Source organism: Neofelis nebulosa, chromosome 6, assembly GCF_028018385.1.
Source record: "Neofelis nebulosa isolate mNeoNeb1 chromosome 6, mNeoNeb1.pri, whole genome shotgun sequence".
In the NCBI taxonomy this organism is placed as follows: Eukaryota; Metazoa; Chordata; class Mammalia; order Carnivora; family Felidae; genus Neofelis; species Neofelis nebulosa.
The window spans coordinates 153379905-153513368 of record NC_080787.1 but is presented as its reverse complement, the minus strand read 5'-3'; the positions used below and the strand labels follow the sequence as shown (position 1 = coordinate 153513368).

The window sequence follows — 133464 nt, the reverse complement described above, 5'->3', positions numbered from 1 at the left end:
GGAGAAATTCCCCCCTGTTGTTTTCCTAGCTGTTTTCTGCAGCATGTGGCCATTATATCACAACTTGACCTCTTTAAGGAGAGCAGAAACCCGAGTTTTCATATCCCCAGAGCAACTGTCAAAATTCAGTTTGGGGACAGCCCTGTAATTCAAGGGGCAATCTGAGTTACCGTCTCTATCTATCTAAAATGGGCATTATTCAAGCTACAGAGGCCCCAGGAAAGGTCCCAGCTCGACCATTGATATAAAACACAAGACTCTGTTGGGCAAAAGTGATTAAGACACACCTCTGGTTCGTCCGCTTCCTTTCTTTTTCAGAGGATAATCGGTAGTATTGTTAATGTCAATTAACTCTTGTATAGACACAAATTAGAAGGTATTTTTCATGTTTATCATTTCTTTTCATCCTGACAAACAATTTCCGTAAAGTGTTTTACGAATAGAAATGTTTTACAGATGGGGGGCCTGGGTAGCTCAGTCGGTTAAGCGTCTGACTCGTGGTTTGGGCTCAGGTCATGATCTCATGGTTTCATGAGTTCGAGCCCCGCGTCCAGCTCTATGCCGTCAATGTAAAGCCCGCTTGGGATCCCTACCCCCCGCCCTCTGCCCCTCCCTCACTTGCACTGTCTCTGTCTCTCTCAAAGTAAATAAATAAAAGCAAAAGACAAAAAAAGAGACGTTCTACAGATGGAAAGAAATTAGCACGTAGATGTTCATTTATGTTAACATTTCAGGTTAATGTTAAGTGATTTGCCCGAGTCTGTAAATCAGGAATAGTGGACTCAAAAAGCAAGCCCCGGGTCTTCTAAGTCTCCTTACACCGTATTTGCTGAAGGAAACACTTACTGAGCACCTGCTATGCGTCTGGCACTTTTCTAGGCAAAAGGGTTACAGCAGTGAATAAAACAGACAAAATCCTCGAGCCCGTGGGATTCACATTCTAGTCATGGGAGCTGGACAATAAACAAACTAAATAAAAAGATATACAGTATGGTGGATGGTGGTAAGCTCCAGGGAGAAAAATCAAGCACGGGGGGGTCAGACAGGGACTGTCGAGGCCATTTCAAGTAGAATAACCAGGGAAAGTTTCACTGAGAAGGCACGACTTAAGGGGAGCCCTGAGGGGGGAGGGGGGGGGTAAGTCATACGTTCGCCTGGGGAAGGAACATTCCAGGATGAAGGAACAACAAAGACCGCGTCCCTGCAGCACACATGTCCCCGACATGCTCGAAGCCAGTGTGGGTGGGGTGGGCCAGGGGAGGCCGACCGGAGTTGAAGTCAAACAGGTGACAGGAGCCAGGTCGTGGGGCCGTGCCGTCCACGGTGATGACTTCGCCTCTGCCTTCCCGTCGGGGTGAGGTGGGAAGCTAGTGGACGGCATCTCTGTTGTGACTTACGCTGTAAGGACGTTACTCTGGTGTCCATGTTAAGAGTAGATTAGGGAGAACCCAGGTGCAATTACGGTGACCATCCCAGCAAGATACGAAGAGTCTGTATTGGAGAAAACATCAGCTGGATCTTCTGGACCAGACACAGGGTTTGGGAGATAGGAAGCCACTAACCATCACCCCAAGGTGGCTGACCTGAACCGTGGAGAGATGGAATTCCTAGCACAGTGGGAAACGTTGAAGCAAAGGCAGGGGTGGGGGTGGGGGCAGATACCAGGAAGTAGGTTAGGGACTTGAGAAGTCAGAGAACAAGTGGACCGTCCCAGCGGCGATATTTAGCACATACGTGTTTATGGAGTCCAGAGAGCGCGGGGCTGGACATGGACCGTCTGGGCTCGTGGGCTTATGAGGTCACCAAGGGAGGGGGTGTAGATGGACAAGAGAAGACGCCCAGGGTCTGAGAATTGGAGGCCAAGTGCAAATGTGTCTCCAGAAGGGGAGAATAGTCAACCATGTCAATGCTGCCGGCAAATCAAGCAACACAAAACTGAAAAAATTGACCACCAGACCATTTAGCAACATGCAAATCCCTGCAACCTCAACGTGGGTGCTGTCGAGTGGTGTAGGGGAAAAAAATCTGACTGGAAGAGGGTTAAAAATAGGAGAGAATACAGACGTTTATCTCAGGGAGTTTGCATGAGGGAAAGAGAGATAGGCAGTAGCTAGATATGATACTCAAGTCAAAAATATTTGGTTCAGATGCAAGAAATAAGGGAGGGGTTTGCATATTGGTGGGAATGGCCCAGTAAAGAAGAAAACGGTGACAATGCAAGAGAGGGAGACGTGTTCACTCTCCATCACCGAGGAGACCGAGGTGTCTGGGAGAGAGGGCGAGGAGCGGGGCGGCCCTCCCTCCCCACCCTGCGCGGAGGCAGCACCCGTGGGCACCGAGGCCGGGAGCAGGTGGGGGTGGTCATGCTTCTGCAGGTTCCTTTCCGATTGGTCCTGAGTTCTCAGTGAGACAGGAAACCGGGCCATGCCCTGAGAGGAACGATGGACAGAGAGGTGTCAGAGCTTTGACCAGAGAGAAAGCAGAATGAGGCAGCCGGGGGGGGGGGGGGGGGGGAAGATAGAGAATTCTCTAGCCGCCAGACAACAGTCGGCGAGCAACCGTGAATCCACAGCGAGGCCAGCCCCCATCATTGTTTGCTGTCTTTTTGTAGACGTATCAGTTGTGTGGGTGTAAGAGCTGAGTAGGAGGAGAGGTTAATTCAAGCAGGGCCGTGGTTTAGCCAGCTGAGTAAGACAGAGAGAGTACCAGTTGGTGACAGTGTGTGCAACAGAAGTATTACACTACCTTCTACCCACGTCACCCACAATACTCCAGTGATGGCCCATGGACAGACCCCTCCAACCAGAATATCCCGGTGATGGCCCAAAGATAAATAACACCCCCCCCCAAAAAAAAATAACAATCACCATCTAGCTTCAGACACAGGGTTTAGCCAACCCGCAGTTTTGTCTCCGACGCTGCATCTAATACGCTCTCGTGTTCTGATATTTAGCAGGCAAGCCCACGTGTCGTACAGGAACGTCCTCGATAATAACGATCGCTGCATCAGGCCGTTTACGCGGTAGATATTTTGCAGGCAGGCAAAAGTGCTACTTAAGCGAAAGCTAACTGAAATTGTTTCTGCGTTCTTAGCGAGTGCAATAAATGGGATGAGCGGTCTTGGGGTTACCTGCCCGTATTGATACCGAAAGCTTGCTAATAATGGGTGCTCTTAGACATCAAATGGAGGCCCAGAGACCAACCTGGGCCGGGGTTTGGGAGACATTACTCTGCTAAAATAACGTGAATCTGGGGGCACGGAGATTTCTAACCTTCGATTTTAGCTTGCCCTGGCCTCACCTGTGATGTAGCCAGCACTCCACTAACCCTAAACTGGAGGGAACACCCGGCCCCGTACATGGACCAGACATTAGAGGAGCGTCACAGGCACGGGAATGAAGAAAAGAAAAGGTCTTCAGAATTAGGCACCGAAAGGGCAATTGTGTGGCCAGGGGCCGAGAGCAGTGTCAGAACCCTGGGACCATTGGGAAAGCAGGCGGCGGGACCAGGGTGTGGTGGCCCTGAGAGTCCCCTATAGGTGTCCCGCTATGACCCAGGTCGCACACAGAGCTTCCCACGTGCTACCAACAAGCAGGAAGTCGGAAGGTAAGTCACCTTCCGAGTGAGTTCTTCTCCACTGAGCTGGCTGGCCTGACTTTGTACCACCCGGAATAATTGAGTCACCTGAGCCCACGGAAACACACAGAGCGAGTCCCAGCTCGAACCCAAGGCCTGTTTCCAGCAAATACCAAAGAACTCAGAAAACTTGTAAACATTGCCCTGAGATAAATGTATGCCTTCATTGGTTTTTTTTTAATTTTTTTAATGTTTTATTTACTTATTTATTTTCAGAGAGAGACAGAGGGTGTGATCGGAGGAGGGACAGAGAGGGAGACACAGAATCCGAAGCAGGCTCCAGGCCCCGAGCTGTCAGCACCAAGCCCGACGCGGGGTTTGAACCCACGGACTGCGAGATCACGACCTGAGCTGAAGTCGGACGCTCAACCGACTGAGCCCCCCAGGCGCCTTGTTTTCATTGTTTTAACACATACACTGTTTTTCAAAACATGCAAAAGATATCACAGTTAAACGTTTTGTCTTGTTGAAAGACACAATTGCGAGAACACCAAACGGGGCTCTGGCAGGGTGGGCAGGAGACTTCCTTAACGTTTGAGGAGGAGACCCGTGCCGGTCACAAAACTCGTTTATTCTGAAAGAGTAAAATGGGCCCAATCTGCCTCCTGCTGCCAAACGGAACAACGTTGCGGGACTCGATTCTTTCTAAAGAAGAACCACTAATAACCACAAGTAACACGAACAGGGAGTGTGCTATTGCACGCGGGGAATTTGAGACTCCGTGCGAGTGTAAATAATGAAGGCTGTTCATTCTAACCCTCATGGTAATGACTTCCCTTAGCGCATAGTGAGACCTCATTATGTAGAAACATCGCTGGCACCCATTGTCGCGTATTGGGTTGACGTGATTATTAGCTAAAAGCAGAGCTTCCAGGAGTTGAACAAAACGGCTCAACGTTTCCTCGGCCCCCCCTGGCCGTCCCACGGCTCCCAAGAAGAGGGGCCGACGTGAGGTCATAGTCAAATTCTGAACATGGTCATAGAGTCCCACGCGCTGCCTTACATCTCTCCCAAGATTAAATTTCTAAACATCGGTCACATTTGGGCATTCGGCTTTCCAGTGATGCTCCCTGTTTGTGTTAGTGCTTCGGAACCAACACATGGTCAGATAAAACGGAAAGTTCGTTCGTGAAAATAAGTGCAAAGGGAATTCCGAACTAGAGTGAGCTCCCAAGTGTCTGATGGGAAAAGGGTCACCATGATAAAACTGAAACGCTGACTCCACGGTCTGTACCATCCGACCGCTGAACATGCTTCTCTGGTGTCTTGTGAGGTCTCCATTAAGTCACTTCCTCTGGACCCACCTTCCATTTTTCGCAACATCCCGCGTTTCCCGGCTCTAAGTGGGCAGCAAATGTAAAAGAACCTATCTGTGGCCAGGCTGTGGTTCGCCGTGTTACGGAGTAGCGGTAAGGATCCCGTGACGACACGGACGCAAGAGCCGATAAACCTTCACCGTCAGCACAGACCCGTCGCCAGCATCGTATCCTCAGCTGCCTTCAGGGGTCACCACTTGTCCCATTAAAGCCATTCGGAGCAAAACGGCCCGTCTACAGTCACGGGGCCTGTCCCGTTCTCAAGGTCTCCTTCAGAACCGAGACCGGTCTGTCGCTGGTCTCAAGACCTTGACTCCTGATGACTGCAGAATGCTCCTCAGTTTGGGTTTGTCCTTATGCCTCGAGGCGGGATACCCACTTCTGGCGGAGATATCACAGAGGTGACGCTGTGCTCTTATCCCCGGGTCCTGCCGGCTGGTGCTCGGCCGGGACTTGTCCCCGGGCCAGTGTTAACAGTGACCCCGTGACGGAGGTGGCCCTACCGGACTTCACCTCTGGCAAATCATTCTCTTCCACCTTGGAATGAATATGCATCATAAGAGGAGCAGCCGGTGAGGCTCTGCACGTGTCCCCGCCCCCCCCGCCAGCCCCCTCACTCCCGGGTATCTCTCGCATTACTCATTACGGCTGTCCGGGGGTGACTGTCCATTCCCCCAGCCCCTCGACGTCAAGAGACTGGCCTCCTGCTGAAAGCTTCCTCTTTTCCCCATTCGTCGATGTCAAGACAGACTCACGGATTCCTATTTTATTTGTTGGATAACCCGCTGTTGCTCCACTAACGTGAACATCATTCTTTATCTCGCTGGAATGTCACTCCAGAGCCGACCAGTAGGAGCCCCTTCAGGCTGGGACCTCCTACATCCCGCGTTCAGCCCGTCCCGTTCTTCTCCAGCCCCCGCCCTGGAATCTGCCACTTCTCCAAGTCTGGCTCCTTTCTGCGGGGAACCGTATAGAGAAACTAATACGTGACCCCTAGCAGGTGCATTGCTGTGGGGTGTCCGCTCCCAGGCCCTCTGGGCGGAAAAGCTGGGGGATACATTTACGTTGACACACACACGCTCGCCTGCTAGAGCACACACGTGCCCCTGTGCTCGTATCTGCCCACATGGGCTGAAACCAGGACTCCCCACGAATACCCCCAATTTTAATTCAGCGCCCGATGACTTATTCTAGTCTTCTCTCTTTCCATCTCCGTAATTCCCTTCTCTGACCACGAGAAACGTGGCTTCCACAATCCTCAGGATATTTATCTCTTGGATCAACCGTCCCTCTAGCCAACCAGGCTCCCAGCACCACTGCTGCCATCCTGAGATGCTACTGTCTCCACTTGCCTTGGCCCTCACACCCCACTCTGGGCTGCCACCCACACTCCCACATAAGCCACCTCCTTAACCCTCTTGTGTTCTGGGCTATGTGTCCACCCTGCACCAAGCGTCCACAGCCACAGCTCCCCCGGGCACTTGAACGTTAACTCACACACGAGTAGCTGTAAGCTGGTCTGCTGCTCATGGTTGCACAGGATGTACACTGAAAAAATCAGAGTCTGCGTACCGTTCAATCATAGTTTGGGGAGTTTTTGACCCTAGTTTCCTTTCCAGGCTCTTCAACTTTCTTCAGATATTTACTAACACATTAGCCCTTATGAAAAGATGACTGCAGGGGCGCCTGGGTGGCTCAGTCGGTTGGGCACCCGACTTCGGCTCAGGTCACGATCTCACAGTTCGTGGGTTCGAGCCCCACGTCGGGCTCTGCGCTGACAGCTCGGAGCCTGGAGCCCACTTTGGATTCTGTGTCTCCCTCTCTCTCTGCCCCTCCCCATTCATGCTCTGTCTCTCTCTGTGTCCCAAAAATAAATAAATGTTAAAACAAAATAAAAAGAAAAGAAAGAAAAGATGACTGCAAGAGTAAACTCACGAACATTGTTTCTCTCCAACCACCTGAAGAGGGACTGTCTCCTCAACAAAACTTTCCTCAAATAGAGTTCTTTCACTTGGTCGGTACGTACCGAGACTCTGATTCATGCTAGAATATGATCCTTTGGGTTAACGTTTATCGGGACCTCAGGATTCGTTAGGACTTTCCGAGTCCACACTTCCGCTCCTCATTTACTCTCGAGAATCCGGGTATCTTCCCGGACCACGACCTTAGTTTGGTTTCTAGGACATTCCCTTGGACATACAAGAGACAGAAATGACTTCTGTCCGTGACTAGTCTTTTCAGCTGTTGCCAGTAAAAGTCACCGGCCACGTACCCTAAGCAGCCCGGAAAGAGCCTATTTCTCTTGTTCACAAAGGCGTTTGTTTCTTATTTTGTCCCCAAGTCCCTCATTCACTTCCTGGAGGGTCACGGCTGTAACCAAACAAACCCTGCGGGGTTGGTTGTCCCGGCGACGGCGGGCCGCCTGCACCACACAGGCTTTCGGTGCTGTCCCCCCCACCCAGGCCGGCTTCCTCTTCTCTCCACGGCCCCGGGGTGACAGGCGCTGAGCACCGAGGCCGTCCCGCCGCCTTTGTGGGGCGCAGCTCTCCGCTCGGGGCCCTGCCTCCCGAAGCCACCAGCCTCTGCCCACTTACACGCACACTCTCCGATCGTTGAACTGCTTAAAACTGCATCTTCCGTAGGAAACACGGTGACGACACGGTTCCGCGGGGCTCAAGGAAGACCGTCGGAGGAGGGCACCTCATGCGAGCCAGCAAGAGCCTCGGCCCAAGCCGCCGAAACTTCCCGAGCGTTTGTTGTGTCTTTGGACCAACGTGTGGCCCCGCGGGCGAGTCACGACGCATGACAGAGGTCCCCGTGATGGCAGTGAGGGAGAGTGCTGTCCTAGAGACTGATTCCCCCCCCAGACCGTGGCCCTGTCTCCCACCCTGATGGGCGTTTTGCCTGCACACGCAGGCCCCTGGGACAGAGGCCTGGGTCTGCACAGCAGCCTGGCAGCATCCAGCGCGGCAACATCACAAGGCCCTGGCTGGGAGGCGTCCGCAGCATTTGACCGTGTGAGCAGAGGGCCCACCCTGGGGAGAGGGGACAGTGGGGGCAGGGAGCCCCGGGCCACGCGTCTAGGGACAGCTCGTCCTCCGTATAGCAGAAAAAGCCAACCGCACCTCACTTGAGACTCGATTTAAGTTTTCTGTGTGTGTTCAGACTGCTCGCGGCTAGCTGATACGGGGACAAAAGATAACAAAACGCAACCACAGCCTTCCTGGGGGTTCGATCCAGGGCACAGATACCCGGGGACGGTCCTGAGAAGCGGCAGGAAACAGGCTCTCAAGGAGGTGAGGTCGGCGGCCAGACCCCTGCACTGTCTCCTGAAGGACACAGGCAGGAGAGTGTGGGCATCGGGACATCGCGGGAAAGGAAGGCTGGGACAAAGGAACAAGGGGAGGACACCCGGGCGTCTGGGGGGTGGGGAGGCGGGATCAGCACGCTTCGTCCTGGAGAGGAGACAGGAACAAAGAGGCTTTGACTCGGCTTTTTCAAGCCCGAATTTGCCGTGTGGGACGTTGCGCTCGCCCGTGTAAGAAAACTCACTTCAGGGTGTAAAAATAGTAAACCCTCAGGATCCTTGGGCAGCAGCAAGGAGGCCTGGGGTCGGGGGGGACGGGGAGGACTAGAGACAGGAGACAGTCCCACCGCATACACCGTCGGGCAACGCTTCAAAGGGGAACGCTCAACGGGTTTTATGCCGCGTCCAAACACCCTCGGGGGGTCGTGGTCCTACGAGAATAATTCCCCACACGGTCCACACGGTCAGTCACGCCGGACGGCCCGTCAGTACTGCCGGGGTCTGCAGGCAGAAGCAAGATCAGGTCGGTCCGAGGCAGTGAGAGCCGCCTGACCGTTACAGCCAGAGGCCCTCGGAGCCCCTGAGGGTCATGCACTGGTGAGCAGGTTGAACACTCCTCTACAATATACCGGGATGCCCGGTCAGCTGGAGGAAACAGAGGCAGGCGGATGAGTTAAGTAAACCACTGCAGCGGTCTGGACACAGCGAGGGCGAGGGACACGCCACCCCAAAATCTGTCTCTCTGGCGTACAGATTGTTTTGGACGAAAGCCCCCTGAGAACCAGCAGATGTGGGAACAAGTTCTAAAGCTTGGCACACGTTCTCGTGGGGAAAGGGGCACGTCCCCCTGCCCCAGCCCGGGAAGCGGGGGCCTCACCAGTTCCCCCAGCGAAGCAGGCACAGGCTTAAATCCGCACGGCAAACCTGACTCGCGGCCCTCCTCACCCTACTTTCCTGGCCATCCCCCCACAGCCCGCCTCCCCCCACCCAGAAGCTCTGGCCCTTCCCCGATGGTGTCCAGGCCCGCGCTCCAACCAGCCTTCGGGGGACTCATCTCTGGGCGCCCCCGCAAGTAAACACAATGCCGTCCAAATCAGCTTCTGTCGATCCGAGTGTGGCCAATGGTCAGCCCTCCTCGCGGGGCCCCCGCTGGAGAACCCAGGGTGGGGGACGGCACAGGACCCGGGGGGAACGAAAGAGGAAAACCGAAATGTAGGAGAAGGTTTTGAAGGAAGAGTTAGCAGAACTGACACCTGAATCCGGAACTCGGGGGCCGAGCGTGACACACAGGTGGCAGGCGGGGGTCAGTGCCGGGAGAGCGCTGGGCGCCCTTGATCGGCCACCTTCCAGAGAGGGAGCGTGGGGAGAAAACGTTCCAGGCTTGAGTGAACAGCATGTGCAAAGCCTTGAGGCTGGGGAGTCGTCCCCCAGCCTTCCTGTCCAGGTGCCACAGGACCCTAACCCTCCCCCTCCCCCAGCAGCTCCTTCTCAGGTGCCCACGGGACCCTAACGCATGCGGGAGGCACAGGGGCTCACAGGTGCAGGTGTGAGGGCACCTAGAGAAAATCTGTTGTGTGTCCTTTACAAGTGAGAACATACTTCATGGGAGAAAAGTCAAATCGAGAGTATTAAGGAAGGTGTTGAGCTTTACAAAACCTTCAGAGGAGACTGTTCTCACTGTTTAAGTGAAAAACTCAGCTTGCCTCCGTGAACAGAACTTTTTATGTCTGGGGCTGAAGTGGCTCCGGGGTCCACCCTGACTGAGGCATTTCAGCAGTGACTTCTGCAGGACCTTGACGGTCTGAGTGGGTTTGTGTGGAGGCCGGCAGCCTCTGACGCCTGGCGGGGACCAGGGAACGGAAGCACGCACAGCGTGACGATGACCAATGTCCGCGTGCCTGAGGAGATGGGAGCAGGGGGAGGGACCCCCACCGAGCTGCAGACGACAGATGTCCCGAGTTCCAAGAAGCAGCACGGAAAACAAGCACAGAGGACCAGCCGCGCCTCGACACCCAGACGTGTCTTAGGACGTGTTGTCTCATGAATACTCTCGCAGGCCTCTGAGCACATGGTCGGAAAGCACCGTCTTTGCTCCACGTTGGCACATAAAATGGCAAGATATTTAAAGCCTGCGGCGTGATGGCTCAGTGCGTGTGTCACGTGACAGGACTCCCCCCGTGGAGTGACTGCACCCACCGCCTCACAGGACTAGCTTGGGTTTCAACGTGTGACAACACTGACGTTCCGTTCGGAGCAAATGTCCATCGCACGGGGTAGTGAGATCACCTACGGTCACCACGTTGGACGTTAGATCCCCAGACCTCGCTCTGAAAATTTGTACTCTGAAAACCGACTTCTCCCTACTTTCCCCGAACCCCCAGCGCCGGCCAAGCACTCTTCTGCTGTCCGTACGAGTGCAACTTTCTTGTCTTAGGTTCCACATACGAGTGACGCCACGCCTCGTTTGTCTTCCTCTGCCTGGCTTATTTCCCTTAGCACGATGCCCTCCGGGTTCATGCAGGTTGCTGCAAACGACGGGATTTCTTTCTTGCTTCAGGATAAACAATGCTCCATCATGTACGTGTGCCGTATTTTCTTTATCTTGAGTCAACACGCACTTGGGTTGTTTCTGCATCTCAGCTATTGTGAAGAACGCTGCAGCAACCACGAGAGTGCAAACATCTCTTTGAGACAATAGCTGCATCCCCTTCGGGCATATACCCAGAAGTGGGATTCCTGGACCACATGATAGTTCTATCTTCAGTTACTTGAGGAACCTCCATACCTTCTCCCACCATGGCTGCCTGCACCAGCTGACACTTCCACCAACAGTCCTTTTGCCCCACATGCTCGCCAGCGTTTGTTACCTCTTGTCTTTTTTCTTATGTTTTTATTTATTTTTGAGACAGAGAGAGAGAGAGAGAGAGAGAGACAGAGCATGAGCGGGGGAGGGGCAGAGAGAGAGAGGGAGACACGGACCCGGAAGGAGGCTCCAGGCTCTGAGCCGTCAGCACAGAGCCCGACGCGAGGCTCCAACTCACGAACCGTGAGATCATGACCAGAGCCCAAGTCAGACACTGAATCAACTGAGCACCCCCAGGTGCCCCTAAACTTCTTGTTGGTTTTGACAGCAGCCATTCTAGTGTGGTTAAGGGGAACCCACTGAGGTTTGGATGGACATTTCCCTGGTGATTCATTAGTGACGTTGAACATTTACCTGTTGGCCATTTGTATTTTCTTTGGAAAAAATGTCTATTTTGGTTCTTTGCCCATTTTTCAATTGGCTTTATTTTGGGGTGATTTTCTGGCTCTTGAGTTGTAGGAGTTCTTTGTATATGTTAGATATTAACTCCTTCTCCGATATTCGGTTTGCAGATATTTTCTCTGTTCAGCACTTTGCCTTTTCACTTTGCCGCTGGTTTCCCTCACAGTGCAGAAGCGTTTTCATGAGATACGGTCCCACTTGCTTATTATGGCTTTTGTTGCCTCTGATTTTTGGTGTCATATCCAAAAACTCCTCACCGAGACTGATGTCAAGTTGCTTATTCTCTATGTTTTCTTCTAGGAGTTTTATGGTTTCAGGTCTTATGTTTAATCCATTTTGAGTTGATTGTTGTGTATGGGAGTAAGATAGGGGTCCGGTCCCATTCTTTTGCAAGTGGCTGTCCAGTTTTCCCAGTAGTGTTTATTGAAAAGACTGTTCTTTCCCCGTTGGAGATTCTTGGCTCCTTAGTGGCAAATTAGTTGACCATATATGGATGCGTTTATTTCTGGGCTCTGTATTCTGCTCCATTGATCTATGTGTCTGTTTTTATGCCACTACCATATTGGTATGATTTCTGTAGCTTTATAATATAGTTTGAAATCAGCAAGTGTGATGTCTTCAGCTTTGTTGTGTCTCAGGACTGCTTTGGTTCCTTGGGGTCTTTTGAGGTTCTTCACACATTTTAGGATTGCTTGCTCTATCTCTGTGAAAAATGTCATTGGATTTTGATGGGCATAGCATTGAACCTGTAGATGGCTTTGGGTACCGTGCATATTTGAACCGTATTAATTCTTCTAATCCGTGAGCACAGAATAGCTTTCCTCTTATTTATTTCTTCTTCAATTTCTTTCATCAATGTCGTACACTTTTCAGTGTGATCTTTCAGTGATCTTTCACTTCCTTGGTTAAGTTTATTCTTAAGAATGTTATTCTTTTGGATGCAATTGTAAATGGGATTGTTTTCTCAATTTCTTTTTCTGATAGTTCATTATTGGTGTATAAAAATGCAACTGATTTTGGTGTGTTGATTTTGTATGCTGTACTGCTGAAATAATTTTGGTTCAGTTTTTGGTGCAGTGTTGTGGGTTCTCTCTCTATAATATCATGTCCTCTGCAAAGAGAGACAGTTTCATTTCTTTCTTCTGATTGGGATGACTTTCATTTCTTTTTCTTGACTAATTGCTTTGGCTACAGTTTGCAGCACTATCTTGAATAAAAGCAGTGAGAGCGGGCATACTTGTCTTACTTCTTACCTTTGGGATAAGGCTTTCAGTGTTTCATCCCTGAGTACATTGTTAGCTGTGGGTTCATCATATACGGACTTTATTATGTTGAGGGATGTCCCCTCTATACACACTTCATTGAGAGTTTTTATCATGAAAGGTTGTTGGATTTGGTCACATGCTTTTTCTGCATCTATTGAGATGATGATGTGATTTTTATCCTTCTTTTGTTAATGTGGTGGATCACATTAATTCATTTGCAGATGCGGAGCTGTCCTTCCTGGAATAAATCCCACTTGATCATTGTGTGTGATCCTTTTAATGTACTGTTGAATTCAGTTTGCTAACATTTTGTGGAAGATTTTTGCATCAGTGTTCATCAGGGAATTGACCTGTAATTTTCTTTTCTTGTAATGACTTTGTCTGGCTTTGGCATCAGGGCAATAATTTCAGCCTTATAAAATGAGTTTCAAAATGTTTCCATATCTTTTGTTTTCTAGAAGAATTTGAGAGGATTGGTATTAATTTTTCTTTAAATGTTTGGTAGAATTCACTAGTGAAGCCATCTGGCCCTGGACTTTTGTTTGTTGGGAGATTTTTGATGACTGATTCCATCTCCTTACTAGCAATTGGCCTGTTCAGATTTTCTATTTCTTCACAAGTCAGTCTTGGTAGGTCACATGTTTGTAGAAATTTATCCTCTTCTAGGTTGTCAAACTTTTTGTGTGTAATTGTTCACAGCAGTTGTTATGGCCCTTTGTATTTCTGTGGGATCAGTTGTAATGTCTCCTCTTTCATTTCTAATTTTATTTATTTGAGTCATCTCGATTTTTCTTGGGGAGTCTAGCTAAAGATTCCTATTTTGTTTATTGTTTCAAAAAACAACTTAGTTTCATTGATCTTTTCTATTGCCTTTTTAGTCTCTACTTTATGTCTGCTCTGCTCTTTGTTATTTCCTTCCTTCTACTAACTTTGGCCTACTTCGTTATGCTTTTCCAAGTTCCTTGAGGTGTAAAGCTCCTTGAAGTGTAAAGGTGGGTTGTTTATTTGAGATCTTTCTTTTTACTAATGTATGTGTTTATTGCTATAAACTTCCCTCTTAGAACTTCTTTTGTTGCACCACATAAGTTCTGATATGTTGTGTTTCCATTTTCATTTGTCTCAAATTTACTTTTTGATTTCTTCTGTGACCCATTGGTTGGCCAGGGACATGTTGTTTTGTTTCTACATTTCTGTAAATTCTTCAGTGTTCTTATCATAATCATTGATGTCTAGTTTCATACCATTGTGGTCAGAAAAGACACTTGATATGATTTTGACCTTCTGAAATTCATTAAGACTTGTTTTAATAAACCATGTATTTTGGCCTAACATAACGATCCATCCTGGGGAAGCTTCATGTGCACAAGAAGAGTGTGCGTCTTGCTGCTATTGGATGGAATGTTATATCTGGTAGGCCTATCTGGTCTAACAGTGGTGCAGTCCAGTGTTTCTTTATTGTTATCTGGATTCTCTAGCCGTTGTTGAACGTGGGGTACTGAGGTACCCTACTATTACTATATTGTTATCTCTCCCTTCGGCTCTGTTAACATTTGCTTTATATATGTAGGTGTTGCTATGTTGGATGCGTAGGCATTTACACTTGTCACGTATCCTTTTCCTGATTTGACCCCTTGGTCATTAGATAATGACCTTCCTTGTCTCTCATTACAGTCTTTGACTTAAAGTATACTTTGTCTGATACAAGTATAGCTACCTCTGCTTTTTCTCCCATTTGCATGGAATATCTTTTTACATCCCTTCACTTTTAGTCTATTTCTGTCTCTTGTAGGCAACATATAGTTAGTTGGGGTTTTTTTAATCCAATCAGTCACTCTATGTCTTTTGATTGAAAAATTTAGTCCATTTACACTTAAAGTAATCATTAATAGATAAGGGACTTGTGTTGCCATTTTGTTCACTGTTTTCTGGTGGTTTGTGTTCCTTTGTTCCTTTCTCCTATTCTTGCTCTCTTCCTTTGTGATTCGAAGACTTTCTGGAGCGGTGTGCTCATTCCTTGCTCTTTATGCTTTGTGTATCTTCTACAGGCTTTTGTTTTATGGTTACCATGAGGCTTACATAGAATATCTTATATTCATAACCACCTATTTTAAGCTGATAAGACTCTAACTCTGAACATATACCAAAGACCCTCACCCCCACATATTTTTTATGTCTGGAAAGCTTTTTATTTCTCTTCAGTTCTGAAGGACAACTTTGCCAGGTAGAGTATTCTTGATTGGCAGTATTTTTCTTTCCATGCTCTAAATGCATTATCCCACTCCCTCTGGCTTCCAAAGTTTCTGTTGAAAAATCTCTTGATGGTCTGATGGGGGTCCCCTCATACATAGCAGGTTGCTTTCCTCTTGATACTTTTAAGATTCTCTCCCCGCCTTTAACTTTTGACAATTTAATGACAGTGAGTCTCAGAGTGGGTCTCTTTAGATTCACCTTTGGAACTGTCTTAGCTTCTTGGATCTGGATGTCTGTGTCTCCCCCCAGCTTAGGAACGTTCTCAGCCATTATTTTCTTGAATAAACTTTCTGCTCCTTTCTCTCTGTTTTCCTTCTGAGACCACTAAAATGCATATATTATTCCATTTTGTAAATTAAAAAAATTTTTTTAAATTTATTTTAGAGAGAGAGAGAGACAGAGCATGAGTGGGGAAGGTACAGAGAGAGAGGGAGACACAGAATCTGAAGCACACTCCAGGCTCCGACCTGTCAGCACAGAGCCTGACACAGGGCTTGAACTCACAAACCTCGAGATCATGACCTGAGCCGAAGTCAGACACTTAACCTACTGAGCCCCTATATTAATCTATTTGATAGACTACTATATTTGATATAACCCTACTGGGGCCCCAGGTGCCCCTATATTAGTCTATCTGATGATGTCCCATAAGTCCCTTAAGCTGTCTTCACTATTTTCCACTTTTTTTTTCTTTTTTCCCCCTTTGAGTTCCAGTGCTCTGTCTTCAAGCTTGCTGATACTTTCTTCTACTTGATCTAGTCTGCTTGTGAACACTTCTACTGAATTTTTCTGTTCAGTTATGATGTTTCAGTTCTGTGATTTCATTTGGTGCTTTTGAATATTTTCTATCTCTTTGTTGAAATTTTCACTTCATTCATACACTGTTCTCCTGATCCTTGTGAGCATCTTTATAACCATTATATTGAAATCTCTATCAAGGAAATTACTTATCTCTGTTTAAGATCTTTTTCTGGATATTTATCTTGTCCTTTTCTTTGGAATGTATTTGAAGAATCTCTGTTTCTTTTCCTTTCCTCTCTGCACTGGTTTCTACACATTGGCCAAAGCGGCCACCTCTCCTAGACTTGACAAGAATAGTCTTGTGTAGATGAACATCATCAGTCAGCCTGGCCCATGCTCCTAGTTCCTTGTCTCTCAAACTCTGGTGATTTTCCAAGCCTCCTTCTTTGTTCTCAGCGGCTTCCCATGCTTGAGGGGTGCTGAGACCCATCATCAACCCAAAGGGGAGGATTGCAGTCAGCACCTAGCTGCAGGCTGATTAGAAGCTGAGAAAATAAATAGGTTCCTTCGAGGGAGAAACTTGGAGATGGGCATTTTTACCTGCTCCCTCTGTTCTGGGCCTGGGTGTATAGCCATTGGCAGGGCACGTGGGGCAGATGAGGATATGTTGCTCCTGTGACCATTAAGAGCTGTTTGTTTGGGGTGCCGAGGTGGCTCAGTCAGTGAGGCATCTGACTCTTGATTTTAGCTCAGGTCACGATCTCACAGTTTGTGAATTCAAGCCCCACATCAGGGGCTGTGCAGACAGTGCAGAGCCTGCTTGGGATTCTCTCTCTCTCTCTCTCTCTCTCTCTCTCCTCTGCCCTCACACTTTCTCTCAAAAATAAATAAAGAAACTTTAAAAAATAGAAAGAAATCACTTTGAAAGAAAAAAAGAACTGTTTGTTTGCTACAGCCCTGGGAAGCATAAGTACAAGCCCCATTGGCCATTGGGGACGGGTGATCTGTGGCTCTGTCCCTTGGTGCAGCCACAAAGCTGAGAAGCCACACGTGTGTGCAAGCACTTTCCAAGGAGACACTGGCGGCTGGGTTTTATGACTGGAGGGCAAGAGGATCAAAGGTATCGACCAGCAGCCCAGTCTCGGGAATATTTCCGCCGGCACCTTGACGCCTTCTAAACTAGAAACGTGGCCTCTGGATACCAACTTTTAAAGTATGCAGATAACCCGCTTTCGGAGAAAGACTGGGAGATGGGCAATTTTGCCTGCTTTCTCCGAGCTGACTTTGGGGGGACGGCCAGGTGCCTACCTGCTTGCTCATCAACAATTGCCTCCCCTGTTGCCCCAGTCTTGTGAGTCTCAGGGACACACATCCCAGTGGCTTTCGGAGCGGGTTGTTGCAGGGGCCCTCCCCTCTGGCGGGAGCCTTAAGAGTTGGGTACTGGGTGGGGGATGCAAACCCTTTACCCCTCGGGGAGAAGCTAGGAGTTGGGGTTCCTGCCTGATTGTCTGGTGCTGGGCCAGGGGCAGAGTTTGTGGTAAACGTGTGTCTCAGCCTTTCTTAGGCGATTGGACGTGGGTGTTTGTTCACATGTCTCACGTGTGGAAGTCACTTCACCAGCGTCTGGATCTCTTTCAGAGGGAATTGCTCCGTGTGTGGCTGCAAATTCGGTGTGGCCGTGGGAGGAGGGGGGCTCAGGAGCGTCCTGTGCCATCATCTTGGTTGATTCACGCCTGGTTTCTGTTCTCGTGGTGTCAGTTCACTGGTGCATGCTGGGGAGCACCCCTCACTCTGCAGATCTCCATTTTAACCCCCGTTCTGCAGATCTGGATTTCCACAAGTGTGTTTTCATTTCGGCAAAGCACTTCACAAAACTGAAAGACGCTGTCACGAACCAGGAGAAACTCGCCGCACCGCGAGCACAAGTGTGCACTGATGGGAAAGGAACCGCTGGCCGAAAGAAGGTGGCTCGTAGAACAGCCACGGCAGGTGATAAAAAATCTTCAGTTCTCCTTAAAGAAGTTGGGGTAAACAACCTCTCTGGTATTGAAGAAGTGGATGTGTTCACAAGCTTCATCAATGAATGAAGCAAACGGAATTGCGTCAACTTCTGAAGAAGATAAAATGTGAAGAAATTACTGGGAGCTGCCATTTTGTTATGACTGCTTTGTCAAAATCGTGTTCACGGAGCTGAGAAAATCTAGATCGCTAATTTTTTTTTTTAATATTTATTTATTTTTGAGACAGAGAGAGAGAGAGAGCATGAACAGGGGAGGGTCAGAGGAAGAGGGAGACACATTATCTGAAACAGGCTCCAGGCTCTGAGCTGTCAGCACAGAGCCCGACGCGGGGCTCGAACTCACGGACCGCGAGATCGTGACCTGAGCCGAAGTCGGACGCTCAACCGACTGAGCCACCCGGGCGCCCCGATCGCTAATATTTTTAAAGCCCAAGCCCCTCGGACATCACAGCTCTTTTCAGTATTTGCTTAGACACAATTCATTCTTTGCAGCTAATGAAGCTGAAGAAGCCTGGGAATCAAGTTCTTTGCCCAGTAAAAAAAAAAAAAAAAAAAGATTTTCTCTCTCCCCCTGCCCCCGTCCCGCACCTGTGCTCTCTCTCTTTCAATAAGCAAATAAATAAAACTATAAACACAGAGGCTGGAAAGATACTATCTTGAATGGCGTTGTGACACATGAGTCCCACATGTAATTTTTAATTTTCTAGTAGAACTTTTAAAAAAGGTGAAGAGAAACGGAGGAGATTCATCTTTGAAATATTCGTATATCCAACATGTAATCATCTCAACATGTAATCAATACGAAATTTATCGGTGAGGTACTTTCCCTTATTTTTGTATGAAGGCTTCAAAATCAGACGTGCGTTTGGTCAGGTCAACGGAGCGCATTCCAAGTGTGCCCTTGCCGTGCGTGGCTACGGCCACCGTACCGGGTGGCACGAGTCCCACGTGGGTAGACGTCAAAACTGCGAGTTGAAGGTGGTCGCTCGCAGGTTTGACGCGAGTCACTACGATAGGTCATCCGGTCCTGGACGGCACGGGTGGCAGGAGGTATCGGTGATCTACGGCCAAAAGGACACTGCGTGAGAAACAGCCCTAGAACCTCAGTGGCGTGCAACGCTGACCCTCGTTATCGCTCGAAAGTCTACGGGGAAGCTGGGCGGCTCTACGACTGAGCCAGATGGCCAAGGCAGACCCGCGAGCCGGGAAGACGGGTCCGCCTCCTGACAGGAGCCTGTGAAACCACACTGCAAAGGACAGGAGTGCTGGGCCACCACGCGGGGCCCCCGGGGCCACCTGTCCACCTCAGGCGGGGTCCGCGCTGACCACACAAGCGGGTCGTCTCTTCCAGGCCGGGCACCGCGTCCTCGGAGTGACGCGGCCTGACTGCTGAGCTCCCGGGACCCTGCCCTTTGTAAGGAGCCACACGAACTGCACCCGTGTGGGCCCCAGACGAGAACGTGGCGGGGGGGGACGGCCCGACAGCTGTCCTCAGGTTGGGGCGAGCTATCCCGGGCAAGAAGCAGCCCTCCTCTCAGTTCCCCTATTTTCTGAGGGTTCGTGTCACACGAGGAAGTGGGCCAGATGAGGAGACCGGCCGAATAAGGGAAGTTCCAGCAGATACCGGTTCATTCAAAGGAGAACTTTCTAACAAAAGGACTCCTTCCTATCAAATGATGCACCTGCCACATGAGGTCTGAGACTAGAAGTACTCGGGCAGAGGTGGGGGACGGAGGGACTCCTTCCCGGGGCTGGGTCACGGAGCTGCCGCCCAGGGGGCCTTCCAGCAGTTTCCTGTCCACGCCGGCCTCCCAGCTGCGGCTCTTTGGCGCGTGGGGACACGTCACAGCACCCTTCTGCCTACAGACCCAGCCAGACTTCCAAAGGGCTCCCATCGGAGACACGATGGCCCGTCTTCAAACCAGCCCCAAGTCGCGAGGTGTCCGGGGCACTGTTTTGTGACACAAAATGGGGAGAAAGCGCGGACTGGCCTGGGACTGGGGCTCACGGGGGACGACAGCCGCTGGAGCCAGAAGTAAAACGGAGGCTGGGCTCATCCGTGCGGCGCTCCCGGCTCCCGTCACCGTCCAACCACAAACCCAGACACGGCGTCCGTGAGCCTGAACCCGTGCAAGACCTGCCTTCTCGTGGGGCTCATGGTGGGACTGCTGAGCATTCCTGTCCACAGCGAAGTCATTTAGCTTCCTCCGGGCGAAACCACAGCAAACGGCCAGCAGCACCCGAGCTGGAATTCAGGACCAGGAGAGCCGGGGCTTTGGCGTGAAAAGCAAGCACATCACGCCGAATCGCCTGCTTCCTTATGAGTACAAGTTCGAGTCCCGGGAATTCGTGGTGGGGACGGCTGCCGGGGACGCCGAGTCCCACACAGCTGGAGGGGCCGCGGGCTCAAAGCGGACAGCCTCCTGCCAGCCTCCGGAGAAACCCGAAGAGGTTCCGGAACGTTCCTGGTTCTCAGAAGTCATGTAAGCGGAGGACAAGGAGGCCACGGTGGCAGGTGGGAACGAGAACTTCTGTAGCCGGCTCGACGAGAGCCATTCTCTGACTCAGTTTACAAAACTGTCAGGCTCTGGGGAGAAGGTGCATAAATCTGCACGGGACAGAGGCACCCCTATGAGAAAAGCCATAGGTTTCTTTTGGGGGTTCAGCATTACCAAAACTTCCGGGACGATTAGGGTGGTCTCCACTGAAGGCCACTGGCCAAGAGAACATCACAAGCCCCGGGGGAAACAGGCCATGAAGGAGGGGGGACCAACAGGTGACCAGGACTCATAGGTCTGCCTGTCCCTCCACCAGTGGGCTGAGCACACCGGGGGACAACTGAGTTTGTGCCAGTGCAGGCTACACCCTTGACTCGGTGGTGGTGTCCCCTTCCGTGGGGAGACCCCCTCGGGCCTGCACAACGTTCCAGACGAACCACCGCGAGGGACCACTCATCCTCCTACCACCGCGCGACAGAAGCCACGACAACCGAAGATGTGTCCCCATGCATTCAGGCTGGGGGATGGGCCAGGGTCTCCATTTCTCCCTCAGTGGTGCCTTCGAAGCAGGACAAGCCCCTCGAGGACACCCTCCCAGGATTCCTGGGAGATGGGGGGCAGTCAGGTGTGAGCAGGGCTGCAAAGACAGAAGCAGCAACAGGTGCTGGGTTTTCTGCTCCCGTGGCCAGAAGAGCCATGAGGAAATTACTCAGAGCCGTGACGGGCGGTAGGCTCCTAAACACGTATCAGCTGGCTTTGCGGGAGATAAAAAGGCCCAAAAGGCCCAGTTGACAGCACTTTGCCGACTCCTGTGGTGTGAATCTGGGGCGTCAGCCAAGGTCAAGCGGCCCCACAATGCCACCGACCCGGGACCGGGGAGAGACGTGCAGCCGGCCCGGGGCTCCCGCCCACCGATGCACCTGCAGGGTGGAGGGCTCAGAACAGCACGCACAGGAGAGTACATTCCGTGTGATTCCACGGACAGGAGGTCCAGGGGAAGCCGCTGGCTCATAGTGGCCCCGCACAGGTCAGGGGAGGCTCACAGCAGGGGGAGGGGCAGGGGGTGACGGCAGAGGAGCACAGGGAACTTCGGGGACGGAAGACAGATTTTCTATTTTGATTGCTGAAAGGACTTTGAAAATGAGCGCATTTTGTGGCATGTAAGTTGTCTCTCCATAAAGTTGACTTTTAAAACACGTGCCGCCCCCCCCACCGGGCGAAGACATCCGAGGTGGATTTCTAGAACTGGGCACCGGGCCACGGCGAGGCCGAATGATGGCCCGCCCGACACGTGGCTTCGTTCCCGCAGCCGGCAGCTCCCAACTGTTGTTTCCCACGGGGGCTGTTTCTGGATCCCACGGGAACGTTGAAGAGCCTGAGCCCGGTCCTGCTCTCGGGCCCTCGCCTTCTCTGCCCCGGAGGTCAGGGTCCCCTGGGCCCGCCCCGTCTGGCTCCGTCCAGGCCGAGCCCCCACTCCCGTTCCCCACGGAGGTCTTAACAAAGGACCACACACTCGGTGGCTTAACAAGAGACTTTTTCTCTCACAGGTCGGGCGGCCAGAAGCCCCAAATCGGGGCTGGTTCCTGCCGAGGCTCCGGCAGACAGACCCCGCCACGCCTCCCTCCCAGCTCCCGGGGGCAGACACACCCCTCCGTCTCTGCCCCCCTCTCCACACCTCCGTCTGTGCGTCTCTGCGCCCTCTCCTCTGACAAGGACACGGCTTGAGGCTGGGCCGGGCATCCCACCCTGAAGCCAAGATGATTCCCTCTGAGACCCGGAGCTCATTCCGTCTGCCAAGACTCTCTTTCCAGAGAAGGTCACGTTCTGAGGTTCCAGGTGGACGTGAATTTGGGGGAGCCACTATTCCACCACCCACACACACCCCAAATTGTACCCCCAGTCCAGTCCTCTCTGGAACCCCAGATGTCAGGCTGCCGCATCTGTCCTGCCCCTCCACTCCCCCTCCCGGACTCCCCAGATTGCCCAGACTCTGCTCACACAGTCATGCTGGTCCGGGCATCAGACGCCCCTCCCACCCCTCAGGCCACGCCCACCCGACACGAGCCAATCCGCCCTGAATCACGAGGCCTCCCCCGCTCCTCTCTCGGCTGATCTCCCGCCCCACCCCCTGCCCTCTGAGGCCCCTTCTCCACCCAAGGGACAAAGTGGGACTTTTAAATGCATTGGAATCATGTCTGTATTGTGTTCAAACTTCTCCAGGGGCGCCCCAAATACATGAGAATAAACCCCCGCACCCTGACTACGACCCCCAGGGCACACGCAGGACGTGCCGTCTCCCTGCACGCTCCGGCCACCTCCCTGCTTTATCCCCCAAGTGCCTCTGTTGTGGACACCGGTCACCCCGACCCTGGCAACCAGGCCCTTCCTGGAGCTGGCGGGGCACATTCCTGATTCAGGGCCTTTGTCCTATGTCCTGTCCTACGTCACTACCAAGAATGCCTCCCCCAGACGATCCCCCCCCCCCACGCCCTTAGGGGGCCACAAATGCTCGAGCTTCCCTGACCACCGATTTGCAGTAGCTTCCGGGCCCCAACCCCATTTCTGGCTCCATCGTCCCCTGCCTGAGGCGTTTGTTTGCCTGCTTGCGCTCCCCAGCGTGCAAGCCCCAGCAGCGGCAGAGGTGTGTTTTGTTCACGGCTGACTCCCACCGTCTGGAACAGGGCGGGCGTTCCAGAAATACCTGCCGCGTGCATGGGGGGACGAAATGGCGACGGGCTCGGGAAACTCGTTAGACAGTGTGGATCTCGTGAAAGCTGAATTCGTTTCTCTAACCATCTCCAGACCTGATCTCTTGAATCGGCCTCTGGGCGATGCACAGATAGGGGGAGATCACCACAATCTGGGGCAAGCCGATTTTGTGATTTGTCATCTCAAAAGGGGAAGAGGTTTTAGGTTGAAAGAAAAAAAGGTAGGCAGCCTTTCTATGGGCCGGTTCCGCGAACCCCGGCAGGGCCGGGCAGCTTCCTTTCTGACTTCTCCTTGCTCGGGACTGCTCGGTCACCCCTTGGCCAGAGACCCCAGAGATGCCGTCAACCTCCGTTAGACAGAGAGTCTCAGTTGGCCAGAAGCCACACAGATGCTCTGGCCGTCGGAAAAACACGTCTCGGGGAGGTGAACGGACTCTCACACTCGGGATTTCCTTTGGAAGCTGAAATTCCCTCTCAGTTAAGATATGAAAGGGCACAGGCCTAGGACACGGAAACAAGCAACACGTGGGGCACTGGAGCTGGGACTGCGGTGGCCGGGCCACGCGAGCGAGACGCCGGGTCCCAGCCGGCCCAGGACGCGACGGAGAGCAACAGGCCCCGGGGTCACATCGGCGTCTGAATCTTGACCACCTGTCGGCGGCGGGGGAAGGGAGGGGGTTGTGCGAGTCGCGCCATCTCTGGGCCGCCATCTCCTCGAGTGTGGGGTAGGGGTGCAGGCTCACAGGGAGGGGTGCGCCCGACGGGCCTGGAGGTTACACGCGGAAGCTCGACGAGGAGCAAGCAGCTCCTGCGTCATCCGAGGAGATCCGCGGCAGGAATGTCACTTTCGGTGGATCCCGCTTGTCGACACCGCGAAGGGCTCTGCCCGCCAACAACCGACCCACGGCCCCAGGCCACCGCCGCGGGCTTTTGGGAACCAACCCTTCAGAAAGCCGGTAGGAAAATTACTCATTTGGGTGTAATGTTGGCAGAAACACGGTGTCAGCCGGCGCTTTACATACGGGAACCCGAATGGAGGAAGTGGGTATGGAAGAAGGGAGAAAACCAGCCACAGAGGCGGGGCGGCCACGCCTCTTCCTGCCACCTGGAGGAAGCACACACCTAAGGAAGGGGTCACCAGGGTTTCTAGATTTGGGGTATTTGGCCGAGCCTCAGCCTCCCCCCCCCCCCCCACCTTGAGTGGAAGAGAGAAATCCTGTCTCTGCTGTTCCATCAAGGGAAGCACACTAGTCCGGGAAGGAGCCACCCACTGTGGTTTCAGGGCGGCACCGACCTCCTGCCCACACGCCCCCCCCCTCCCAGGCAGCCCAGCCCCCACCCACGGCTTCACGCTAGAATTCCCCTCCCCCATCTCCCCGTCCATCTTCTGACCCCTGTTGCTGGTGACGCGGCCCAACGCCGAGGGCTCCCTCGCCTCCCGTCTTCACCTCCAGACCACGGCCATGGTCGACTCAGGAGCGCCGGGCAACCTCGTCCACCCAACCCTGGCCCCACGGAATACGTCCCACACGTGGCCCCAAGCCAGCGTGGGTCCCCGAGGAGATGGTACTCATCTGTGGCCTCGGCCTGGACGAAAGGGGGCTGTGGGATCTCGCCGTGGCCCAGTGGCTCCTGTTGTAAACCACACAGGGGCCCCCACGGAGGCTGGTGTGGTTGGCCGCCCGTGGCCCCCTGGTTTCTGGAGGGTAAGGTCCCTAGATTTGTCGGGAACAGCCCCTTGTTCCCGGGGAATCCTATCTCTCCACACCGACCCCCACGGGAAGGCAGCTACTTCTTTTTTAATATTTATTTTGAGAGAGAGAGAGCACACGTGAGCACGAGCTGGGAGAGGGGCAGAGAGAGAGGGAGAGAGAGCATCCCAAGCAGGCTCCATGAGGTCAGCACAGAGCCTGATGCGGGGCTTGAACTCACGCACCGTGAGCTCTTACCTGAGCCGAAATCAAGAGTCGGATGCCGCCAGGCGCCCCGGGAACAGAGCTTCTTGTTAAAAGGAGGGGTCTCCCTGGGGTTCATCCTGTCTCCAGTCTCCGGGCAGCAGCGAGAGGGGCGGTTCACTGGATGGCCGCCGGCCGGCCCTGAGTCAGCCTGGGGGCCTGCCCGGAGGAAGGCCGCGTGCACCGCTGGAGGACACGTGTCCCCAGTGGGCACTTGAAGCAGGGGGCATCACCCAAGACAGGTTCGGGCGTCACACTTCTCACGCACCGTGCCCAGAAAGCCCAGCTTTAACGAACTCTCAAGAGGTTCTGACATTAGCTGGATTTGAGAACGACTAAACTAAATGGTAAAAAGGCTTTTTTCTCTCCAATCTGAGCCTCACGCGGACACAGGACTGCGTACACTTCTTCATGGGTAACAGTGTTCGGTGATACAACCGATCTGAAAGTCCCACTTTACGCCTAGAAACAATCGGAGAATCTCAAGATATTATCAGACCTCGGCGGCTCACACTGACCACGTGATCCTTCCAGCCTCTCCCTCCCATCCTCAAGGTGATTAATTCCAGGTATTCTGCTTCTCCAGATGTTATAAACCCTCGCCATTTTTGCTTTAGTCAACCATCTCTTAAAAAATGGTGATAAGAGGGGCACCTGGGCGGCTCGGTCGGTTAAGCGAACAGCTCCTGGTTTCCACTCATGTCGTGATCGCTCGGTTAGTGAGTTCGAGCCCCATGTTGGGCTCTGCACTCACAGTGCGGAGCCTGCTGGGGATTCTCTCTCTCCCTCTCTCTCTGCCCCTCCCTCGATCTCTCTCTCTCTCTCTCTCTGTCTCAAAATAAATAAACATTTTTTAAAAAGGAGTCTTCTGCTCAGCTGACTGAACAACCAGGCACCCCAAATCCAGCTGATTTAAGTGAGCTCCACACCGAATAGGGGGCTCAAACTTAAGCACCCTGAGATCAAGAGTTACACAATCTACTGACTGAGCCAGCCAGGTGCCCCTCCCCTCTGGAAACAATCTATATTTGCTCCTTGTTTTTGGTTCTTAACAGTTTATTACGGTATGTGGAGGTGAGTTTTTATTTTATTTGGGGGGTTTTCTTTGGTGGGTTTTGTTAGGTTTTTTCATTCTGTTTTGTTATGTCTCGGTTTGTTTTTTGTATTTATACTGTTGAGGTTCTCTGAACTTGGCTCTGAGGTTTGTTGTCTTGCATTATTTTTAGAAACTGCTTAGCTCTGGTCTTTTTAAATGTTTCTTAGGCTGTATTCATTCTCTTTTACTCCGGACTTCAGTTACGTGTGTTAGATCATTTTACGTTGTCCCATGGCTCTTACATACCTTGTTTGTACCTATCACTCTTTTATTCTTTTTGTGTATCACTTCTGTCCATCTCCGTTGGTCTGTCTTCAAGTTCGTCAGTCTTTCTCCGGCTCAGAGTAGTCTACTGATACTCCCGCCGAAGGAATTCCCGTGTCTTGTATCAGTTTCTACCCGCGGCATTCCTACTGGTCGCTTTCTTACTGTGTCTACCTTTCTGCTGAAATCCTACACCTGTTTTTGCACGCTACTTGCCTCTTCCTCCAGACTGGCATTCCTCACGGTTACGGTAAAATCCCTGCCTTAGAGCACTGACACCGGGTCATCTCTAGTTCTGGTTCTGGGGCTGGCTGTATCTGTTGGCAGTTTTTATTTTTGTGTTGTTTAACTTTCCTTTTTTTTTTAAATTTTTTAACATTTATTCATTTTTGAGAGACAAAGAGAGAGCATGCGCGGGGGAGGGGCAGAGAGAGAGGGAGACACAGAATCTGAAGCAGGCTCCGGGCTCCGAGCCGTCAGCGCACAGCCGGACGTGGGGCTCGAACTCACGGACCGCGAGATCATGACCTGAGCTGAAGTCGGACGCTTAACGGACCGAGCCACCCAGGCGCCCCTAACTTTGCTTTTTTAAGTGTCAACTTTTGATCGACTGCTGAAAGCCATGCATAAGTAGTAGAGACTGAAGGAAGTGGTTTTTCTGCTCGTAAAAAATAATTTTGCCTGTGGTGTGGGGGCAAGATGGCTGTTGATCACGTTAGATGTTGAACCGGCTTTGAGTTTCGCTTTGTTTTAGATCATTACCTTCAGAGCAGCACAGGCTTCAGAACCCTGCAGGGAAGGGCTGACTGCGTACAGGGTTGCGGCGCTGGAGGGTCTCCTGGGTTCCTGCTCCATCCCGACTCTCGGCCGCCTCGCTGTGAGCCTGTCCCCCTTCGGGGGGGGGGGGGGAGGGCCACTCTCCCCAGGGGCTCTGGCCCCTCCCCAGAAATAGACAGCTCTTGCTTGTTAATGGTGCTCAGCTCCTAGTGGTGGCAGGAGGGATTCCTGATGCTGGGTCTTAGGCAAACGGTGCGAATCTGGGCCCCAGCGGGGAGTCTGGTGAGCATTCCCGCTCCTCCTTCCCATGGAAGCCATTCTCAGCCTTATATTTGTGCTGGTCTCAGGAGGGACAATGTCTCCCGTCCCTTTGCCTGCAGCACTGGGTCTTTGTGTTCGTCCTGGGACGGGAGGCTCGAGGCTTCTGCTCTACCGGCAGAAGAGGATAATGGGGAGTTTGTGTCTATTTCGCAAGAGCCACTGACGCCCTCATACGAGCCGGTGCCACCAAGGGGGCTCTTCCGAGGCCTCCGCCCCATCCCCAATCCCTCGGGCAGGCCCGTAGAAGGAGCCTGGCAGTGACTGCAAGCTTCCCTATGTCCCAGGCCTCCTGATATTTGAACCTGACCCGCTGGCCCAGGTTCGGTCTTTAAAACTGGCTGCTTTGCTCCTACCTATGATTTGGCTGCCACCTCGTTCTCCTTTCTCTGCCACATTTGGCACAGTTCGAGTGCCCGTCTCCCCTCAGAGGGGGCCGCCTTGGTCTGGAGTCCGGCTCTGGCAGCCGTCTTGCACATGAGGCTCTCTGACGGTCTCAGGGAGAGCTGTCACCTGGTGGGAGACCCGGAGTTCTCCTGGAGCCGCGATCAGAGCGATTGTCCCCTGGGCCTTTCGACGTGGTTACAGGAAGCAGACGTCCGGCGACTGGCAAAGCCCGAACGCGTGTGTGATTCTGGAGGCCGTGACCAATACGCCCGTCCCCTCCGCGGAAGAAACGCGCGTCGTAGGAATGAGCCCCCTCTCCTCGTGCTGGGGGCGGGGTGACACCCAGAAGGGGCGTCACTGGGTGGAGCGCCAGGGTCAAAGCTGAGCGCGGCTGGAAGGCGTGTGGAGTCGCCTGCTGAGAGTGAGCCGGGCCGTGTCCCAGGTCGGGCAGAGGCTGGCCCTGGGGCTGTCGCTCAGGAGCAGAGCCAAGACGTGAGAAAGGCCATGAAGCTGCGAATCGAGGAAACACACGTCCAGAGCGGAGAGTGAGCCCGAACAGAGGGCAGAGTCCCAGGAAGTGGCCTGCGGACAGCCTGGGCCAGGCGGGAGCTGCCTCGCCGGGACCACGGCTCGCTTCCTAGGGCGCTCCGGGTGCCGGCTGTCCAGCTGAGAGAGCCGGACGAGCAGGACGGAAGGTGCGACAGCCGCGTGTCAGCACCAGGGCCCGGAGAGGACTCAGGGGCTGTCTTCGGCTCCCCTGCTGTGGGCCGGCTTCCCTGCCGTCTGCCTGTTCCCTGAAGAGCTCCAGTTGTGGCCGGAGAGAAGAGAAGGCCATTTCTCCTCCTGCCAGGAGTTGAAAGTTCAGGGGCCGTGGAGCAGTCTTCAAGGATCGGCCGTGCAACTGTCTGGCTTTAAAGAAGTCCTCCGAAAAGCATCTGTCTGTTCTGGAAGGAATGTGAGTTGTTCTGTGGGCTGGGTGCTTCTCAAACTCCAACGGGCACACGAATCCCCTGACCCGTGGTGAGTCTGCAGATTCTGACACCCGGGCCCCGGGCCGGGGCCCCAAAGTCTGCCTCTGTAGCAAGCTCTGGGCGCCTAGATGCTCATACAGAGCGGGGACCACACTTCGGGCAGCAAGGTTCTAGAACACACACACACACACACACACACACACACACACACACCAAGAGCTGGATCCAGGACGTGCCGAGCGCTTCTGAAGGATTCCAGTGCTCACAGCCTTGTCACCGCTAACATGCTGTGACAGGCGGTGGCACAAGTGAACATTCCACACGCAGACTGACAGGTGGCCTTGTCTCAAGGGCCCGAACCTGGGTCCCGCCAGAACCCCGCGCGTCCCCCAGGTCTCCCAGGCAGGCGGGACACACAGCAGCACCGAGGGCAGCAACATTCAGCAGGGCTGTGAGCAAACGCAAGCATTTATCAGGCGCCAGTTCTGAGCGAGACGCTAAGCTAAGCATCCTTAGGCGTGTTGTTCATCGTTTACCCACTCTTCCAAAGGCGCGCACCCGAGATGAACGAGCACGGCCCCCCTGGGATTTACCCTGCGGGCGGTGGCACTCACCTTCCTGCTCTCGCCTTGCTGCTTCTGCTGTGTGTGCTGCTCCGTATTGGGACGGGTTTCTGTGGACACAGCTTACGCTACAGCCGACCCGGTACCGGTAAGATTCGGAAATGTGCACACCGGGGATACAGGAGCTATTGAAAGAAAGATCTGAAGCAAGACTCATCCCTCGATGCAACGTAGGACTGATCAGGTCTTATTTTTTTTTTTTAGTGTTTTTTTAATTTTTGAGAGAGAGAGTGCACGCGGAGGAGAGGGGCAGACAGAGAGGGAGACACAGAGTCCGAAGCAGGCTCCAGGCTCCGAGCCGTCGGCGCAGAGCCCGATGCGGGGCTCGTACCCACGAACTGTGAGATCACGACCTGAGCCAAAGTCGGACGTTCAACTGAGCCACCCAGGCGTCCTCATGGGGTCTTATTTAATAACAGATCTATTGACATGAAAGTTGCCACAAAACAAAAGTTTTTGCTGATGCTCTAAATGGAAATACGGGCCATGGGGATCTGCTGTTTCTTCCTTAAAGGTTTTCTTGTCAGCATCTCAACTGCCCAAATTACAGATTAAACACCACATTGCTGTTAGGAATGACTGCATTCAAGTTTTCATTCACAGATAAGGTCACTTCTTCAGTTTCCGCGTCTAGATCTGTATTTCATCATCGGTTCCTAGGAAAAGCTGTTCCTCAAAGTCACGTTGAATTCAACTATAAACTGATGAGTCTTTTTTTTTTTTTTCCATTTCCCCTGGGAAAAAGCACCATCCATTCTGACATCCGTGCCATGCAGGCCTTCCCAGAACATCAGCGCCGCTTCCTGGGTCAAGCGGAATCGATGGGTTCGCGTGCCTCGCGTTTCTGTGAAGTCAGGGTGCTGGTGATCGGAACTCCGTACTTCCAGCTCTCTGCCGCCTGAGTCCACGTGGAGTGGCCTGCACTCCTCCACACGTCACCCCCGGGCGTCGGCAGCTGCCCCATGACTTGCTTTGGTTAATACAATGAGTCCGGAGGAGAAGGACGGCACTCTGGGAGAGGCCTGTAAGTTCGGTGTGACTGTGCCCCGTGCTCTCTCTCCATTCTGGAGTGCTCCCAATGGTAGAGCCCCGTCAGGCCGCCTAGGGCGGAGGGCCGAGGGGGGCACACCTGGAGCGGACGCAGGGCGCGGGTGAGAAGCGGGGCTGTCTGTTACCGCAGCAGAATCCAGCCTGCCCTGACTTGGGTGGCTTCTTTACTCATCTGAAGGGAAAATTGCAAAGGCACAGACGTCCCCAAAGAGAAACGACCTTAAAAATGTTTTAAACTCTTAGGACGCTTCCTCAAGGAGTGGGTTTCAACGGCTCCAAAGCTGTGTACGTGCTGGGGCCACTTTACCTCTTTCTTGCCGTTGCCAGGAGAGCGGCTTCCCCTGCCCGCGGTGGAATCACAAAGATCGCGCGCCTCGTTCTGGCTAACACGCGTGCGGCCCTGCTGCGTGCTAAGCGCTCTGCATGGACCGCCTACCATCTGTCCCGCACGCCTATGAGGGAATGCTCTGGATCAGGAAAGAGGAAGTGAGAGCGGAGAAGACATGTGCCCGGGGTTACAGAGCCAGGAAGCCACGACACTGAGATGAGACTCCAGGTGTACGCGTGCACCTAATGACTAGCATCCGGGCCACACGCTGGCCGCCTCCAACGCCCGCATCCCATATCTGGAAGACCCGGCACGGGGAGACGCTGGCTTCGTGCTGGTGATGGCACACGTCACCGTTCGTGTCGGCACGCGTCGCTTGGGACCAGGAGGCCTTGGCAGGAGCTGGTTCCTCTGGAAATCCGAGACACGTTGGAAGCCACAGAGGTGAGGAGGAAGACCATGAAATTAATAGGGAGAACCTGCTGCATCCCGGTGTCGCTTTTCTGCGTAAGAGTCACAAACTCGGGGCGCCTGGGGGGCTCGGCCAGTTGAGCGTCCGACTTCGGCTCAGGTCGTGATCTCGCGGCTCGTGGGTTCGAGCCCCACGTCGGGCTCTGTGCCGACGGCTCGGAGCCTGGAGCTGCTTCGGATTCTGTGTCTCCCTCTCTCTCTGCTCCTCCCCTGCTCGTGCTCTCTCTTTTTCGCTCAAAGAATAAATAAACATTACAAAAGAGTCACAAACTCTACACAAAGTAGGTGCAGACTCCATCTTACAGACACAGAGACCGAGGCTTGGGTGAGGTTAAGTGGTGGGGCCCTGATACGTCTAGCCTGGTGGGCATCAAAACTAGATTTCCGTTCGAAATCTGCCCCTTATGTAGCTCATGCTCTTTCCCCCATAACACGGTGAGGGGCTACAGGAAAGGCGGGTCATTCTGGACATCACTAGAAAGATCATGCACCCAGACAGCTGAGCCTTGCGGATGAGGCCAGGGGACCCTGGAGAAGCGCTCGAGGAAACCCGCCCGTCATCCACCCCGTGGGCCAGGCCCAGACAGCAGTGAAGCTGACCCATTTCCCTCTCAGATCTGCCCCAAACTACCCGAATGTCTAAGTCCTTTAAAGGAGAAATCGAACTTCACCTGCATTTTTGATCAATGGGTGAGGTTCCATTTTAGAGAGGAAAGTCAATGATCCCACCGGCCAGTTTTCCCACCAAGTCCATTCTCTCCTGTCCGGAACACTGTCACTCAGGTGGAGAAAACATTTTCCAAAACGAGAAAATCGACTTGATTTCTAGAATACTTTTTTCAATTTTTTTTTTATGTCTATTCACTTTTGAAAGACAGAGACAGAGCACAAGCAGGGGTGGGGCGGAGAGAGGGGGAGACACAGAATCCGAACAGGCTCCAGGCTCTGAGCTGTCGGCACAGAGCCCGACACAGGGCTCGAACTCACGAACCGTGAGATCGTGACCTGAGCCGAAGTCGGCCGCTTAACCGACTGAGCCCCCCAGGCGCCCCATAGAATACTTTTCATTTTATTAAATTAATTGATTTAGTTTAATTAAGGCCCAAGGAATTATTATTACTGTAGTTTGGACAAAAACTATCCAAAATTTTACGTGAAGAAGTCTATTAACTAGGATTTATAAAATGCATGTCTCAATTATTCCACTTTTGAAAGAATTAACAGAAAAAAAAGTGCTCTAGGAAAGGGTCACCTGTGTGACTCAGTCGGTGAATTATCCGACTTCAGCTCAGGTCATGATCTCGTGCTCTGAGTTCCAGCCCCGCGTCGGGCTCTGTGCTGACAGCTCGGAGCCTGGAGCTGCTTCGGATTCCGTGTCTCCCTCTCTCTCTGCCCCTCCTCCACCTTATGCTCTCTCTCAAAAGTAAACATTAAAAAAAAATTTTTTTTAAGTGCTCTAGGTAAATGCCAGGTGACGGAGGGCGGGGAAACAGGTCATTTTGATCATTTTGAGTGATCGACTTTCCCCTTCTCTTCTGGAACTGCCTCAGAAAACTGGAAAAAGTGGTTGCCTCGCCATCCTGGACAAAGTCTAATGGAGGTTGACTGAACTGCACTGAGGCATGTTTCAGAGCACTGAGAGACCAAGTCCATCCAGGTGACCCTGCCGTCCCACTGTCCCTGTAAGATGCGACATACATCCGTGTCCAATGTCATTTGCTTTGCCTCCAGACCCGTGTTGAAAGTGGGACCATTTCACCGTCTCCATGGCCCAACCCAAACCACGGGGTACTCACCCAGCTCCTGGTATGGCTCACGTGGTTTCAGGAGCGGCCAACAGAGGTGGCCTGCCCAGAGCTGGAGTCTGGATACCGGCCAGGTGACTCCCTCAGAAAGGGGAGGTTTGTTGACCCCTTTACACGGGTCCCACTGTGCAGACTTAGTACAACAATGTTGCTATCCAAATATAATTCTCTTCTCTCTTTGGGCAAATGTTCAGTTGGGACATTAAAAATCCTTCTCACTGTGTTAGAAAGAGTGGAAGGAGGGGGGAGGAGAAGGAAGGAAGAAAGGAAGATTCCTCTCTTTCTCTACTAGAAAGGGACAAGCCAGAATATTTCTAGAAACAGAGAGAATTTTCACAGGAATTTCATAAACACCCTCATCGCATATATACACAACACACGGGATGTGTCACTTGTCTTCAAGGAAGAAGCACACAGAAATAAAAACAGTTTATTCCATTTTTTTCTAAAATTAAAATATATATATTATGTAATGAAAGCAGAGAATGGTCCAAGAGTCTCACATGTAAGAAATACAGAGTTTGGGGGCACCTGGGTGGCTCAGTCGGTTGAGCATCCGACTTCAGCTCAGGTCATGATCTCTCAGTTCATGGGTTCGAGCCCCACATCGGGCTCTGTGCTGACAGCGCAGAGTCTGCTTGGGATTCTCTCCCTCTCCCTCTCTCTCTCTGCCCCTCCCCCGCTCTCTATCTCTCAAAAATATACATTAAAAAATATTTTTTAAGAAACATAGAGTTTGATATGAGATATGCTATCTCGATTTAATATACGTGAACTGATGAAGTAAGTACAATTATCCCCATTTTTGCGATGATCAAACTGAGAGGTTAGATAACCGGGTCAGGGTTCAAGCAGAGAAGTGAAGCCAGTAGAATATGGACATATTGAGTCTATCAGTCCATTTATCTCCACATCTGGTCCTGGCGTTTGAAATCCATAGGACACACAGGAAGGAAACCAGATAACAAATGGGAAGGATCGAGGACAGCCGGACCCTAAGTAATGAGCTGGAACCCATGAGGGCAGACTGAAAACTGGGTCAGCTCTTCTGCCTCTGACCGTGGTGCCAAGAGCATCCTGCAGAGGCCAGAGCCCTTTGTCACACTTGGGTGAGGCACCAGAGAAGGTGGAGGGATCAGCCTGCAGAAAATCCCAAGCCCAAGGATTTTATACGTAAAAAAATCATGGAGTCTTGGATAGGGACAATTCTGCATCTTCTTTCAGATCTGTGTCCTTTCTATTTCTTTGTCTTGCTTTATTGCACTGGCTATCACTTCCAATACAATAACAAACAGGAGTGATGAATGTGGACAGCCCTGGTCTTGTTCCCAGTCTTGGAAGGAAAGCATTCACTCCTTCACCATCATAATGAGCTGTGGGTTTTTGGTTGAGGTCCTCTAGCAGACTGAGAAACTTCCCTTCTCCTTGGTTTGCTGAGAATTTTTTTTTTTATCATGAATGGATATTGAATTTTATCAACTGCTTTTTCTATGTCAATTGACACGACCATGTGGTGTCTTTAGAATATTGTCATTTTGGTTTACATGGATCATTCTTCCAATATTGAACCACCCTACCATTTCCCTGATAAACCTAATTCAGTCGTCACGTATTATCAATTTTATCTCTTGCCGAATTTGATCTGCTAATCTTTTGTTAAATATTTTTGTACCTACGTTGATGAGGGACATTTGTGTGTTGTTTTCCTGCATTGTCTTTGTCTGGTTTTGGTCTCCAGGGTAATTCTGGCCTCACAAAATCTGTTTGGAAGTATTCCTTCTTTGATTTTGACAAGACTTTGTAAAGGACTTATATTATTTCTTCTTGGGAGAATTTACTAGCAAAACCATCTGGATCTGGAGCTTCCTGTTTTAAAAGGTTTTTAGCTCCAAATTTATTTTCTCTAACAGACTTAGAATCATTCAGGTCACATATTCCTTCTTAAGCGAACTTTAGTGCTTGTGTCTATTTGGGAATTTGTCCATTTATCTAAGTTGCCGATTTTACATGTATGATGTTGCTAATAGTGTTCTTTTTAAAAAAAAAATTTTTTTTTTACACTTATTTATTTTTGAGAGACGGAGAGAGACAGAGCGTGAGCAGGGGAGGGGCAGAGAGAGAGGGAGACACAGAATCAGAGGCAGGCTCCAGGCTCCAAGCACAGAGCCCGACGCAGGGCTCGAACCCACGAACCGTGAGATCACAACCTGAGCCGAAGTCAGATGCTCAACCGACTGAGCCACCCAGGCGCCCCACTAATAGTATTCTTTTACTATCCTTTTGATGTATGTAGGGTCTAGTGACATCCTATATTTTCTTCATTATGTTAACAATTCGTGTCTTCTTTTTCTTGCTAGAGTTTAATAAATTTTATTGATATTTTCAAAGAACAAACTTTCGGTTTCATTGACTGTATTTTTCCGCGCTCAATTCATTGATTCCGACTTTTACCATCCTTTCATTTATTTTCCCTTTTTTTGATACTCTCTTAAGGTAGAAGTTTGGATTACGGATTTGAGCCCTTTCTTTTTTAATATAAGCTCTGAAGGCTAGAAGTTTCCTTTTAAGCACTGCTTTTATGGCTTTCAAAGCACCCATATGTTTTGATATAGTGTATTTTCATTTTCATTCAGCTCAAAATATTTTAGAACATCTGTTGAGATTCCCTCTTTACTCATAGACTATAGAAATGTACCGTTTAATTTCCAAGAGGTTAGGGTTCCTTGTGAAACCTCAGGAATATTATCTTGTGAATTCTTTTCTTTTGTTAAGTTCTAATTTAGTATCATTATGGTCAGAAATGTGTTCAGATCATTTCAGTTCTATTTAATTCATGAAGAGTTTTTTAATAATCTAACATATGGTTTATTTATGTGACTATTCTTTGTGCACTCGAAAAGAATGTTTATCTACTGTTGTTGGGTGGGGTATTTTACAAATGCCGGATCCAATTGGATGATGATGATGTTTGGTCCTTCTACATCCTTACTGGTTTTTCTGTCAGTTAATTCTATCAATGAGCGAGACAGGAATGTTGAAATTTCCAACTATTATTGCAGATTTGTCTTTTACTTGCTTCAGCTGTGGTTTTTGGTTTTTTTTTTCAGTTTTTGTTTTGTATGTTGTGAGATTTTTGTTTATTTATTCATTTTGAAGTAATCTCTGTATCTAGCATGGGGCTCAAACTCACAACCCTGAGATCAAGAGTCCCATGTTCCACCGACTGAGCCAGTCAGGAGCCCCTGTTTGGTAGGTGTAGAAGCTCTGTTGTTAGTGTCTTCTTGGTGAGCGGACACTCTTTATCTCCGGTAATGATCTCTATGGTGGAGTCTATTTTGTCTATTACTAAAAGGGCCACACCAGCTTTCTTTGGATTTGTGTTTACAGAGTATATCTTCCCCCAGGCTTTTTCTTTCTTTTTTTTTTTTTAACAGCTTTATTTGAGACAGTAATTCACATACCATTCAATTCATCTACTTAAAGTACATAATTCAGTAGATCCTTAGGACATTTACAAATACATGCACCTATCACCAGTCCATTTTAGAATATTTTCATCACCTTGAAAAGAAACTCCATGCCCCTTAGCATTCAACCCCTATCCCCACCCCGCCCCCCGTCACACCACCCCGAAGCAGCCACCACTAATCTACTTCCCCTCCATACAGATTTGCTTGTTCTGGACTTTCATATGAATGGAATCAGAGCATGTGGATTTGGTGAATGGCTTTTGCACGTAGCATAGGTGTTCAAATTTCATCCAGGTTACAAGCGTGTATCAGTATTTCACTCATTTTTGTGGCCAAGTAATATTCCATTGTATGAATACACCACTTTTTATGTATCCATTCACACATTAATAGCCACTTGGGTCGTTTCCACCTTTGGTTATTACGACTAATGCTGCCATAAATATCCATGTGCCAGTTGTTACAACATCTTATCCTGGGCATATACCTAGGAGTGGAATTGCCCAGTCATAGGATAACTCTGTGCTTCATCATCTGAATAACTGCCAGATGGTCTTCAAGCAATGGCACCATTTGAGATCCCCGCCAGGGGTGCGTGAGGGTTCCCATTTCTCCATATCCTCCCCAACATTTGTTATTATTTGACTTCATTTCTAGCCAGCCTAGGGGATAAGAAGTGATATCGTTGTGGTTTTGATTTGCATTTCCCTGAGAACCCGTGACGTTGAGCATCTTTTCATGTGCCCGTTGGCCATCTACACGTCCTCTTTGGGGAAAATGCCTATTCAGATCGTCTGCCCATTTTTTAATTGAACTGTTTGGAGGAATCCTTTTGCTACTGAGTTGTAGGAGTTCTTCTCTACTTTGGATATAACCCTTTATCAGATAATGTGGTTTACAAACATTTTCTCCCGCTCAGTAGGTTGCCTTTTCATTTTGTCGATGATTTCCTTTATTGTGCAGAAGCAAATGTTTTCTTCTCTACACACTTTTTCTCATCTTTCTGGTATCCAAATGATACAAATGTCCGCCTTTTTGTGGTATGATCCCAGAGTTCCCCGTTTTTCTCTTCAGTCTCTTTTCTGTTGTTCAAATGATCTCATTTGGTTAATTCGTCTTCAAGTTCACCGACTCGTTCCTTTGTCACCTTTGTTCTGCTCTTGAATCCACTGAGTATTTTATTCATTTAAAAAATTTTTCAGTTCTAATTTCCACTTAGTTCTTGATGTCTTCTCTCTCTTTGCCGGTTATTTCTCTCTCTCCATGCATCGCAAGGAGCATTACTACAATAGCTACTTTGGAGTCTTAATCTAATAATTCCATCCTGTGTCATCCCAGTATGTGCAACTGTTGGCCGTCTTTCCTGTGCAAGCTAAGGGTTTAATGGCTCTTTGTGTGCAGTGCAAGTTTGGACTGTATCCAGGATAGATGAACATCAAAACCTTCCAGGTCTTGGTTCACTGTGTTTTAGAAGGCAATCGGTTGGTTGAATTTGAGTCCCAAGTCCCTATCTGCCTTCCATGGGTCTTGTTTCCAAAGCCAGATCAGTTCTCAAAGCCTTTGCGGGATTATTTAGGTCTATCAAATCCATATGGCGCCCTGTGGCTACTCTCGGGGCCGGGGAGCGCATCCCACAGTTCAGCACTCAACGTGTACGGATACTGTGCAGGGTCAGATCCACGCATGAACAGCTCAGGGGTGCCCAAGTCATAAACAATGTTCTGGGGCCGTTTTGGGGGCTGCTCCCTTCTCTGCCACCTCCAAGCATTTTCTGGCTCCTTGGTTTCCCTTAAGGTCCTCCGGCCAGATGGCTCTGGCTTTCATCACCCACAATGCCCCTCACTCCCTCTGACTGTGCTTCTACTCGGGGCCCAGAGGCAGAAGCAGAAGTAGAGAAAAAAAATCTCATGCAGGTTTATTCTGCCCTCCGGGGACCTCACTTCCTCCCGTCAGAGCAGAGGGTCCTTCCTCCCTCAAAGACGAGGCAGCCGTGGGCCTCCAGAGGCCGGGGCGCAAGAGGAACGAAGCGGGACGCAGACGCTCCTCTGAGTGCTGGGCGCCCCATTTCCCGGTCTTGGAGCCAGAACTCGGTGGCTTTTGCTGACACTCCCTCAGTCCACACCCACAAAGTCATCCCTCTCCTCTGACACCAATCATTCTGTGCACAACGAACACAGTCTAAGTCCCGAGGGTCATTTCACGTTTAGAGAATCTTTTTCCTTTTGAAAAAACAGGACAGGGTAACAACACTAAATCCGTTACTCAAAATCCCCAAACCCATTCCCCTCTCACTTCGCACTTCACCTTCCTGCAGTGGATACATTTACATCTCTGAATCCTCTTATCCAAACACACGACGCAGCTATTTAGGCATTCCCGTGTCCTTCCCGGCGCGGTCACGTGGGTCCGTGTGTATGCCGCAGGACCGAGCCTTGCAAATCTATGACGTGAAATCACACACACTTTCATGCAAATAGGGCTTATTTGGCGGAAGGCTTCCCATGCTGTTCTAACGTCCACTTTACCACAGTGTCTGCTGTGACTTCCCAACACATCTCTTTGACCCGGATCACGGAATTAAGAGTGTATTAATTTTTTGATAAGAAAAGAAAAAGCCCCGCTCAGCTTCTTAACCTGATTACCATTTTTGGTGAACGAGAACTATTCTCAGTGATGGCGGGAGGAGCACGAAAACGTAACCTTTCGTGGATGGTTACTGCCATCCCTTACCCCCCTCCACCTTATTTTTATTCTTTTCCACCAGTGTGTTATTTTTACCTCTTCAAGTAATTCAGGAAAACTTGTGTTTGATTGACTGTCATGTGTGAGAAATATTCTACTATAATTCCTTTCTATTCATCACCTTTAGGAGTAAAGCAAGTAACAATGAAAAGACCTTCGGGGCACCTGGGGGGCTCAGTCGGTTAAGCGTCCAGCTTCGGCTCAGGTCACGATCTCACGGTTCGTGGGTTCGAGCCCCGCATCGGGCTCTGTGCTGACAGCTCGGAGCCTGGAGCCCGTTTCAGACTCTGTGTCTCCCTGTCTCTCTGCCCTTCCCCTGCTCACACTCTGTCTCTCTCTCAAAAATGAGTAAACATAAAAAAAAAAATTTATTTTAAAGAACTTAATAGAGGGATTTACTTTTTATAAAATATCTAGCACAGCACAGGCCTCTCCTAATACTGAAAGTATGAATGATTGAATGAATGAATGAGTAGGATTTTTAAGGAACGGGTCGGTACACACACTTTCTAACTCTTGTAAAATGAAAACATATTGGCTGGGGCGTAAGTTACAATAGCGGCGGGCAGAGTCAGCTTCAAAACCTCTGTAACTTCACACAGGAGAACTTTGTGGGCGGGGCATCTGCCTCACATGGCTATTCGGGGACCCAGGCTGCCCCTTCCTGCGGCCACACCACTGTCTGTGGCCCTTAAGGGTGACTCCGAAGGCCACCAACAAAGCGACAGCTGGAGACGGTCGCACTGGGATGCCGAACGCAGTAACTTCCCTACAAGCCCCGCAGCACGGAGGATTAGGCAGCAACTAACGTTGAGGACGATGAGCCTGAATTAGTGAAAGGTCCTAAGTCACTGAAGAAAGAAGTGAAGAATCTGGACACTCACGAAGCTTCCTGATCAGTTAACCTACATTTTAATTACGTTCTCCAACCCTCTGATTTGGAGAGAACGCCCGATCGACGTGAGTGCTCCTGGGTGCCGTCCTGGGCACAGGGCTCGCCTCGGGCGAGCGTGGCCGAGTTAAGGACCGAGGGCAGGTACGGCGGGGCTGTTACATAAGAGAACACTCGGCACACACATCGCTTCTGAAACCACAGAAGCCAAACCACAGTGGAAAATTCAGCTACTCTGGAAAGAATCAGCAAGATAATTTTCTGCAAAGTTTCCTACTCTGGTATGCCTTCTTCTAAGGTGGCCTATATTTCTAGTGCCTCTTAAAGCCCACATGATTAAAGAGCACCGAGTCTCCGAAAACAATGTACGTATACACATCCTATCACCACGGCTGAGGCTGGGGACAGGTGGCAGACGACACGTGCCGTGGAAAAGCAGCAGGGGTCCCGCCAGCTCGACCCTGGGAAGGAGTCTGCCTCTGGCTCCAGGGTCGAGCTCACAGACGGGGCTACGTGTGAGATTTCAGGTGTCTCCCAAGACTGAAGATGCTAATCCTTTTCTTCAACACGTATAGAAGCCTCTGAGAATTCTGAAGATCTTCATCCACTCAGGTGCTGAGGATCACCTAGGGCTGAACGCACACGTGGACGCCCCCACCCCTCGGGTCCCAGCGGTCCCAGGAGCGGCTGGCCCAAACCTGCTGGACTCTGAGTCCCACCGCGGGTCCCTGGGGCTCTGGCCGTGCACGGGCTGGTCACCTCGCGGCCCAGCACCGGCAGGACACAGGAGGACACGGCAGGGCCCTCTCTCTCGTGCCCGCGCCCGGGGCTCCCGCCGCGGCCCTCCCCTCCTCACCCCCCTCCCCCCGCCTTCTCTTCTGCACCTGCGCCCTGGCCCATCGCTGCTCCCCTCTCTCCGTCCTTACTCGCCCACGACGCATCAACTGAACGTTTCTTTTTGTTTGTATAAAGTTGGTCTGTAAACGATTTCCACGTTTTTTGAGCCCTCAATTTATTTTCTCCGTAGGGAAAACGTGTAAGTCTCTCTGCTGTTTCTTAGGACACACACAGCCAAGTATGTTTATGCTCCCATGGCGACTGGGTTCTTTTTTTTTAATAAGAAATGGGAATCGCTGTGCTGCCCCCCCTACGGCTTGAACACACGGAACTAGATAAACGACATAACTGGGCCTGTTGCCATTACTGAGCGCACTGTGTAGACGGGGTTATTTAAATACCAAAATGTGAACAGAAGACCAGTAGGTACTTCCAGGCAGCTTTTGGTGGCTGGTGCTCTGACGACACAATTGCAGGAGTCGCGCTGGCTTACAGTACAGCTATGCCCGTCCCCCCGAGGCCGTGCAGCCGCGTCTGCCCGGGCCCAGGGTCCTGCTTGGCCGGCCCGTCCGCACCCCCCACCGGTTTCCCTCGCCAGGCGGTTGGCACCTCGTAGGCACCGCCCCAGCCCAGGCTGGCAGCTTTTTTTCCTGCATGACAGGGACGGTTCTGGAAGTCCTAGAAGGTCGGGGCTGGAGGCACCTGGGGCAGTGGCTTCCCCCAAAGCAGCAGAGGAGAACCCTCAGTTGTAAGTCCCACAACGCGATTCTGTGTTCCAGGAGGAGCGATCGTGGGGAAGACTTGGCCGCTTATCTTTCCTGAGGCTCACCTCAACACCTGTTTTGACTTAGCACTCAAAGCTCAGAACATTTTGGTCACTGTCCAGGAAATACCTACATTTCACTAAATCGTTGCTTGGTTTCCACGGTAAAGGATGGGTCCGTGAAGCCATTCACACGTTTGCTCGCTAGGATTTATCTCGATTGTAGAACAGACCCCTTCTCCACCAGGACAGACAACAACCTGAGAAAACAGTATCCTCAAGCCCATTTCTGGAAGAATCACATGGCAGACCTTCGCCAGAAAGTCACTGGGTTGGCACTTACTGGTCCTACAGGCGTTAAGTGCGGCCTTGTGGCAACGAAGGCGGCCAACCTCAGCAGCCCGGCCCATCCCCCGACCTGCTATCTCACCTCTGCTCCCTGCAGGGCGACGGCGGCTCCTTCACCATCGGCCCCGGACTCGTCATCCCGGATGCCCGCTTCACAGTCTCCTCAACGACACGGGCAGCCGCGAAAGCCTGTTGCCTGAACTTCACCGAAATCCTTCCGGAGTCACCCGGTTTGTGCAAGTCCCAGGCAGCGGCACCGCCGAGGAGCTCGTCAGCCAAGTGCAAGGTGAACCCGGAAGCGCCCGGAGTCATGTCAGAGCCAAGCACGGCCCAGGGCTGCACGGGGAGCAGGTGACCTGGGAGAAGAAAGGGACGTCCTCCGGGGCTCACCGTTGGCAGAGGGGTGAAGCGGGGGTTCACGAATACCCTGGAGAGGAAGCCCCGGCTGTCCCCTCCACCGGGAAGGGCGGAGTCGCCTTGAATGGGGTCTTCCTTCCTCCCCTCTCCCTTCCCTCACTTTAGAGCCTCAAGTTCTTTAAAGGACCTGAAATTACTGTGTTGTTTTTACATTTTTTTTAATGTTTACTTTTGAGAGGGAGGGAAGGAGGGAGGGAGAGAGAATGAGTGGGGGAGGGGCAGAGACAAAAGTGAGACACAGAAGCCGTAGCAGCTCCAGGCTCTGAGCCATCCGCACAGAGCCCGAAGCGGGACTCGAACCCACAAACCGTGAGACCGTGACCTCAGCCGAAGTTGGACGCTTCACTGACAGAGCCACCCGGGTGCCCCAAGACCTAAAATTATTTAAGGTGATAATTATAACGGATAATTCTTGTGCTTGTAAGCTACAGAGAGATAGTAAGTACAACAACACCACAAGGACAAGACCAGAGGGAAGAGAGCTGCCTGGGAGGGGAGTTTCCCTAGGCTGGTGGGAAACGATTCGGTGCAGACCTATGAGAAGTACGCTGTAAACCCCGGGGCGACCGCTGAGAAAACGCCTTAAAAATACAGTGAGGACCCTCAGGAAAACTGTGAAGAGACTAGAACCCAAGAGTTCTCCTCGCAGGAAGTTTTTCTTTCCTTTGTGCTCATCTGTGTGAGAGCACAGATGTCAGCTGGACCTGGCGTGGGATCGTTTCACGGCACACGGACACCTAACCGTCGTGCCGCACGCCTGAACTTACACAGCGACGCATGTCAATTCTCCTCAACACAACTGGAAAAATATACAGTGAGAAAATAATTTAAGAAGTTAAAACGTTGCACTAGAAAATATTCACTTACTGCAAAAGAAAACAGCAAAGGAACAGAGACAAAAAAAGACATGAGACAATTACTCGACAAATAGTAAAACTGCCCACGTAAGTCCAAACTGTATCAATAATGACACGGGATGTGAATGGACCAAGCAATCCAGTCAAAAAGTAGAGGTCACCAGACTGCATTTTTTTTTTAAAAAATCCAACTATATGCTACCTCCAGGAGACAAACTTTAGATTCAAAGACACGAACGTCATGCAAACGGCCACCACAAGAGCAAGGCGAAATGGTTTGTTTTAATTTTTTTAATGTTTACTTATTTATTCATTTTTAATTTTTTTTTAATGTTTATTTTTATTTTTGAGAGACAGAGTGCAAGAAGGGGAGGAGAAGAGAGAGAGGGAGACACAGAATCCAAAGCAGGCTCCAAGCTCCAAGCTGTCAGCACGGAGCCCGATGTGGGGCTTGAACCCATGAACCGCGAGATCATGACCTGAGCTGAAGTCGGATGCCCAACCGACTGAGCCACCCAGGCGCCCCTCTTTGTTTATTTTTGAAACAGAAAGAGGCAGAGCATGAATGGGGGAGGGTCACAGAGAGAGGGAGACACAGAATCTGAAGCAGGCTCCAGGCTCCAGAGCCCGACGCGGGGCTCGAACTCACGGACCGCGAGATCATGACCTGAGCTGAAGTCGGACGCTCAACCGACTGAGCCACCCAGGCGCCCCCAGGCAAAATGGTTTTAAAACAAAACGAAATTGCTAGAGAGAGACATTTTCTGAAGATACAGCAATTACACAGAATGCACCTAACAGCAGAGTTCCAAAAACACCAGAAGCAAAACCCGACAGAACCGAAGGAAGAAACTGGTAATTCAGCAAAGGCTGGCGATTCTGATGCCCCCGCTTTCAATACAGAATAAAACGGAAGAAGATCAGTAAGGAAACCGAATGCGTGGACCACACTGCTGAGCAGTCAGACACTCTCCCCAACGACAGCACAGAGTCACAAGGGCACATAAAATCACTCCAGATGCAAATCGAAACCACGGTGTGAAACCCGTTCACACCCATCAGAATGGCGATATTCAAAACGAGAGCTAATAACGAGTGTCCCGTGAGCCGCGGCTCCCTCTGACGGCCTCGACCGAACCACGGACCGACTCAGCAGGCCTGGGAGCCCGGGGACAGGAACGCTGTCCCCAGGAGGTGGCTGCCCAGCCAGAAACGCCTCCCAGGCGCCCCCGCCGACACCGAACCCCACGAGCGGGCTACCGTATCTGTCCCCCCGCCCCGTCCTTACAGAGCCACACGATGGGCCACGTACTATTCCAGGTGCCAAAGACACACCCAGGTGGCGAAACACGGCGCCCGCTCGGCCGGCTCGCACACAGCCCACGGGCCCGCATCAGCGACGAGACGGGAGTGAAATACCCTGGGTACACACGACAGAGACGGAGTGGGAAGGACAACTGGCGTCCCCTCGGGCTGGAACGTCTGAGAACAGGAGGGACATGAGCCGGCGATTCTTGGGCAAGGGCAGTGCGGACAAGGAGCCGGTGAGTGGCGGGGACAGCGTCAGCGTGCTGACCATCCCACGTGAGACGCAGCAGGTGCAGGGACACAAATGGGGCAATAAAGCCTTTTTTTTTTTTCTTTTTTTTTTTTTTCAACGTTTTTTTTTTTTTTTTTTTTTTTTTTTTTTTGGGACAGAGAGAGACATAGCATGAACGGGGGAGGGGCAGAGAGAGAGGGAGACACAGAACCGGAAACAGGCTCCAGGCTCCGAGCCATCAGCCCAGAGCCTGACGCGGGGCTCGAACTCACAGACCGCGAGATCGTGACCTGGCTGAAGTCGGACGCTTAACCGACTGCGCCACCCAGGCGCCCCAATAAAGCCTTTTTATTCGCTTTAAGCCACTACCAGTAAAATGACACGTCGCACGTACCAGTCCCACCGCACAATCCAGGCTTTCCCATACAGATGTGTTCCGTGGGTTAGTATCTCGGAAGGTATTTCCAAACAAAAAGAAACTACTCGTCACACTCACACACTCAACCTTTCTGCTCAAGGACGACGTGGGGAAATCACACTTTCCAGAGGGATGCAGTGCTAATGACAAATGAGGTTCCAGACGGGGCGTTTCCTGCCCGTCCTCCCAGATACAACCAAAGGTCGGGTTCTCTGCGTAACGGAACAGTGACCAATTTCAGACAGTGCTGTTCCAATGCTTTCCCCAAATTTCAAAAGCCACCTCCAGCTGTCACTCCCAATCCTGTCACTGAACTCTAGCTCCCATCAGGTAACAAAAAACAAATCACACCCAGGGGCGTCGGGGGGGGGGGGGGGGGGGAGGGGGGGGCGGGGAGGGCTCAGTAGGTTGAGTCAGCTGGGTGGACAGCTCCGAGCCTGGAGCCTGCTGTGGATTCCGTGTCTCCCTCTGTCCCTCCCCTGCTCATGCTGGATCACTCGCTCACTCTCTCAAAAATAAAGCGTAAAGAGAAAAATTGTTTTCAATAAAAAGTAAGTCACACCTGTGACACAGGTCCTGCAGTGGCTCAGAGAAAGTGTTTCCAGAGACGGTTTCCAGGCAAATGCAGTTTGGAACAAGCACATGGGGGGACTTTCGGCAACAGAGCACATCCCCACACGGCGCTGTTCACGCGCACAAAACGTGACCCACCGCCAGGACGGAGGCCACAGCCCACGGACCGAGGGCAGACCGACACTGCGACTCCCAGGGGGCCCTGGCCCGTCTTCTGTCCTCCTTCCTGTTGGTGTGTATGGCTCAGTTTCACCAAGGGGCTATACAAGCAGATTGTCAAGTTATACAATCTAGCTCCTCACGCCATCACCTCCCTTTACCTCTGAGGGCCCAGCAGATATTTCTGCCCCATTTAGGCTAACGTGAAATGAAAAACGGGCACTCTGTGAACGACGGAGTCTGCTCACTTACTGAGATCAGTCAAGTAGGTCTAGTTCACTTTTTATTAATAAAGGTGACTTTTAATAAAAAGCATAATTGAATTCAAATAAAAAAAGTACAGAACGTAACACATAATCACAGAGTCACTTACACAAACAGGAACGGACGTGCCCTCTCTGGGCTGTCTGGAACGGAGACCTCAGAGCCCTCGGTGACCTACGTGGACAGCAGCTCGGCAGGTGCGGGGGAGGGGGGCTGCCCCCAGGCCAGCACTGGCCCTGTGTGCCAAGGGCCGCGGTGGAACGACCTAGAGTGAGTGGGTAAAGCCCGTCAGACCAGATGTGGTCTTAGGTCATCACCACTGTTCCAGTCCAGTCTGGATTTGAATACGACCAGCCTCCACATCTGAAATAAAAGCTCTGCTTCATGCTTTCCGACGCCTTTTGGCACCTCGTCTGTTTCCAGGCATCTTTATAAGCAATAAATTGTAACTATAAAGAACACAACCTGCCGCTGATGCTCCTTACGTGGACCTGGGCAGCGACCACTAATGTCAGCGACAAGTCCAGGAATTAAAAGTCAGAGCAACCTCTAGATTTCTTCAAATCAAGCAAAACTACGTAGCACACACACAAGTGTTTTCATAGAAGCTTCCTGGTCTAACAACCCTTCCAGACGGAAGGAAATACACAATAAAGCGGACACGTCAAATTTAACTTCAAGTAACAGGCTTCAATGCTACACATGTACCAGGTCGTTTTGCCAAGTATGTGCAGAACCACCTAATATCGAATATGCTTTGATTCCAGACGGCTCAAGCCACACACACACACACACACACAGAGTTGTGTGAACCTACAGCTTTATTGACACCTTTCAGGATGCTCTTAATACTCGTATTTTCATGGGTTCACTCCCTGTGAGGAGTCTGAGTTGTAGATAATCAATTTCCACAGAGAAATGTGTAGCCAAACCAAATTAAGAACTTGTATCTTCCACACATGGGCTCAAGTCGGAAGCGTTTTGTTTAGTATAACGAAAAGTTAATTTTTAAAAATATCTGCAGTCTTTTTGAAACACAAGGCACCAACAGGGAGCAGACATTCCAGCAAAGAGTGATTGTCTGGGGCGGGTCGGGGGGGGGGGGGGATGCAACTGATCAGAGTCCTCTGTCCTTTGTTGATGAGAATACTTCCTCCTTTCGTGTCTATGCAACGTCTTCCAGATAATCCGCGACATCACTGAGCTGGGACACAGTCAGGTCCTGCGTCAGGTCATCAAGCTTCGTGGTTCAAACAGAAAAAGGAAAGAGCTGGTGTCAGAAGAGGGAGTCATAAATAATCTCTAAAACATACTGCTGTCATTTACAGATCACCTTGTACTCCACAAACCACTTCATATTCAAAAGTCCCCTAAACCCTCCCCTTCCTCCCCCTATTTCGAAACCTGGGACGATTACCAAAGGCTGAGCTCGCAGCCCAAGGCCACGCTAACGAACACCTGTTGCCATAACCCTCCCAGCTGCCCCGGTGGCTGCAGGTACATCGGGTGCGACCAGAGACCAAGTGCCGAGAGCCGTCCTCCCCCAGCCTTCCCGACGCTCCCGTGAGGCACACACTACCGGTCCCGCTGTGCCAACGGGCAGGCTGGAGATGACCGATTAAAGCGCGCCCAGGAGACCACAGGACGCAAAAGGACACGCTCCCGGAGCCTGCCAGCTCCGACGCGCCGCCTCTCCCAACGGCCTGCCGCGTCCGCTCATCCCGCGGCGGTCACGGGCACTTGGGGAACGCCCCTCGTCCACCTCCGGGCCGGGCCGCCTACAGCCTGAGAGGCGCCCACCTGACCGGCAGCCGCCTCTGTGACGCCGACGGGACAGCCTGAGATGCCGCCTCCGTCTCACGTGCAACGTGCGTCCACCCAAGTACACTGTGCCCTCTGCCCGAGAACAAGGATCTCCAGGACGCACTCCTAACTGCACAGCCCGCCGCACGCCCGCCGCATCGTCCTCTCCGGGCTTCCGCGCCAGCCCTGGCCTGCCTGTTGACACGCCGCTTCACCTCCCCCTGCACGGGGCTCCCGTCCCTGCGCCCACTCCCAGTCCTGTCCCGACTTCTCTGGCCTCTGCCGTCTACACCCCTGAGGCGGTCAGTTCGGACTCCAGTCCCGACCCACCGGGGCCCACCTACACCCACGACGCCCAGCCACAGGGCACAGGTGCCCCAGCGGCACGCACTGACCCCGGGAGCGGCCATCAGGGGCACCCTACAGACGCGTAAAAGCCATTGTTTCTCGACTTGGGCCCAGTAGCTGTCACGTCACGATTTTCAACTGTTTTTCTCCTAATCCGTGTACAGTTTTTGAAGCTTCACAGTAAGTCAAGGCAACAGACACAAACAGCGTTCCACAGGAAACGCTAACACCATACTTTGTCACTGGTATTGATGTCGTCCATTTCCACAGAAAGATCTTCCTCGATCTCTTCACCGATACTCAGCTCACTTTTTTCTGAGCGATGGCTGGTACTAGTTTGAGAGAAGGAAACAGAATAAAGGACACTGAACATGAACGTTTAAATGAAATACCAGGTGCCATTAACTTTGTACATATTACCTCACCTGATCCTTAACATAACTGATCGAGGGCAACAGAAACAGGGGAGTCAACTTAAGACATGAGAAAACCAAGGTCCGTGATGGTGACTGTGGCCACAATGTCAGGAAAAGCACAAACCCAGGTTCTTAAAATTTCATCTACAAGCCATGCCATCTCTCAAAAAAACTGTATGATAAATCATTCTGTTAAGAAATAAAATATAAATTCTCAATTTGGGGGGGGGGGGTGAAACCTTGTCAGTTACATCAAATTCTCAGGCTCTAATTTAAAATTTCTCATCACACCCACAACAATTATTTCCAAACCATCAGGCAACTCACAGATTGTAGTATCATTACGTACGTAAAAAGGTATCTGAACAAAACATGACCTGTCATCTGAATGAGGACACTAGTTGGAGAGGGCAATGTCTGAAGTTAGGCACGCGTCCCCACCTTCCGCGTGGCTGGGGGAGCGCACGTGGACCACGGCGACCTGATGCGACCTGACGCCTCCGACTGGCCGTGTTGTGTTCTTACCAAGTTTCCTGAACATGACGCGTTTGTTCGCATTCTAATGCAAAACCAAAACAGGCTGCAAAGTGCAGGGTGTAACTCTGGTGTGACTAGCGTGCACGAGAGAGTCAAATACACTAAAATAAGCACCAACGTAATTCCGTGACACTTCCCTGTGTCACAAACTCTTTGCGATTTATTTGTTGCCCAGCTATTTTTCTTACCTGTTAAAATCATCAACATAGTCGTCGTCTTCTCCAGTCCCTGTAAGTTTAAGAAAAGACGGGCGACGTTTACATCAGCACGCTTCACGATGTAGCTACAATCGCACACTCACGTTTCCTTCAGGAAAAACCCCATTACCGAATGATATTGCATCATTAAAAATGAAGTCTCCAGGGTTAGAAATATCTTTCCCGTATAGGACACGAAAACAAAGGACCAAATAAACTACCTAAGAAATAACAAAATGTCATTCATAAAATGGGGTTGATACCCAGTCTTTTATTCCAAGTACCCAAAACCTAAATCACGTTGTATGTTTATCATTTGTAAAGTCGTCTGATATTAAAAATATCAGGTGCTGGATGTAATGGGAGACCTCAAAACCAGGTTATCATGAACCCCCTACTGCTGCCTCATGGGCTGTGAGTTCGAGCCCCGCGTCGGGCTCTGTGCTGACAGCTCGGAGCCTGGAGCCTGCTTCCAATTCTGTGTCTCCCTCTCTCTCTCTGCCCCTCCCCTGCTCGTGCTCTGTCTCTCTCTCTGTCAAAAATAAATAACATTAAAAAACTAAAATAATGTCCAGGTGGGGCTCTCAGCTAACGTACCCGCACTTTACAATCCGCGTGACCTCAGGCAACTCACGTAACCTGGCTCTCATCTGCAGAAATGGAGGAAATACTAAAACCAACCTCACAGGGTTAAGACTGAGATAAAACCACCTGCTGCTACGGTGACAAGTGCGTGTCGCCAGCGTCATTATTACCCTAGGCTGGCCCACTAACACTCGTACGTTACTTCAAATACTGAGAAGTCCACAAGTTCACGACGACGATGAAAACAAACAGGAAGCAATACTGTTGCAATACCATCAAACAAAACTAAACAGAAATGCTGATTTACACCAAACCCTCGCGTCCGGCTGAATGACCAGACTTCAGCTGACGAGTCCCAGGTCTTCCCCGCAGTGGCACCCGCAGCCCCAGCCCAACGACCGCACAGGTCCCGGCGAAAGGCGAGGGAAGCAGAGGGCCCCCTTCTCCCAGCTGGCACCTGCGGCGCGGCCGGGCCCCTTCCCTCCACGAGGGGAACACTCAGTGTCCCCTCCTCAATAGCAGGCTGGGGCTGCCCTGGCTTTGACAAAGAGCAGGCTGTCAGAGCAGAGGGACAGCAGGAGGCAGACACCTGGCACAGGTGAGACGCAGGTGAGACATAGAGGCAGCAGGCCAGGCAGGGAGCGGGGGGGGGGGGGGGGGGGGGGGGGGGGCCAGGGGCGGGGACGGGTTGAGCCGGCAGCCGCGGGTGGGGCTGAGGAAGAGGCGGCCTGCCCAGGAACCGGGGGAACTCTGGGCAAGGGCGCAGGCCCACCCAGCGCCAGCGTCACCGCCACCGCCACGGCTGCAGAGTCCGGCAGCTGGGGCGCGTCCACGCTGTGGCTGCAGGGCGAGCCGAGACACCGCCAGAGGCAGCTGGCGCTCATGAGGCACCGTTCACTAGGGCCTGCGTGTGTCATTAGACTGTCTCCAGCGTACAAGGAGCTGGGTGCCGTCAGTGCCCGCAGACAGGCCCGGAGAGGGCACAGCCGGCCTCCGCCTGTTCGGACGCGCCACGGAGGGAGGCCCCATCTGCGATGTCACCTGCACCCACCCGCTCCCAAACCGGAGTCCTCTCCGCTCACTGCAGTGTCCTCCAGAATGGGGGGGGGGGGGGGGGGGGGGGGGGGGGGGGGAGGGTCTCGCCAGGCCCCAGCGCCCACCCTGTGAGCGCAGATCCGGGGCAGCGGAAGGTCGCGTGGGGCACACACCCATGTCCCGCGGGGACGGAAGAGGGACCGCCAAGCACGCGGGCCGAGCCGTTTCTTCCAGCCCCTCCCGGGTGAGGTGCGCCTAGAGGACACCCATCCGCCTCTGTCCCTCCCCCGGGACCGGACACCGGAGGAGAGCCCCAGGGCCCTGTAAGCGCTCACGTCCGCAGAAACGCATTTCCTCCCTCAGGGTCACAAACCACCACTCCACATGACACAAGTGAACACCAGATCCACAGCCTGTCTCCCGCTCAGGCTGCTCCCCCAGGGCCTGGACGGCGCACTCCCGGTGCCCAGAGAAGGGACTCTGCCTTTGCACAGACTGTCCTCGGTCCGCGCTGAAACGTCACCCACCTGGTCTCGGCAGGGAAGTCGCCCCCGGGGCGAGGACGAGCCCACCTCCCGCCCATTTCCACCCCAGCGCCCACTGGCTCCCCCGACACCGCGGGTGTCTGCAGGGGCCCGTCCCAGGCAGAACCCCCCCCCCCCCCCCCCCGAGAACCCAAGCTCCACAAGCAGGGAGCCTGTGGTGGCCGCTGCGTCACCCACCCCAGGGGACCGCCAGGCGCCCAGTCAGGAGGCGCCTGCTGCAGGCCAACCCGCTGCATTTAAGATTTTATTCTAAAACATAATGGCCTTCAGGCCATGAAGACTAAAAACAGGAAATCTACTTACCTAATCCAAGTGATCCAACTTTATCATTGACCAACTTTAGATCTTTCAAAACCGTGTTTCCTCTTTTACCTGTGGAGGAAAAACATTCACACGGCATTGACTTTTAGAACCCAACAGTCTCTAAGGCGTATCACTGGTTTTTCCGGTATAGGGTTTATGACTATAACGTCATAACCAAAATCGAAGACAGAACTGCAAACTCTGACGAATGATGCTCACATCATGCATCGCACCCCCTTTTTAACCACACACCATACTGCTCTTTATTGAAATCTGACCAGGAAATAATTTCTGGCCTAACAGATAGCACCGTCTGTGAAAAGACTCGTTAAGTGTGAATTCAGGCACTACGGTTATTCTCAATTTTATTTCCTTCAATTTTGCTTTAATTCAACGGCTATTTCATTTACCAAACTGATTGTTTTTTCAGTCCTAAGTGCTCAACATCCTCTCCCAGTCGTCATTCTCTACTCGCCGTTAAGAGCAACTTGACCATGACCCGCTAAGTTCTCACTGCAGGTGACAACGACTGGAGAAGAAGAAGGTGGGGGGAAACAGGCGTGGGCCACATGAACAGATAGGTGGCCAGTTTACTACCCGGCTCAAAGAAGCCACACGTCATCTCCTTCACGTATCCTGGGGAATCCCGCAGCTGCACCACGTAACATAAAAAGGTTAGTAGGGGCGCCCGGGGGGCTCAGTCGGTTAAGTGTCCGACTTCAGCTCGGGTCATGATCTCGGTTTGTGAGTTCAGGCCCCACGTCGGGCTCTGTGCTGACAGCTCGGGGCCTGGAGCCTGCTTCGGATTCTGTGTCTCCCCTCTCTCTGCCCCTCCCCCACTTGTGCTCTGTCTCTCAAAAATAAACATAAAAAAAATTTAAAAACAAAGGTTAGTAAATACTACAAAATTATGCAAAAATCACACAATTTCTTAATAAAGATCTACTTTTTAGTAGGGTTTAAAACACTGTCCATTAAATCTCTATTTACTGTGATATAGTAAACAAACTTCACCTACACGCATCTTCGTTCAAGGCTACACTTTCAAACCCTCTGTCTTGTCACCACCTGCATGTGGGAGGGGCGGGAAGGTAAACCGTGCAGTGACACGGCCCTTCCATGTCTGACAACCCGCCTCTCTGGTACGTGGAAAAAGAGAGGTCAGATTCACATTCCGAATAAGGAAATCTTGCCATTTGCAATGATATGGATAGAGTCAGAGAGTATAATGCCGAGGGAGATAAGTCAGAGAGAGACAAATATCATACGATTTCACTCACGTGTGGAATTTAAGAATCAAAACAAACGAGCAAAAGGGAAAAAAGAGAGAAACCAAGAGTCAGACTCTGAACCATAAAGAGCACACGGATGGGTCACCTGAATGGAGGGGCTGGGGGCATGGCTGGAACGGGAGGGCATTAAAGAGCACACACATCAGTCAGAGAAAGACAGATACAGTCTGTTTTCACTCCTGTGTGGATCGCGAGAAACTTAACAGAAGACCATGGGGGAGGGGAGGGGAGGGGAAAAGAAAAGTTACAGAGAAGGAGGGAGGCAAACCACAAGAGACTCTTAAATCCAGAGAACGAACTGAGGGTGGATGGGGGCGGGGGAGAGGGGAAAGTCGGTGATGGGGACTGAGGAGGGCACCTGCTGGGATGAGCACTGGGCGTTGTGCGGAAGCGACCAACCACGGGAATCCACCCCCCAAGCCAGGAGTATACGCTGTATGTTCGCCAATTTATCAAAAAAAAAAAAAAAAAAAAAAAAAACACGCATCATGGTGAACAAACACATAAAATAAATCTAGCAGATCACACACACACACACACAATGATTTGGGGTTCTGATATCCAAAGGGGAAAAAAGATGGGCCGGCTCCAAATGGCTGAAGGGAGAATATTTTAACATTCCCGTGATGATTATTTGCAATCATAAAACCTACAAAACAAATTCTTAAAAACTGATCGACTCTAAGTCCTGCTCGAGTCCATCTAAATGCCCCACACGGGAGAAATGACGTGACACACTCACGATCTAAGGCAGCTAGGAAGTGGGTTTTGGAAGCGTTTTGATGGCTGGGAAAGCGGCGGCACGAGGAAGCGAGGCGACCACGACCGTGGTAAAGGAAGGGAACGGGAGCCCCCTCAGGAGCACCGCGGGCTGAGGACTCGCGCAAAGGAAACGGCTCACGGGCTACTTAACCAGACAAAACCCATCGCCAGGCCTCGGCCGTGTCGCCACCGCACTCACTTCCGGCCTCTGCGGACGAGGGGGCTCCGGGGGCTCCGGGGGCTCCGGTCAGGGAGCTGCGGCCGCTCTTCAAGGGGGGCGCGTCCGAGAGCGAGGCGAGGCTTCCCGCGGGCGGCCCGGGCTCACTCCTCCTGCCAACAAACAAGCGGGTCGCTCAGTCGCCTGCGGCCAGGCCAAGGACACAGAGGCGACTCCACCGCGGCGGGAGTGCGCGCGGCGCCGGGACCCAACGTGCAGTCGCAGAGTCCGAGTCCGCGGCGCGTGACCGGAGAAGCCCGCTGGCCTCTCCCAAATCGTCTGCGACCTTACAAACTGAACCGTTCGGCACCTTCAGGCTCTGTGATTTTTAGCAGAAGCCGGCGACGGGCAGCACAGAGGCCACCTCCCCAGCGGTGCCCCGCCCTCGCGTGGGCCTCTCGCGGCCCCACCGCCCTCCTCACCCCTTCCCCGGGGCCTCCTCTCCAGCCCTGCCCACGCCCACCCACGCCAGCAGGAACCTTCCCAGGCTGCTACCGTCACCCCTCACCCCCCCCCCCCCCGCCAAGTGCCCCCGCACGCTCCGCCCTGCGCACAGCACCACCAAGACCGGCCTCTCCCCGCACCCCTGCACGTCGGCCCCCTCCCTCCTAGCGCTGTCCTCAGCAGACAGGCACACGGCCATTCCCCACTTCCCCGCTTCATTGTTCTCCCCCCACCCCTCACACCCCTGTAAGACACAACTCACCCGGAGAGCGCTCCCCACCTACCATCCACCCCCATCCTCTGCCCAACCCGCTCTAACCCTCCGCCACCGCAGCCGGCCCCAAGATCCGGCACCCCTGCCTCCGTGTCACCCCTGCCTCCGTGCTGCTACGCAGTGACTGACTTCCAGGACTCACTCCAGCCTCCTCCTTCCAGGACACCTCTCCGAATCCCCAGGGTCCCTTCCCTCTCCCCCTCCTCCTCCCCTCGCTGACTTCCAGGTGCCACCTGCCACTTCCCAGGTGACAGCCTCCAGGCTCCTCTAGGGGCAGCATCTAACACGGACACCTCCCTCCCCCCTCACTGGGCCTCTAGCCCAGACCTCTCCCCCAAATGCCCATCGGACGCCCTCAGTTACCGGCCTGAGGCCTGACCTCGGCAGCAGCGAGCTTCCCAGCCTGAGTTCTAGACCGTCACCTGCCCAGCTGTGCAGCCCAGCCCTGCTCTCCACCTGTCGGCGGGGTTTCCAACCTTCCATTCAGCTGAAAACCCTGGACCCTCCCTCGAGGTCACTTCGTTCTCTGACACTGACCAGCAAACCCTTTCGGATCCGGCCTCCAAGCACACCCCCAAACTGCCAATTTCTCACCACTTCTGACATCGTCTCTCACCCGGATAATCCCAACCGCCTCCCAGATGGACGCCCAGCAGCCAGACCCCAGGGCTCCCGGTCTCCCTAACGGTGAAGTCGTACGTACTCCCGCCGCAGTGCCCCTCGCCGCGCTCTGCCGTGCCCGCAGGGCTGCGCGAGCTGTCTCCTCTCCCCGGAGTTCCAGAAGCCCCGCCATCTGCCCGGCCGACTCACTAACTCAGTGAGCTCCCCCCTACCCAGGACGGACGCTCTAGCCGAGCACCACCGGCCTCTGCTTGCCCCGTCACTGCTCCCGTCAATGCTCCCGTCACTGCTCGGCCATCACTCTGGCTGCATCCCCCTGGCGGCTTGTCGGGACTGCCTCCTCCTTGGTGCCTCTGTCTACAAGACTGCAGGCTTCTGGAGGGAGGCGCCCTGCCTGAGCTCTGGCTGCCCCGTCCTGGCACGGGACAGGCACTCGGTACGTGCCCGCCGACGGAAATCAGTGATACCCAGGTTTTTGCCACCTGGGGTTGTTTCACAGCACGAAAGGCTTTAGTGACACAAAATCAGACTTACATATCAATAATTACAGAAGCTTTAGTAGCTCGTTTTTAAATTACGAAATACTTGGAAATGATATTTTTAAGCCTCTGGCCTGATAATCCAAAAACACGGTTTACTCACCAACCGTAAGTTTTTTCTGGTTTAGGAATGGGATCATCAAAGAAAGAATCCCCTTCCATATCATCTCCGTCTGGACAAAGACCAGCTTTGTCTTTGACATCTAGACTTTTGTTACTTAGGAAAGATCCAATTTTCGTTTCATGAGTCAGCAAGTGGAGACTGCTTCTGCTCTTTGGTTCTGATGAGGAGAGACTCGTGTCACTCTGACTGGCCTCACTGTTGGCCTAGAAAAACAGAACGGGAAAGAGAAGAGGCCTCCTTGGTGAAACAAAACATTAAGAAGCTATTTGACACAAGAAAACATCACACGGACATACACAAACCTCTGTGTGTGTGTGTGTGTGCGTGAGTGTGTGAGATCTCACAGCTGCATGGAGGGGAGAGTAACCCCGTGACCTATCAGCGCGTCCCCAATTCACGGCATGGCTAACTTCCGAAGGAGAGAATGTCAAAAGTAATGTGTTCGAACCATTCTTCTTCTCCCTCCCTAAATGGAAGTATCTTTCCCTTCCCCGTTTATAAAGAAGCTTTCTCACTTATAAATAACTTCTGCATTTCCTCTTACGTGTCCATCACTGCGTCAAAAGTTATCTTAAATTAGTAAGTCGCCAACTTGCAGAAAGGAGGAGGGCCCACGGGTGAAGAAGGAAGATTAGTTCACATGAACGAACCAGGCAGTAAAACAAAGCATTCATCAGGGAAGACGGCACTTGTCCACCCAGCGCCAAAGAGAACAGGCGTCGAGGCGAGAGGGGCCCTCTCCGCCGCCCCCGCGTCGAAGGCAGATTTGCTGCCGAAAGCACTGGTCTGACTTCAGACACCGGACAACTGCCCGATCCACACTGCCTCACCCGTCCGCAGACAAGTGTCCCGCGTCCGCCTCTGCGCACCTTACACGGTACAAGATCCTCAAGCGTCACTACCCCCGTCCTGCCCATCTGGTGTTACGGGCGCAAAACCGCACACCGCAGTTTCTTGTTTTCAGTTGGCCTTGATCCGCACAACCTCACTTTACTCCATCCTTGGTCCCATTTCCTTTTGCCCTTAGACACGTCTAGGTCAACAACGACAAAAACAAAGCATGCTAGTGGCGATACAAGCAGCTAGCCTTTCTGGAGAACCTTCAAATCTTCCTCCAGGCGATCGATCTCCTTTTCATCCTCAAAAGCAGCCTAAAGCACGGGGAGGGGGGGGAGGCGCGGGGGCAGGGGCCGTCTTCCCCGCTGATACGGAAAAGGCGGCGTGCAGTCGTTTTAGTCACTTGCCAAGGTCCCCAGAAAGCTCAAGGGTCAGGTCAACACTAAGGTCTGATTCCAGAGCTTAGCCCTTAACACTCATGCCATGCCATTAGGTCGACTCGTATGAAATTGCACTTTTGTGGGTTCACACGGACAACTTCCCCAGGTTCGGCCTTCCGCACCACAGAGGGCAGTGCTGTGGCCGGGCCCGCACGTGTGCAGAGGACTCTCCCGTGTCCCCCCACGGACGCCTCCCCCGTCCACGCTCTACTGCCGACCACACAAGGAACCGAATTCAACTAGAGTAGTATTCTCCAGCCGGGACTGCTGCTGGGAGTTAAGAGAGGAGGCGTGTGCAGGGGGAGAGGCGAGCGGGCGAGGAAGCCGTGAGGACGGCGCTCCAGGAGGACGCACCTTCGGTACGCGTACGGACAGGGTGGGGCGTGTGTGTTAACACACAGTTCACACTTCTCCACGAGAGGCCGTGACCAGCCGACAGCAGGCAGGACACGTGCCACACAGCGTTTCAGGCCTTGTACAGAGCCACACACTCCAGAAGTTCCTACCGTAGAGAAATCAATTCTTGTGAAAGAGACGTCCGGGAAAAGAAACACCAACTTGTCCTCCTTTAGACGACACGCAGCACTTTCACACGGCAGAAACGTTTCGCCGTCTCCCAGGCACTTTCTGGAAGTTCCCCGTGTGATCAACTACAGAGAGGCACCACCCACCTACATGGTCCCCGGATTCATGCCCGACGTCATTTACGATCCATACCCGCTGAGACACGGGTCGATCGTGTTTTCAAAGACATATACATGTGGAAATAAATACCCTGACTCGTGACATTTAAACCCATTTACAACTACAGATACCGAGAAACACACTCTCTCCGTCAGAACACTCCTGAGAAAATTCAAAAGGTCGAACCAGTGTGAAGTAAATGGGATGTAAACGTAAAGCAACTTAACAAAACACAGTATTATTCCAAAAAAGTCTCTCTTGCCCGTGAAGTCACGTAACGGTTTATGTGACGTAACTGCAGTCCCCGTGATGAACCGCAGACACTTAGTGATCCCTCCCTCTCCGTCCCTGGTGATCTCTGACTGGTCCTAGCAGTATCGCCGGCAAAGGCACAAGGACTAGTTTTAGGAAGACAACTTCCACAGACATGCGCGCTCTGATGTTCGGCACAATGCGCATTTTTAAAAGTAATAGTTTGTTTTAAAACTGCAGTTCTCGGAGCGCCTGGATGGCTCAGTCGGTTGGGCGTCCGACTTCAGTTCAGGTCATGATCTCGCGGTCCGTGAGTTCAAGCCCCGCGTCGGGCTCTGTGCCGACAGCTCAGAGCCTGGAGCCTGTTTCAGATTCTGTGTCTCCCTCTCTCTCTGACCCTCCCCCGTTCATGCTCTGTCTCTCTCTGTCTCAAAAATAAATAAACGTTAGAAAAAAAATTAAAGCTATAGTTCTAGTCATCTAGGGGGTAAAATTTAAAAACACTCCATCTGCTTTGGAACTGGGCTCCAAATCCATTTCTAAACTACACAGGAATGTGTCACCCTAACTGTGACTAAGTGTTTATCTAAAGAACCCTTACTCAATCGGGTTCCTAATGAATTCACTCAACGTGACTCCAAATCACTTCTCCCGTTGGAAAACAAGCCACACTGACAGAAAGATTTATCAAAACATCGACAGGTTACCACAAAAGCACCACAGAACTTTAAAACCGATTTCCACACGGGAAATCCGAGTCCTCTGAGCAACAAGTCAAGTCACGACGTGTTCCCTAGAATGTGTTTAAATACCCTGCATCGTGGCTTGAGACGAGTCTGTCTTGTGCACATAGATCCAGTGACCGCAGTTTCCATCACATACATGTGGACAAACTGGAGGAACCAAGGTAGCTAAAATTAAGCACTGTTTACAACAAACCAGTGTGACAACAACAGAAAGAATCCCTAGACGAATTCACTCCCTTCGCATTCACTCCCTGGACGAGCTCAGAGCCCTCAGCGGTTGTGACGGGTTAAACGGTGTCTCCCCAGAAGGGAGAAGACGGAGCCCTAACCCCCGGTGCTCCAGAGCATGCCCTCACCAATCGGGTCACGACAGATGGGACAGGTCACGAGGGCTCACGGCGCAGGAGGCAGGCCTGGCTCCCCAACGGGGAGGCCGCCCGGGGAGAACCCACGGGGGCATCCCGGCGGGGACGGAGCGACAGGTGCACGCCGTCCTCACAGTCCTCAGAGGAACCGAGCGTGCGGACACCCCCCTTTCACACCTGCGGCCTCCAGAACCATGAGACAGCAAGGGCTTGCTGTTTAAGCCACCAGGTGGGTGGTGCCTTGTCACAGCAGTCCTGCTCAGGGCTCCAGACAGTAGCCTCATGGAGGTCGGTCTTTTCACAGAAGCCACTGAGCAGCACGAAAGCAGTCACTAAGTGCCCGTGCACCGACCTCGAGACTAATAACCGTCGTGGTAAATTACAGTAAAGTTGCAAGAAGGTTTCAGAATGTACCTAATTCTCTACAAGTACACTTACACATTTAGACTTCAGTCATTTCTAGATTAACAGAAAATTGACATCACAGAGAAAGAAGTTTCACGGTGAAAATAACTACAAATTTTCCAGGAACCAAATAATGAGTTACCACGAGAACATCTCGAGAACCAAAAAAATACCAAAAAATTACCACTAGAACATCTTGACCACCAACAAAATAATAATAATTCTGCTTTTCCAAACGAAAGGCTTAATCTGCACTGCTCATGCACAGAAACATCACACCTAAAGAAATAACCCACTTTAAAAAAAAAAAAAAAAGAGCAAACCCACTTCTAGGAAGGGAACTAATTCCCTTCCTCGCTGGTGTCTCAAGCCCCCAGCTCTGCCCCACCCCCCACCCTGCCAGAGGCCTTTTTGACCCAAGATTTAAAGAATTTTACTACAGCTGTAAAACTACATTTAGAATTCACTCACCTAGAAAATAACACCACCGTAGGTCTCGAAAGCCACAAAACATTTAAACTCCTCTAAAAACTTTCTCTAGACCACCAGTGCCTTTGATCTGCAGACAATCTGCAATCCCTCCAGACGCACCCTACCTCTGGCTCTGAAAACAGACTAGAAAATGACCCTCTGCACCGAGGCTCCGCTCTCCCAGATCCGGCCCACCAGCTCGGGGGCCAGCAGGAGAGGGCCTGGCTGTCCCCTCTGGAACCTGAAGCGGCCCCGCGACGCACAGCTGGCCGGGCACAAATGCGAGTGGCCCAGCGCTGGGCCTGCTGCTCACCCACGTGTGCCCATCCATTCAGGAAGGGGTGTGAGTGTGTGTGTGTGTGTGTGTGTGTGTGTGTGTGTGTGTGTGAGGGAGTGACGCTGCTCAAGTATCTAGAAAGCCCTGAGCAAAGTGCAAAGACACAGAAGCATGCCCACCCCACCCCCAAACCTACCCGCATGGCGGTCTTCACCCCTGCCCTCAATCAGTATCACGCTGGGCCGATCCCAGAATTTTGAAAACAAGGAATAACAAATTCAGAAGCATCCCTGTTTAAGAACTTGAGAAGCAATACGCTAACTAATTTGGACGTAAATCTAAAAAGATAAAAAATGAAAATTAAGAACAAAACAAAAAAGAAAGAACTTGAGAAGCAAAACATACCTCCACACACACTAGATTTAAAACCCTGAGAAACGATTACAAAAAGGATGATCTTTCCCATTACATTCAACGCGATGACAGAAAGCCTCTGAGTCTAAACATTGCAAACAAAAACTCCCTCGCGTCTTAAATAACACACCTAAGTCAGTGGATTCCACCAGTCTGTCTGCACCACAACTGGCACCAGGTCGGCAGCACCAAAGGCTTTACGGTGAAACGGACCGGTACAGACTCCGGAAGTCTGGAGTCCGGACCAGTAGAGACGACGCTCCGGAAGGAGGGCTCCCGACACACTGGGAACGTTTACCGCCACGCCCGCCCACCCAAGACCCCTCCACCCAGGACTCCAATGCCCCCGGCCACCCTCCACCACCCTTCAGCATCTCACAAAGGAACAAAAACCAGAAATGTAACTTTTATGCAACCAACTTAAATTCGCTCCAAAACCTTGGATTTTGCTCTGCATATTGACAGGTTTATCGTAACAAATACAAATCAAATATATATACGTACATATATATATGTACGTATATATATACACACACGCATACATATACATATAGACATAAATGATTTTTGAAGCTCATTTCTAGTATGGATATAACTTCTCTGAAAACAGCCAAGGATCTCCAAATAAGCCCTGAGTCCCGAGCCTTCCTGCTTCCTGCCTGCAGAAGAACACGACCCGTCCACACCCCTGCTCCCTGCTCGGCGTGGGGCTCTCCTGCCGCTCCGCCCATGGTCCCCACACTGGCTCCTGGCAGGCAGGGCCACGCTCACAGCTTTGCACCCTGGGAAAGGCCACCTAGCTACCCTGTGAAGGGCCCAAGTCAACGTCCACAGGCAGCTCGGTATTTGATTATTAAGATGTTAAGAGTGTTAGGATATTAAGGACACTGGAAGCCCACCGCACATGCAGGCAAGGCCAAGAGGCACTGGGACGAGAGCTAAGGGCTCACCCATCAGGCTGGACATAGGGGATGCTGGGTGCGACACAGATTTATAATGGCAATTCAGAAACGAGATCAAGGAGGGGGGGAGCGGGGGAAGTTTCAAAGTGGCTAAGTATCTGGGGCGCCTGGGTGGCGCAGTCGGTTAAGCGTCCGACTTCAGCCAGGTCACGATCTCGCGGTCCGTGAGTTCGAGCCCCGAGTCAGGCTCTGGGCCGATGGCTCGGAGCCTGGAGCCTGTTTCCGATTCTGTGTCTCCCTCTCTCTCTGCCCCTCCCCCGTTCATGCTCTGTCTCTCTCTGTCCCAAAAATAAATTAAAAAAAAATGTTGAAAAAAAAAAAAAAAAAAAAAAAAAAAACAAAGTGGCTAAGTATCTTTGGTCAGAAATACAAAAGTGAGATAAAAGGGGCCCGACTGATAGCCTACAATTCCGGGGCACGGGCCTGTCCACATTCTTCAGTCGCCCCCCAGGTCGGGGGACCACGAGGCCTGCCCGCTGTAGACTGAAGGGTAAAGTCTGGGCCCACCATGGCTGCAGTTCACTGCAAAGTGAAAATTCATCTTTCGACGTGCTTTGGTTCTATGTATAGACCTCTTCGAAATGTCTGAACCAGGAAGACTGGATGAAAATGTAATAGTATGAAATATGCTTTTAACGTTTTTGAAAAGTCCAACAAATTGACTAAATGTATTTTTAAAAAAACTACGCTGTTTCATATCGTTAGCCATCTTTCTTAAGGGGGGTCTCACCTCTCCAGTGAGACTGTCGCCTGTTTCGGTGGGGACCACGGTGAGGTGCCCACAGCGCTTAACACAGTGATGTGCACCACACACGTGTTCAGACGTACCTGCTAAATGCCACTCTAAAGGGTCTTCTCACGTAGAAACACACACAGACGACACGAACAAGTACAATAACGGGAATTTACTGGAGAAACCACAAGAACGAAGGCAGCTAACACAACAAATCCAGGGTTTAAAAGCCCTTTAATTTTGAGGGTCTTCGATTATAAGCTAAGGTTCCACAAGAACTGAAGCATCTCGCAGAACTAAAAACTAAATATCTTAAATATCTTATCCTAAACAGGTATGAGAACTGTCCTGATGAGTAGTGTGCTTCTAAGAACTCTAATACTTAAATTTTAAAAGCAGCTAATCTACTGGCTGGGTCAATTTTTGTCATCTCTGGGGGAGGAAAAAACGCGGCCAGGCACAGATCCCTGACGACTCAGTGCGCCTACCCCGTGCACCCCCACACACCCCCCGCCCCAGGCACCCCCGCGGCCAGGGCTTCGTGGAAAGGCTCGTCATCGACATCGATGTGCAACGGGCAGATGAGTTGCTGAATGCTGAACACCTTTCATTTATCGCCCGGAACTTATCCAAAAAGTAGTCCGATGTTCTATTTACCTCAGATAAAAATCATAACGTTAAGAATAAGAATAGGACCCCCTCCCCTGCTCATGCTGTCTCTGTCTCAAAAATAAAAACGTTAAAAAAAAATTTTTTTTTTTTTTTAAAGGGTGCCTAGGTGGCTCAGTCGGTTGAGCATCCGACTTCGGCTCAGGTCATGATCTCAGTTTCTGAATTCGAGCCCCGCATCGGGCTCTGTGCCGACAGCTCGGAGCCCGGAGCCTGCTGCGGATTCTGTGTCTCCCCCTCTCTCTGCCCCTCCCCCGCTCATGCTCTCTCAAAAATAAATAAAAACATTAAAAAAAAATTTTTTTAAAAACAACATGTATAGGACCATCCAAAGGGAAAACAAAAATTTTCGACTTTTTTTTGGACAAAACAAAGAATTCTCCAAGTAAAATTAACTGCACATTTGAAAAATACAACAGTATGATTTTCACCCGGATGAAAACTGAAAGTGAGATTACTTTTCTCGGCACTGTGACTTTATCACAAGTGACCGCAGACAAAGGAGCACGGGCCCGGGGCGGGCAGGGACCGTCCGGCAGGGACCCAGCGCCCGGCAGGGACCCGCGGCCCCCAGGCTGGCGGTCTGCTGTGGCACGGGCTGCGCTCCCCCTCTGCCCTCGCGCGTGTTACCTTGGCACCAGACTTCCGCCTGCTTGTCTTCTTCTTACCTTGTCCTGTGTACCTTGGTATCTGAGCATGAGAATAAAATGACATTTTACCACAAAGCATAAATCTGCAAAAAGAAAACTAATTCATCACCAAACTAACAAAGCTTCCGATTAGCAAAGTTCTTAAAACTGGAAACCTGAATCAATCTGTTCCTTTTAGAGGCCCGCTATTTTTTTTTTTTCTCTTGCCTTAACTCTCTTCCTCAAGTGCTTCAACCCACGGGGGACCGCTGGGCCTCACGGCTACCCGGTCACCCGTCCACACCGCGGCCGCAGCCCGCCCCAAGGCAGCTGTGCGGGCAACCGCTCCTCCGGGCCCCGCCGGGCCCGGCTTCCCGAAGCTTCCTCGGGAGCACACGGCACGGGCTCCGAAGTTCGGGCTGGCCCCCAGGCCTGACCACGACTTCCCAGGGTCCCCAGACCCCTCTGTGGACTCCCGGACCGGTAAGGCACCTGCTCTAAGACACAGGCTCTCCTTAGAGCCCAAAATGATTCCGGGAGCACTGAGCCGTAAAGGAAAGCAGGCGAGTGAAAGGTGGGGAAAGTGCCAAAACTCCGAATCCACACGTCAGCGCCGCCGGGAACCGCGTTCCCACCATCGGAAGGCCTCCCGTTGACACGAGTCGGCCGTGGCACCGGGAGCGGCCACGGCCACCGGGAGCAAGGAGGACCGCTCTCTCAATCACCCTTCAAAACGACATCACTGTCCTGTGAGCACGTGGGGCAACGTTCCCCCGCCAGCTAACTTCAACGATCCTCAGCAAAACTCCTAGATCTTGAAACTTAAGTCTGTGCACAGAGAGTTAAGAACATGCGAAAGGCTTTGCTATCTTATCCTGAAGACACACCGCGTGCAGAAGTCGGTGCTGCTAACTGGCTTTAAAAAAATACTGCTACTCTGCTAAAGAGAGAGCGCCCAGAGAGCTCAACGCCGTGGGCTCTGATGTTGTGGAATATGCGTTAATTTGAACCCCTTCACAGCCAGACATTTTCACAGAAAGCAGTGCTGCTCACAAAGGCTCTGACAGCTGGCAATTCATTTAAAGGGTCTTCTTAAACTCACTCACAACCTCCTTCTCTCGGTTACTGTGGTTACGGCCTCCCATGAGCATCAAGGGAAAACCTTCCCCACAGAAAAAGCTCACCAGACCTCGGGGAGAGGGGACCGCTACGCACGGGATGACGGCCCCTTCCCGCGGCGGGAAATAAAGCACCAAACCCTTTGGTCTCCAAATCGAAAAAATGAAAAGGAGCAGCCACATCCCAGAACCGGCGACAACACAGCAGGGACCACTCACGGTGTCTGAGCCCGGGCGTCTGAGAGAGAGAAACCCCCCTCCACCACGTCCGGCCCCTACACGTCGCCTCACCTGGAACCACCCGCACAGCCCCTCCAGCGCGTCACCCTAACCCTGCGGGCTGGAGATCAGAGCGACGGTCCCAACGCCACCCGACCCGACCCCACCCCGGCTAAGACTGGCCGGTTCCACCGGTGCGCGCTGCGCCCAACGGGTCACGGGGCGGCACGCTCCCGAAGCATCCTGCTTCTGCCGCCCTGTTGCCCCCGGCTTCCAGTCCCAGGGTCCCGCTCTAGTCTCGTCCAGGGTGCCAAATCCCTGAGACCGGAAGGCCTCGGCTCAACAACCCATAGCCGCCCCCTACGCACGCAGCCAGAACAAACGTACGTTCGTATGAATCCTCCAAATGGCTCGCTAACATAAAACCCTTGTAATTTATCATCCAAACTGGTCCCCCATCTGCGATATTCAACACAACGATATCCTGGAACCGCAGTCTGGAACCTAGTACCCTCAGGCCAGGAATTTATAAGCGAAGAGTAAGTAAATGTCCTGGCCAGCTGAGGAAGAAGATGTTCAAAGGACCAAACTGAGGAAGAAGATGTTCCAAGGACCACATGAGCCCACAGAGCCCCCAATTCTGTTATTCAACAGCATATTCCTCTCCGGGACACAAAATTCAACACAGTCCCAACCAAGGGAAATAATCTGTAAAACCACACGCTGCATCAGGGGAAAGACGCGTCTTCGCGAAACTACGCAGCGCTGGCGTCAGTCACGCGACGGGAGAGACAGCAGCAGAGTCCCCGTGGCCGGCTCACCTTGCTGGGACTGCTGTGTGCGCTCGTCTTGCCGTCCGGTGACTTCGGTGGAGAATGCACATCAGAGAGATCTAGCGCACCCTAAAACATTTCACGGTTTAAAATTAAAACAGATTCAGAGCAAAACATTAACATACTAATTATGCCTGAACGGAATTGTAGCATTTAGAACTACTACAGGACGTCGGTGTTTTTGTAATTATCGTAAATATTCGTATGAGATTTTCCCCAATTTTGCTACAGCAGAAACAAAACGAAACACACTTAGATCCCAAACACCTAAGTATTTCGCTCAATGACCTGGACCCAGTCTCCCCCCACCCCCCCCCCCCCGCCCCTGCCCAGCCCATGCACGTGAACCCAGCCCGTGAGCCACAGCCACGCTTCCAGACTCGCTTCCCTACCCCGCCGTGTCTCCATCGTGTCTCCATCGTATCAACGAGCAACTCTCAGGAGTCGCCCTCTTCGACGACCACGCCCTTCCCTTCCTCCTCTCTGAGCCCGGTGCCCGTCCAGCCCTGTCACCGCCCGTCACCGCCCACGTCCGCGTCATACAACCACCGTCTGCAGGGCACGGCCGGTCAGCTCTCGGCGCTACGCTAAACACAAAGGAGGAATTCTGCCATGTTTCTTGAACGGAAATCACCTCCTGAAATTCACCCGCTCCATCATCCCAAGCTCTGTGCAACGTATGCGTATTAAACATCGGTCACTTTGCCACAAGAACCCTTCCAACAACCGCAGCTTTTAAACGCGAAAACACGCTGCGCTTCACACCTTTGCTCCTCCGGCGGCCCCGTGACGTTGAGTAACGGCGTCGCCTTCTCCCAGGCTGACCGCCTCCCCTCACCTCGGCAAACTTCTCTTCTTCCCGATTACCCTCCAAGGCCCTAGCCCTCTGCCAAGATATTAGCTCACTCGGTCTGGCTGCTTCTTCCCTCACAGGGGATCTTTTTCTGCCCGTTTGTCTCTGTGTTTACAGCCACCGTCCTGGTCGAGATCCGCCTTCCCCCGATCTCGCCATCTAACCTTCCCAAACGTGTACAAACGTGTACCTCCCGTGTACGCAAGTCTACAAAAGCTTCCCACGGACGTGAACGCCCGATCTGTTAAGAATGCCTGTCCCCAACAGAGGCCTGACGTGAGGAGAGAGGGCCGGGCCACAGCAGGCACGGCCACAGGCAGGTGGGGCCAGGGCTCAGCTCCAACGGCAGCCAGCGGGGAGAGAGGACGAACAAGGGGCAACATCCCAAAAGGCAGAGTGGAAGAGAGGCTGGGAATGAGAAACTCCCCGGCCGGATGCGGGGGTGAGGTACCACTGCAGGGGCACAAGGCATCAGAAGGCGAGAAAGCAAAAGCCACTTTCAAGGACGAGCAATCTGCCTCAAGCTCAAGGTCCCACGTTTCAAAAAAAGACGTAAGGCCAGAAAGACGAGTCGATGAGTCGACGCGTCAAGACTGAGGAATCTGGACGCTGCCTGGTTGCCATCACACGGTGACTGCAATTTCCAAAGAGGAAAGGAACAGATAAAGAGCTGAGCTTCAACACGGAGCCGGCAAGAGCGAAGCGTGCAGACCGAGCGCCGAGGGCACCCGCAGGTGCCGCTGAGCTGGACGGGGGCGACCACGAGGTGCTCCCGGGGAGGACAGGGCTCACCAGGGGCAGTGCAGACCGGCGAGTGCGGGACTCCACGCGGGGGCACATCCGACACCCTCTGCCAAATCAACTCAAAGTCCCGGGCGAGGATGCGGGCCCGGCAACGGGATTCTTCAGGTGGTTTAAAATGCAATTTGGGTCAAGGCATCACTAACTGAGTTCAGTGGGCTTAATCCACAGCTGGTTTTCTTCCCCAGGGTCAGAAGTCAAAGATTAATTTTAAAAAAACCTACCATTTTTTATTTCACTATATAAATGACAGGCTTCCTCTCAAAGTTATGAACACTAGTGAATGACAGAAGAGCCAAAATGGACACCCGTGAGTTCCCTACTTTAAATATGAACTTGACTCCGGATTTATTTGTGTGCACCCACACGCACACGCACACACGAAGTACACACCCCAATATTAAGAGGGGAAAAGTAGCAGAAAGTAGGTATCTCACAGCGGTCTCTGACCTCGTGACGCCACGGAAGCCTCCTCCAGGCCCGTCCGACAGACCGCGGCCGTGACACGGGTTAGGCTGATCGGGGAGGCGCCGGGGCCTCCGGTCACGACGACGGAAGAAGGCACCGCTGAGTTTCCATTTTCAGACCGAACCCACTAGGACAGACAGCTCTGACCGGGTCCCGGCTTGAGGCCGACCCCCCGTCCACAGCACACAGAGCTGGCCGGTGACGGCGGCTTCAGGCGGGACAGGGAGTCCTCCTGACAGAGGGACCGACCGAGGCCACCAGGGGAGAGGCAGCTCCTCGGAGCGGGACCGAGGAGGCACAGGCACACGACCGACACACACAGAGAAGCGGGGGGCGAGAGCTGGGGCTGCGCGGTCACGCGGGAGGAGGCGGATTTGTGTGTCTCGTGCGGCTTCCGCTCGGTCAGAAGATAAAGCCGGTTTTTTCACACAGGACTCAGACGCCCGAGTGAGCTGACCAGGCGGGGATGTTTGTGAAGGGCTGGAAATCCTGGTTTCGAGCCGGGAGGAGGCACTGAGCTGGATGTGGGGAGTCCTCCAGACGGGAACGGTAACAACACGAGACACGGTGGCAACACAGGCCAAACCTTACGAGACCTCTACGTGCCCGGACGACCTCGGTCCTCACTACGACCCTCGAGGCTCATTTCTAGTCTCTCCGTCTCCTAGGTGAGGACCCAGGGCGCGTGAAGGGTGAGCGACCTCCGGGAGGTGACCCCAGCAGCCCGGCTCCGCGTCGGAGCCAAGGCTGGCGCGTGAGGGAGGGACGGCGAACCAGAGACGACGACGACGCGGGTGGCCGGCACTGCAGGGAGATGGACCGAAGGGCGACCCGGAAGGAAAGAGGAGGGCAGGCAGACAGACACGGCTCACCACCACCCACTGGCCCAGGAGAGAGCAGGAAGCGAGACGGTCTGGAGTTCGTTAAGTTTACGCGACTTCTTCTTCGCCACTAGCTGGTACGACGCCCGTCCCATGATAAGCACCACCAGACACTGGGGAAACAACTACAAACGAGTGAAATTACACCCACAAGCTGAGCGACAACGTGGGCTCTGCGTGGGCTGACTTGCTCACCCACCGGGACGCGGGTCTGCTTCCTGCCACTCGGAGCACCTTCCCGGTCCTGTCCCCTCCTGTCCTCCCGCAGCAAGATGGGGTTTAACGACTGTTAACGACCGCTGCCCCCGGGGCGCCCAGGGGGGCTCAGCCGGTTAAGCGTCCGGCTTCGGCTCAGGCCATGATCTCCCGGTTCATGGGTTCAAGCCCCGCATCCGGCTCTGTGCCGACAGCTCAGAGCCTGGAGCCTGCATCGGGTTCTGTGTCTCCCTCTCTCTCTGCCCCTCCCCTACTCATGCTCTGTCTCTCTCCCACCCTCTCTCAAAAATAAGTAAACACTGAATTAAAAAAAGAAACCACTGCCCCCTTTAACTAACCTTCCTGCTCGTAAAATGCTCAGAACCAATCACTTACTGGATGCTCCCTCTGGTATCAGGAGCGTCACATCAACGTCTGTTTCCTTACGTGAGCGCATTCCAGCTTGAATAGCTCTCAACTCTTCTAGTCCAAGAAACGTTCTCATATCTTATCTTTTCATTGCAAGTGTCTGTTAGGCCTTACATGTAACAGGTGCTCAGTCAGGCTTTCCTGATGTTCAAAGATCCTAACAGAAAATAAACTCTGAGGCTGTGTACGTGGCAGTGCGCAACCCCCACAACCTTACCTATAAATCCGGGACTCGTGGGACTAAAAGCACACCATCAGCCAGGTGTCTGAGACGACTACCATACCATCCACGTCTGTGAGGCAACGTCTTTACGTAAAGCTAACGTTTGCAAATAGAAATCAGACCATTAAGCTCATTAGTGGGATTTCTAAACAAAAGGAGTAAGAACACAGAAGCTTGAAAATGTCCAGAAACTAAGCATGACCAACAGCTTCACCGGCTCTATGTCTCTTTCTCAAAAGCTTTCAAGTTCAAAGTGGCGTTAACCAGCCTCTAATGCAGCCCTGTTGTCTGAAATGGTAACCAGACGGCGGCTAACGACAAGCGCAGTGTCCTCCACGCTTCGCGTGCACGAACTCCTGCATCCGGCTCTGCGATGCCCATGAGGCGGCCTCTCTCCCCACCCCACACGGGAGCCACTGGGGAGGGACGGCTCACCTAGAGCCAACGGCTAGCGGGTGGACGAGCCGGACCCCGTTCCAGGGAGCCTGGCCCCTGACCCCAACACCCCCACGTCCGTCTACACAACGAGTGCAGCTCCAGACTGGGAGCTACCACTTCTCCGATTTTCCTCAACATGTGCGTTTATACAATCCGAGTGTGTTTCGTTTTGCTTTAAGGGAACAGCTTCTTTCCGTTTAAACTCTGATTCACTATGTATGCAAACACGTGTGTGGCTCTAATACTTAAAATAGAAAAAGATAACGAAGGCTAGGACTGTACTCACCTCCCCATTGGTTGATCCTTTTTCTTTCTGTTGACAACGTCTGATCACTTCTAATAATAAAGGTCCACCCACAGTACCTTCTGCTTCAATAATACCTAGGTCTCGGGCTAAATTCTCTCGACCGTCAAGACCTTGAAACTAGGGCAGAAATAAGGCGTGAGAAGTAAGATATAAACTGCACAAAAGTATGCAAATTACTTTCAGAGATTAAACAAAAATATTTTTGAAACTGAAAGAGATCTCTAAACTCAGAGAGACCATTTTTCTAACAAATAAAATGCTTATTTAAAAAAAACTATCTAGGGGCGCCTGGGTGGCTCAGTCGGCTGAGCCTCTGACTTTGGCTCAGGTCATGATCTCACGGTCTGTGAGTTCGAGCCCCACATCGGGCTCTGCCTCCCCCTCTCTCTGCTCCTCCCCCACTCACACTCTGTCTCTCTCTCTCTCTCTCTCTCTCTCTCTCTTTAAATTTAAATACACTTGGGGCGCCTGGGTGGCTCAGTCGGTTGAGCCTCCGGCTTCGGCTCAGGTCATGATCTCGCAGTTCATGGGTTCAAGCCCCGCATCCGGCTCTGTGCTGACAGCTCAGAGCCTGGAGCCTGCTTCGGATTCTGTGTCTCCCTCTCTCTCTGCCCCTAACCCACTCGCATTCTGTCTCTGTCTCTCTCAAAAATAAACAAACATTTAAAAAATGTTTTTTTAATTATCTCTTTCCTTTACCAAGTCCCTACACCCAAAGTCCCCATTAATGGGTGTCGTCAGGCCACAAAAGACTCCTTTCAAAGTTCTATGAGGCAGCACTGGAACCAAGTAGCTACAGCGCAGGCGGCTTTTATGAAAAACAGATAATCAACTACCAAAGAAATCTCTACGCAAGACACTGCAAATTGTCAAATTTCATGAAGTTTCGGCTTAACCAAACCCACTTGTGACGGAGACAGTTTCAAACGGTAGACGCAAAAGTCATCGTTCTTACTGTGCTAGTTTCAGGCTGAAAAACGGCCAAGGTGAAGTCAAGGTTGAAAAACTGAAGAAATTCTGCAACAAGACCAGCCACCAGCCGGCCTGCAAAAAAGCGAGAGCTGATGAGCAGATGCCTCCCCTCCAGGAACCCCGAAGCCTCCTCGCGGACACCATGAGATAAGACCGACCCACTGATGGGAAAACGAGGCTTCTAAACCGTTTCACCGCAAACTGATCTGAGAGGAACACGGTCACGCAATGAAAATCTCAAGTCTCCTCGTTTTTCTCGTAGGATCATCAGTTTGGAGCCAACTGTTAATCGGACAACTTGACATTTCACAGGTGGGCTCGAGCGTTCCGCTCCTTAGAGCGCTTTCAGCCAACAATTTCCCATGACCGATGATATTTAAACAACTTAACAGTTGTTCAATAAGTGGCAATTTTAAAGTGAGGAGTTGTAAGAATCACAGACCTCAAAAAACATCTCAAACCCCTGCTCTCTCCGAAACGGAGCCATCATTTGAAAATCCGGAGAGAGACAAAACAAACAAGAACCAGCTGAACATCTTACCATCTCTCGTGTTCAAGAACTTTCTCAGGCTCTCATTGACTAGTGGAGTTTTGTTCTGTTGAAAAACGAAACACTGTGTCATGTGTTTATCCTAAAAACAACTACGACATGTGGTTTAACATTTAATGTTTTGGCAAAGATATAAATGAGATACGGTCACTCGCAAAATTACGGTCAAGCCCATTCCAAAACTCTTAAGTACTATAAAAACTCTTCCGTACTACTTAATGTTTCAAACTTAATTAAAAGAAACTATACGTGAAATGTGTATTTATTTATAATTGGTGGGGTGCCTGGGTGGCTCAGTGGGTTGAGCATCTGACTTCAGCTCAGGTCATGATCTCGTGGTCTGTGAGTTCAAGCCCAAGTCGGGCTCTGTGCTGACAGCTCGGAGCCCGGAGCCTGCTTCCGATTCTGTGTCCCCCTCTCTCTCTTCCCCTCCCCCGCTCACGCTCTGTCTCTCTCTCTCTGTCAAAAATAAGTAAACATTAAAAAAAATTTATTTATAATTGGTAAACACTTCATAAACTGCTTATTAAACTACTTCAGGGCCTAGATCTTCAAGCACTCCTGCAAAATGACATTACATTTACTTACAAAAACAACTGCTTATTATTCCAAACACGTGAAGCTGACATTTTGTCGCCGGGCACATCCACCATTTATAGCACGCTTTCAGTGAGCGGGACTCAAATTACACACACACTTGCTACTCCCCGCTCGTCAGCAGTATGTGAGATGATTTTCTGCAGTGCACAGGCCAGCTTATTTCTGTCATTAGACGTTTATTCAGATACAGGAAAAATACTTGTGGGTCACCCCAGCTTCCTTAAGCAGACTGAACTACAGGTATAACGGGGGTCTCACGCTCCACCAACGGGACTGTAAATGGTGCAATCGCTTGGGAAAGTAATCTGGCCATGTTTTCAAAAGCTAAAACTACCCCTGCCCTATGACCCATCTGTCGGTATTTTCTCGAAGAAAAGCACGGATCCAAGCAAAGATGTGCACGTGAACGTTCACAGAAGCCCCGTTTGTAAGAAACCTGGCAACAAGTCAAAAGTTCATCCCCAGGTGAGTAAACAGCCACGTGACCACACAGCGGGCACTACGCGGGAGGGGGATGGGACCAGCCAGCAACACAAAGGACATGAAGCATCTCGAAGCATCTCGAAGCATCACGCGGAATGAACGCAGCCAGGTCGAGGAAGAAAGGAGCCTATGCTGCAGGATTCCACTTGAATGGCACAGGCATGGATGCACTTACAGGCCTCACAGGCATGGCACTTACAGGGCTGGGAAGGGTGTTACAAAGAGGTCTGAGGAAGCTTTCGAGGGTCAGGACACGGCCACTCTCTTAACTGCCTCCTGGTTGCATAAATTTGTTAACATGTAACACGTTGTACATTTAAGTATGTTGAATTTACAGTGGGTCAATTCTCTCAATAAAGTTGTTTTTAAAACACCAAAGATAAGGAAGGGAAAGAAGACAAAGGTCCTTGGGGCGCCTTGGGGGTCCTTGGGGGGCTCAGTCGGTTGAACGTCCGACTTCGGCTCAGGTCATGATCTCGCGGTTCGTGGGTTCAAGCCCTGCGTTGGGCTCTGTGCTGACGGCTCGGAGCCTGGAGCCTGCTTCCGATTCCATCTCTGGTTCTCTCTGCCCCTCCCCTACTCATGCTCTGTCTCTCTCTTGTCTCAAAAATAAACATTAAAAAAAAAAAAAAAACACGGAGGTCCTTAATAGGTTGGTCTAGGGAATTTTAAGACAGTGAGTCGACTGAAATACTTAAAGAAAGTGGAGGGTCAAGATCAGATGTGGATAAAAACAGCCAATCGGGGAGCACTGTGGAGAAGGACCTCAGGAAGACAGCGAGGGACACGAGCAAAGGGGAGACTAGAGGGAAGGAATGGGCAAGGTGGAAAAGAAGTAGCTGAACACAGGCTAGGAGGGCAGCAGAGAACCTCAGACATCTCAGGTACAGTATGACACAGCCAGGCAACTCACTGGACACACAGAAAGAGCAGGGTCCAGGCACCTCTCTGATGTCCAGCTTGGATACAGAGCTGTCCCCGTGAGCCCAATCGGTCTAGCAGGTGCTGTGACAGGTCTGAGGCTCACGCTATGGATCAAAGCTGCAGGGCCGAAGTCACTGCTGTGGCCAAGGTCATCGGGGAGAGAACACAGAACGAGAACCACCAGATAACGCGCCAGGGATTTAAGCAAGGTGCACAGGACAAAGATCACGCTAAAGGAACCAAGGAGGGGTCAAAAGGAAAAAAGAAGAAAACAGAAAAAAGTCCCAAAACTCCGGGGAGATTTTCAGGGAGAGAAGGATTAAGAATGCCAAATGCTGCAAATAACTAAGATAGGTAAGAACTAAAATACAGTCAATAAGGAGATTCTTCTTGACCTCAGCAAAAGGAATTACTTAGATATAGCAGATTTAAAACCAATTTAAATGGACTGAAGATGTTAATGGATTCAAGGATGCCTAGAACTTAAGAGATAAGACCTGCACGCTCTTTCCAAACTTGGCTGTGAGGGGAAGAGCCAGCGGGGTACTAAAAGCGGAACATGAGTCAAGCAAACAGTTAAGGGAGAGCCCAAAGACACAGCAAGCGGCTAAGGAGCTGAGAGTACCTAGAAGGCAAAACGCAAAGTGACCACTGATGGACGAGACAGAGCCTCCTCCGCCAAAGCAGGAAGGAAAGAGGCACAGATAAATACAGATGCGGGCAAGCTTTTCCTGGCCTGAGCGACAGATGGGGGCGGGGCACACACCAATCGTCAGGACTGGATGCTTCTATTTCCCTGTGAAGCAAGAAACGACAGTGGCCGTTGAGAGTGGGGGGAACGGGAGGTGGAAGTCCGCGTGGGCCGAGCGGGAGGTGCTGAGCAAGACGCAGGGCCTGCTCGGACCCAGCCGAGGCCGGCACCCAGCAGCCAGTCACAGCAGCAGGCCACGCTGGGTGACCGCTCTAGCACACACGTGCACAAGCAGGGAGGGGAGCAGTCTGCTGAATTGAAGGACCTTCGTGGCTTTTCCCAGCGCAAGTATGGCTGGAAGGCGAGGCAGCTGCGGTTTCTGAGACACAGGCCACGGGGTCCAGACAAGTCAAGAACAGAGGGCAGCCGAGAGAAGACGGACACCTGGACAAACACAGAAGGGCCAGGAATCGAAGCGCTTCAGGAAGTTTGTGGGGCGGGCACAGGCACCTAAGTCTAAAGAGGTAAGGAGATTAGACGGATTTGCCACAGAGGACGGTGAAGACCCTGATCGTGGAGTGACTGTCGCCGACCAGTTCCCGAATACTTATTCAGAGTGGTGGTGAGACTGTGTGCTCCCACCGGGCGGGTGTTCACAATGCACACTGACACAGTAAAGGTCCCGAAGGATCCTGCCGGGAACTCGCCGACCACGGAACCATTTCTTCAAGCAGCTCCTATGACCTTGTTTTCCAGACTTCCCCTACGGGAAGGGATCTGCACCACCTAAGAATTACCACCAGCCTCAGACTTACCGTGGGACCTTAACTTTCTTTAGATTACTCCAAACAATCTAAAATACAGGCAAAAAGAGAGTCATTTTGCCTCCCTTCCAATAGCAAAGAAATGTAATCCTTAATAACTCAAACTCCTCGCCGGCTACACGCTACTGTAAGCAGCATTTTAGAAAGATCTCTAAGTAATTAAAAATCAAACATCAACGAACAGGATAATATTGAAATTTGTAGATTTCATACCTCTACTTTTTCTTGCTCTTCTAGGGCTAAAAACACAGCTGCTCGGAGTTCAGCCTTTTTTTTAAAGGGGGTAAAGGAACACAAATGGTTTCAAGGCAATTTTCATGGCAAGAAGCGCACACATACGGCGTACGTTCCACGGGCGCCATCCCCACCGTCTAAAAGCCAAACAAGGAAAACCAACGGCGGGCAGGTACCGGCGGGGAGGTCAGGAGGCGCGCCGCGAGCTCTCTCCGCCGCCCCCCGCGTTCCCCCGGGGCCCAACCCCCCCGGGCCTGGCCCCGCTTTCGCGCCCGCGACCACGCCAACTAGTTCTGGCGCCGCCCGAGGAGAAAGAAGTCCTCCCGGGGTGACACGCCGCAGCTGGGACCGCGACCACCCGCACCGGGGGCAGGGGGAGGGACCGCCTCGCCCGCGCGCCGCGCGCCACCCGGGGGCTCCCCGCGCGGACGGCCTCGAGCTCGCCCGCCCCGCCCCGCCCCGCAGGGCCCCGCCCCCCACCCCGCGGCCCAGACGCGGCCCGGGCGGCCGGTCCCACGCGCGCCGCGACCCTTTGTGACGCCCGCCGCCCGCAGAGGCCCTGCGGCCCGCGGGCGGCCGGCATCCCCGCGTCCAGGCGCGGCCCGGCCCGGCCCACCTTGATGCGGTTCAGGACCCCGCTGTTCTCCAGCGTCTGCACCAGCAGGTCTCGCAGCTCCGTGTCCTCCTCCGGCACCACCGCGGCCGCCGTCGCCGCCATCTTGCTTCTCCAAGACAACCGCCCAAGCCGCGCCAACGGCCAACGGCCGCCGCCGATTCCGCTCGGCGCGCGGCGACGCGGCCGAGACCACGCCCCCGGCGCCGGCGCGAGCCCGCCCCCACGTCGGGGGCGGGACCAGGGGCGTGGGTGGGCGGGGCCTGCGGGAGGGGGGGGCGGGGCCCCGGCTGCCCGCGGGCCGCTGGCAGAGGCGGGGGCTTTTTTTTTTTTTTTTTTTTTTTTTTTTTCAACGTTTTTTATTTATTTTTGGGACAGAGAGAGACAGAGCATGAACGGGGGAGGGGCAGAGAGAGAGGGAGACACAGAATCGGAAACAGGCTCCAGGCTCCGAGCCATCAGCCCAGAGCCTGACGCGGGGCTCGAACTCACGGACCGCGAGATCGTGACCTGGCTGAAGTCGGACGCTTAACCGACTGCGCCACCCAGGCGCCCAAAGGCGGGGGCTTTGAGGGAGGCGGTGCGGGTGGGGACGCAGCGCTGCGGTGCGTCGTCATTGAAATGGTACTACATCGCAGGCATGAATAAATCGTGTGCTTTGAAGGTTGGATGCGTTCCCACCGACCAAAGGGACGCCCAGTCCTGCTCAGCCCCGGGCGCAGCGGGGCGGGTGGAGGGTCGGTGTCCGAGAAGCTTGAGACGGTCCCGGTGTCGCGTGCAGGCTGCCCCTGCAGACACACTGCAGCTGGGAAAGTCCTGATGTCTGCCTCGCTTCCGTGGTGGAGCCGAACTGTGTGCACACATGCGTCTGGGTGTGTGTGCACGCGCGCACCGCGATAGAGCCTGCACGCACATGCATGCATGCCTGTATGTAAATGTGCTCTTCAAGAGGAGCTTGTGAAAACATGCGTGTGTGTGCACGCGCTCACCGAGAGATAGCGTGCACAGACACGTACACACGTATATACACGCACTTCCCGACAGCCTCTACTTCCATGCAGGTATGTGCGTGCACACGCTCACCGATAGAGCCAGTGCATACGTCCCTGTGTGTGTGTGTGCACATGTCACAGAGAGAGAGCCCCGGAGCATGTACCGGATATACTGAAAGGAGGTACTGGGGGACTTACTATTCAGTGTCAATTATAGAAAGAATTGTCGGTTGCAGGTCTCAAGAGAAACGTGGTCAACAGGAAAGAACCATCAATCACAGGCCCCAACAAGGAAAACTGCACTGCATCGTCTAGAAAAAATCAGCCTCTGCTGCACTTCAGCCAGTGAGAAATCATCACCACCCTGAACTCCTGCTTTTCTCCAGAGGACTTTGGTTCAAAACACCCCCTCCCAGTCCCCCCACTTCTCCACAAAATAACTTTCCGTCCTTTGTTTGGAGGACTTACTATGGTTTTGCAGAGGTTTGCATGTCCTAAATTGCAATTCTCTGTTCTCCCAAATAAACCCGTTTTTGCTGGTGAAATAACTGCCTTCTACTTTGTGTGGGTTTTTTTTTTTTTTTTTGCTTCTAGTTTTTTTAATGTTTTATCTATTTATCGAGACAGTGAGCACCAGCAGAGGAGGGGCAGAGAGAGAGGGGGATCGGAAGCAGCTTCGACCTAACAGGCTGACAGCAAGAAGCTCAATGCGGGAGCCAGGAGAACTTGACCTGAGCCAAAGTCGGACACTTAAACCGACTGAGCCACCCGGGCGCCCCCTGTGACTTCTGTTTTTGAGGTTAACAATACATGTGTGTATGTGTGAATATGCGCATGTGCACAGTGAGACAGAAAGTGCATATTTACACTGGGGTACAGTGCGTTTAAGAGAACGTTCAACATGCTGCTGTGCCGTTCCTCACACTCTGCATGTTTCCATAGTTTTTTGTTGTTTTTTTTTTTTTTAATTTTTTTTTTCAACATTTTTTATTTATTTTTGGGACAGAGAGAGACAGAGCATGAACGGGGGAGGGGCAGAGAGAGAGGGAGACACAGAATCGGAAACAGGCTCCAGGCTCCGAGCCATCGGCCCAGAGCCTGACGCGGGGCTCGAACTCACGGACCGCGAGATCGTGACCTGGCTGAAGTCGGAGGCTTAACCGACTGCGCCACCCAGGCGCCCCCCCATAGTTTTGCAATAACGTGTTGGGAAGGTGAGGAAATCCAGAACTATGAGGAAACTGGTAAGAGAAAGTGTGGATTCTAGAACCCCACCCTGGGACCCTCACTGGGTCTCACTGGGTCGCCTCTTCTCCGCACCAGCAGCGTCTTTTATAATTGTATACAGAAATGTTACATACACACATACTTCTCCCCTTCCATAATTTTCATCCTACGCTTACTTTTTAATTTACTGGTTTCACTTAATAAGTCCTGAGCATCTTTTGATTTTGTACACATAGATTCTATGTACACATAGATTCTACCTCATTCTTTAATTCCCGCATAGTATTCGGTGTAAGGGTGCTCCAAATACTAGTCTTTGTAATTACGCTAGGATGTGTTTGAATTTGTTCTGGTTACCGTGGAAGTAATGTGTACTGATGATTAAAAATCCGAACAAAATACACCTGTCATGAGCACAAGGTGAGGTAGGGAAGGACTGAATCACTATATCGAACGCCCGAAACTAATATCACACTGTACGTTAACCAACTGGAACTAAAAAAGAAAATCTTTTCTAGCAAAACACAATTGTCCTAACACTCAGGTTATTCATCATTAAGTATTTATAAAATATTTGTTGAGGAATCTACCCAAAAAATCCAAACAAAATGGGAAAATATTAAAAGTAAAAGTGTGCACATCTTTCCTGCTCACCTAGCCACCACCCAGGACCACACTCTAGACCCAACCACCATAAAGTCTGTTTTTAATTCCCCTGGTTCGTTTCATATCAGTCTAAACGCTATACACTTACATCTTGAACCAACCAGGAATGGTGTCTTCCAAAGAATAAAAATTTATCTTCCAACTCCTAATTCTTAAAATTGTGTTACTTTTCATTTCACTGGTGGGGACTGTGTGACTTTGAACTGTCTAGCTAAATCATCATTTGTCCATTTCACACACGACCTGCTGCCTCCCTGCCCTGGGAGATGTGGAAATTAGCATATCTGCACTCTCTCGGCTCCCCGCCCCCTCCCTCCCCCACATCACCGGTCCTAATGTTGTCAGTTTGATTCTTGTTTTTATACTGTCAAGAATTTACATTCTTGGGGCGCCTGGGTGGCGCAGTCGGTTAAGCCTCCGACTTCAGCCAGGTCACGATCTCGCGGTCCGTGAGTTCGAGCCCCGCGTCAGGCTCTGGGCTGATGGCTCGGAGCCTGGAGCCTGTTTCTGATTCTGTGTCTCCCTCTCTCTCTGCCCCTCCCCCGTTCATGCTCTGTCTCTCTCTGTCCCAAAAATAAATAAAAAAAAAAAAAAAAAAAAAAAAAAGAATTTACATTCTTTCCCTAATTACATCTTTCAAACTTTGTAGGTTGGCCAGAAAACCATCCACAGCATTCACAATATTAGGGGTGTAACAGGTCTGTTAGGCGAAGCCCACAAGCCTTTGAAATGAACCTTTTGCTGCTCCCTGGACCATCCTCCAACTGCCAGCCCCCGAGGCGATCTGCCTGCGGGCTTTTCTGGCCACCAGAGCTTGCCCTGCCCGTGTTTGGGGAAGCCCTGCAGTGCCAGGGAAACACCCCCTCCTGAGAGCACCTCAACCCCTGGTGCAAGTGGATAAGGCCCCCCTGACTTGCTCCCCAGTGGGGGAAGGGAGGGCACTTCAACACTAGCCTCCATGGTCCCGACCTGAGCGCCAGTTAACTAGAAATCTGCCTGATAGCACAGCCTCTACGGGATCCCAACCTGCCTTGTCCCATTGCCCCCACCCCCCTGTGCCGTTTGCTGGGGTCCCCTCTCAACTTTATGTCTTAGGGTCTGCTTCCGGGGCACCGGAACCAAGACAGTTACCCCAGGCTCGGTCATGTAAAGCAGGTCCTAGGGATGGGGCCCCGGAATTGGATGGCTCACCAGCCAAATGCCAGGGAGGAGCCGTTGCTGATGGGAGCGGGGTGGTCTCAATGCTGGCGGGTGCAGCGGCAGGTGGATAGGACAAAGTAGGAGAGGACACGTGGAGGGAGGGGGGTCCCGGCTTGGGCCACCTCTCTAGCATTGGAGATGGGGAAAATGGTACTTTTAAAGATTCAGGAGTCAGATTTTTTTTTTTAAATGATATCAAAGAGCTGAGGGAAGAGGATGACAGGTTCAAGTCAACCAACTGTCACCCCAGGGCCTGGTGTAAAAAACAGCCCTCGTGAGCCAGAAACTCCCATGACATCCCATCCGCAGCTTGAAATCCACTGCAGTAGGAAACTCTACGGACATCAGCAACTGCTATAAAGTAGGGCTTCGTATTTAAAGGGAGAGTCAGTTGTTAAGCATCTACTAGTACATCTTGGCATTCACTCTGCTTCCGGACCTGAGGGTTTATACTGTCTGTTCATTCGCAAAGCCTCTAGTCCTAAGCTTCAGACTCCTCAGCTGTGAAGTGTCAACCTGTCCCGCAGAGTTTGGCCACGTAAAATAAGACCGCTTGTTGGAAGTCACATCTATTTCCTGATATCGAGAAAGCATCTATTGAGAAGTTGGTTTCTGAGATTGGCCTTAAGGAGAACAATTCCATCAGAAATAAAGGTCATTCCGAACGTAAAGGTTAACACGAGTAAGAGAGAGGGCTGGGGAGTATGGCCCGTGTTGGCGAACGTGGGATCAGGACACGTGCGAGAAAAGGGGAGCCAGTGGATCTGGATGTGGAGAAAATGGGAGGAAATTCCTACCTGTAGACTTCAGGCAGGGGAGAGCCAAGAGCTGTGCGTGGGGAGGAAAGTGGGGCACAGAGGCAAAGTTCATATCGGTGACAGAAGTAAATGGGGGCAGTTCCAGCAGGTAATGGCATGTCATTGGGGGAAGGAACCAATGATGGACACCTAGGGTTGGCTCTCCAGGAGGCAGCCGGAAACCCATTTGTCAGCACTGGAAGCCGAACCCTGGCTGTGGAAGGTGCTAAGAAAACAAGATCCAGCTCCTTCAGTCAAGAGCTGGCCGTCCCAGGCATCCAGGCAAGTGACCAATTCCTGTGGCCCCTTGAAGACTCCAGTGAGGTCTCTGGGAGGTAGGGAAAGGCGCAGCTGGCTCGCCCAGCCCAACTCGTACAGGAGATGGCCCTCAAGGGGAGGCACAGACAGGATCACAACAGGAGGTTTGCTGATGGCTGAAGGAGAATGGGGCATCCGGATGGGCGGGGCCAAGCCGACAGGAAAGCCAGGATGACCCGGAGTGCAGGGCAGCGTCAGGGAGGGCAGCTGGGGCCCACGGCTGGAGAGGGAAGCCACCGGGTCACCAGGGCTTCGTCCACCACAACATGGGTTCGACTTTTTTTTTTTTTTTTTTTATGTTTATTTATTTTTGAGAGAGAACATGTGTGAGTGGGGGAAGGGCAGAGAGAGAGGGAGACACAGAATCCAAAGCGGCCTCCAGGCGCTGAGCTGTCAGCACAGAGCCCAATGTGGGGCCCGAACTCACGAACAGAACCGCGAGATCATGACCTGAGCCAAAGTTGGACACTCAGCCGACTGAGACACCCAGGCGCCCCCAAAAGCTCACTAATTTCTTACGGGATAGCTCAAACTTCCTTAAACATGTTGCCACATGCCGTGTAATAAAAGAACTAATAAAATTAAATTATTGTAATTTTAAAAAGAATATAAGTTTCTAAAAGTCAGCCAGAGATTACAAGAGATTTCATTCAATACAGTAGAAGGAGATCTGTTCAAAAACACTTCCTTCTTTTGTGAAAGTTGTTACCCGGTATAGTAGTATGTATATGGAGGGACTTCAATAAAAAGTTGTCATTTACTGCCTACAATGAGCCATTATTAAGCTCTGTAATTAAATCAGTAAACTCTGGGGCGCCTGGGTGGCTCAGTCGGTTAAGCGGCCGACTTCGGCTCAGGTCATGATCTCACGGTCTGTGAGTTCGAGTCCCGCGTCGGGCTCTGTGCTGACAGCTCAGAGCCCGGAGCCTGTTTCAGATTCTGTGTCTCCCTCTCTCTGACCCTCCCCCGTTCATGCTCTGTCTCTCTCTGTCTCAAAAATAAATAAACATTAAAAAAAAATTTTAAAATAAATAAATAAATAAATAAATCAGTAAACTCTGCACAGTAACCACCAACGTCGCATCTTACCTTTACTATCATTGTTACTATTCCTCCGGTGACCCAGCTGGGACTCAGAATGCGCATCTGAGATCAAATCCACTCAGAAAGCCAAGGAATGAAACGGTGTGGCCCATTTCCTGCAACAAGTTGGCAGGCTGAAATGAGGGAGAGAGGGAGGGGCTTTGCCTAATACCCCGGGCCGGTCAGTAGCTGAGGTCACAGGAGCTCTGGGAACTTGCTAAGTAAGAAAGGAGCAGGGAAAGCAGCCCAGCAAGAGGACCATGTCCTCAGCATGTGGCCGGGGCTCAATGAACCCTTCCTGAGGAGACTGCAATACATGAGGGAGGGAGGGAGGGATGGGGAAGGGGAGTCACAGAGAGGAAGTTGGGGGGAGAGAGGGAAGGGTGGGAGGAGGGAAGAGAGGGGAGGGAGGAGTGGAAGAGGGGAGGGAGGGGAGGGAAAGAAGGGGTGGGGGAGAGAGGAGAGGAAGGGGTGAAGGAAGAAAAGGGAGGGAGGGGAGGAAGGGGTGGGGGAGAGGGAAGGAAGGGGTGAAGGAAGAGAAGGGAGGGAGGGGAGGAGAGAAAGGGGTGGGGGAGGGGAGAGGGGAAGGAGGGGAGGGAGGGGAAGAGAGAAAGGGGTGGGGGAGGGGAGAGGGGGAAGAGGGAGGGAGGGGAAGAGAGAAAGGGGTGGGGGAGGGGAGAGGGGGAAGGAGGGGAGGGAGGGGAAGAGAGAAAGGGGTGGGAGAGGGGGAAGGGAGAGGGAGGGGAAGAGAGAAAGGGGTGGGGGAGGGGAGAGAGGGGAAGGAGGGAAGGGGAGGGGTGAAGGAAGAGAGGGGAGGGAGGAGTGGAAGAGGGGAGGGAGGGGAGGGGAGGAAGGGGTGGGGGAGAGAGGAGAGGAAGGGGTGAAGGAAGAAAAGGGAGGGAGGGGAGGAAGGGGTGGGGGAGAGGGAAGGAAGGGGTGAAGGAAGAGAGGGGAGGGAGGGGAGAAGAGAAAGGGGTGGGGGAGGGGAGGGAGGGGAAGGGAGGGGAAGAGAGAAAGGGGTGGGGGAGGGGAGGGGGGAGGGAGGAAGTGGAGACCAGAAGCCATGGGGAGGGGGAGGGGAACTGCTCTGACCAGCCCAGTGGACCTGGAGAAGCCAGCTTTTATGTGGCCTTTTCTGGGTCAGCAGCTAGGGTTCCTCTTTCAGCTAAACCACAGTTCTCCATTTTGTTTCTTTTAGCAGCCTTAGAAGATAACTTTCTAAGTCACCAGGGCATCATTTCAATGGCTTCTTTATCAAAAGAGTAAAGGGACCTCCTCCTCTACTCCCAGAGAGCAGTTGACAGGGAGGGAATTTCCCCTCCAATGGGTGTGATTTTCCTATGGCAAAGACAATCTGCTAGGAGCTCTGCAAAGACACTAATGTCCTTGAGGAGCTTGAGGCTGAAGACACCACTATCTGTGCATTCGTCAACGTGAGGTTTTCAATACTGTTGCTTAAAATGTATTTAGTAATTGAAGGGAAACATACTACCTTCAATTGAGTTGAGGAGGAAGAAATGGAAAATGATTCACTGGCTGTCTTCAGAGGTAAGAGAGCTAATCATTTATTAATTTTCATATCTCACCAAAGCGGATGGATTAAAGGTTAAAAACATTTATTAATTTTTATTTTTTTAACGTTTACTCATTTTTGAGAGACCGAGAGAGACAGAGCATGAGCGGGGGAGGGGCAGAGAGAGAGGGAGACACAGAATCGGAAGCAGGCTCCAGGCTTCCAGCTGTCAGCACAAGCCCGATGCGGGGCTCGAACTCACGGACCCGTGAGATTATGACCTGAGCTGAAGTCGGACACTTAACCAACTGAGCCACCCAGGCGCCCCTGGGTTAAAAAACATTTAAAAGGAAACAATGGAAAAGATGCCCTTGAATGTGTTACTGATTACGTGCTTCCCACCTGGCTTCTTGTGCTCTCGAATTTCGTCTCCGTGTTTTGTTGGAGAACACTGCAAAGAAGGAACACACAGCTGCACAGCTTGTCGTTTTGTTTTACCCAAGCTGTTCAACAAATCGCTCTTTTTTCACAGCTTTATCGAGGGGTAATTCACATTTCATGCATTCATTCATTTAAAGTGTACAGTTCAATGATTTTAGCATATTTACAAAAGTGGGCAACATCACCCTATTCTAGTTTTCGAATTTTTCTGTCCTCCCCACAAGAATTCCCCCACCCGCTAGCAGTCACGGAAGCCCGAGGCAGCCACCGATGGGCTTTAGGTCTCTGTGATTTTGCCTATTCTGATCTATGTCTATAAATGAAATCGTATAACATGTGAGTTCCTGTTTCTGCTAAGTTTCACTTAGCATAATGTTTTCAAGGATCATCAACGTTGTGGTAGGTGTCTGACTTCATTTCTTAGCAGCGATGAATGAATTACCGTTACTACCGAGTAATACTCCATTGTATGGATACATTTATTTATGTATCTGTTCATAGATTGATGGACACACAGGCTGTTCTCCAGTTTGGGTTATCACGTATAAGGCTGCTTCAACACACAAGTCGAGTTTTTGTGCGAATATATATTTACTCGATGTAGCTCTGATTGACCCCTAAAAATAAAGACAACTTGCTTTAAAAGAAAAGAAGGGTCTGGACTCGGACTGCAGAAATGAACGGGCACGGAAGATGCTTTGAAAGACAGGAATGAGCCACAAAAGCAAACTCTCTACCTAGATTCTGAGAATGAATTCTGGAGGCTACCGTAGGGAAATTCCTTCAGACACCCCACCTGCATGCTCTCGGCATGGAAAGTTCCTGATTCTTTAGCATTACAAAATTTATATGACGTAACTTCATTAGATAAAATAGAACCGAAGGATTGAATGAAGGCGGTAGGAATGCAAGAACTAGGAAAGTTGCTTCCACCCTCCCAAAGACACAGTCGATGCCACCAGAGGGCAGTGTGGACCAGGACAGACGGCAGCGGTCCCCTTTCTCAGCCTGTTTCGCTAGCTGCTCAAAGGCAGGACCTGGAAGCTGATGGCCACCGGTATCAGTTAATGGACCCTCCCTTTAACCGGTGCCTTTAAACTGGGTATTCTTCAATACCGAGAACAACGCGAAAGTGTTTTTCTTCTTTCCGCTACTTCTGAGTATTTATTTAGCTTTGCAATGCATAGCCCTCTTTTTGAGTTTATTTTATTGTTAGATGAAAAAGAATTTTTTTTAAGTCATTTCCACACCCAGCGTGGGGCTCAAACTCACAACCCCGAGGTCAAGAGTCACACGCTCCACCGACCGAGCCAGCCGGGTGCCTCTCCTCTTTACGAATGTACTCACTTTTGTTGCCAAGTGCATATCTCCCCATGGGTGATTGGTCCAGGAGCCAGAGCTTTGGTACCGCAACGGTATGTGGTGCATACGCACCTTGGAAATACACATTCTCTGGGCTTCGCGAGCCGTGTGCGACTCAGACTTGAAGAATCGGGATTTTTAAAAATCACTTTGAATTGCTACTGCTTTCGATTCACTGTTTTCAGCCATTGGTTAAATAGCTTTGACCCTGAAGCTCGGCATTTGAGCAATGCGTTAGGACTAAAACAAATGGGTTAAAACCATGAGATGCCAGTACTATTTTAATTCCAAAATGGATGTGCATTCATTTTCTATAACGTGAGTGAAATCGAAAAGTGGGCTCATTGAGTTGGCGACTCTACAAAATACTCCAGAACGTTAAAATACACACAACACACAAAGATCAGGATATATCCGTTGAAAGAACCCTCTAGCCTCTTAAAATGTCTTTCGCATGTATTTGTATATGCACATATGTGATGGCGAAAGATAGGGTAAAATAGGCAGGGGGGAAAGGTTGGGACCCGAGGTCCCTGGGTGGAGAAAAACACATTTTGGAACAATGCTGGGAGGGTGTGACCACTGCAGACCCCCTCAGGGGTAAGGTTCCTCTCCAGCATGAAACAGACCCCACCTACTCCCCCTCAGGTTCCCCTCAGGAATCTGACAAAAGATCTAACTAAAAATAAGAAATAGACCATGAAACATATGACCCACAAGGAATGATATGGCCATAGACCAGCCTTCATACAACCGAGACGAGCCAATCAGGAATGGACCTCCCAGCACCCAGAGCTATCAAGCCAATAAGGGTGGGACCTGGGAAGGAACAAGAGGGACGGGAGGGGGGGAGGGCCGACCAGAACCTTCTAAAACAAGGACCCTTGCCTACAGTCCGAGGGCATTCAATGCCCCGTCTCTGTAGTGAGAGCTTTCCTAATATTCTTCCTTTCTAATAAACCTATGCCTGCTGCTCGTTCTGTGTCCACCTGTTCATTCTTCGAAGCAGTGAGACGACGAATCCGGGTGTTGAGGTAAAAAAAAAAAAAAATCCTGCAACACATATGACAAACTCCTCTGTTTTCTTTTGGCCTGTGTTTAAAAATTTTTTTAATGTTTTTTTATTTATTTTTGAGACAGAGAGAGACAGAGCATGAGCAGGGAAGGAGCAGAGAGAGAAGGAGACACAGAATCTGATGCAGGCTCCAGGCTCCGAGCTGTCGGCACAGAGCCCCACGCGGGCTCGAACCCATGAACTGGGAGATCATGACCCGAGCCGAAGTCGGCCGCTCAGCCGACTGAGCCACCCAGGCGCCCCATTATATTAGGGCGCCCCCTGCTTTTGGCCTGTGTTTTAAATTTGCACTTCCCCAGTGACTATTGAGGTTCCGTGTCTTCTCATCTGCTTGAGCTACACGCAGTCACTCTTCCGAGATTCTTGTTGCCCCATTTTCACATAGCTGGTGTTTTGCTGACCGATTTCCAGAAGTTCTTTGTATGTCACGGACACCAACCCTTTGCTGGTAGTGTGCGTGGCAGATGATGGCTTACCTCTTCAGTTTCTTTGTGTTTGCAGAAAATTTAAATGTGAATGTAGTTCTGTTTACCATCGTTTAATGGTTCCTACTTTTGGGGCTTTGTTTTTCAAAAATCCTAATGTAACCCAAGATTAGAAAGTTATTATTCAATGTGTTCTTCCAAAAGTTTTAAAGTTTTGCATTTCATATTTAAATCCTTAACCAATCTGAAATTGATTTTTGTGGATGGAGTGCGGGAGGGATCAAATTTCACTTTTCCAGATACATAAACAATTATCGCGCTGTTATTTATGTTGAAGATGCCCGTCTTTACCCGCTTACCGGCAACGCGGTCTCTAACATAAATCACCGTTCCATACATGAGTTCTCCCCTGAAGTCTCTATTCTGTTCCATTTGCATGTCGGCCTGTAACTACCCCGGTAACACAGGTAAGTCACTATAACTGTATAATAGGGCTTGGTGTGTGACAGGGCGATCTTCCACTTTATTTTTCTTTTTCAGGAATGCTGTGGCTATTCTTGGCTGGGCCTTTACTCATCCAGGTAAGATGTTAAATTAGCTTATCAAGTTCCTCGAAAACACTGGAATTTGCCTGGGCCTAAGTGTGAACCTTAAAAAATAAATCTGTCATTTTACTAGCAAAAAAGCAAGTGTATTCAGGAGTATAGCAGAGAACTGCAATCCAGGCCAAGCAAGCTCCGGCAAAACCACACGCAGGTCCAGAGAATGGAAAGAGTCGCACGTTTCATAGACCAAAGGCGAGGAGGAGGGGCTGTTGTAAACCAAAAGCGGATTGGAGTACACTGGGACTTCAAAGGCTTCTCATTGGCTGAACGACGACTGCCTCTCATTGGCTGGACAGTTGCTAGGGGGACGAGGAAGCTTTTCTTCCTCTGCAGGGGCGAAAAATTAGTAGCGACGGGCGTATGAACTCGCCAGGTGCTCTCTTCCTATTGGGTCTGCAAATGATGCCAAGTGGTAGGGGCTGAGAGCTCCCCCTACTGGCCTAAGCGAAGTTTCCTTTTACTAATTTTCACCGATGGTGAAGTCGACAGCAGAGGAGAGAGAAAACGATAAAATGAGAAAAACCACCCTAAGTAAGTCTTCCCTTCCACGTGTTCAGGAAAACTAGTGTTGCACAAAGACGCCTAACAGAAAAGGATGAAGGTGAAACCCCATACAGAGGCGTTACAAGAAAAAAAAGAGGATAAAAAATAATCCTGTAAGTAGTACATCATGCCAGAAAGTCATGCTTCCAAACAGAGGAACGCTGTAATATTTTAAAATAACTTTTACTCCGGGGGCGCCTGGGTGGCTCAGGTCATGATATCGCGGTCGGTGAGTTCAAGTCCCGCGTCGGGCTCTGTGCTGACGGCTGGAGCCTGGAGCCTGCTTGGGATTCTGCGTCTTCCTCTCTCTCTGCCCCTCCCCTGCTCACGCTGTCTCTCCCTGTCTCTCAAAAATAAGTAAATGTAGGGGCGCCTGGGTGGCCCAGTCGGTTGAGCGCCCGACTTCGGCTCAGGTCATGATCTCACGGTCTGTGGGTTTGAACCCTGGGTCGGGCTCTGTGCTGACAGCTCGAGACTAGAGCCTGCTTGGGAATCTGTGTCTCCCTCTCTCTCTGCCCCTCCCCCCATCTCAAAAATAAACATTAAAAATTTTTTAAATAATGTTGAAGGATAGAAAAGAAATGAATATTTTAAATGTTAGACACAAAGTATGCCCCATTTTCATCTCTATATAAATGTTTTCGTCTTTCTTTAAAAATATTTCTTCATTAGGTGAAAACATTGTAACAAGTGAAGTGTTGTTTCAAGTGTTGTTAGTGTCATAGTTAACATTTGCTTCTTGTGTTTACCATATATTGTAATTTTCATGTGGCAAAGCCCCTGGCTCCCAAATGTCATGACACAGAGACTACCAGTACAGTTAAGTAACGTATTATTCTGATAGACAATCAGCCATTTCATGCAGCTTGAAAGATTTTAACATGGGGGTTGGAAACTTTCTCATCTTTAAGATTTAGGGTGTGAGCCAGTGTATACTGAATCAAGCTCATATATTCAACATTTATTGTGCCGAGTAATAAGTTACATAATAGCTAAATGGTCAAGAGTCCTACAAATGGTAATTGACCACCTTTTGAATACTAAATGGAGGGAAGGAAGACCACCGTCCCCTTAGAATGTTCTCCCATACCGACTGATGAGTAAGGACAATCTTGCCTTGGGATATTTTAATCTTAAGTGGTGAAATTAACTAGAGAGGTCAATCACTAGGTAGAACATATCCTCCTGTGTTTGTATCACATTCTTTTTTGTTAAGTTTCAAGAAATCATCTAATTCAGCTTGGAAGCCATGTTGGTCTTCACGAGAGGTGTGCACACACACACCCATGCACAATTACATGTCATGACAGCATCTGAATTTTGGTCCATATCTGCCCCTAAAGAAGTCTCTCATTTTGAAGGAGCAGCCTTCCCTAAGCTTCGATGCCTCATTATATTGTTGAATTACCTGAGTAACATCGAATGGATATAAATAATAATCGCAGAGAGCTCGGGGCTCCAGCCCTGTTTGTCGGTCAAGGCAATATCCTAGAGCTGCTCACATGTCTAAGCAAACCAAAACAGGAACAGAAAGGAAGGTGGTCAACACGACAGAGGAAAACCACAGTGAGATGCCACCTCGCACCTGTCAAAAGGGCTGTTACCCAAAGGACCCGAAAGGAGTGTGAGTGTGACGAGTGCCAGTGCGTGGAGAGGAAGCCCTCTGCACTGTGGGTGGGAATGCAAATTGGTCCGGCCACCAGGGAGAACAGTACAGAGACTCCTGGAACCCCTGCCTGCTGGGAGGAGCCGAGAGGCCACGAGAGGCCCCGAGAAGCCCCGAGAGGCCACGGGGAAGCCACAGGGAGGGGCTCTGGTGACAGTGCCAGCTGGTCCTTCCCTCCTCCCAGGGGGCGGGAGGGGGGTGGGGGGCAGGTGGAAAGTGCGTCCTCCAGTTCCAGCCGCCTCAGGGCCCAGTCATGGGAACAGACCGAAAGCGGCTTGAGCCTTCCCGCCGGAGGCCTCAGGTACCAACGGAGCCTCAAACGCCACTCGGGACAGCCGTCCAAATGGGCCTTTCCACCCAGCCCGTGGGCATGATACAATCGTTGGTCCACGCTGCAGAACGTGGGGTGGTTGCCCACCCAGCAAAGTAGCAAACGCTCAGACCTGGGCCTGAGCCTGGAGGGAAAACAGAACCGAGGGGGCGTGGCTGGCACAGAACGGGCCCTGTGGATGTCAAGGCTGGGCGCAGGTGGTTAGGCCGAGGGGTTAGGCCGGTCGGTAGACTTTGGCCTAGGGAAACCGCGCCTGTTTCTGAGACCACCCTTTTCTTCTCACTTGCATTTACCCAGTCCTTGCCCACGCATGACTTCCATGTGCTCATAGCCACAGATCGGCGAGCCCCACAGGGCAGGCTGCAAGCCGGGGGCACCCCTGGACTAAGACAGGAGGGCCCAAGAGCCCAAGACCAACACACGGTGACACTGGGTGCCGAACTTTGACCCCTTCCTCCATCCCACCACGCTCCTCCCTCCCGCGTTTGCATACGATCCTGCAACACACACAGATCTGTATCGAATAGCAGAGAATAATCACGCACGGTTTCCATGTATGGGTCCCTCCAGCCGGAGGAGCATGAGCCGGTGCTCAGGGTAGCTCTGATTTCTGCACCCCCACCCCCACCCCCAGAGGCAGCTGCCCTTCCTCCTGCGGGACTCCTTGAGCACAAACACCCAGCTTCCCTCTGCTGCGAGATCCAGATCAGCCTCAGTGTCGAGAGCCGCGTTCCGTGTCCTCCTTAACGAGCTGCCTCTCGGTTTTTCTCAGGTAAGAACTACTTAGGGGTCAGCCTCCAGCAAATGCCATCTCTGAAAAGATAGGAAGCAATCAGCGGTCTTCGGTCCCAAAGCACGCGTCTCCTCACACACGCTTCTCACTTCCTAGGTTAATGTCACCTGCTCTCCGTTATCCGTACTTCAAAGGACTGGGTCACCGCTGCTGGTGCCGGGAACTTGCGTGAACCTCGGCCCAGGCGGCACAACCGTTAGAGTGACTGTGGCTTCCTTCGTGACTGCGGGCGGAGGCCACTCACAGCCACTCTGCCACCGTGCTAACTCTGAGCCCTCGTTTTCTACCAGACGCCTCTCAAGAAAATTAATAAATGACTTAATGCATAAATAATAAAATTTAATAAAATAATGTTAGGGGCGTCTGGGTGGCTCAGACGGTTGAGCGTCCGACTCTTGATCTCGGCTCGGATCACGATCCCGGGGTCGTGGGATCGAGCCCTGTCGTTGGGCTCCACGCTGAGCATAGAGCCTGCTTGAGATTCTCTCTTCCCCTCTGCCCCCCTCCACTGCTCACACCCTCTCCCCCCACCCATATATAACAGACCAAAAAAACACAAAACAGAATGTTGTCAAGGGCATTCCCCAGGAACCCTCAGTCTATGAAGCAAAGCCTCTGGGCCAGCAGGTCACAGAGAGGATGCTCGAACCCTGGGGGATGCGGACACAGCTTCCAGGGGGGTGGCGGAGATTTAAGACCGATTTCCGTGTGCCCGCCTTCCAAGGATTCTTCTTCCTAATACTGAGCCTCCCGAAAAGGACTCTTGAGAATAGGAAGCCTTCTCCTGCTCAGGATAACAAAGATGTCCCCTCTCTGCGGGACGCCGTCTTGGGGTGTCAAACCCTCTAGGGCCACAGAGTGGACAGCCCCTCACCACCCCAGGCAGCGTTTCGCTGTCCCCCCGCAAAGCACACGGGGGCTGAGCTGCCGGCTGAAATGCATTTTTTTTTAAATTTTTTTTTTTAACGTTTTTTAATTTTATTTTTGAGACAAAGAGAGACAGAGCATGAACGGGGGAGGGTCAGAGAGAGGGAGACACAGAATCTGAAGCAGGCTCCAGGCTCTGAGCTGTCAGCACAGAGCCCGATGCGGGGCTCGAACTCGCGGACCGCGGGATCGTGACCTGAGCCGCTGTTGGATGCTCGACCGACTGAGCCACCCAGGCGCCCCAGTAACATTTCTGAAGTATTGTCCAGAACTTCTGTGGTGCAGGAGAGAAAAGTCTCTGAGGACTCAGGACACTGGGCTCACCCAGCAGGGACCTCCCTCCCTCCTACACCTGCCCAGCTTCTCACGGCCCCAGGTTCCTCTGAGACGTGGACGCAAGCACCCGCTGGGCCTGCCTGTTGGCGTGTAGGAAGACTGAATAAGATAATTGTAGCAAAACGCTCTCTAATCCAGAAATGGCTGTGTAAATGTAAGTTTTTTTGTTTTGTCCGTCAGCCTCTAGAGGGGCCATCTGTGAACAGAAGGCTTTTGGCTGAATGGATGAAGCAGGGCTGCATTTATTCCTTAGCAAGCGTGTGTTAGTTGTCTGCCTCGGGGTTACACATTTCTTTTCCTTGGGATGAGAACTTTTAAGATCTACTCTGTCAGCCACTTTCAAATGTGACATAGCGCATTATTAACTGTGGTCGTCATGCCTCATGTTTTGAACGGATAGGATTGGACGCGGAGGGCCTCCGGCAGACAGGGAAAGAACGATGGGGAAAGAGCATGGCTTTGGTTTCAGAGCCCACACACCGGGTGGCCCTTCGAGGCCCCAGACCTGCCGCTGGCCTGGCAGGAGGCAGCCTCCGCGGGTCCCCGGCACCCCGAACTCTTGGCTTCCCCTGCTGCGTTCGATGCTGTATTAACACAGGTAAGGGGATTAATTAATGACGAGCGAAATGACTCCCCCATGACACAGACCTTTTAAGACAATGATGAAAGCCGAATTATGATGAACCCATGTTTACTTTAAGCCAGTTAAGACAAACTATGAGTCACCGTCTTGGTCCACGTAAACTCTTTTGTGGTTTGGCCGGCTTTGCAGACCGAAATCAGCCCCGCGGCAAAAGGTAGATTGCTTTAATGACGAGCTGTATCCCGAAGGACTTAGACTAGAGTCCCCTTTTTAATCTGTGGCCAAATACATACTTGAAAGGGACGAAAGGGAAACACAAAGATATACCAAAAGAAGAAAACAGAGTAACAACATGAGCCCGTCCGTCCTAAATTTGACTCGGAAGTGAACCCATGATGCATTTTCTTTAAAGCTGAAACCAAACAAACAGACAAACGTAAACGTACGTCCTAGATTTGGGCCTCCGCAAGGCCTGGAGACAGGGCAAAAAGTTCCAGGACTAAGATCTCGGAGTACAGATCTCCGGGCCGAGGAGTATTATTATTCCTTCTTCATTTTTTTTTTTTTAGCCGCAACTCTACAAAGAACTTTCCTGATCAATTATTTGATGAATCAGATGTGTGCTTCATCGAGGAAGAGTGAACATTCACTCGTTCATCACAGGTGTTCAGGATACTGGACTGGTTTCACCTCGGTCCCCAAAGGACTGAAGCATTCACGGATTTTAACGTATTTAATGTGTATTAACGCATCGCCACTCTGATTTTTTTGATGCTCGGAGAAGTATGATTCTGCCAATGGGAGCCCTCAGGTGCGCTCCTGAGCTGGGCGGTATTCGACAGCGTCCCCTCTCTCTCCAGTGTCCCCGTGCTCCAGGCTTTCGGTGACCAGTCTTCTCTCCCAGCCTGGAAGCCGGGGTTGTCCAGTCGTGGTGCGGGTTGGTCCCAGCTGGTCACCGCCACCGGGACGGTTCAGTGGAAAGGTAACAAGGTTTTTGTTTGGTTGGCTTTGTGTTCTCTTTTTACAGAAAATATACTTGAGGGGCGCCTGGGGGGCTCTGTTGGTTAGGTGTCTGACTCTTGATTTCGGCCCAGGTCATGATCTCACAGTTCTTGAAATCGAGCCCCGTGTTGGGCTCTGTGCTGTCAGCTTGGGATTCTCTCTCTCTCCCTTCCTCTCTCTCTGCCCCTCCCCCGCGTGGGCACTCAAGCACAATCTGTCTCTCTCAAAATAAGTAAATAAACTAAAACAAACAAACAAAAACAGAAAAGAAAAGAAAATATACGTTGAGTTGGTGATAAGATTCACAACTTGGATCCAGCATGCCAGAACGTCTGCTTAACTTTGAGCACATTTCTTAATCTCTGTCTTACTTTCTCTGTCTTTCTCTTGTTCTTAAAACATCCCCAGTGCCGTTCATATCCTTCTCGACTTGTTTTGTGTATCTATTTTCTTAGCTTCTGAGCAACAGCACCCTGCACTTAACTACCAAAAGGGGCGCTGGGAACAGCTGGGTGCCTTCCCAGCTCTTTCTGCCTTAGGATGTGTCCCCCTGGGAAGCACAGTCCAATCACTGGGTTTCAAGTGACTTCAGCGGTGTCGGGGTGGCTCAATCGGTTGACCACCTGACTCTTGACTTCTTCGGCTCAGGTCATGACCTCACAGTTGGTGGGATCGAGCCCCACATCTGGCTCTGCACTCAGTGTGGAGCCTGCATGGGGTTCTCTCTCTCCTTCTCTCCTCACTCCTCTCCTCGCACACGCTCTCTAAATAAATAAATAAACACATACATACATACATAAACTTCTAAAAAAATAAAGTGGCTTCAAAGAATTCTTCCGTGTGGGTACACAACTATTCAATACCAACTTACGTTTCTTCCACTTTGCTTTTAATTACTAGAGGCTGCCTTTCTAAGAATTAAACTGTTGCCTAAAACACTGTTCCGAAGTTAAATCTACAGAACAACTCCTCTCAAAGAATCCTGGCTTCCCTCCTTGCCCCCTTCCGTAGCTCCCTGCACTGAGAACCATCTATCTGTCCCACTTTCCAGGGCTGGGAACAAACAACAGAAAACTTAGTGGGGTGCACAGCTATTCATTAACCTCACTAACTTTGCGGGCCACGGGTCCAGACAGGCCACGACAGGATGACCGGCCCCGCCTTGTGATGACCGCAGGCCTCAGCTGGAAGAGGCCAAGGCCAGGGGGCCCGGGTCACCCACAGGCGGCCGCCGCTGGCTCTCGGCTCCCGTCCAGATGGGCCTCTCCAGGCGTCTCTCTGTCTCTCTGTCCGTGCGAGCGGGTGCTTCCCCACAGCCTGCTGCTGGTGTCCTCACAGCCAGCATCCCGGGCTGTGGCAGCCGTGTGGCCTCGGGAGCCACCCGGGATCCCCTCTGCCACCTTCTCTCTGGCAGGGGTCAGCAATCCCCTCCAGGTTCACGGGGAGGAGGGGGTCTCCATATCTCGATAGAGCAAGACAAGATTCTGGAAGAGTCTCTGGGCTGGAAAGAATGCCAAGGCCACTCTGCGATACAGAGTGCCACCACATTTTAATTAGATATTTTTTGTCCTTATAATTTAAACGCTTTAAGAGAGGAGGAGTGGACAGAACTAGAGGGTATTATGCTAATCGAAATTAATAAGTCAGAGAAAGATCAATATCCTGTGACTTCACTCATATGAGGACTTTAAGATACAAAACAGACGGACACAAGGGAAGGGAAGCAAAAATAATGTAAAAACAGGGAGGGGGACAACACATAAGAGACTCTTAAATATAGAGAACAAACAGAGGGTTACCGGAGGGGTTGTGGGAGGGGGGATGGGCTAAATGGGTAAGGGGCATCGTGGAATCTACTGGAATCATTGTTGCACCATATGGGAACTAACTTGGATGTAAATTTAAAAAATAAAATAAGATAAAAAATTTTTTAAAATTAACAAAAAGAGAGAGAGGAGGAAAAAGGGAAGAGCTATATAGCAGCATTCCATGTCACAGTGGATCTGGGAAGCCGGAGGAGGGTGCTGTCGAGGAGGGGCAGAGGAGGGACAGGACCCCTAAGAAGGAGGAAGAGGGGCAGGGCAGAGAGTACAGGATGGGGGGGTGGGCGTGGGGGGGCTGTGAGGCCAGACCAGTAGGAGCCCTTTTATCTCCATCTACTCCGGGGGAAGACGTTTGTTTCTCTTTGAATGAGCTGAGATTTTTTTTAATTGACTTGTAAATGCTCCTATATAAGGGATAGCTGTTATTATGGGACTTGTATTCAAAGACGGCACAAGCTTCTCTGTGCAGGCAGCGTCATGCGTAATGCATATGGGCCCCTGCCCAGCTCACGGAGGAAATCTTTCTCCAGAGGAGGTGAGGGTGGGTGGAACGACCGAGCACAGTGCAGCATAGCAGACCCCTTCACCCTTACCCCAGGGCCTGAGGGACACATCTCCAGCCTCACGTGACCTTGTCTAATGCCACAGGGTGCCACTCAATGGCTGGCTTTAGAGCTGGTGCTCTTTCCAATAAGCCCGGGCATTAGTTATCTGTATTTTTCTAAGCTACTAAAAACGATCGGTCAAGACCAAAATGTTTAGACTATCTACTACATTAACAGTTAATGCAATATTCAACTATTATTCATAATGCAGACTATTTCTCTGAAGGACGACTCAGTTCTGTAGGAATCCCTGAGAAGTCTACAACAGCTTATTTCTTTTACGGTAAGTCATTGTTAAAAACAGCCAAGTAAACCGTTTGTTCTAATATCTATGCAGGAGGGCATGTGAATGTGTGTCTGGCTGTGTGCACGCATGTGCACATGTAGGTGAGTGAACTCATCTTTTTGCTTTTCCGTCTTCAGAGCCTTTTATGAGAGCAGTCAGAAATACCATAAATAATACACCTTTGAGTAAACATTTGGTAAGAATTCCTTGGCCTTGAAGTCTAAACTTTGTCATCAAAGAATAAAGTTAATACAGTTGACGTTTAAACAACGTGACTTGAACTGCTTGGGTCCACTTACATGTGGGTTTCCTTATGATTTTTTTTCGATTGCACACATATATGTAACCACACAGTTTAATATAGGATGCTAAGAGCACTTTTCTTCATATTTTATGGAAGGACCAAAAATACGTGGACTTTCTATTAATATCCAACACAGCCAAATCGAATTCCTAAACAGACGCGTTGCGATTTGTTTAGAGTCTAAAGGCTTAATGGCAATGATGAAGGGAGGGAAAAGTTTATTTTACATAACTGAACGCAAAACAATTCAAGAAATAGTAAATAAAATTTAATATGGCCTCAGGCACCCTGAAGGAGGCGGTGCCCCATGTGGAGGGGTGTTTGCTACGCCTAGATAGTCTCCTATTTGGAATTCTGTGACTGTAGGGTCATGGAGTCATGAGTCCCCTTCCTCCCGGACATGGTGCGGCCAACCTGCTTTGCTCGACAGCCAGGTCTTTTAGGATCTGTAAAAACAATTGCAAAATTGAAGCGTGTGCCCTTCTTTCTAGCTTCTGGGTGGGTAGACTTCTTTTACTAAACCAGTCAGTTCTTTCAAAGTTGTATCCATCCAAGCATAGAAATGACATTTTCTTTTCTCTGCGTTATTTTAGGACTACAGTATATATACAAAACATGTATCAATCAACTGTTTTCATTGTCAGTAGGGCATCTGGTCAACAGGCTATTAGTAGTTGAGTTTTGGGGGGAGTCCAAAGTGACACGCAGATTTCTGACTGCACACCATTGATGCCCTTAAGCCCTGAGTTGTTCAAGAGTCAACTGTATATTCTTTTTTTATGTTTGTTTATTTATTTATTTATTTTTAACATTTATTTATTTTTGAGACAGAGAGAGAGCATGAATGGGGGAAGGTCAGAGAGAGAGAGGGAGACACAGAATCCGAAACAGGCTCCAGGCTCTGAGCGGTCAGCACAGAGCCCGACGCGGGGCCTGAACTCATGGACCGTGAGATCATGACCTGAGCAGAAGTCGAACGCTTAACCGACTGAGCCACCCAGGCGCCCCTTTATTTATTTATTTTTGAGAGAGAGAGAGAGAGAGGGAGAGAGAGAATCCCAAGCAGACTCCACGATGTCAGCATAGAACCCATCTCGCGGGGCCTGAACTCACGAACCGTGAGATCATGACCTGAGCAGAGATCGAGGATGTTTAACTGACTGAGCCACCCAGGCAGCCCCGTTTGTATACTCTTTTATTTCGCAGTTCAGAGTCTCATGCTGTTTGACTTAGTCATTTTCTGTTCCAGAAAGTTTGTTCCCTGTGGTTCCAACTATTAGTCACATCTTCAAGAAACTTTACCCCGAGACACCTTTGTCTGGCCTCCCTGCTCGTCTCCCATCCCTCTTGCGTTGTAGACACTGCCCACAACAAACACGTCCACAAAATAGTTGCCAGGGTGGTGGCCACATTGCATGGGGAGGCCACACATCCTGGGAGTAAGAGAAGAGAGAGGTCAGAGGGAAAACATCTGGAAAGTGTCCTAACTATCTCAGCATACAAATAACTTAGAATGCAGAGGATTTTTTTTTAAATAAGATTCCCCGGAGGGTGACAAAGTTATTTAGGGATTGAGAACCCTGAATGAGCACAGCAGAGACGGGGGCCACAGTCGCCCGTCACACCCTTAACACACAAGGTCTACAACCAGCGCCCCCAAAGCCAGGTTCAGGGCCAGGAAACAAGCTGCAGAGCTCCCACCTGGAGCACCTTGCTGTCCGTCCCTCCAGCCGAGGGTCCGGAGAGCTTGCGGTGAGAGAGGACGCAGCCCTGAACTCCCAGCCTGCACTGGGCTCAGTGGGCTCGTGCCAAGCCACTAGTGACATCCCTTTTGATGATCGCGACACATTGTTAGAGAGGATCGCTTTCCTACTTTATGAATGAGGAAACCGAGGCTTAGAGGAGCCAGGTTTACACAGGTAACAGGTGGGAGAGCAGTAACTTATAACAGACGATCGGCCGTCGGAGGACATGCTCCTGGCCTCTGTGCGCCTCCTGCTCCAAAACGAGGCAACTTCGACCCGAAGCCCTCATCCACCCTGCGCCTCCTGGCCTAGGTCAAGGCTGTCTGTTTGGGAGACGCCCAGTAAACATGAGCTTTGAGCCCAATGAGGCCCTCCTCCCGGGCTGGCCGGGACCCTGCAGGCTCCCGGGGTGTCGTTCCTGGAGCACACACACAGACAGTGAGGAACATGTTTGAAAACTCTGCACCCTGACATTCCGCACGCTCCATTGTTCCACAACTGAGTGTTGGTGTTTATTAGTCGCATCTGACAAATTCCCCAGCAGCAGATGCTGCCTGCCCACGCACAGCTGCTCAGTCAAGTGTGAGCGTCCCCTGTGCTTCCCGCTCCCTCACTGCCACCCTGCAGGCTGCCCCTCTGTGCAGTGGCATGGGGCCCTCTGACCCCAAACCCACACGACCACACGCCTCACCCCTCACTTGCCCACCTGGTTTGCTTGAGGTCCTATTTCTGCCTCCTCGTTTAGTTGCTGTCCCCAGCTATTTGCCACCGTTCCCCGTATGTCCCAGACGTTTGCCCTGTGGCTGCAAGCCCCCACCCCCACCCTTAGAAGGATACTTTCTACTCTCCTGAGGCCAGGCTTGGCCATGTGACCTGTTTGGGCCACCAGTGATGGGACATCAGACCCCCAGGGCTCAGAGCCACCAGACCCCCAGGGCTCAGAGCCACGGCGGGGCTCCCCCACTGCTGGGCCATTAGAAGCCAGAGCTCAGGTCAGCCTGTGTGTGGGGGGGGGGGGGGGTAGGAGGTGGGAGCCACTGGCGCTTGGACACTTTGTCATTACAGTGTGACCTGTCAGGGAAACCAGGAGGAGTGAAAGTGCCCAGAAGCTGTCCCTAGTCTCAGTCTGCGAGGCGTAAGCATTGACCTAAGGATGATGTGTTCACATAAATGTCAGCTGCTGGTCGCTGCCTCCCTGGACCTGCTCCTGCACAACCTGCCCCTCCTCGGACGCCTCCCCACCTGCCCTTTTGATGTCCTGTGGGAGCCGTGGCTCACCCGCAGGCTCCTCCCCACGCCCTCGTGCGGAGGCCCCGTGGCTGTCACGTGGCCGCGGGCCAGCTTCCAGAAAGCCCGAGCATCCACGTCCGTCTGCAGGGACGAACCCGCTTCTCCCCCCCCCCCCCCCCCCCGCCGCCCCGCACCCCCTGGGCGAGCGTCCCTTCCCCAGTCTCACTAGGGCCACAGAGCCTCCACCTCTGGTCACCACGGGTACGGCGGGGCCCCTGGTAGCCGGTTCCCACACCTGACTCGTCCTGACCCCGTTCCCCCCCCCCCCACCATGCGGCGCCAGACCCCCCACCCCCCACCCCGGGGAAGGGGTCGGTGCGGGGCGAGAGGCAGACATCACGGAACAGCCACATACATATTTTATCCAAACAGCCCGCACACGGTGGCCTTTAAAGTCGACTTCGGTGCGGGACAGGAAGGGACACGAGGCCGGACGGCACCCAGGCCGAAGCGGAAACCTCCTCCGCAAGGAGCACGAGTAGGTGGAAAGCGAGCGGCCGGGCCGGAGGCGTGTCTCGGAGGCGAGGCGCCGGGGGGAGGGGGGGGGCGGGGCGTGTCTGCGAGGCCGAAGGAGCTTCCGGGCGTCAGGGGACTTATCTGCCGAGCTGGGGGCGTGTCTGCCCGGCCGGGGGCGTGTCCTGGAGGCGGGGCTTCGGGGGCGTGTCTGCCTGGCCGGGGGCGTGCCCGCCTACGAGGGCGTGTCCGGGGCCGGGGGCCCAGAAGCGGAAAGGCGCACTTCCCGGCGGTGACTGGGCTGCGGCGACCGCGAAGTGGCGGCAGGGGGTCGCGGTGCAGCCCTGGCAGAGACGCGTGCGCGGCTGGGGGACTCAGGTGAGGCGGCTCCCCGGGCTGGGGTCGGCGGGCTCGGGGCCCGCTCGGGACGGCGGACTCGGGGGCCGAGGCCTACGCCGGACGGCGGGCTGGGGGCCCCCTCGGGACGGCGGACGCGGCCTGCAGCCGGTCAGAGGTGGGCGGGCTTCAGGAATTCTGCCCGTTTGCAGGGAGACGCAGGGCCCGGCGCCGGACGTTGTGTGTCTCCCCCCGGATTCGGGCAGGATGAAGCCTGCAGCCGCTCGCAGCCTGCTCCTGTGCGCCTTGTGCCTGGCGATGTGCCGCGTGGGCGGCGCGAGCAGGTGAGTCCCCTGGACGGCTGCGAGCGCCTGGTGCGGCCTCAGCCTGGCCCGCGCGGTGCCCCGGGGCGTGGGGTCGGCGTCGCGGCCCTTGCGGGTGCAGGTGCGGGCGGGAACGGCGCGTCGGGGATTGTCGACGCGCATTTAGGTTAGGTTCCAGTAGTATCTGGGAAGTGCTGGTTCTTCCTCTTTTCAGGTTGCCGGACAGTGATGGTTCTATTTCTACGCTCGTGGCCAGCCTTAGGAGGAAGGCACTTTATGGTTCCCCCCCCCCCCCCCCCCACTCCGGGCCGTCCCTGGCTTTCTGGTCTAAAATTTCAGCTCCCCTCCTCCCTGCTGACATGCCTGTTCTCTTCCTTACTTCTATTCCTTTTTTTTTTTTTTTTAATGTTTATTTCGAAAGAGAAACGGTGCTCAGATGAGCCGGGGAGGGACAGAGAGAGAGAGAGAGGGAGAATCCCAAGCAGGGTCAGCACTGTCAGCACAGAGCCCTACTTGGGCCTCGAACTCACGAACTGTGAGATCACGACCTGAGCAGAAACCGAGACTTGGACCCTCAACTGACTGAGCCATCCAGGCGCCCCTATATTCTTTGTTACTCATCACCATGGGGCACCATGTGTGTTTTCTTGGCTACCACCGTCACTGTCTCCCTCACTGGCATGTATGCTCCAAGAATGCCCGGGACTTGGTCCCCTGCTCACAGCAACGCCTCTGTCCACAGGAGGGCCTGGGGACTTGTCCCTTGCTCCCGGTGGTGCCTGGCTGGTCACAATCACTCGGTGTTTGTTGAACGAACAATGGCGTGAATGGATAGATGAATTAATTTTTCTTTAGCTTTAAAACAGTTCTTGAAAAGTAAGTCCTTTGTTTTTTAACAGTGACAACCATGAGTGGAAAAAGCTAATTATGGTTCACCACTGGCCCGTAACAGTGTGCAAGGTGAGTTTTCTGATCTCAACCACACCGCAACCCCCCCCACCCCCCCACCCCCATTCCTCCGTCAAAGCCCCATGCAGAGTCGTTTACACGCATGTTTCCTCGTGAGCTGGCATGTCATTTCTGGCCATCTGTCGCTTACTCTTACTGAGGCTGCTCTCTCTGGTTTTGGTTTTCCGAACTTCGCACCGTACCGTGTCTTTCTGGCTCTGGTGCTGTTTCCGAGCTCCGGGTAGAGTGTTGGACGGGAGGAGAATGAACGGGGTTGCTGTTGACCAGCTTTGAGCTCTGCTGGAGACCTGGCTCTGCCCCCTACACCCCCAGCAGGTCGGCCTTGTGAGCTTTGTAAGCCCCAGGTTCCGGTGGGAGGGGCTGCGTGTGGACAGCCCCAGTCTTAGGGGACACAGAAGGTTTGCCCCTGGGGCAGGGAACAAGGTCGTTTGGTGGGTGAGGCGTTACTGTGACCCAATGTGGGTGTGTTCCTGGGCCCTGACTGTAAATATACCAGAAGTGCTTTCCTGCCTTGAGGCTTTAGAACTGAGATTAAAACAAAACAAAACAAAAAAAATCAACTCCTTGTGAAATGTCATTGTTAGGGAATTTCAATACAGGGTGGCCTTGACGAGGGGACCTGTCATTACTCTGGCCGAAGCATCTTCCTGGGCAGTGGGGCTGTCTCTGGGCTCCTTCCCCGCATGAGTGACACGGGCATTGCAGGTGTGGCGACAGATGTGTCTTTCTCTCCCCGACCCTCCTCGGTGCTCTGCCCAGGCCCTCGGGCACACGCCGGGCACTGACCGGTACTTGCCGATGGTGGACAAAAGCCGCCCCAGCGCCCCCTTACAGGCTCGCCTGAGACACTGGACGTCGAGGCGGCAGAAGCCCTGGCTCCTGTGGCCAGTGGTGGTTTCCTGGGGGGCGAAACTGGGGGTTGGGAGAGGTGAGGTTCACGCCCCCTGCTCTGGTCCTGCCCTGGGTCGTCCTGCCCTTCTGCCCCCTCGGCGTGTGGCGGGTACCTTTCATGCCTCCGCAGGCCGGTCTCCTAAACCAGAGCCTCCCTCCTTTCCAGACCGACCTGGGACAGAAGCTTGCTCCCTGCCCAGGCGACCCCGAGAGGAAAGGCTTGAGAATCTGCGTGGTGCCTCGCCTGTCCTCGCTAGACACCCACACCCGCTTTTCATGGGCTTATTCCCTGCGGGGGCGACGGGCAGGACTCGGGTCTCGTCTGGTCTGACGGCCAGTGTAGTTCTTGACGGTCGGCTGTTTTGGAAAAACTCGACTTTAGCTAAACACTTTGGAGGTCCCGGGAGAGTATGCCACTGGGGTTTACCTCTGTGAACTTATCTTCATTGTCCCTTCCTCACCTTGGTGTCTTTGCTCCAGAATGTTCGCAGTTTCCATACGTGTAGCACTACCGCGTTCGGACCTGGAGCCTGAACACCCTTGAGTTTAGCTGGGTGTCGTCATCCCCACACGGGTACTTTTGGTTACACGTTACGAAAATTATGGGCAAGTGAGTGCTTCCATCAGGCTGACTTAATCTGAGGACACGTTTAAAAAGAGGAAAGGCAAAGCAAAACTCAGGTTTTAGTTCTGTCGAGTAATTGTGTGAGATTGGACCCCTCCTTCCAGGACCAACACGCCCCCCCATGTAGGGCCGCACTGGAATCCTCCCCAGATCCCCTGGGGGCTGGTTTGTGTGGGCGCAGCCTATGGCTGGTGGTATATGTGAAAAGAAGGGAAAGGTGCTACGTGTATCTAAATAAACAGTGAAACCGATTATTTGCTCTGTTTTCTCGTGTCCTTTCTCTGCAGGAAGTTGGAAAGGACTGCAGAGACCCTCCGGACTACTGGACGATACACGGATTATGGCAAGCCCTTAGTGTGATTCCGATGTAAACAGGAAGGGGCGCCTGGGTGGCTCAGTCGGTTAAGCATCCCACTTCAGCCCAGGTCATGATCTCGCGGTTCCGTGAGTTCCAGCCCCGCGTCGGGCTCTGCGCTGACAGCTCGGAGCCCGGAGCCTGCTTCCGAGTCTGTGTCTCCCTCTCTCTCTGCCCCTCCTCCACTCAGGCCCTGACTCTGTCAAAAATGAATAAACATTGGGGCGCCTGGGTGGCGCAGTCGGTTAAGCGTCCGACTTCAGCCAGGTCACGATCTCACGGTCCGTGAGTTCGAGCCCCGCGTCAGGCTCTGGGCTGACGGCTCGGAGCCTGGAGCCTGTTTCCGATTCTGTGTCTCCCTCTCTTTCTGCCCCTCCCCCGTTCATGCTCTGTCTCTCTCTGTCCCAAAAATAAATAAAAAACGTTGAAAAAAAAAAATTAAAAAAAAAAAAAAAAAATGAATAAACATTTAAAAAATTAGAAAAAAAAAATTGAAACGGGAAAAAGAAGCTAGCCAACCTGAAAGTAGCTTGAGGCCGGTCCAAACGGTTACACTCGTGATTTTTGTTAGGAGTTTATTCGCTAGACCAAATCCTTATTTATGGCATCTTCAGTCTTTCTGAAATAACCCTGATTTTGTTGCTGTTCGGTTCTGTCTTGATAGAACAGTAACGATCTGGCTTAAACATGCATTTAGGGACTCTGGGCCCATTTTAAGACGTAAGTGTAATTTCCTCATTTTGTCCTTCTTTTGGGGGCAATGAGTAGATATATAAAAGTAAATACACAAGTGTCCCACTCGTTTATTACACGTATCTATGTTGGCACCTGTCACAGTACCCAAATTCATTTTTCTGGTTTTGCCTGCGTTTTGTTTATCGTTTCCCTATTTGTGCATATTCTCGTGATGTTTAACCGCACACATCACTCTGCCCCGTCAAAGGGGTGCCTCATCCTGCCGCTCCCACGACAGGAGGGCCATGCTGGCCTTTGCTGGCACAGGCCTGCTCCTCAGGAACAGGGTTTTGTGGGAAGCAAATTAAACTGGGGACTGGGGCCCGGGCTCTGGCCCCTCCTTCGCCCCAGACTCACCAGTGACCCCGACACTCGTCTCCGGGATCTTGGCCTTCTTGGGTCCTACTGATGTACCTGCCACTCTCCTTGTGGCTGGAAGGACGGTGCACAGCACTGCTCTCGTCCCCGGGGGGGCTGCACCGATTTCGGGTTGCTGGGCCAGCCCGTTGACCCTAGAGACACATCAGGGGTTGGAAAGTAGATTTGGTGGCCTTGGGAACTCATCTGAAGACAGGAAGTTGGCGTGTCCCGAAGTAGACAGACAAAGGGAAGTCGGAGGGTACCCTTGCTTGGTGGTTTAAGAAATCGTACTAGCCGATCCTGGGTCGTTGCCAGCCACTGCCTGAGCCCATTATGTATGTCCTCATTCGCCCTCATCGCCATTGGAAGAGAGGGGAACTTGCCGGTCTGCCCAGCAGCAGGGGAGATTGTCAGAGGGCAGTTGACTTAGACCCCACCCTGACTCCAGAGCGCCCCCTACCGGGTTGTTCAGTTTGCTTCCTGTTTGCCTTTCTCCTGGACGATGTCTTTGAAAGACGCGCAACCGTGACCGCTGATACCTGAGCGTCTTTGTTAAGCGACTCGCACCATGTGACGGTTTCTCTTCCTTTGCTCTCTGCAGACCTTACTGGAAGTGTTTCCTCCTGCCTTTTGGAAGCCATCTCGACCGAGACTAATTTCTGTTGTTTTTAATTTTAATTTCGAGGCCTGACAAAGCGGAAGAGTGTAACAGATCGTGGCACTTTAACTTCCAAGAGATTAAGGTACAAACTTTTAGTCGTGTCGCTGCTGCAGAGCATTGGACTCAGTGAACTCTGTTCTCCGCAAGCGTGCCCTCAAGGTCATGTTTGAAAATGAGGACTCCCGAGCGTTATTCACCAAGATTGAACCCTTGGCACGTTGTTCGTATTTGCTGATAGCTAAGACAGTCCCACAAGTTAAATTCGAACTACGTGGTCTCCTCTGCCCTGGGCGCGAACCACTCCCAAGTGAACTGTACGAAGTGAAAGCAGACGTGAGCGGAGACGGCCCTGGCCATCCCCTGCCAGCCCACGTTAGTCCCCGGTCCCCCGTGACTCCTGGTCGGCTTGCTGGGGTTAGCGTTTCTGGACAGCTCTGGCTCGGAGGACAGACACGGCACCACGCCTGTCCTTTCTGGCTGTGGCGGGTGGGTTTCTGAGTAGGGCCTGCCGGCAGGGAGGAAGGGTTGGGCCTTTCCAGCACAATCGCCCCTGTCACAGAATAGCCCAGGGAGTGGCTTTGGCAAGCCCTGCTCGTAGAAGATCTCCGCTGCGTATGCACACCCGCAGGGGCGCTTCCCTTTCCCCGCGGGATGCGGGCGACCCCCGGTGTGTGATCTAACTAGTACCTGGGTTTACAGGTCGCTGGGGCCTCCCCGAAAACATGGGGTAGCTTCAGGATGTGCTAAAACTAGTTTCCTTCCCGTGAAGATACGGCCCCCAAAAGGGCAAGGCAGTTAGTTCTAACAGATCGTTCTAACTGCTCTAGTCCAAAGGGTCTCCTCTGCTCCTCCTCCCTTCCTGTGAGGGACCTTCAGTCGCCTGAGCCTGGAGGCCGGGGTCTGAGGACCATCTGTAAGAATCATTAGTGTGCCCCAAAGCCTGGTCACGTCCCACTCTTCAGACATCCTTCCCGCACGCGGGTCAGCTCGCCCGATCCCGCGGGCTCGTTCGTGACTAGAGTCCCGTGGCCTGCACCAAGGTCACTGGTGCTGTGACGGCGCTGAGTGCCCAGAGCATTCAGGCCGCAGAGTGAACGTGACCCGCGTGTCCCAGCAGCCGCCCTGGCTGCCGGCTGGGCGGCGGGCGTGGGGGGACGAGGCAGGGGTGAAGAGCTGAGCAGGGAGAGGCTGTGGGAATGCACAGCAAGAGGGGAGCCCGGAAGTGGAATGAACAGGGCTGGGGGACTGGCTGGAGGGGAGCATCAGGCGGGACTCAGGACAGGAGCTTAGGCCGGGTGTCGTCTCCTTCCTGACACGGGCCCGGCAGGGGACTGCGCTTCAGCGGGCAGCCTGTTGCGGGTGCAGTGCCCCAGAAACGTCCAGGTGGGTTACGTGTGTGTGCCAGCAGAGAGGTGTGGGCCGGGGAGGACCTTCGGTGTGACCAGCGCGCGGCTGGGGAGTTCAGCACGGGGACGGGGAGGACAGCAGGAGCGAGCCTGGGGCAGCCGTAGGGTTAACAGAGAAGCAGGACAGAGAAAAGCAGGACAGAGAAGCAGGAGAGACGGGGCTTGTGAAGCAGCAGCCAGAAGGGGGGGGCGGGGGGGAGCCGGGGATGGGGGTTCGTGGAGGAGCGCTGGCGGGGTTCATCAAAGGAAGGCTGGAAGTACCCTTTGGAGGGAGCGGCCTGGGGGTCAAAGCGGGGAGGCGTTCAGGTCGGTGCCGGGGCACCTGCTCTGTCGCACACGGCCCAGGGCAGCGGTGGTCCCCGAGGAAAGCGGGCCGCTCCCCCCGCCCCCTCGGTGCTGGCGGGGACTGAAGCCAGAGTGTGAGGGGTGCAAGACGGGGACGGGGACACCATGAGGGGGGCAGCTTCCTGGAAGACAGGGCTGGCTGGGGCCGGGGAGCGGGTGGGGGGGGCCCAGTGGTTCTGCGACTGGTGGACAGAGCGAAGCTGTCCTGAGTTTGTTTCTACACGGTTTCACTTTATTTCTGGTCCCGGGGGTTTATGGAAATTGGAACGTAAGCCCGAGCACCGTTCAATTTAGGGAAACTACGGTACGGGGGGCGCAGACTGCCCAGCCCACACGGAGCCTGTATTTTGTGTTGTCTCTTTTAACGAGTAGATGCTACTCTTTAGGGCAGTTTCAGAAACCTAAAGCAGGAAAATTAAGTGGAGACCAGACTGCCCACGCATGTGCCCCCAACACGCAGACCGTCGCGTGTTGTTAACACCTTGCGTCGTGCGGGACCCTCGTTACGGTATCGGTGCCTCATCACTCGCAGAACTTAGGGTTCCCATTGGGTGTGCGCTGTGTCACGTAGTTTTGGGGTCCTGACCCATGTGACGTACGTCCACCACTGTATCCTACGGGGCAGCCTCGCGCCCGGAAATCCCCTGTTCTCCACGTACTCACCCCTCCGTCCGCCAGCCCCTGACCCCAGCGACCCTTCCACCGTCTCCGATCTTCTGTCTTCTCCGGAGCGTCGCACGTTTGGAATCATTCAGCCTTTTCAGACTGGCTGCCTCCGCTTGGTTATTGCTTTGAAGGCTCCCCCGCGTCCCCTCCTGGCCGATGGCCGTGTCTCTTTAGAGCTGGGCAGTAGTGTTCCCTGTCTGCACGGCCACTTCACCCACTCACCTACGAGCGCTTGCGTTTTCAAACACACTTCTGTGATTAGTCAGGTTTCGTTTTCATACGTGTCTTAAGAAACGTCTCCTGCAGAGCGAGGCAGAATCCTTTCATCTCTTCTAACGTATTAGTTTATCAAATTTGCCTGGTAGGTTTTGAGCTGTTAGGTCCTACACAGATTTTTTTTTTTCCCCCCCGCACAGGATCTCCTGCCGGAAATGAAGATGTACTGGCCTGATGTGCTCCATCCGCTAAATCACAGCCATTTCTGGTAAGGGCAGCAGCCACTGAGTCCATAGCAGGATGCGGGGCCGGGGAGCACCGAGTGGGGCCGGGGGAGCACTGAGCAGGGCTGGGGAGCATTGAGTGGGGCTGCGGAGCACCGAGTGAGGCCTTGGAAGCACTGCGAGGAGCCGGGGGAGCACTGAGCAGGCCCGGGGAGCACCGAGTGGGGCTGGGGAGCACCGAGTGAGGCCTTGGAAGCACTGCGAGGAGCCGGGGGAGCACTGAGCAGGCCCGGGGAGCACCGAGTGGGGCTGGGGAGCACCGAGTGAGGCCTTGGAAGCACTAAGCAGGGCTGGGAAGCACCAAGTGAGCCTTGGGAGCACTGAGCAGGGCTTTTCTTTGGCATGTTATCTTCAGGGCCCTTCTCCGGTGACTAAAACATGAGAACAAGTGGAATTTACCTTTTAGGCTTGTGCTTCATCCGTATTTCGTTCATCACTTTGTTTAGACTCTTCCTCTCCTGAGGTTTCACTAAACCCAGATAGGTATGTGCGTATCTAAGAGGCAGTCACTGCAACTCCCGCAGAGAGAGTGTTTCTTAAAGACGTTGTGCTGTTGTCCCGAGACACGTCGAGAAAAGAGAAGATGTGCCGACGAAGGTGGCTGTCTCATGCTACGACTTAGGGAGGAGAGGGAGGTCCCACCTGTGGCTCAGTCCGTGGTCTGGCCCAGGGCTGTCTTTTGAGTGTGGTGGGAGGTGAGCCAAGGAGAAGGACGCTGTGTTTAATTCAGCATCGCTTCTTAAAGCATTGCTTTTGAAGAAGGTAAAATTAACATTCCTTTTATTTACATTAGGTTAACTGAAAACAATGATTTTCTGTCTCGCCCCTATGTGGCAACTCATGATTCACGTTACAGTTATTCAGATGTTGTCCAAAATGATTAATTCCGTTTGGAGATATTGTGGAGACTGTTCAGGAAAGGAATTCATTTTAGACAGAAGCTTTCTGCAACCACGTAGAGTGGCAGTGATGCCTGAACCCCCGCACCCCCTGTACCCCCAGTCCCCTGTCCCCGTCCCCCCCTCCCCGGTGCCCGGCTGAGATCTCACTCCAGGTGTGTGGCAGGGATGCGGCTTTAACGTACCCAGGTCTGTAGGTCGAAATCGTCTCTTTGGCAGAGAAAACCACTCAGAGTTTGGGACGTGAATGGTGCAGGTCTCCAGGCGCGTGCTGCACAGCTGTGTTCTAGAAAACGGTTTCACGGTAGATAAAGTCGAGATGGAAACACAGTGGAAAAAGTGCCCAGGCCTTCACATTGTACTGGGCAAATGACAGATCCGGGCTAAGTGTGCAAAATATAGTTTTTCTACCTGTTCCAATGTTCTGGGATGGAATCAAGCAGACTGACGGGTGACTTAAAAATAAATCAACAGGTACACGTAAAGAGGGCTGTCTGATTGGGGCCCTCGAACATTTAATCCGAATAACGTGGGCAGAGCACACATGTAGTTTTGGGCTCTAATAAAGGCAAAATGATACTTTTTCAGGTTGGATAGTTAAACGGCACATTTGAAAACTTCGGTTCCAAGCCCAAAGGTAAACATCGTGCGCTAAGGGTATTTATGCTCCCCGGAGCTCCCGGGGACGGGGACACGCGGGGACTGACTGCACCACTCTGCGTCACTGCCTCCCGAGCGTGGCGTTCGGGTCACCGCTCCCCTGCTGCCCAAGTCGCCTCTCCTGTGTGAGCTTCGAGAGTGTCTGCCTCGGCTTTGTCATTGGGAGCTGGAGGCCGAGGAGGGCTCCTGGAGGAAAAGTGTCCTGTTTAGTCCCAGATGGGAGTCGGGGGTGCAGAGTTCGGGGCCTTGGTGTCACTGCCCCCTTGAGATAATCCTCTGAGATCAAGTCTATCAGTAAGATTAGCCCTATGAGAAATACCATGTACACAGCCCTCTGCAAAGTAGGATTTTTCTTTGGTTTCTGATGCTTGTACGGAAAAGAACGAGGACTGGGGTCGCCCAGTTAGGCGAGCGGCCTCACCGTGGGAGGTGTCCCTGGGCCTCGGCCGCCCGGAGGGGCGCGCGCCTCCCGTCCCGCAGGAGGGCCAGGCAGCCCGGGAGGGCGGCCCCCACGTCCACTCACGGTGGTCACTTCCCAGTGGTAACTGGCAACTCTGTGTGAGATGAAAGATGCCCGATTCCAAGTGACGTGGGATTAAATGTTCGAACCACGTTAACAATAATAGATTCTGATCCTTCAGCGGTATTGAGTTAAGCTTGATCCCAAAACAACGATTGACCTTCACTGGGTATTTCTTACGAGCCAGGAGCCGTTTGGCCAGTGTGCTAGCCCTCTGCACTAGTCCCGCGTCGTCCGCCAGCGCCCTCCTGCACGGGCTCCAGAAAGAAACGTGCAGCCGGGAAGACCCTCCTTTTCTAGCCCATAGGACATGGGCAGCTGTCAGACGATTCATTCTGGAAGCTGCTCTAGACGAAGAAAGTTGTTCACACGTGTGTGTCTTTTCCCCGCCGTCTCCGTGGCCTGGGGAGAGTCGCTGCTTGTAGCCCTGTGGTCACTCAGAGCCGCCGCCGTGGGGGATTTCACCAGCGGACGAGTGCACTTTGGACTGTGTTTTGTGAGCCGGCATACGACCCCCCTACGAGCGCCGGCGTGAACGCGGTTCGCTGAAACCTTACGAACTAATCACCGATGATCTAGAGGAAGCCCGACGCCGTCTTGTCCTTCCGTGCTGCGGGTGGCCGACACCCGAGCGGCCGCTGTCGTCCCCTGCGGGCGGCACACCTCCCATTTGCCGGGCGTCCGGATAGGGCCCTGCACGTGGACTCTGGGCTTCCTGGCTGACTGGCCTCAGCGGGGCGCCTGGCTAGTCCCTCTGAGCCTCAGTTTCCCCATTTCTAAGCCAGTGGTGGTTTCGCCTTGCAGGGTTGTGGGCACGAATGAGGAGTGTGAAAGCACCTCGCCGTTAAATCTTCAGCGAAGCCCGAGGAGTGGTTATCGACAAGAAGGTTTCTCTGGGATACGTATTCGTGTTCGCCAGCAGCACCTGCTCAGTGGGCTGCCGTGTGAGGGTCTCCGGGCGGGGCTGACGGTGCAGGCGTGACGGGGTCTCACGGCCCTGGGGCCTTGGGTCCCCCTGCAGGGCAATCCGGAAGGAACTTTACCCTCTTGTTTTGTGCAAGAAACGACGTGCGTGTCGAACGTCCTGTCCCAGGCGTGAACGTTTTCCTTGCGAATTTGCTTGATGACTTTTAACCCGATGGTTTTTGCGAAACTTCTCTCACAGGCAGCACGAGTGGGAGAAGCACGGCACGTGTGCGGCCCAGGTGGACACCCTCAACTCTCAGAAGAGATACTTCGAGGGAGGCCTGGACCTGTACCAGAAGCTGGCGCTTAACAGGTGGGGGACTCTCTGGGGCCTGGGCCTCGTGGGCGCCACCCTCCGCAGCCGGCTCTCCGGCCTGGGGATGAGCCTGGAACCGCGCCGTCCGGGGACCGGGGGCCCCTCTGGGCCCTAACGTCGTCGGACACGGAGTCGGCCTGAGGGAACCAGACCGACCGGGCGTGCGTCTCTCGGCCGGCATTTCCCACGGAAGGATCTTGCGTTAACACGACAGTTTGTGTCGACTGCGCGTCACCAAGCGTTTGGGGCCCGGCTGTGGTGGCCCCGGAACAGGCAGGGCGGGGATGCGGGCGGGGCTCCCGACCCGGAATCCCGCACCGCCTGCCCCATGCCTGCGCTCTGGAGACCAGGGGAGGCTGGCTCACGGCCACCGATGTCCCTGCCGGGGACCGGGGACCCCCTTCTCCCGCCCACCAGGGCCCAGCCCGTCACCGAGAGATCGGGCGGGGAGGCTGGCCGGCCAGCATCTAGATGCTTCTGTGACCAAGTGTGCGAGGAATTCGTACTCTTCCTCACCTGAGTCATAATACACTTGTGACCTCATTTTCAAGGCCATGACAGGAAATTCTACCGTTTGCTTTGGTCAGAACAAGCCAGAACCCCGCCAGGCACCCGTGCCGACGCCTGTGTGTCAGCTCTGTAGGTCACGGTTGCCGAGAAGACGCGCAAGCCTCCGTCCGTTCCCTGGACGCCCGCTCTGCTCCCTCGGCGTGCAGGGGCGCCCGCAAGGGGAGTGTCCCGTCCCGCACAGCTGGTCCTCTGTTTCACTGTCATCAGGGCCGTGCAGCCCCCGGGGTTCGGATGGGACCGGCCCAGTTCTGGAATGGGCAGGATTTGCGGGGAACAGGATTGCAGGGGCACAGCCTGCAAACACGGCCTCAGAGCTTGTGCTTTTTTTTTGTTTGTTTTAATTTTGTTTTCACGTTTGTTTATTTTGAGAGAGAGACGGGGGAGGGGCGGAGAGAAGGAGAGAGAAAATCCCAAGCAGGCTCCCAGCTGTCAGCGCAGAGCCCGACGTGGGGCTCGAACCCACAAACCATGAGATCGTGACCTGAGCCAATGTCCAGACGCTCCTCCAACTGAGCCGCCCAGGCGCCCCAGGTTTTGTATTACTTAACCCAATATGTTCAGAACATGGATATTGCAGCTTGAAAGAAATATTTAAAAATTTGCCAAGTTTTGTACTTCTAGAGCACAGAGGCTTTGAAATGTGTTTACTGTGCGTGGATAAGGCAAGGGCACGTTTATTTCTAGGGCCCTAAGGACCTTGCCCACTACCCCGTCCGTCCTGCCTGTTCCAGCAGAGATGCAGACGCTTGTTGGGGTCCTCTTTACAAAAACTGCCCTGTTAACGCGGCAGATAGTGTTGCCAGCATTCGCGGCCGGAGCAGGCGTGCCCTGGTCAGTCTGGTTTTCCTCGAGCAGGCTTCCCTGGCCGTGTCAGCGTCCAGAGAGGCAGCCCAGGTCTCCGTGTCCGCTCTGTGTGATCGTGGCCCAGATGATCCGGGGGGGGGGGGGGGGGTGGCAGCGGGGGCATGATGGGGGCTCGAGTGCTGGCTGGGGATTCTCAATCTGAGAATTGTTTATCTCCTGCTCCATAATTGAATGAGGGAGTTAGCCATGTGCTATTTTGACGGAATGGCTGGTCAAAACCGTGTGCTTTGGGAAATGAGTCGGGTCTGTGGGTGTTTGAATGTATGTAAGGATTTGCTCAGGTGTGGTTTTTCCGGGAGAAGCCTGGGATCCCAAATCAGTTGCTAACTATCTTTTGAAAAGCCGTGGCCCGTAGGTGGTCCCGTGTGTGCCAACCCCCTGGCATCCTGCCCTCCGGAACGCCGTTGGGAAGGACCCCGTGCTCGAGAGAGAGCCGGATCGGCAGTGTGCGCTGAGGGTGAAGGGTGGTCGGGGAGCACGAGCGCTCTTTATTTGCTGTCCTTGCTCACAGGTTTATTGCCCAGGGTGTAGACGGCAAGTGCTTTCTGTGCCGAGTGTCTTAATTTTTGTTATGAAATAGGATGTTTGAGAAGAATAAGAAAGGAAAACGTACCGCACGTTACAAGTAATCTTTCTACCTTTAAATTTTAGCATGCTCCAAAAGTTGGGAATAAAGCCGTCTATCAATTACTACCAGGTAAGTCTCACGTGGAGCCCCCTGACCCAGCACGGGGACTCCCGGCAGCGGCCCCGCGTCACTGCCTCCTGTGAGTGACACTGGGGTTCTGAAGTGACCCAGACCAGCCCCCTCCTATTCCGCTATTAGGTTTCCGATAGATTTTATGTGAATTCTGTTTCCCTGTGCACGTTGAATGTAAACTGAAAACGGCTTACGCCCATGGTTTTGAAGCACGGACTCGCGGTCCCCTGGTGAGAAGCGTGTTCTGGGCTCGCGCAGGGCCGGTGCCGGATGCGTTTGAGAAGCACATTCGGTTTTTGCGGTATTCTGTGTGAAGAAGAAGGCCCAGGAGTTGATTCTGTTGTCCTAGTAAAACGATAGTCGTGTACCGCGACCACATCTTGCTGTCTGGGAAGCAGATACGGAAGCTAAGTGTCGTCCGCTCAGGACAACCCGTTTTCATAAACAGGCTCCTCCCGGCTCGCGGCCACAGCCGTTCCTCCGCGGTCACCTGCGGTCGCCCACACGGCTCAGGGGTCGGACGGGGAGCGTCTGAGTGACCCCCGGAGCCTGAAACGCTCACTCTGGGCCTTGGCAGAATAAGCTTGCTGACTCCCGCTTTAGAGGGCCTATCTTCGCTATTTAAACTACTTTGGTCCCCGGGGGTTAACACAAAGATGTGAAGTGACTGGTTTCAGCGGCTCCTTGTCTCCAGCGTCATGGCTGCGTCCTGGGCCGCTTCGCAGGTCTCTTGACTGTGAAATCAACCGGCTCCCCTGTGCAGTCGGCTTCCTGCTCCCCTGTTCTCCTCCCTCCAGTGAGAGCGGGGGTGGCAGGGTGACCCTGCGGCGAGAGCGTCAGCTGCCCCTGTGAGAGGGTGTTTGCAGGGCCCCGTTGGTCCCCTGGGCTCCTTTCTGCCCAGAATGTGCCCATCGGGGAACTGATTTCAAGCACATACTGGCACCGAGGACAACAGACGCCGGAGGTCTGTGCTGCAGGCGCGTTGTTAGGTGGCAGAGGCAGCAGGTTGTGACCCAGACAGAAGTCCCCGGGCGGCGAAAGCTGATCTGACCGCACTTGGGAGACTCTCAGCTTTTGCGCGCGGCACCCAGGCTCTGGGTGTGGACAGAAGAGCTGGGCGGGGGGAGGACGGAAACTGTGTGGGGCACCTGTGGGTGCCACTGGGTGGAGCCCAAGCAGGCGACAGCCCCTCCCCCGGCACCTCCGAGCCTTGTCTGCGAGCCCTGCTGTCAGCTGTGCACGTCAGCGACGTCTGCGTGGGGCAGAGCCATCATACCGCCTCTTGCCAAGGGTCATTTCTTTGCTTTTAATGTTTTTATGTATTTTTGAGACAGAGAGAGACAGAGCATGAGCAGGGGAGGGGCAGAGAGAGGGGGAGACACAGACTCTTTTTAATTTTTTTTTTCCAAGTATCATTTCTAATGCACCGTGTGTCATTTCAGATTTCAGACATTAAAGACGCCCTTGCCAGCATATATGGAGTCATCCCTAAAGTCCAGTGCCTTCCACCAGAATCGGTCAGATATGCTACATGTTGTTGTCCTTTCTGTCTTTATCAAGGAGACAAGTTCAATTCTTTTGACGTCTTTGTGGTCACCACGGAGTTCCCAGGGCCAGAGCTGTGCGTGTGTGTGTTTGTGGGTGTGTGTGGGGGGGGGGGGGGTGGTTGTGCGTGTGCACAGGCACGTTCCGTGTCTGTTTTCACATCACGGATGGGACACACATTCTCAGATGTTTCTAGCAGCGTTAGCTCCATTAGCCAAATCACGGAAGCAGCCCAAGCGTCATCGACTGACGAGCGGATAAAGACGACGTAGTGTCTATACGACGGAGTATGGTGCAGCCACGAGACAGAATGGAATCTTGCCGTGTGCAGGTGTACGATGCCACGTGAAACAAGTCAGTCAGGGAAAGACAAATATCACATGATTTCCAGTGAAATGCGGAATTTAGGAAACAAACGAGCAAAGGAAGAGAGGCGAGCCAAGAAACAGAGTGTTCGCTATAGAGGGCACACTGATGGTTACCAGAGGGGACAGTGGGGGGGTCACGGGTGGGGGTTAAGGGGGGCACTTGCTGTGATGAGCACCGGGTGACGTACATTACTGTGAGTCACTCTGTCGCACAGCAGACATCGATGTGACACCGTGTGTTAACCACCCGGGATTCTGTTCATATGTAAAGCGGGTTGTTCTTTGACGCCACACTAGGATGGGGTTTGTTTTCTCAAGACTTCGTCCCGGCAGAAGAGCACGCGCGTTCTGCAAGGGCTGCTGGGGGACAGGAGCAGGGAGGTGGGCGTCTGGAACGTTCGGAGTCAAAATTTCTCAGGGTTTACGTTGTCAGTTTCGGTCACGTCAGTCGTGGGTATTTGTCTCACAGGTGAATTGTAGTTTCTTCCGTCGGCTTTGGTAAAGACTTAAATCCTTTTACCAGGGTGCCAGGGACCCAGTTCTTGTACAAAACCACGCGTCCCGATGCCGTGACGCACCCGCTGCGTGCACAGAGGTGTGCGTGTCTGGGTCTAAGCGGTGTCCCTCACACGGGGCTGCCGGGCCAGCACGGGGAGCGTCTGGGCGGTGAGCCGGGTGGCGGGCCCTGCGGCCCACTGCCCCGTCACCTTGGGTGGCGCCATTGGAGAGGGGCTCGTTCCTGGCGCCTGGAGCCCCGGGTCTGCAGTCACCCCTTGTCTCTTCAGGGCCTGGGACTCGAACGCCATCGATGACCGTCTGAGGTCAGAATCGTTTTCCGTCTTTCCCTTTCCCTTCCTAGGGTGAGGAGGTGCAGACCATCGGCCAGATAGAGGTGTGCTTCACCAAGGGGCTGCAGCTACGCAACTGCACAGAGCCCGGGGAGCCCGAGGAGCCCGCGTCCCGCCGGCCCGGAGCGGGGGGCCCGGGGCTGGAGGTCTGTGAGGACGGCCCCGCCTTCTACCCCCCACCGGACGAGACCCGGAAACACTGAAAAGCGGGAGAGTCACAGACGGCCGCGTGTCTACAAGCAGCTCCAGAGCGGAAGTGTCTGTTCACGGCCGTCCCTCCCGGGAGCCTGTCTGTTTCGCCGTCTTCGCGGCCGGGAGCCGATCCGCAGGCCCCGCAGGGCCGGGTGCAGCGTGGGGACACAGAGGGGAGGCAATGGCTTAGGCCTTCGCCCGCTCTGCGGTTGGAATAAAGGATACAGATTTTCCTTGTTTCTCCCTTACTGAGCGCTTCGGCATCCGAGACGAGGCGGGCGCCCTCGGAGTTCGGGCACCTGCCGGGGGCTCGGGAGGCCTCCCGCCCTCACGCCGGGATCACGCCGACGATCCGACGTCAGGCCGGGTGTCTCCGCCAGCTGCCTCAGGGGGGCGCGTCTTGTTTCTCGGGGCCAGAGGGGGCAGGACACGTTCACCCACGTCCCCCCCTCCCCCTCGTTGGCCTTGCATGGGTATGTCCCCTGAGGGCCTGGTGCTGGCAGGCGAGATGCTCTGAGGGGCCGCGGGGGACACTGAGCGCGCGACAAGGTGCCGGCCGGCGTGCCCGCCCCGTCGGTGCTCTGACCTGCAGACTGAAGACCGGTTCAAATCCTGCCTCGGTTCCTTTCTGTGAGGACGTAGCCCAGACACAGAAGTGCGGGGACCAGCGGCAAATCAGTCCTCAGAAGTACCGTGACGCGGGGTGGCCGCGAGGGCAGGGCTCCCCCCGTGGACACCGCGCCCCTCCGTTGGGTGCAGGACGAAATGGCTCTGCTGCTGGGCGGTCGGGGCCGCAGGCGCTGCCCAGACTCGCCACCTGGCGCATCTATGAACGGAGGACACGGAGGGCTCTGTGAAATGGGCTTCCCGAGCTTTGGGAACCCTCGACGCCGTTCCTCCTCGCTCTCGGCCCTTTTCACACGTGTTTGGCCGCGTGGGTTGAAATCCGACCCATCTATCTGTCCTGGTTCTTTTCCTTACCAAACACGTAAAATAGAATGTACTCGGTGTTGGGCATTGTGGTCGACCCTTCAGAACGTTGGGTTACTTGACCCTAAGACCACCCACACGTTCCGAACCTTGTCTATAACAGAAGCCCCCCCCGAACTGAGTGGCCGTCAAAGGTCATGCTGTTCGGATAACTGATGCTTCCTCTCACGTCTTCTGATTATTGTTGGTGGCCAGGTGGGTGCGATCGATTCCAACAGCAAAAAGGTTTTTTTTTTTTTTAATTTTTTTTTTCAACGTTTTTTATTTATTTTTGGGACAGAGAGAGACAGAGCATGAACGGGGGAGGGGCAGAGAGAGAGGGAGACACAGAATCGGAAACAGGCTCCAGGCTCCGAGCCGTCAGCCCAGAGCCCGACGCGGGGCTCGAACTCACGGACCGCGAGATCGTGACCTGGCTGAAGTCGGACGCTTAACCGACTGCGCCACCCAGGCGCCCCAACGAAAAGGTTTTTAATAAGATGCCGAGTTTCTCATCAGAGTCTAGTCTTGATTCTGTTTCCCTGCAGGGTGAATCTTTAAGGCTCTGTGCGTGTCCCCAGGGCCACCGTACAAAGGACCACAAACTGGGGGGCTTCAAACCACAGAAATGCCTTCTCGTGGTTCTGGAGGCCAGATACCTGAGCCCACGGTGTGGGCAGGGCTGCGCTTGCCATGAACGCTGGAGGGAGAGTCCTCCCGTGTGTCTTGTGGCTCCCGCCGGTCCTTGGCAAATGGACACATCATTCCAGCCCCTGCCTCTGTCTCCCCGTGGCTCCCCGCTGTGTGTGCCTGTCTCCATGTCAGATCCCCCTCTCCTCTCTCTGAGGAGGACACCAGACATCTTGGACAAGGGCCACCCCGACGACCTCATTTTAACTTGATTACGTCTGCAAAGACCCTGTTCCAAATGAAGTCATATTCACAGGTCCTGGGGATGGGGACCCAAGACCCCTACCAACCGGACAAGGATGGGGACCCAAGACCCCAGTGGACAACGCTGGTCTGGCTGCTGGTTTTTGGATTCTGTAGAGTAGGGCTTACACACTGTGACGCCATTACTCCAAAGAGGAGCCCACTGGAAGATGGTCCTCCTACAAAAACGAGGACCGTGGGAATTGTTGGACGGGAGGTCTCTGAAGGATCTCAGCACAGTTAAAACCATGCAGTAAAGTTGGCTGACTTGATCAGGGCTGCAGGGATTTGTTTGTTTGTTTGTTTGTTTTTAACAAGATTGAGGTTATCCTTTGTAACATTTGCCTTTCTGGCAACGCACAAAGACTACAAATGAGAAAGCACTTAATAGATTCTCAACAGGTACAGTTCAAGACGTGAATAGTTAATACCCAACCGGATGGGTCACTTTGATGTGGGAAACATAAGCAAAAGCAAAAATTAAATTTCCTTAGTTTCCAGCCCAGTCCGGGTCCGTGAAACAGGCAGAGGGGCCTCTCTCTAGGAGCTCAGCTCCTAGATGATGATGACACTTTGCTGAGGGCAAGAGGTGACCTTAGCTTAACATTATCCCCCCCCCCCCCCCCGAAAATCCTCTGAGGATTTAGAAACATGTAGAAATTTCTTTGGAAACTTCCTTTATCTCTAGTCCCTCTAGATACATGTTGACAATCATACTCTAAGCTCATGGCCCCCTCATAGACATCTGAAGGGTCTCATGACTGAGTTCTTACTAAACAGTAATAAATGACGTTTTCCTAACAATAGCGAGCCCCCTCAGGGTCCTGGAAATCTTGTTTCCAAAATTCCTTGAAAGCTTGAGCTGTCCCTAACCCCTCCCAACTTGAACGGATGTAATTGGCCACTCCCCGCAACCCCAGCGCATCCGGTCCTGTCCCGGTGCTATGAGAAGACCACCTTTTTGTACTGAAGATGTCTCAACAATTCTTTCTTAGCCATTCACAACAAACCCCAACATTTCCACGTCAACGTTGGCATGAAGATTATTTTGACTTGGGGCGCCTGGGTGGCTCAGTCGGTTGAGCGTCCGACTTCGGCTCAGGTCATGGTCTCACAGCTCGTGAGTTCGAGCCCCGCATCGGGCTCCGTGCTGACAGCTCAGAGCCTGGAGCCTACTTCTGCTTCTGTGTCTCCCTCTCTCTCTGCCCCTAACCCACTTGCATTCTGTCTCTGTCTCTGTCTCTGTCAAAAATAAATAAACATTAAAAAAAAATTAAAAAAAAAAAAAAAAAAAAAAGATTATTTTGACTTAAAAAGGCAATTGAGGGGCGCCTGGGTGGCTGAGTCGGTTGAGCGTCCGACTGTAGCTCAGATCACGATCTCGTGGTTTGTGAGTTCGAGCCCCACGTCAGGCTCTGTGCTGACAGCCCGGAGGCTGGAACCTACTTTAGATTCTGTGTCTCCCTCTCTCTCTGCCCCTCACCCCCCCTCCCCCAAAGGTAAACATTTTTTTTTAAGTTAAAAAAAAAAAACACACAAGATTCAGGGAAAGCTCTTTAAGTCCCCCTCAACGGTGGAAGAAAGAATTTAGACCGAGGCCCTGCTCCAGGAGAGCTCACAGTAAATAACCACAGTTCTACCATGAACTAGGGGGTGTAGATGGGGAGCAGGAACCTAGCACAGCCGGTTTGATCCAAGTCCTCTGTGTCCCAACTGTCTGTGTGGCCACGAAAACATTTTTTTTTTACCAAACATTTACTCTCGTACATCTCCTGTGAATGGAATTTCTTTCCTGGAAGTCCCAGACGCCTGCCCGCTTCTCCTTAGTTGAGAATGACATTTATACCTCGTTTGGCCTGTCTCTGGGATTTCTGTCCGTGTGGATTCCCTGTACGTACGCTATTAAATTTGATTTTCTCCTGTTAACCTGTCTCATGTCAATTTGATTCTTAGTTCAGTTAGAAGGACCTTTGAAGGGGACAAGAATGCTTGCTCCCGGACAGCTGGCAGATGTATCAGTGAACTTCTGGAAGGCGGAGAAGGGCACAGACAGCCAGACCCTGGCAACGGATTGAGAGAGGACATGGTATTTACTTAGTTCCGTGGAGGTTTGCTAGGCTACGTCTCAGCGGATCATTCTGGGCCAGTTTCTCCTGGCACCCCGCGGGTCCTTTCCAATGTGTACATTCACATCGTTTATCTCTGGAATGTCTTCAAGGGATGTAATTGTAGAGGTGAGTTCTGTTACCTTGTTAAAGCTTTATTTTTCAGAGACACCATGTGAACGCCGTGAAGTCTTAATCTGAAGGTGACCGCTAGAGCGAAAACACAAACCTTCCCAAAAACCAAAATGGATGTCTCGCAAAAAGGACACACCAAATAAGGACACATTAACGGTAACATAACCCCCGCAGTAATTGCCACATGATATAAATGACCGAGTTGAGACCACACATACCAGTTATATGAATACACGTGGGTGCACATCACTTACCCATTGAAAAAGAAGCTTTTTTAAATGGCTCAAAAGCAAAACCAAATTCCACAATATAAAGGAGACACGCCTGAAACACAGCGATTCGAAAGGCAACAGGTAGAGAGGGACAGAGAGGGACCGGGCAAAGGGAGATGGTATTGGTGAAGTTTTGGGGTGATGGCGGGGGGGGGGGGTTGTGGGTGGGTGGTCTGGAGTTGGGTGGTGTTGGCTGGAGTTGGGGGGTGTGGGTGGGTGGTCTGGGGGAGGTAAACTTAAGGGGAAGTTTCCAAAAGGCTTTCGCATGCTAAGGAAGGCTCACCGGATCCTGGAGACCTAGCTCTTGTCCAGCGAAGGTTGTTTTTCCCTCTTGGGGAGCATTAGCATTACGACAGTAGTAGGGAGGTCTGGAGAAACATTTCACTCTATTCGCCTCGAGTATCTGTCAATGGGCTGCAGGTTATAAGGACTTTAATTCTTCCTGCCATTTCCTTCTGCCTTTCCTCCCCACATCACTGTGGAGGGGAGGGTGACGTTGGGCTCCAGGAAACTGAATCTCTAGGAGTTTCTGGAGATTAGACTATAGATAAACTTGCCTTTTTCTTGTAATTTAATTTGTAAGCTGACGGACACTCCTGTCCTGCATGACTGTGATCTCTATTCAGTGAACCTTCTGTTTCCTTTCCTTTCCTTTGTTCTTGGGCAGCCAGGAGAGCCCGAGGAATGTCACACACATCCCACCTTGGGGTACTTTGTCCTCAGCCTGCCTGAGGCTCCCTCATCAGTGTGATAGCAGGTGCCGCAGCCTCAGAAATTGGACTCCCCGAAGCATTCAAGGCCCTGCGGAAGGCAGGGAGCTTGGGAATGCATAAAAATAAGCATGACGCGAAGACCTGGTTTCCCAAGACAAAGACGCTAAATGCTAAGTGATTGCTATGCTTGGGTGGTCAAGTGGCCGTATCCGGAGTTTGATCAAAAGCAGTCCCCTTTTTCTGTCTCTGTGACGGGGAGAGGGACAGCGCGCTGCCTTCCAGGAGCTGTGGGCGGGGCCCAGGCTCAGCCTCCCAGGAAGGAGGCAGGGGTGGGTGGTCCTCGCCCCTCGCCCCAGGCTTTCCTGTCGGCCTGCTGGCCCCCCTGTGTCTCTGCTTCTCTTCTGCTTGGACCGGCTGTGTCTCCTGTCTGTGCAAAGGCAGAGGGTGAAGCCGAAACCGGGATTTTATCTGTGTCTACACTGGCTGGAGTCCCTCATCACCTTGGTCGCCTCCAGCAATGTCCTTAGTAGACAAAGAGACTTCGTACCCCAGAGAGTCATTGAAAAGCTGGCTATTGTTCCTTTGAGTCGTTTTGCAAAGACGCGGCTCGAGGCTAGGGTTTCAACTTCATTATTTCCGGCCTAGCCAGTGAATTCGAGCAAACTTCACGTTTGAATTGCATTTATTTTCTAGCCCCGGGGAATCAAGGAAAACAGTTGCGGCTCAGACACCCTTGGATCTAAAGTCTGCCTTCTCTTTGTTCTGATGAGCCATTATCTTTTTACTTAGGGCGTATTTGTGACGATGCTACTCTGGGCATTGCCTGAGGGTGGACGGACCCGGCGGGGTGCCGGCGAGGCCGGGCCCAGGTTCGGGCCCAGGTTCGGGCTGCCGCGTGGCCGAGCAGGGTCAGGGGCACAGAAGGCTTAGCGCACAGCGGACAGCTCGCGCCGAGTGACTGTTCCCGAGCCCTCGTCTTGGCCTGGAGCTGGGTGGAGGGTGGCGGTCACCTGTTCGGTGACTGGGTCGATGCCAGCGAGTACCGGCCCGGCGGCGGCCGAGGACACGGGAAGGAGCAGACGTCTGCCCTCCGCCCTCCGAGGGCTCGGTCCCGTCCAGAGACACAGAAGAGAGTGTGCGCATCGCTCACTGTGATGAGGGAGCGTGGGGCAGGCTGACGGCACCCCCGTCCCCCCAAACCAGGAAAGGACAAAAAAACAGAAGGTTAAACGGATAAGGTCTCCACCAGTTTTCCAGGAAAAGGCAATCCCATCACAGCCTCAAGTCCAGGAACTCCCTGCTGTCTTGATGCTGATGCTTTGCTGGAGGGAAAAGCAACCTTAGCTTGACCATAGCCAGGCCTCCAGGAAGCCTTGAGCTTGTGAAAGCCTCTTTGGAAACTCCCTCTTGGCTTTATCTCCCTGACTCCATAAAATGGTCACCCCCCCCCCCCCCAACACACACACACACACTTACAGGGCAGCTCTTTCTGCCCACGGATCCTGTTCCCAGGCTTTAATAAAATCACCTTATACACCAAAGACATCTTCAAGAATTCTTTCTTGGCCCTCGGCTCGGACCCCACGAACCCCAACCATCAGCCCAAAGCTTCGTCTACTGGATCCAGCTCTGTCCACGCCTTTCTCCCTGCAGACACTGGGAGGGGGGCCAAGGGCCCCCCCCCCGCCGAGAGTCAGCGCCCAATGGGTGGGAAGGAGCGGTTGGGAGAGGGCAAGCCGGGAGGGCAGGGACAGGGGTCTCCCTCACGGCCAAGGGTGCTCCCCCCACCCCAGAGCTGAGGGCCGGCGTCGGGGAGACCCCCTTGCCTGAAGCACCACGGGAAGAGGGCCCGCGAATGGACTCAGAGGAAGACATGAACAGTGAGGTCCAGGAGTGACCTCGGGGCCGCCAGCACCCCGGCGCGGGGAAGGGCCCTGGCCCCTGGTGCTCGGGTTCTCCCCCCTCCCCCCCGCATCATCTGTGAGTGATTATGGTGTCCGGCCTCTGCTTCCCGTGGAGGCCTGTTGTCCCCCTCCGTGAACGTCCCCTCCCCTCTGCCTCCAGGAAACCCCAGCATTAACTTGGAACTTTCTTGTCCTCCGTCCTGCTGTCCTCAGTCAGAAAGTGTCTGAATTACACTCATTTTCTGCTTTCTGAATCAAGTCCAGCGGGACTTGGTTCAGAGCCCCCTGATTCCTCATGTAGACCCCCCCCCCCCCACTGGCTCCAAGCTGATCTTTCCTCCAAGTGCACCTCAGGACCGTGTGCACCTGACTTAATCACAGCAGGGGGCTCTCTGCCATGCGGTCAGGCCTGCGGTCCTTAGTGTGGGCACCAGCGACCCCCCAGTCCCCTCCACCGTAACACCACAGCAGCACCAGCACTCGGCGGGCTCTGGAGGGGTCTGGCCACCACATCCCCATGGCCTGAAGTGTCCCTGCTTTGTGTGCCTGGAACGCTCTCCTGCAGCCCCCAACCCCCTCCCCCCCCCCCCCCCCCCCCACACACACACAAGTCCACTTTCACACCAGCTCCACTGTGACCCTCAGAATCTTCTGCAGACTTCCTGGACAGCACTCTGCCCCCGTGTCTGGGGATCTGGGGTCTCACCTCTGCGAGGGCTCTTGTTGAGTGAAGACAAGGGTTGCACCTCGCCTGCCATTAGACCAGGGGCTTCTTCATTCACTCAGCAGACATTTTAGCGCTTCCGTGAGCCAGGCAGGCTTCTGGCAACTGGACCCAGCTGTGAACAGATAGACAGAAGCCCTTCCTCTTGGGGCCTACATCCTAGGACAGACAGGAACAGACAGTGAATAAGGACTGTGGTTGGTCTATTTAACGGTGATGAGTATCTGGGGGGTAGGGAGGGGCTGTGTTTTAAAGAACGTGGTCTGGGAAGGTTCTGGAAGAAAGCAGCTGTCAGGGGCGCCTGGGGGGCTCGGTTAGTTAAGCATCTGACTCCTGATTTTGGCTCAGGTCATGATCTCAAGGTTCATGAAATCGAGCCCCTCGTTGGGCTCCATGCTGACGGCGTGGAGCCTGCTTGGGATTCTCTCCCTGTCTCTCTGCTCCTCCCCCGCTCGCTCTCACAGTAAATAAACATAAAGTAAAAAAGATATTTTTTAAAAAATTGAAGGGAATTAGTTGGCTCCAGTAATTGAAAACTCTGTCTTCAGGTATAGTTTGATCCAGGGGCACAGTTCGATTACTGCACAGATGGCGACTGGCATTAAGAAAGGCACTTGAACCTTTGAAAACACCAGCTGAGCACCCCCCCATCGCACAGCGGGTCTGCTGTGAAAGGCGTAAATGGGTAAATAATGGCACCCGCGTCTCGCTGCGTGGCCCCCCACACCCACCCGCGCTCCGTGCAATCCGCCGGCGCCTGCCCGGTTAAACTGAGGGCATCGTCAGGTTCCAGGCCAACGTGGAGAGCTGCCGGTGGCTGGCATCCTCCAGCTTCCTTCAACGGTGAGGCGGGCTTGTGGTGTGGCCTTGTCACCTGCTCCCTTGGTCCCTCGCTCCTGCAGAGATGACAGGGGTGGGGAGGCCGCCATGGGGCAGGGCAGAGGCAGGGCCGTCCTGGGCCAGCAGAGGACAGCAGTCAGCGGAACGCGGCCTTGCCCCCACTTAGTGGACCCGGTGGGCCCAGGGGCCGCGTCCCCAACATACAGAGGGCCTCGGACCCTGGGCACGTCCCCAAGCAGAGCACAAGGGGTGACTCTTTGCCCGGGGAGCAAAACCCGGGCGCACGAGTTCCAGGAAGGTGTTCGGTGCGGGAGCCGTGCCATTCAACCCCCGGGTGGGGGTAGGCAGTGCGGTCCCCCCTGAGGCCCAGAGGACACGGCGAGGCCGGGAGTCTATTCCTGCTGAGACCCAGGCTCCCTCTGGGGACCCGCTGGCCGGGAACGCACTCAATTACTGAGCACTTTCTCTCACTTAGAGCGAGCGAAGGCATTTGCGCAACGCCTTTTTCTCTGCTGTTCCTGCCGAGAAAAGGTGGGCAGGCGGTGACTCAGGCCTCGTCACGCCGGCTTTGCGCTCCCCAAGCTCCGCGTGGCCTTGCGGTCACCAAGTCCCGGGCAGCGGGAATGGACTGCACAGACACCTGCTTAGACACAGAAAGCTCGGGAAGGGCTCACCGACGTCCGCGTTCTGGGGGTGAGGCCCCGAGGCAACGTGAGCCCTCCTGGAAGCAAAACTGTGCCCCGTTTGCCTCGTGTCACACTTCCGGTTTTCCCAAATCTGACTTCTGCCCAGTGTGTCTGTTGGGTGTGGAGGCGCCCAAGCCTGGCGAGCCGACTTGAACTTGGGAAAGTGTGTGTGAAGCCCCGTCCTCTCCTCTCCTCTTCATCACGGGGCTGGGAGGGAGCACCGCTCAGGCAGGTGGCCAGAGGGAATCATCCCAGCGAGGACGTCCGTGTTTGTAAATCGGGATGACAGTTTCCAAGGTGATGACAGGCGGGCAGATGGCAGCTAGCTTTCACTCAGGCCAGCAAGGCTTCTCGAATATTAAAATCAGGAGCTCTTGATCCCTCTCCGGGGCTGCTGTGTTCCTCTGTATGCAAAAGCAGGGGTCGTCGACGTCCAGAGGTTGTGTCCTTTATAAAGCTCGCCTCTGCCTTCCTGATAATATCTGTGCCTTCCCTGTCCGATGGGATCCGCGTTTCCCCCACCGGTGACTTTCCGGGAGAATGTCAACCTCTTAAGGATGCGGTACATCTTCCGCTTAATTTCTGCAGGCTGCTCGCTGATTCTTAAGCTGAGCTCGGGACGGGCCTGCCCTTGTGTCATCTGTACGGCTGCCGTGGGCCACTGCACCTTTGTCACAGACGGTGATGCGGAGAACGGGGACACGGCATTTACAGCGGACCGCAGCTGTGACGTTCAGGCAACTTACCACTTCCGTATTCAAATAATGAGACTCTTGCGTGAAACCATGGCCCCAAAGAATTGAAAAATTGTTCTGCTTTCGTTTTGGGTCTTCCGTTCAAACGTCTTGATCCGTTGTCTGGGTTGTTTGTGTCAACTTGGCTGGGCCACGGTGCCCCGAGATGGGGTCAAACATTATTCTGGATGCTGCTATGAGGGTACTCCTGGATGAGATTAACTTCTAAATGGGTAGACGTTGAGTTGCACAGATTGTCCTCCCTAAAGGGGGTGGAGCTCACTCAGTCTGTTGAGGCCTGAATAGAATAAAAGGCTGACCTCCCTGGAGCGAGAAGGGGTCTCCTCTCTCTCTCTCTCTCTCTCTCTCACACACACACACACACACACACACACACACACACACACCCTACTGGTTCTGTTTCTCTGGAGGACTCAGACTAATATGCATGCTTTATTTTTTTTTAAATTCTTAACGTTTATTTATTTTTGAGACAGAGAGAGAGAGAGAGAGAGGGCATGAACAGGGGAGGGTCAGAAAAAGAGGGAGACACAGAATCTGAAACAGGCTCCAGGCTCTGAGCTGTCAGCACAGAGCCTGATGCGGGGCTCGAACCCACGGACCGCGAGATCATGACCTGAGCCGAAGTCGGACGCCTAACCGACCAAGCCCCTCAGGCGCCCCTGCATGCTTTGAGTGAAGGTAGCTTTGGCTCATGCGAGCCACCCACCCACCCGAATTCTTGGGGTCTCTGTCTGACGGACTTTCTGCTGTTCTCTTTCTCAGGAACGAATGAGGAGTTAATGATATGACTCCCTGTGGGGCTCCCCGGAAGTTTCCACCGCCAAGAAAGAACGAGCACGCACAGACACAGGTTGTAATGGGCAACCGGCCCCCGGAGAGCTGGCAAGCATCGTCACCGGGGGTGTCCGTGAGGGTGGTTGTGCAGGAGGTGAGCATTTGACTCGTGCACGGGTAAAGACACTTACCCTCGCCACCGTGCAGGGCACTGTCCCACCCGTGGGGACCACCGCACGGTCCGATCCGTGGGGGCCACCGTCCCATCTGTGGGGGGCACAGTCCTGTCCGTGGGGGTCACCGTCCCATCCGTGGGGGGCATCGTCCCATCCGTGGGGGGCACTGCCCCATCCCTGGGGGGCCTGATGGAATACAAAGCCAAAAGAAGGGCAAAGTCCTTTTCCTGCCCTTGGACACAGGAGGAAGATTCTCAGGCCTCGGGCTGTCATAACCCTCCTGCTTTCTCTGCAGACCCCCTGACACAGGGGTTACTGCTAATATGGACAGAAGTGGAGGAATCGTCAAATGCGGAGCTGAAAATGTGGTGACCAGTGAACTACCCCCTGCCCCGTCCCGTCCCCGAGTCGCTCGGAGACACTTGGCCGCCTGTACCTTATATCTTCCTCCTGAAGAGTTTCGAGTTTACGGGAAGGTCGGCAAGAATGGTCCAAAATGTCTCTCCTCCGAGGCCTTGGAGGGTAAGGTGCCACCATGGTGCCCAGCACCCCCGAACCTTTGGGTGTGTTTCCTACAAAGGACGTTCCATAGGGTCTCACTGCACCGCCATCGGGATGATGGCCCACTGCCCCCCGACCCGCAGACCTCGCTCCGTTTCCACCAACACCTTAGAGAAAAAGCAACTCCCCAGGACCCCTCCTTGCATGTCATGGCCCTGCCCCTTGGTGTGCTTCGATCTGGAAGGTTCCTCGGGACTTCTGTGACCCTTGTGTCCTTGGCACGTGGCAGATGGCAATGTAGGCTTCGTCTGGTGCTTCCTCAGGGCGTGCTGCTCTGTCAGGCCCGCGGGAGAGGGGGGCCTGGTCTCCTGCGTCCCGTCGGGGCGCCTGATCTCCACGGCTCCCGGCGGGCGTGTATCTGGCAGCTTCCGCACCGTCAGGTTTCTCGTTTCTTCCTCTTTGTTAGTAACTATTTTGTGCGTGGACGGACTCTGCGGTTACGTAAGTATCGTTGTACTTCCAATCTACTAATGTAGTCATTTAGGTCGGCGTGGACTCGGGCTTCCTGCCTTTTCCCGTGAGTTATAACCCAGTACTTTCGTCATTTGGTGCTCAGATAGCCCCCGACTTGGCCGGTGGGAGCCCTTCGGGCTGGCCTCCGTGTCTGTCCACGTGGCCCTGCCATTGCCTGAGCATCTCCTCAGTTTCTGGCACGGAAAAACGCCCTTCGACACTTGACCTCTACATCGATGTCTATACTGGCCCACCCGTGTTGTCAAGGAGCTCACGCTGAGGGCGCCGATGCCAGTCGAGGGCCACGGCGGTTACTACAGTCTCTCCCTCTCCACACCTGTGACTTCCTCTGATGTCAGCAGAGCTGGCTGGGACCGGTCCGTGTCCTGCCGTGCCCCACGCGTGCGCTCTGACACCCGTGCTGGACCTCTTTGTCCCCCACCCCTACGGGGCCTCATCCCACCGGGGCCAAGCCGTCCCGGAGGGCCTGAGGGGGGAAAGGAGGGAGAGTAAGTTGGCGCCTTGCAAGGCTGTGTCTGGCGTCCGCGTTTTCCCCATCTGTAAGTTCACGCACCTGCGCCTACGGAAGATGTCAAACGGAAGCCGGGAGACCAAAGAGAACGATGCATATTTAGTAATGAGAGGGTTCTAACAGCTAACACTCAAATAATTATATCCCGATTATCTGCTGTGCAAACCCACCCAGAGGGCTGCTAAGAGCCTCGTCTGAGGGTTAAATTAACCCAGGGGACGGCCTGGATTCTCCCCACCATGCAGGGGTCTGGCTGGCCTGTAAGGTGGAGTCGTAGGGTGTTTCTAGGTGGCTTCATGCTGGATCTTTGGGACGCCGTGACCGTTTGCTTTGCCACATCTGTTTCCCGAGCTGACTGTGGCACGGAGAACCAGGGCCTTTCTCGGGATGTGTCCGCGGGAGGCGCGGGAGGCCGCCGAGCAGAGTGGACAGAAGCTTGTCGCCCCGAGGAAGGCTGAAGAAGCAGCAAGCATTCCTCCCTGAAGAGCCAGCCTGGCAGAAATGTCCCCGAGCTACGAGGACAGCCATCGCCTCGCTGCACCTGCCGCCCGGATACAGCTCTGTGCTCGGGCGAGCACCAAGCCCTCTCAGCGTCCTGGTTTCCCGTCTGGCCTCGGCGTTCTCACAGCAGGTGCGATGCAGCGGGCGGTCTTTGCCTCGGAAACGGCGCCTTTCCCCTCCCCGGTTTGTCTCAGAAACCCCCGTGAGCAGGACACCGAGGAGGCAGCATCTCTGGGTGGGAACAACTCCGTACTTGGCACGGTGGTCGGTCGGTGCCCGTCGGCCCTGCGGCCTGTGTGTCCCCACTGAGATGACAGCAACGTGAGACCATCGTCCCCCGTGAGTCAGGAGGCACAGTGCCGCCAGCCGCCCGGCGAGGCCATGCGAGGCACACACATGCCGACCCAGGCCCTGGCCCGACAGTCGGTGGGGCCAGGGCAGACACAGGAGGTGGGCGGGTGTAACTTGCCACCTCACCGCCTCGGGGCCCCGTGACGCGCTTTGCCCTCCCTCGATGAGCCTGCCGTGGGCTCTGTCTCGATGCCTGTTCATCACAGGGCGAAATGAAGCAGAGCGAATCCCAAACAGACACGGCTGTGCCGAAACTTTGGTGTCCCCACTAATCCATAGTGGAGTCGCTTAGTGGGAAACAGGAAAAGCGCCCAAGGGCTACTTAAAGAGTAAGACCCCTGAGATGATGCTGTATGAGGACGTGAGGGCAGAGCTCACACAGCGTCCCCAGGGCCGGGAGCGGAGGACCAAGACCCCGGCAGACAGGAACGCATACAGGAATTGGCGAACGGAAGCCCCCTTTCTGGATCTTTTGCGCTGTGATGACTGGTTTCCAGCTTACGAAAGATGTCCAGCTGGCTCCTGAGGTTGCCGGTGGAGGAAGTTGTCACCCGGAGCAGACGCAGGAGGCGTGGCTTTCACACGTGCTCCCAGGACGCCCTCCGGAAGGGTCCGCGCGAGGCGGCGCGAGGCGGAGGGAGAGCTCGCCCACCGGCAGGTGCACGGCTCCGACACCGCCCCGGCCCGTCCTCTGCTCCGTCAGCGCCGCGAGGTCACCTTGGTGTCAGCGGGGCCAGGCCCTGCTTCCGGAAGCAGGCACATCGGAGACCAGTGGCTTTGCTTCCTGCTGGTGGGAGACTCGAAGGGGCCGTTACCGAGGCTCCCTTGCACCCGGGGCAGCTGACTGTCCTTGTAGGGGTCGCGCTTCCCGGCCCCTCCCCTGTCGCTCTGGTGACGGGCACCTCACCGCCTCCTCCCACGGGCTCCTGGGCCTTCTAATCCGTTCTGCAGTTTTTATTACTAGCGTGTTAGCAGCGCTCACGGAGTGCTCGCCGCGACGCGGAGGGAGACCCTCCGTGGCCTCCCTGGTCTCACAACGTCACGGGTGCCGAGTGCGGACATTGGGACGGATGACGCAGCGGGGGGGGGGGGGGGGGGGGGGCGAGGGACCCAGGCCTCGCGGACGCGAAGTGTCAGGCCAGCAACTCAAGCTCAGGAACGTCCGAGTCTGAGGCCAGCTGCCATCTGTCCCTTGTCGATGACGGTTTTCATCTCTCCACATACACAGCCGCCCTCGATCGCTTACTACCAACTCCTTACGGATGAGCCGGCCACCGGACATGTTTGGAAATCGTGGGCACGGACTGTGTCCAAAGCGAGTCTGCCGAAAATCACCCACCGTGCCCGGGACACACAACCCGAACCCTGTAGTCAGGTCTCGGTCCCTCGGGCTGCGGCCGCAAACAAAGCCCGTCCTGAGCAGCATAGACACAACAGACCCTGGTTCCTCCCCGTTCCGGAGGCTGCAAGTCTGAGGTCAAGGTGCCAGCGGAGTCCGTGTCTGGGGAGGCACCTTCTTGGTTCATAGAGCCGTCTTCTTGCTGTGTGCCCACGGGGCGCAGCGCTGAGGGGCTCTCTGGGGTCTCATCCCATTCATGAAGGGGCGCCCCGTGACCTGACCCCCTCCCAAGGGCCCACCTCCTGACACATCACACTAGAGGTGAAGGTTGCACCATGACGAGTTTGGGGACACATGGTGGGGACACAGCATCGGGGCTGTACCAGGAACCAAAGCCAGCGGGGGTCTTTGACTCCAAATCAAAGTCCTCTTGGGGGACTCTCATCCGGTTTGGGTCCATCTTGAAATCTCAGCGCCCCCTGGGAGCCGTTTGGAGCGCGCAGGTGGCCGAAAGGGTGTCTGGGCAGAAGATGTTGCCCGTCACATCTCCCCTTCCCTGCTCCTGGGAAAAGCAGACGGCCTCAATTCTCCCGTCTTCATCGAAAGGGTGGAGCTGTTTTTCACGTCCCCTTCCTGCAGAGGGACCGTGCAGACGTCTCTGCACAAGAGGGAAAGGACACCGAACGGTGAGCCAGTTATGATCAACGATTGCCAATCATAATGTCCCTAAACTGGGCTTAGTTGAGTCAGGATCAAGGCGTAATTGTTTCTGGAGGAACAGCTCACCGCAAAGGGGAAAGCCAACTTAAAAGCA

At 52.9% G+C, this 133464-nt stretch overlaps 2 protein-coding genes and 4 long non-coding RNA genes across 14 annotated transcripts; 4 read left to right on the top strand and 2 right to left on the bottom strand.

Annotated features, from left to right (window-relative positions):
* Positions 1–46337: 46337 nt before the first annotated feature.
* On the bottom strand, positions 46338–77135 carry CEP43 (centrosomal protein 43). 5 transcript variants are annotated; one of them, XM_058735887.1, is made up of 13 exons: positions 76917–77119; positions 76280–76333; positions 72536–72590; positions 71978–72066; positions 71002–71139; positions 66416–66496; positions 64259–64318; positions 56353–56576; positions 54354–54484; positions 52101–52169; positions 49624–49663; positions 48718–48814; positions 46338–47571 (listed from the first exon to the last, which is right to left on the bottom strand). In XM_058735887.1, the coding sequence occupies exons 1-13, from the start codon at positions 77016–77018 to the stop codon at positions 47497–47499; spliced, it is 1215 nt and encodes a 404-aa protein (XP_058591870.1). In that variant the 5' UTR covers positions 77019–77119; the 3' UTR covers positions 46338–47496. The 5 variants fall into 5 exon arrangements, with proteins under 5 accessions (XP_058591870.1, XP_058591874.1, XP_058591871.1 ...); XM_058735891.1 differs by lacking the exons at positions 64259–64318; positions 66416–66496 and adding an exon at positions 60635–60637 and having other exon boundaries at positions 46338–47412; positions 48711–48814; positions 76917–77135; XM_058735888.1 differs by lacking the exon at positions 64259–64318 and having other exon boundaries at positions 76917–77118.
* On the top strand, positions 76612–78450 carry LOC131515183 (uncharacterized). Its single transcript, XR_009263499.1, has 2 exons — positions 76612–76964; positions 78142–78450. It is a non-coding gene; the product is annotated as an uncharacterized LOC131515183 (long non-coding RNA).
* Positions 78451–84241: 5791 nt separating this feature from the next.
* On the top strand, positions 84242–92268 carry LOC131515179 (uncharacterized). The gene is made up of 2 exons (XR_009263498.1): positions 84242–84744; positions 91945–92268. It is a non-coding gene; the product is annotated as an uncharacterized LOC131515179 (long non-coding RNA).
* A 5794-nt stretch (positions 92269–98062) lies between these two features.
* LOC131515178 (uncharacterized) lies at positions 98063–99868 on the bottom strand. Of its 2 annotated transcripts, none has more exons than XR_009263496.1 (3): positions 99690–99868; positions 99119–99249; positions 98063–98262 (listed from the first exon to the last, which is right to left on the bottom strand). It is a non-coding gene; the product is annotated as an uncharacterized LOC131515178 (long non-coding RNA). The 2 variants fall into 2 exon arrangements; XR_009263497.1 differs by lacking the exon at positions 99690–99868 and adding an exon at positions 99518–99579.
* A 1661-nt stretch (positions 99869–101529) lies between these two features.
* Positions 101530–118157, top strand: RNASET2 (ribonuclease T2). 4 transcript variants are annotated; one of them, XM_058735884.1, is made up of 10 exons: positions 101530–101682; positions 101853–101984; positions 102863–102923; positions 104736–104791; positions 106584–106641; positions 109393–109460; positions 112721–112834; positions 114923–114968; positions 116414–116488; positions 117744–118157. In XM_058735884.1, exons 2-10 carry the CDS (start codon positions 101908–101910, stop codon positions 117933–117935), a joined length of 747 nt encoding a protein of 248 aa, XP_058591867.1. In that variant the 5' UTR covers positions 101530–101682; positions 101853–101907; the 3' UTR covers positions 117936–118157. The 4 variants fall into 4 exon arrangements, with proteins under 4 accessions (XP_058591867.1, XP_058591868.1, XP_058591866.1 ...); XM_058735885.1 differs by having other exon boundaries at positions 104736–104798; positions 106591–106641; XM_058735883.1 differs by having other exon boundaries at positions 104736–104815.
* On the top strand, positions 102954–104699 carry LOC131515177 (uncharacterized). Its single transcript, XR_009263495.1, has 2 exons — positions 102954–103860; positions 103990–104699. It is a non-coding gene; the product is annotated as an uncharacterized LOC131515177 (long non-coding RNA).
* Positions 118158–133464: the final 15307 nt, after the last annotated feature.

Coding starts and splice junctions, on each gene's coding strand:
- CEP43 (XM_058735887.1), bottom strand. CDS start 77,018: ATGGCGGCGACGGCGGCCGCGGTGGTGCCGGAGGAGGACACGGAGCTG. Junction 72,067..72,535: donor GTTCTTGAACACGAGAGATG/GTAAGATGTTCA, acceptor GCTTTTTTGCAG/GCCGGCTGGTGGCTGGTCTT. Junction 54,485..56,352: donor CCAGAAAAAACTTACGGTTG/GTGAGTAAACCG, acceptor GTTTGTTGGCAG/GAGGAGTGAGCCCGGGCCGC.
- RNASET2 (XM_058735883.1), top strand. CDS start 101,908: ATGAAGCCTGCAGCCGCTCGCAGCCTGCTCCTGTGCGCCTTGTGCCTG. Junction 101,985..102,862: donor CGCGTGGGCGGCGCGAGCAG/GTGAGTCCCCTG, acceptor GTTTTTTAACAG/TGACAACCATGAGTGGAAAA. Junction 106,642..109,392: donor TTAACTTCCAAGAGATTAAG/GTACAAACTTTT, acceptor CCCCCCGCACAG/GATCTCCTGCCGGAAATGAA.